Source organism: Pygocentrus nattereri, chromosome 27, assembly GCF_015220715.1.
Source record: "Pygocentrus nattereri isolate fPygNat1 chromosome 27, fPygNat1.pri, whole genome shotgun sequence".
Taxonomy (NCBI): Eukaryota; Metazoa; Chordata; class Actinopteri; order Characiformes; family Serrasalmidae; genus Pygocentrus; species Pygocentrus nattereri.
This window is the reverse complement of record NC_051237.1, coordinates 20057498-20187390: the sequence shown is the minus strand read 5'-3', so window position 1 is coordinate 20187390 and position 129893 is coordinate 20057498. Positions and strand designations below refer to the sequence as shown.

The 129893-nt window shown below is 38.5% G+C and overlaps 3 protein-coding genes across 7 annotated transcripts; 2 read left to right on the top strand and 1 right to left on the bottom strand.

The window, feature by feature from the left end:
- Window positions 1-8513: 8513 nt before the first annotated feature.
- On the bottom strand, window positions 8514-68407 carry LOC108425693 (RNA binding protein fox-1 homolog 2-like). Of its 4 annotated transcripts, XR_005129751.1 has the most exons (17): window positions 68114-68407; window positions 66795-67058; window positions 59721-59891; window positions 58935-59090; window positions 57900-57953; window positions 57345-57437; window positions 40387-40474; window positions 38267-38323; window positions 37921-38038; window positions 36629-36671; window positions 35327-35412; window positions 30458-30539; window positions 30299-30327; window positions 17158-17272; window positions 16618-16744; window positions 10137-10459; window positions 8514-9289 (listed from the first exon to the last, which is right to left on the bottom strand). XR_005129751.1 is itself a non-coding variant. In XM_037535325.1 (14 exons), the coding sequence occupies exons 2-14, from the start codon at window positions 67029-67031 to the stop codon at window positions 27022-27024; spliced, it is 1341 nt and encodes a 446-aa protein (XP_037391222.1). In that variant the 5' UTR covers window positions 67032-67058; window positions 68114-68407; the 3' UTR covers window positions 23534-27021. The 4 variants fall into 4 exon arrangements, 3 of the variants coding, with proteins under 3 accessions (XP_037391222.1, XP_037391223.1, XP_017550059.1); XM_037535325.1 differs by lacking the exons at window positions 8514-9289; window positions 10137-10459; window positions 16618-16744; window positions 17158-17272 and adding an exon at window positions 23534-27148; XM_037535326.1 differs by lacking the exons at window positions 8514-9289; window positions 10137-10459; window positions 16618-16744; window positions 17158-17272 and adding an exon at window positions 23534-27148 and having other exon boundaries at window positions 38267-38320.
- A 23723-nt stretch (window positions 68408-92130) lies between these two features.
- On the top strand, window positions 92131-112691 carry zgc:65811 (uncharacterized protein LOC393524 homolog). 2 transcript variants are annotated; one of them, XM_017694569.2, is made up of 9 exons: window positions 92131-92279; window positions 96017-96118; window positions 97725-97821; window positions 100805-100902; window positions 103511-103585; window positions 103850-103951; window positions 104090-104194; window positions 106641-106718; window positions 111589-112691. In XM_017694569.2, the coding sequence occupies exons 2-9, from the start codon at window positions 96053-96055 to the stop codon at window positions 111670-111672; spliced, it is 705 nt and encodes a 234-aa protein (XP_017550058.1). In that variant the 5' UTR covers window positions 92131-92279; window positions 96017-96052; the 3' UTR covers window positions 111673-112691. The 2 variants fall into 2 exon arrangements, with proteins under 2 accessions (XP_017550058.1, XP_017550057.1); XM_017694568.2 differs by having other exon boundaries at window positions 110359-112691.
- A 7343-nt stretch (window positions 112692-120034) lies between these two features.
- LOC108425691 (epithelial membrane protein 2-like) lies at window positions 120035-129349 on the top strand. The gene is made up of 5 exons (XM_017694566.2): window positions 120035-120158; window positions 123237-123319; window positions 124094-124196; window positions 127773-127913; window positions 128092-129349. Exons 2-5 carry the CDS (start codon window positions 123242-123244, stop codon window positions 128250-128252), a joined length of 483 nt encoding a protein of 160 aa, XP_017550055.2. The 5' UTR covers window positions 120035-120158; window positions 123237-123241; the 3' UTR covers window positions 128253-129349.
- The last annotated feature ends 544 nt before the right edge of the window (window positions 129350-129893 follow it).

Below are 129893 nucleotides of genomic sequence, written 5' to 3'. Positions count from 1 at the left end.
CAGACATTTCTGACATAAATCTCACTTGTCATGTCAGAAAACTGAAAGGAAAACACATTTTATGACATGGACAAGTAAAATCGTTAACTTGGCTAAAGAAACCAGTACAATAATGAAACCGTCGTTCCATACACTCAGAAAGCCTGAAAAGGCGATTCCTGCACTCCAGAAGCCCCAAAACGCTGTAAAAAGGCCAGAGACGCTATGCAGTGAGCTGTTAACATTAGAAATATTGGGAGTATAATAAACAGACATTTCTGACATAAATCTCACTTGTCATGTCAGAAAACTGAAAGGAAAACACATTTTATGACAATAGACAAGTAAAATCGTTAACTTGGCTAAAGAAACCAGTACAATAATGAAACCGTCGTTCCATACACTCAGAAGCCTGAATAGGCGATTCCTGCACTCCAGAAGCCCCAAAACGCTGTAAAAAGGCCAGAGACGCTATGCAGTGAGCTGTTAACATGAGAACTTGTGGAGTATTATAAACAGACATTTCTGACATAAATCTCACTTGTCATGTCAGAAAACTGAAAGGAAAACACATTTTATGACATGGACAAGTAAAATCATTAACTTGGCTAAAGAAACCAGTACAATAATGAAACCGTCGTTCCATACACTCAGAAAGCCTGAAAAGGCGATTCCTGCACTCCAGAAGCCCCAAAACGATGTACAAAGGCCAAAGACGCGATGCAGTGAGCTGTTAACTTGAAAATATTGGGACTATAATAAACAGTCATTTCTGGCATGAAACTCACTTGTCATGTCAGAAACCTAAAAGAAAAATACATTTTATGACATGGACAATTGAAATCGTTAACTTGGCTAAAGAAACCATTACAATAATGAAACCGTCGTTCCATACACTCAGGATGCCTGATTAAGCGATTCCTGCGTTCCAGAAGCGCCAAAATGCTGTAAAAAGGCCAGAGACGCTATGCAGTGAGCTGGTAACATGAGAGCTTGGGGAGTATTATAAACAAACATTTCTGACATAAATCTCACTTGTCATGTCAGAAAAATGAAAGCAAAACACATTTTATGATACTGACAACTAAATCCTTAACTTGGCTAAAGAAACCAGTACAATAATGAAACCGTCGTTCCATACACTGAGGAAGCCTGATTAAGTGATTCCTGCATTCCAGAAGCGCCAAAATGCTGTAAAAAGGCCAGAGACGCTATGCAGTGAGCTGGTAACATGAGAGCTTGGGGAGTATTATAAACAAACATTTCTGACATAAATCTCACTTGTCATGTCAGAAACCTAAAAGCAAAACACATTTTATGACATGGACAACTAAAATCGTTAACTTGGCTAAAGAAACCAGTAGAATAATGAAACCGTCATTCCACACACTCAGAAAGCGTGAAAAGGCGATTCCTGCACTCCAGAAGCCCCAAAACGCTGTAAAAAGGCCAGAGACGCGATGCAGTGAGCTGTTAACTTGAAAATATTGGGACTATAATAAACAGTCATTCCTGGCATGAAACTCACTTGTCATGTCAGAAAACTGAAAGCAAAACACATTTTTTGACGTAGACAACTAAAATCGTTAACTTGGCTAAAGAAACCAGTACAATAATGAAACTGTCGATCCATACACTCAGAAAGCCTGAAAAGGCGATTCCTGCACTCCAGAAGCCCCAAAACGCTGTAAAAAGGCCAGAGACGCTATGCAGTGAGCTGTTAACATTAGAAATATTGGGACTATAATAAACAGTACATTCCTGACATGAAATCTCACTTGTCATGTCAGAAAACTGAAAGCAAAACACATTTTATGACGTAGACAACTAAAATCGTTAACTTGGCTAAAGAAACCAGTACAATAATGAAACCGTCATTCCATACACTCAGAAAGCCTGATTAGGCGATTCCTGCACTCCAGAAGGCCCAAAACGCTGTAAAAAGGCCAGAGACACTATGCAGTGAGCTGTAACATGAGAGCTTGGGGAGTTTTATAAACAGACATTTCTGACATAAATCTCACTTGTCATGTCAGAAACCTGAAAGCAAAACACATTTTTTGACATGGACATCTAAAATCATTTACTTGTCTAAAGAAACCAGTAGAATAATGAAACCGTCGTTCCATACACTCAGGATGCCTGATTAAGCGATTCCTGCGTTCCAGAAGCGCCAAAATGCTGTAAAAAGGCCAGAGACGCTATGCAGTGAGCTGGTAACATGAGAGCTTGGGGAGTATTATAAACAAACATTTCTGACATAAATCTCACTTGTCATGTCAGAAACCTGAAAGCAAAACACATTTTATGATATGGACAACTAAAATCGTTAACTTGGCTAAAGAAACCACTACAATAATGAAACCGTTGTTCCGTTCACTCAGAAAGCCTTAAAAAGGCGATTCTTGCACTCCAGAAGCCCCAAAACGCTTTAAAAAGGCCAGAGACGCTATGCAGTGAGCTGCTAAACTGAAAACTTTGGGATTATTATAAACAGACATTTATGACATGAAACTCACTTGTCATGACAGAAACCTGAAAGCAAAACACATTTTTTGACATGGACAACTAAAATCGTTAACTTGGCTAAAGAAACCAGTACAATAATGAAACCGTTGTTCCATACACTCAGAAAGCCTGAAAAGGCGATTCCTGCACTCCAGAAGCCCCACAACGCTGTAAAAAGGCCAGAGACGCCATGCAGTGAGCAGTTAACATTAGAACTTGTGGAGTATTATAAACAGACATTTCTGACATAAATCTCACTTGTCATGTCAGAATACTGAAAGGAAAACACATTTTATGACATGGAAAAGTAAAATCGTTAACTTGGCTAAAGAAACCAGTACAATAATGAAACCATCGTTCCATACACTCAGAAAGCCTGATTAGGCGATTACTGCACTCCAGAAGCGCCAAAACACTGTAAAAAGGCCAGAGACGCTATGCAGAGAGCTGTTAAACTGAAAACATGGGGAGTATTATAAACAGACATTTCAGACATAAATCTCAGTTGTCATGTCAGAAACCTGAAAGCAAAACACATTTTATGACATGGACAACTAAAATCGTTACCTTGGCTAAAGAAACCAGTACAATAATGAAACCGTCGTTCCGTACACTCAGAAAGCCTGATAACGCGATTCCAGCTCTCCAGAAGTGCCAAAACACTGTAAAAAGGCTAGAGACGCTATGCAGTGAGCTGTTAACATGAGAACTTGGGGAGTATTATAAACAGACATTTCTGACATAAATCTCACTTGTCATGTCAGAAAACTGAAAGCAAAACACATTTTATGACATGGACAACTAAAATCGTTAACTTGGCTAAAGAAACCAGTACAATAATGAAACCGTGGTTCCACACACTCACAAAGCCTGAAAAGGCGATTCCTGCACTCCAGAAGCCCCAAAACGCTGTAAAAAGGCCAGAGACGCTATGCAGAGAGCTGTTAACATGAGAACTTTGGGACTATTATACACAGACATTTTTGGCATGAAACTCAGTTGTCATGTCAGAAACCTGAAAGCAAAACACATTTTATGACATGGACAAGTAAAATCGTTAACTTGGCTAAAGAAACCAGTACAATAATGAAACTGTCATTCCATACACTCAGAAAGCCTGATTAGGCGATTCCTGCACTCCAGAAGTGCCAAAACGCTGTAAAAAGGCCAGAGACGCGATGCAGTGAGCTGTCAGCTTGAAAATATTGGGATTATAATAAACAGACATTTCCGGCATGAAACTCACTTGTCATGTCAGAAAACTGAAAGCAAAACACATTTTATGACACTGACAACTAAATCCTTAACTTGGCTAAAGAAACCAGTACAATAATGAAACCGTCGTTCTATACACTCAAAAAGCCTGAAAAGACAGTTACAGCAAGCCAGCAGTGCCAAAACGCTGTAAAAAGGCAAGAGATGTAGTCCAATGAGATGTTACCCTAAAAACTTTGGGATTATTATAAACAGACATTTCTGACATAAATCTCACTTGTAATGTCAGAAAACTGAAAGCAAAAAACATCTTATGACATGAAAAACTAAAATCGTTAACTTGGCTAAAGAAACCAGTACAATAATGAAACCGTCGTTCCATACACTCAGAAGCCCTGATTAGGCGATTCCTGCACACCAGAAGCGCCAAAACGCTCTAAAAAGGCCAGAGAGGCGTTGTGCAGTGAGCTGTTAACCTGAAAACTTTGGGATTATAATAAACAGACATCTCTGTCATGAAACTCACTTGTCATGTCAGAAAACTGAAAACAAAACACATTTCATGACATGGACAACTAAAAGCAATCTTCCGCGAGGGAAACTAGCCTCCCTGTAGCCCACCTCCCTGCTGTGAAGCGATTAACGCCTATTGTCTTGGTAATGAGAATATATGCGTTGGAAGCACCAACCCCCCATGCCCACAGAAAGCTCCTACAGCTCCCAAAGCACCTAACATAACACAACTTGAAGGTGACCTTCAAGTTACAACCCGAGTGTATATGTTACCGATCCAACAGCGCGACGGAGAATCTGTAGAATCGTGTTTCAAAAGTTATAATTCAAGGGCGCGTAGTAGCGACGGACGGAGCAGTGGTGATTTCTCTAAGACTGCAAGCGAAGCTCAGCTTGCCCTAAAATGTCAAATATGTTCAGTTGTGTTAACATTTCATTCACTACAAATGCGTTAAAAGCTGAGTGTCTTTTCACTTCAACAGGACCGCTCATTCAAACGGGACGTTTTTTTCATTGCTTCGAAACTCGTCGGTCATTGGATAAATGCCACGATTTTGTCCAGCCCCCGAACGCAGAGCGTCTCTGTGGTGAATGGAGCTGTGGGCGGGTCTGGACGCGGAGCTTCTGCAAAATGATTGAAGGATCAGACGAAAGGCTGAATCCTGTTTTGATTGACAGCTATTTTTACCCATTTACGTCAAAAGACAAACTGCAACCCATTTCTTGGCGTTTACTTGGTGAAATTACTTTTGCATTTCCGTTGTTCATTGTGTAAATAAAACACACTCCTAGTATTTCCTTGTTTCAGTTTAACATAATTTCAACATTTCCTTGTACGAGTTTAATTTCGTTTCGTTAGTTTGTTCAGTCAGTCGTTCATACTGTTGGCAAGGTCGAAGTGAACTAGCCAGCAAACAAGGTTCACACAATGGCAGACAATGCTAATAGTGTCAACCTGATTCTGGCAAAGCCATTTGATAGTCTTCCTTACGAGGAAAAGGTTAGAATTAAACAGCTGGGCACATCAACACCTAAGATTGATTTGGTGCAAAAAGTAGAGTACAGTTTGAAGCTACTCTAGACAGAATATACTCAATAAAGGCAATAAGAGGATGAAACACATACATGTGGTGCTAAACAACATTATTCTGATCAAATCAGATACAAAAAAAAATAATCTGATATACAACAAACATTTAGCAGAATATTATATATTTGCAGAGGATATTAGTAGTAGTACTTTCTGTGCGCACCACAGAGCTGCTGTCTCAGTCCTCCTCTGTGAATTAACATAATAAAGGGTGATGTATGGTCCTGCTAATTGCTGGCAAAAAGGAGGGGTGATGTCCTGAGGATCTTGAAATCTCAGGAGGGCTAGTGTTAACTTGGCTAAAGAAACCAGTACAATAATGAAACCGTCGTTCCATACACTCAGAAAGCCTGAAAAGGCGATTCCTGCACTCCAGAAGCGCCAAAACACTATAAAGAGGCCAGAGACGCTATGCTGTGAGTTGTTAACATGAGAACTTGGGGACCATTATAAAAAACTTTGGGACTATTATAAACTGACATTTTTGGTATAAAACTCACTTGTCATGACAGAAAACTGAAAGCAAAACACATTTTATGACATGGACAACTAAAACTGTTAACTTGGCTAAAGAAACCAGTACAATAATGAAACCGTCGTTCCATTCACTCAGAAAGCCTGATTACACGATTCCTGCACTCCAGAAGCCCCGAAACGCTGTAAAAAGGCGAGAGACGTTGTGCAGTGAGCTGTTAACCTAAAAACTTTGGGATTATTATAAACAGACATTTCTGACATGAAACTCACTTGTCATGTCAGTAAACTGAATGCAAAACACATTTTATGACATGGACAACTAAATCGTTAACTTGGCTAAAGAAACCAGTACAATAATGAAACCGTCGTTCTATACACTCAAAAAGCCTGAAAAGGCAGTTAAAGCAAGCCAGAAGTGGACAAACGCTGTAAAAAGGTTTCAAACATGATGGTTTCATTATTGTACTGGTTTCTTTAGCCAAGTTAACGATTTAGTTGTGCATGTCATAAAATGTGTTTTCCTTTCTGTTTTCTGATATGACAAGTGAGATTTATGTCAGAAATGTCTGTTTATAATAATCCCAAAGTTTTCAGTTTAACAGCTCACTGCACAACGTCTCTCGCCTTTTTACAGCGTTTTGGCGCTTCTTGAGTGCAGGAATCGCCTTTTCAGGCTTTCTGAATGTAAAAAACGACGGTTTCATTATTGTACTGGTTTCTTTAGCCAAGTTAACGATTTAGTTGTGCATGCATAAAATGTGTTTTCCATTCATTTTTCTGACATAAGTTAGTTTCACGAGAACAAATGACTGTTTATTTCAATCCCAATGTATTCAAGTTAACAGCTCACTGCATAGCGTCTCATGCCTTTTTACAGCGTTTTGGCACTTCTGGCTTGCTGTAACTGCCTAATCAGGCTTTCTGAGTGTATGGAACGACGGTTTCATTATTGTACTGGTTTCTTTAGCCAAGTTAACAGTTTAGTTGTCCATGTCATAAAATGTGTTTTGCTTTCAGTTTTCTGTCATGACAAGTGAGTTTTATAATAGAAATGACTGTTTATTATAATCCCAATGTTTTCAAGTTAACAGCTCAATGCATAGCATCTTTGGCCTTTTTACAGCATTTTGGTGCTTCTGGCTTGATGTAACTGCCTTTTTATGCTTTCTGAGGGTACAGAAAGACGGTTTCATTAATGTACTGGTTTCTTTAGCCAAGTTAACGATTTAGTTGTCCATGTCATAAAATGTGGTAACACTTTACAATACGGTTCCTTGATTAATGCTTAATTACTCATTAACTAAGCTCTAGGTAATAAAGAATTACGATCATAGTTCTTCATTAATTACTCTTCACTATAATAAACTGTTATGTTCGTTCAAGTGTAATTAATTAATAACCAGTATTCAACTATTGTATTAATTACAAGTTTTATCTCCCCTTAAATAATGCTTTAATACTTAATAACTTAAGAATAAGTAATCAAACATTAGCGTAATGGTTTTCCATCAAGTACTCCTCATTATAATGATCTGTAGTGCTTTTGAAAGCGTATTGAGTAACCAATCATGGACTATTGTGGTAACTACATGTTTAAGGTTTTCTTAAGTAATTATTAACTACAAAGAAAGTGATTGTGTTACCGTCTCAGTTCAAAAATTACTCAACACTATAATAAACCTTCATGCTGAATGTTACATTCCACACTCCATTAAAGTATACACTATTTTACACATGCACGCACACACACGTAAGTACACATAAGTAAATGACAATTTTATTTGATTTAACTTTTTAATTTGCATAGAACTTATGTACATATTTGCATAATGGAAATTAAACCTTTTTTAGTGAAGGCACTGCACATATAAAACCAACTGCACTGCTCTTACCTGACAAATACTCAAGATCACATGTAGTGTTATGTTCCGGTTCTCTAATCAAGAAAGCTAGACTTAGAAAGTCCTATCTACATGCAATATATAGGCTTACCTATTACCTGTTTCAAATCAGGGTAGTACAAAAGTAACATGACCGAACCTCTTCAGTCGATCACCTTAGTTTGCTGTTATTATACAAAAGCTGTCCAGTTTGAATAAAACAAAGTGTGGGCACAGTGCATTGTAGTAGAGTGTAATGGTTCTTCTCTCAGTCATTGCTACTTGTCCTTTTTAAAGGTTAGGTTTTCCCATGGTTTAAATCAGCAAGGTTCTGACAAGTCACTGATCTTCCTTCCTCAATGCAGGGAAGCAGCCAAACCTGTGTAAGAAATTTAAATACACATACACACACACTAAACTACATGCTTCTAACATTGAAAACATTGAAAGCTAACATATTTGGTGGCCAGTCTTGGATCATCAGTGTTAACATGTACAGTGGTTTCCTACACTGCTCTTACTTAGTCATTAATGAAGCATTAATTACTTCTGTATCACTATTACTTACGTTTCTTTGTGACCCCACAAGTAAAGTGAAAAGTTAATGATCTTACCTGTACTATTAACTCACTAATAACTACTTAAGAATTAGCAGCTACTGATTGGTGACTTTTTGGGATCAGTGTTAATTACTTACTTTTAAGTACTCATGAATAAATAAATATCTTTCTTGTATCTATACAAGTAATAACTTGATTGTCAGTTAATAGTATTAATAATTAACACAATACAACATTTTCCCCCAAAAATACTAGTATTATTTTATTCACAACGTAAAAAAAAAAAATCACCTTTACAATTGCATGAACATTAAGAATGACCACACACAATCTTCAGAACTGAACAGTGTCCTTATAACAGTAATGCTGTTGCAATCCTAAGAGACGTAATTCTCAATATTAAACAAATAACCTAAATCTGGATAACATTCTAACATTCAACATTCCCTGTATTTTTTTTAATAAGCTGTACATTATAAATACACTGGAAACATGTCAAGGTTGTCAAAGTCAATGTCAAGGTTCCTAAAAGGATTACCTCATAAAAGCTGCACATTACAGAAAAGGGTGTTTTAAAATTACATGACTTAATTAAATTTGGATGTGTCGTTTAGATGCACAGTTCCACTGACACAACTCCTACAAAAAAACTAAATGAAATAAAGCAACTGTGTTGATGTAACACACATGTACAAATAATGTAATCATGTAATTTCAAAGCACCATTGTTTTAGTGCATTCTTAATCACGTGTATGAATATCTAGCAGTCTGCCATCTTCCTTCATTTGTTCAACTGTGGTTTTGAGCTCTGGTTTCTTTGAAAATACAGCTCTGCACTGCTCTGCAAAATCATACAAGGTGTGTCCTTTTCTTCCTTTGTGGAACACAGCCCGTATCTGGAAGTATGATTCAGGATCCACCTCCTTCAATTCTGCAATGGCTGCTGTGTCGACGATTGTTTTGTGATTGACACCAACATAACTGTAGGCATCTGTCTTCGACATACCCCTAGACACAGCCTTCAGTACACGTCTGTATCTAGAAATGGCGTCTTCTGGCATCACAACTGCAAAACAAACCAAATTTATGGCTGTCTACTCAACACTGAGCTGGCAGTTTGTTAGGTACTCCTACTTTGCACCAACACTCATTTTATCATATAGGTGCACTTTGTACATTTACAATTACTGACTGTAGCCCAATCTTGTTGCCGCACATTATCTGTCCCCCAGAATTCCATTCAATAATAGTAAAGCAGACACCACAAGTTATTATTTGGGTATTCAACTACTCCCAACACAGCAGCACCACAGGCATGGTAGTGTGTGTGGCACTGAGTTTTAAAGATTACATACACTTACGCTAGCAAACACAGCTACCCTGCAGATGTACAAATCCAACTGATCTGTAAATGTACAGTTTGTGTTAGCCATCCTCCAGGCATAGTTCCCCCATGCTCTGTACATTTTTGTTTTTTCCCTACGCTACACACCTGACCCTGCCCAAAAGGGACTTTTAAATTATTTAATGAGTTCATTCAGGTCTGCTAGATGAGACAAAACACAGAAATGTGCACAGTGTGGGGTAACCAGGACTGGGATTAGATGATCTTGCTTTAGCCCTTCATCACTGGTTATTTTCTGACTACAAAGCCCATGTCAGTGTCTGCTTTGCTGAGAATGGACCACCACCCAAAATAGTATCTTTCAGTGGTGGTCCTGTGAAGTTCTCTTTTTACTCATCGACGGAATAGAAGGAGAGGGGGGCAATAAATGCTAAATTAGTTATTGTAATGGTCTAATATTAGTAATTGTAAACCTATATGATGGGGGCACTGAAAAAATGTCAAATGAATACAGGTACAATTTAGGTGTACCTAACAAACTCGAAAAATGATTTTCAAGTGGTGTTACCTGCAATTCTTTCATCTTCTTTTGTGACTTCTTTTTCTTGCTGTTCTTTTTTAGTGGGCAGTCATCATCACTGTCAGAACTTGTGTCAGAAGCCATTTTTCCTTTCTTTTCCTTCTTCTTTTTTTCCATCAATGTATCATCTTTATTTGCTTTCTTCTGCCATTTTTTTTTCTTCCTTTTCTCCTTCTTTCCCTGGCAAGATGAAGATTCATAATCTGGACTTTCCTCTTCCTCACAGCTGCTATCCTCATCTTCACTGCTATCACTACTACTGATATGTGCCTGAGCTTTTCGTCCAGACGCTGCTTTCCTTATTACCAGTGCTATAAGAATAACAAAAGCATTTTAACAACAGCCAAAGAAATTCACATAATTGCACTTCAGCATTTTCAGAATTGAATTCTGCTGCAGCTATAACATGTGAAATAGTAAATGGAAACTAACATTCAACTTATATTCACTTTGTGTCTGTCTCCTAATGTATTACAGATTGTACTCAAAGCACTTTTCAATTAAATACATCATATTTCTATACAAAAAGTTATCATGTTCAGGGACACCCCTACATTAACCAGGTAGAGTTGGGATAGAACTGGTACCCAGGAGCCATATTACAGAATCATCTATTTATTCATTGTGACAACTTCACTACAGGCTGAATTTAGGACAGTGGCTATTACAGAATAACAGCTCCTAAATTCACATTTTTGTATATAACTCCAGGTATAAAAACTTACAGAAGAATCCTAAACACTAGGGGTGTAACGATTTCCCAAAGCCACAGGTCAGTTCAGACCTCCATTTTTGAGGCATGGTTCAGTACATAACTCATTTATTTTTTGCTTGTTTGTTTTTTGGCGTTATTGGAATGTATTGCAATTCCATCTTTTTCTATTGCAGTTTGTATTGTGGGCAATTGTACTGCAGATTTGGTCTCAAAATCGTTAGATCTGTACTAAATACCAGCCTAACTTTACAACAACCCCAAAGGTGTTTTTTGTGGGGTGGGGGGGGGGGGGGGCTCTCACAATTATTCTCACAATTATTCTTAACTTCCAATTTATAGCACTTCAGTTTTGACTTCACTTTTTACAGCAGTTAAGTTTGTTAGTTCCTAACAAAATGCTGTAAGATAAGATACCATTTACAATAAAGTACCATTTACACGTCCTCTAGCTAGGTTTTGTTCAATTTGGCCATATAGAGCTGTAAAATGTATTTAACGAAAGTTGCACTACTGAATGTATTCATTATTTTAGGGAATAACGGTATAGGTTTTTAAGCTAACAGTGTTAAAACAGCATTAATATTAAACCACGTTAAATGCGAAGCTGAAGCTTTTTGTTCGCCTGCTTCTTCCCCGAATTTCCAGTTCGACCTTAAAAGGAGCAGCAGTTACATTCTGGCGCCCGTAATGGCTGTCCTCTAACTGCTGCACCACTTAAGGTGGTACGGAAAATTCGGGTGAGAAGCCGTCAGTGTAGGACCGGTTTCGGCCTTATTGTTAGCAAAGCAACCCACAGAAGTAGGCGAGCTGTTATTTTTCAAATATCGATAAAGAATAATTACATGCAGCTACAACTCACCACTGTGCTCCGTCATGCAGCTCCAGTCTCGGCTTTATTTGCATTTTTCGCTTGCAAAGTCTGCACTTTATTCTTCTTTTCAAAAGTCTTTTTTCCTGGAGCCATTTTATTAGTCTTGCTGTGCTTTTTTTCGTTGGCCTGCCATCACAAATGTCAAGCATTTTTCTTGCCAAATCCATTCCCTGAACTTTTTACCATATGCTCAATTTCTGCTCAGTAAAAAAACCGGCGCGACGCTGCTCGTTGGAGTCATGTGACAAAATCGCCCAGCCTTAGGGCGCCTGCTCTAAACATACGCAGCTACATTTTCAAATGAGAACCCGAAACATAATAAGAGTGCTTCAAGGTGTCCAGCTGTCTGGAGTAGCTCCCATCTTGGCCTCTGTGGTCACATTCGATAACACTCTTAATCCGACTTCAGCGCACTTTCTAGAAGTGACTGAGCCTGGAATCGAGCCTACGCGGGGGGCGCTGATCCCGTGCAGGTTCCCGGAGTCAGGAGGAGAGAGCGGCATGGAGGGCGAGCGGAAAAGCAAAAGAATTGACGAGCGGAAACGAAAAGCCATCGATGAAAACTCTGCTGGTAGGTAGCGTTAAGAAACTTGTAGCTAGCTAATATGAGGACAACACAGGCTGTTATGCTGGCTGACATGAAATATTTAGGTAACTAGCTAACCTAGTTAACTTAGTTAACCGAGGTAGCTTAGCTAGCGTTAACTAGCTAGCTAGATAAGTTAACGCTAGCTACGTTATCCAGTTAGCTAACTATCTAGCTATGTTATGCAAATAAATGGGAAAAACAACTTATAACCACCCCTACCAATTTATCATAATTCAAATTATGCAGTTACATGTTACACATTTTAGCATGAATATTGATAGTGACAACTTATCTAACTATGTAACCTAAGTAAACACCAGCTAACTAGGTTAACTGTTAACGGTAGCAGGCTTAGTTTAGAGTCTAGCTAATGTTTAACTCATTTTTATAATGTGATATCTAATATAACTAGCTAGCATGCTTTCTCTTCAAGCTTATTACATTCAACTGAAGTTAGCTAAAGAATTGTGTTAAATATGTAAGTTGTGGAATTAGGTGTAATGAGATACTGGATTTTATCTCAGTACAGTTTGTTGTAGCAAATAGCCAACATAACATTGCTGTATTGAGACATCACTACAAATAGTGTCCCCTTCATGGTATTTAGTCTTTTCTTTCTCACAGCAGCATCTGAAGATCCTCAGCCATTGAATTTGGCATTGTCACCACAAAGCTTTCAGCACTCAAACCCTCCTGCTGCTGGTCCAGTCTTAGAAGATCCAGGTCTGGGAAAAAAATTCAAGGCTTCCACCCAAAGTATGTGACATAATGCATTACTTATTAGCAGTGGCGCAAAAAGGGGGTATGCAGCGTATGCGGCGCATATGGGCGCTGCACTAGAGGGGCGCCAAAACGATGCCGGAAAATTATTTCTAGTCTGCATTTTCTGTAAGAGCTGTTTGTTCAAGTATGATAATACACATCAAAAAACAGCACAGCACTAATCAGGCGCCCATCCACTCCGTCCCCTACCCTCCTGTCATTTGCTCCCAAACACAGGCGCTTGAGAACGCGCCCCATAGGGAACGCGTCAAGGCGTGTGTGTTTTTTTTTTTTTTTTCAAAACAGAAAACAAAACAGAAAACGGAAGAGGGAGAGAGAAAAAGGTGTTGTAGGGATGAAGAAAAGCTTCTCAATGTGGTTGAAAGACAGCAGGTTGGTCAGTTTATACGCTTTATTCACCTACGTCACCTTTGTCTACCAAAACGAGACTGTAGGGTACGAAAGTAGCGTTGGACCACTGGGTTCTAGCAAAGCTGCCTCACTGCTGCGTTCCCAAATGGACTTATTCAAAAATAAAGGAATCTAATAGAGGTCAAACCTTCCATAGTTTCCCCAAAGATCCCGTACTTCACCGTGAATAGATTCACACAATCAGAAGAGATCGCCTTTTCAGTTTAAGATGTATGTTACTGTGCTAGCTAAGGCTAGCCATATTAATATTACCCAGCCAGCCAGATGAATGATAGCAGTGAGGCAGCAAGCTAACGTTAAAGCTAAACTTGGTTCTCCAGCTACGACCTGATTAACCCTGAACTGGTTATTTTCTCGGTTTAACTTCAAAACGAGTGACATTAGTCAAGCCATAGCTCTTTATAGTAGCCTGTTTAGCTAGCTAACCTAGCTAGTCAACATTCTGGTTAATACATTCTGGTTAATACGTGGTAGCCTGGTCTAAAGCTCAGCTCGCTGGTGTCACTAAATCATCTTAAACTCTTAGTTTCTAGCCACATTCAGACACATTCAGCCTGTTTTAGTTGAGTTTTCCTTTACATTTTTATTTATTTTGTCCTTTTATTTATTTAATTTTCTGTTTTACCTTTTTATTTATTTTATTCCATACTTTTCGCCTTTTACCTTTTTATTTCATTTATTTCTTCCTTTTATTTATTCTGTCTTCTGTTTTACTGTTTATTTTATTTCCATAATTTACTTTTTTATATAAATTTGGTGTTTTAACCCTCTTTCTTTGTGCTTATATTTTATTATTCTAATTATTAATCTCTATTTTATTGCATTACATTTTAGCCTGTCCACTTATCAGTTTATTCTGAATTATTTTATTTCTTCATAATTAAATCCTCATTGCTTGTTTTTTGCTCTTACCATTTAATTTGTATTCTGTTTATAAAGTTCCTTATTTTAGCTTGCCTGCTTAAATATTTTATTTTAATTTTAATTTTTTTCAGTCACTTTAAGTTAAGGGGCGGGGTTTTGGGGGGTGGGGGGGGGGCGCCGATAATATGTTTGCATCCACCTCATGTAGTTGCACCCCTGAGTAAACACACATTTTATGCCAAGCAGTTAAGCATATTCAATTGACATTGTAATCTGTGGGGAGAGTAGAGAGAGCAGGTGGAAGAGAATCTGGAGAGGTGGAGGTTTGCACTGGAGAGGAGAGGAATGAAGGTCAGTAGAGACAAGACGGAATACATGTGTGTGAATGAGAGGGAGGCAGGTGGAAAGGTGAAGATGCAAGGAGTAGAGGTCGTAAAGGTGGATGACTTCAAATTCCTTGGGTCAACCATCCAGAGCAATGGACAGTGTAGAAAAGAGGTGAAGAAGAGGGTGCAGGCAGGATGGAGTGGGTGGAGACGGATGTCAGGGCTGATGTGTGACAGAAGGATAGCAGCAAGAGTGAAAGGGAAGGTTTACAAGTAGTGCGTCCTGCTATTATGTATGGTTTGGAGACTGTGGCTCTGTCTAAAAGACAGGAGGCTGAGCTGGAGGTGGCGGAGATGAAGATGCTGAGATTTTCGTTGGGAGTGACAAGGATGGACAAGATTAGAAATGAGGAGATCAGAGGGACAGTGAAGGTGGAGCACTTTGGAGATAAAGCCAGAGAGGCCAGGTTGAGATGGTTTGGACATGTGTTGAGGAGGATTAGTGGATATATTGGTCAAAGAATGTTGGAGATGGAGCTGCCGGGTAGAAGGAGAAGAGGTAGACCTCAGAGAAGGTTTATGGATGTAGTGAAGGTGGACATGGAGATAATTGGTGTAAAAGTAGAGGAGGCAGTGGATAGGGCAAGATGGAGGCAGATGATCCGCTGTAGCGACCCCTAAAGGGCGCAGCCGAAAGAAGAAGAAGAGTTAAGCATATTCAATTATGGGAACATCATGATTAAGAAAATAGATTTTGATCAAATTACAACTTTATGATCAAATGTTTACATTTTACATTTACGGCATTTGGCAGACGCTCTTATCCAGAGCGACTTACAATTTGATCATTTTTTACACAGGTAGGCCAAGGCGGTGTTAGGAGTCTTGCCCAAGGACCCTTATTGGTATAGTGTAGGGTGCTTGCCCTGGTGGGGGATTGAACCCCAGTCAACAGCGTAGAAGGCAGAGGTGTTAACCACTACACTAACCAACCACAACAAATGTTAAAATATTTGAAAGACCCTTAACTTATTTTAGTGTGTTTTGCACCCCTTACATGGTTACGTGGTTTACCCAATTACATTGTGTAATTTTCAGTTTTGTAAAAACAGCAAATGTACATGTTATGACAGGCACTGCAACAACAACTTGCAGTGTACAGTTACAATCAATAATATTACAGATACTAAGTGGAGAATGGAAACACAGGTTTATTAGTTATTTTATTAGTTCATTAGAACCTGAAGCGTTGTGTGTGGTTAAAAAATGTCATATTACAGATAACTGCACTGCACTGGCGTATATGGTTTAACTGAAAATCACATATTTCAAGTTAAGGTCAAAAAAGGAACAGATATGGATTAAGGTGAACACACATTTTAATGAGCTTATGATATCATATAATGTGTTGCAGGCTGTCACTATTAGATACAGCTTTAGTGTTCATCATAGAAAAACAGAAAATGCCCTTTTCATAGGTAGGTTAGGTCTGCTCATTTTTCAGCAAGAATTTGCGGTTGAACCTGCATGATCTTATTAAATCTGACCAGCATTTCAGTTAAAAAAAATTGAATTTGGAACAATTTTCTACACCTCAAGAATGATTTGGTTGTTTCACTAAAAGTAAGCAAACTGGTTATCTTAAAAAAATACATTGTTGAATTGCAGGTTTAAAAATGTATGGCATAGATTACTTTTATTATTTACTTATTAACAATAAATAAATGACGTATAAACCTTAGCTGACTTTGAGGAGTAGTTAAAACTATGCAGCTCTGTGAGTCACCAGAGAGGATTACGAGACACTGAATTCTGCACAAACATTACAAAAAATAGACATTGTACTAAAATTTGTATTATTATTTTGATTTTAGTGAACTCATACACAGCACATGTAAAACCAACATTACCTGCTTTACTCTGCTGTGGTGACTGAATACCAGATCTTTTGCATGAAGTCACATCAGAAGTATATGACTTTGCATCAGATGTTTCGTTGGAGATAGGCTTCTTTGACTTCCGTCCACGAGTATCCATCTAGGAGAATAATGTTAAATCATAAGCTAACACTAAACTCCGCCATTAGTAGCTAATAAAACAGCTGTTTCGGTTGTTCCATGTTTAAATACATTTTGATGAATGTTGTATTGGTCTATTTCATTGACAGCTACATTTCCATGTGTTCAACTGACATTACGCTGTCTATTGCGATCTGCCCAGGTAAGGATCAGGGCGTTCTGGCTAAGTTAGCTATGCTAATCGTTGACTAGCAGCGCAATGGGGTATGCTAATGATGATATTGTTGATATGCTGACTCTGCTACAGTTACGATTAAAGAATAAGAGTTTTTACGTTTACATAGTTTACATGTCACAATAAAATGCCAAACATCGTCGTATTCTTGACTTATGTCTTTGTAGCAGCAAAAAGGTCTCCTTCACTCTTCGCACCTGTAATGACGTTGTAGAGTGCGCTGCTGTATCACGTGACTACAGGTCCTCCGTTCATGTCAAACGTGGGAACGGAGCGATTTCAGAACAGCTCACAGCAGGCTTGGAAGATGTCCTTAATCCAAAGAAAAATTCTTGGGTTGTTACAAGGAAAGGATGGTCTTCAAAATAGATGCAAAATTGTGCAATGGATGCAGAAAAAAGAGATTTTGCGCAGAGCAATGAGATGCAACTCTTGCAACAAAAAAATGAAATGACACAAACGGGTCCAGGGAGATGGATATCAGTGGTGAGATTTTGATGGTTGTTTTTAAAACCTGACAGTAGAAATGTGTTGCAAAGTGTTAGATGCATTCAATGTAAACTACTTCACTTAAGCTTTGTTGCTTTGGTTGTCCAAACAAATATTGCCAGGTGCTGCACAAGGAATGCGCATCATCGTTCTGATGTTACAGCTTCTGTCTGGAAGGGGTCTGTGTTTTTTCGTTCCCGGTTATCTCTTCGAAGCACTTCGAGTTCATCTACAGGTAAGCAATTGTGTTTCCTTTGTATAAAATATAGAAAATATATTTTGTAATTTAAGGGTCACCAAGAAATTAATTGACTATTAATACTAGTGAACAGCAGCTATAATAACAGTATGGCTACAAATAACACAATATAAAATGTAAAGATTTTCTCAGAGACTGAGACACATGGATCTTCTTGAGGATGGAGTTGCGGGCAGTAGCAGAACTCTCACCAAGATGACGTCCACATTGAGGAAAGTAAGAGCATTTTTACAGTCCTGGCTAGTATTTAACCTCACTTCAAATGATTTTCCATTTAAAGTAGAATTAAGTAGTAATAATAACAATGTTCTTACAATGGCAACATGTCTGTGCTAAAGGACCCCACCAGGTGGTGATCAGTTGACAGCTCAGCTCCTCTCTTTACCCGAGCGTCCAAAACACATGGCCGCAAGTCCGATGACACGACTACAAAGTCAACCATTGAACTGCGGCCTAGGGTGTCCTGGTGCCATGTGCACTTATGGACATCCTTGTGTTCAAACATGGTGTTCGTGATGGACAAACTGTGGTTTGCACAGAAGTCCAAAAACTGAACACCACTCGGGTTCAGATCAGAGAGGCCATTCCTCCCAATCACACCGCTCCAGGTCTCACTGTCATTGCCCACGTGAGCATTAAAGTCCCCCAGTAGGACAATAGAGTCTCCAGGAGGAGCACTTTCAAGCATCCTTTCCAAGGACTCTAAGAAGGCTGGGTCCTCTGAACTGCTGTTCGGTGCATAAGCACAGACTTGGAACGTCAGGACCCGTTCCCCAACCCGAAGGCGTAGGGAAGCTACCCTCTCGTCCACCGGAGAAAACCCCAACATACAGGCACCGAGTCGAGGGGCTATGAGAAAGCCCACACCTGCCCGCCGCCTCTCACCATGGGCAACTCCAGAAAAGAATGAAGTCCAGCCCCTCTCAAGGAGATTGGACCCAGAGCCCAAGCTGTGTGTTGAGGTGAGCCCGACTATATCTAGCCAGTATCTCTCAACCTCGCGCACCAACTCAGGCTCCTTCCCCGCCAGTGAGGTAACGTTCCAAGTTCCAAAAGCCAGTTTCAGCAACCGAGGATCAGAACGCCAAGGCCCACGCCTTCGGACACTGCCCGATCCACAAAGCACCGAACCCCTACTACTGCCCCTCCCATTGGTGGTGGGTCGATGGGAGGGGGGACTCATGTAACTCCTTCAGGCTGGGCCCGGCCGGGCACCATGAGTAAATGCCCGGCCACCAGACGCTCGCTGGCGAGCCCCTCCCCCAGGCCTGGCTCCAGGGTGGGCCCCCGGTAACCCTGTTCCGGCCAGGGTACACAAATCCTGTTCTTGTCTTGTCATAGGGGTTATTATGGATCACACTTTGTCTGACCTGTCACCAGTTTGCCATGGGAGACCCTACCAGGAGCTTTTGCTCCAGACAACATAGCTCCTAGGATCATTCAAGCACACAAACCCCTCCACCACGATAAGGTGGTGATCCATGGAGAGGTAAATAATAGGTGTTCCTCAAAAGTTTAAGTATAAGGTAGGTGCACCTAATAAATAATTAACTCAATGTATATTTATTAGGGCTGTCAACGTTAACGCATTAACGCACACAATTAATCTGGAAACCAAATTAATCATGTCAGAGCATCTCTAATACAAAGGATACCTACTTGAGATCTCTTCCGGGTTATTTTTTCAATTTATTGACACCACTAATATTTATCCTTTGTTGAAAGTGTTGTCTTGCATAATGCAGAATAACAGTTCATAGCAGTGCATATTAAACATTTTTACAATTTATTTTCCATACTTTTTATAGTATAACCGTGGACGTGTAGGCGCTGCCTGGCGAAGGAGCAAGAAGTGGGTACTGGGAATTCTGGAAGTGAGTGCTACCACCCGGAAGCCCATACTGAAAATTGTCTCCAGCAGGTCAAGTGAGCAGCTGCTATCTATTGTGAGGTGTTATATGAGAAAAGGAACCAGTATTATAACTGATGAGTGGCGAGCGTATAGAGGTCTGTCAGATTTCGGCTATGATCACCACAAGTTTGCCACAAGAGACGTTTTGTGCATCCGCTTACCAGGGCCCACACCCAGCACCTGGAGTGGGCATGGCAAAAATTCAAGGTTGATGTGTGGAGACACAGAGCAAACTGAAACACGCAACTTCTGAAAGAATACCTAAAGATTATAGAGTGGGAACACTAAAAAAAAAAAAAAAAGCACAAATGGGGCATACTTGGAAGACTTGCTCCATGCCATTTGAAAACTGTATAAAAGTCAATGTTAATGAAGTAGTTTTGATCAGCATTCTGCATTTTGCGGCCCTGAACAACTGATGTCTGTCTAGCTTTTTTACAGATAAAATACAATGTAGAGAAACTGTCTATTCAGATGTATTGATATTGGCATGTAGTATGTTTTTTGAAGTTGTTTTAGAGTCCTAAATTAAATTGTCCTAAATTATCAAACTTCATTTGATTTTTTTACATTCAAAATGTATTTAAGTTTGTCAAAATGTTTGTTATATCAAATGTATCTTAGAATAACTATTGAAAATATACATAACTTACATGTTTATGCATACATGTTGTTTTTATTAACTATGTACATTTGACAATAAATAAACCCATGTTCAACATACAAACTTGTGCTTCTTGTACTCTTCTTTATGTGTTATAAGTTCATATAGAGCTGATCAGTAACATCATTTTACCTACAGTCTGTAAGGAGCGCTTATAGTGAGTTATAAGTTGTATATAGAGCTGATCAGTAACACCACTTTACCTACAGTCTGTAAGGATCGCTTATAAATGTTCATTAATTGTTATGTACACTTATAAAGTCATTTTTATTTTAACGATACTGATGAGCATTAGAGAGTACGCCAGTGAGAATGGGGTTCTCACTGTGAATCTTTATAAAGCCTTATGAGAATAAACAAAGCAGTTGTTATAAAACTTTATGATGCTGGTCTCACCAATATTCCAGAGAACAGGAACATGTATATATTATAGCACTTTATAGTATTATACACACTTAACATGCTATATAAGAGCACATTATAAGGCTTTATAGCAATAAAGCCTTATAATGTGCTCTTATAGCATGCTATGTGTGTAATTATGAACACTTATGTACAGATACAAATGCTTATGTCAAATATTATAAAGCCTTATGAATGAATAAGCACTTATAATGCATTATAGATACCGGATTCATAGAAAGTGTTACCCATTTTTGTTGCAGGGGGATGATTTTTGGAGTGAAGAACACTTCAAAGCTGGGTTGTTAGTCATGTACTGGCTGTTTTTGAGTAATGCTAAAAATGTGCTACATTTGTCACTACTGAAACAGTGGGTACATTTTTGGTAGTGATAAAATGGAATGTTCAATTCCAATTTTCATAAAATAAACAACTAAGGTGTAATCGCTCAATCAAAGCATAGGGCCTTTAGTCTAACGCATGCTCAAATCAGATTTTGAACCATTTTGGTAGAATGATCCATATACACTGAAGTATATATTACTTCTAAGTCTTAAAAATTAAATAATGACAAATTGCTCGTACTCACAAGAACTTAACAGTTAATACTCCTTTTATACTGCTAATTTTGTCAAAATTCTAAAAATCTTAATCTACACATGAACATACCACACTTGTTTTACTTCTATTTTAGAACTTGGTAACTGCCCTCACCTGCCAGAACAAATGCTTGATAAGAAAAACTGATGCTCCTGGAAGCTATGTCAGTGCTGCCTTGAGAAGGCAATCTACAGAAGTGCAATTTGAGAGAAACTGATTGACCTGGTGAACAAAATCTGAATTGAAGACTTTAGAGAGCTTGCGTTTTTTAAAATACAACCCAATTCCAATGAAGTTGGTACATTGTGTAAAACATAAATAAAAACAGAATACAATGATTTGCAAATCATTTTCAACCTAAATTCAATTGAATACACTACAAAGACAAGATATTTAATGTTCAAATGGATAAACTTTATTGTTTTTTGCACATATTCACTCATTTTGAATTTGATGCCTGCTTTGAATTTGATGTTCCAAAGACGTCCGGACAGGAGCAACAAAATACTGGGAAAGTTGAGGAATGCTCAAAATACACCGTTTGGAACATTCCACAGGTGAACGGGTTAATTGGAAACAGGTGAGTATCATGATTGGGTATAAAGGGAGCATCCCTGAAAGGCTTATTCGTTCACAAGCAAGGATGGGGCGAGGTTTACCACTTTGTGAACAACTGCGTGAGCAAATAGTCCAACAGTTTAAGAACAATGTTTCTGAACATGCAATTGCAAGGAATTTAAGGAATTTCATCTACAGTCCATAATATCATCAAAAGTTTCAGAACTGGAAAAATCTCTGCAAGTAAGTAGCAAGGCAGAGATTTTGCCCGTGATCTTCGATCCCTCAGTCAGCACTGCATTAAAAACCAACATCATTCTGTATCAGATATTCCCAGATGGGCTCAGGAACACTTCAGAAAACCACTGTCAGTGAACACAGTTCGTCGCTCCATCTACAAGTGCAAGTTAAAACTCTGCCATGCAAAGCGAAAGCCATATATCAACACCACCCAGAAACGCCGCCGGCTTCTATGGGCCCGACCTCATCTGAGATGGACTGACGCAAAGTGGAAAGGTGTCCTGTGGTCTGACGAGTCCACATTTCAAATTGTTTTTGGAAATCATGGACGTTGTGTCCTCTGGGCCAAAGAGGAAGAACTGTCCAGATCGTTATGAGTACAAAGTATCTTTGATGGTATGGGGGTGTGTTACTGCCCATGGCATGTGTAACTTGCGCACCTGTGAAGGCACCATTAATGCTGAAAAGTACATTTTGGAGCAACATATGCTGCCATCCAAGCAACATCTTTTTCAGGAACGTCCCTGCTTATTTCAGCAGGACAATACCAAGCCACATTCTGCATGTGTCACAACAGCGTGGCTTCATAGTAAAAGAGTGTGGGTACTACACTGGCCTGCCCGCAGTCCAGACCTGTCTCCCATTGAAAATGTGTGGCGCATTATGAAGCGCAAAATACAGCAACGGAGACCTCGGACTGTTGAGCAACTGAAGTTGTACATCAAGCAAGATGGGACAGAATTCCACCTACAAAGCTTCAACAATTAGTGTCCTCCGTTCCCAAATGCTTATTGAGTGTTGTTAAAAGGATGTAACACAGTGGTAAACACGCCCCTGTCCCAACTTCTTTGGAACGTGTTGCAGAATATTTGCAAAAAACAAAGTTTATCCATTTGCACATTAAATATCTTGTCTATAGTGTATTCAATTGAGTTGAAAATGGTTTGCAAATCATCTTTTTCTGTTTTTATTTATGTTTTACACAACATCCCAACTTCATTGGAATTGGGGTTGTAATAAATGATGTCCTCTACTTTCAAGTTTTAGCCTTTTTCTGGGGAGGATGAATTGGCCTTTGTGAGACAGGGCTGAATTCAGCATTGATGATACTAAGCATGTTATTAAATGATTAAAACATTCTGACTTATTAAAGCTGAGGCAATAATTGGTCATTTTGGTACATATGTATCATTATAAACTTTATATCATTCTAAATCCACAGAGAGAATAAATTGTTTTTAAAAATGTCCCCTGATGGGCCAGAGCACGTGGGTATGATTTTCTGTTCTGAATGTAAAAAAAGTGTAATGCAAATGCAAAAGGTTTACCTTATGCTAGAAATTGACCATTTTAAAACAGTATAATGGCCACAATATGATTAACAACTACGATTCCTGGTCATGCATGATGAACACTTCCATTATTTAAATGAGAAAAACAGACAAAGAATAATTTAAAAATCAAACCATTTTATGTACATTCAGTTGAAATAACAGAAATAATGACAAAAACACATATCGTTTACATCACAAAACAAAGCACTGTGGGTAAAAATGGATCTTCTCAGTCAGTTTCCCTGCAAAATACCCTGCAGCAAAGGATCATGGAAGATGAGTGCAGTCTGGTGATCTGGAACTGAAAGAACTCAGGATGCAAGATCTCGCATGTCAACACAGGACAGGCCTCAGCAAAATTAAGGCAACACACAAATGAAGGCCAGACAGAACTGAGAATAAGCAAACATTGCTTTGCTTTCAAGCAGGGTCCTCACTGTCTGATTAGAAATGTCTGACATTATGACAACCATAACATCTCTGTCTTTGGGGAGGGAAAAAGAGCAATTATGAGCAAATCAGGTGAATACAAGCAAGCAAAATTAATTACAGCATTCATCTTATTATTCTAAGAGCTTAACTATTGGATCTTTTGAGCTTAATTTAGCAAGGGATAACATAGTGTAACATAGCTTGCAAGGGATTTGACTGGCAAATTCTTGTCCCTACTGAAATACAGCTCGGCTATAAACATGAACTTGTCTTAGATGTTTTTTTTTTTCTTTCAGAAATTTCACCAGATTACCACAGACTGAAAAGTAACAGCCCTAAAGTACACATCAGCATTATGCAACATGCGACATACTCAGTAACAATAAAAACACTGCGCAAGGCTGTGTCTATTAGCAGGTTTTGGTATTTCAATACCTTGAGGTCACTTCAAACCAGGCTACTATTATTGAGTTCTGCCAATTACAGATCATTCAATTTAATTAGACAGTTACACAGTTATTTCTGTCATACTGTAAAAACTGGATTGAAATCACACATTTTGCTAATGCTCACTTTATCTACAGAGGATTCTCCCACAGGCGGCTCTGACTGGCCAATGATTCAGATGTTATGTGGCAGAGAAGGGTCACAGGTTAAGGAGATGTTATAGCTCTGGGTATATCAGTCTGATTTGCAGATGACCTCAAACACAGCAATAATATCTCCTGCTATTAATATGTACACTCTCCAACAGCACACAACAGATCAATCTTGCGCATTTGAGGAAAAAAAAACAAAAACAAACAAAAAAATAAAACAATCATGCCTGACACCACATGTGACCTAAATGTGCTTTTTAAGAATCTTTGGAAACAAAACAATAAAAGTACAAATTATAATAATAATGACGACAACAACAACAATAATAATAATAGTAATAACAACAAATGACATTAGTAATAATATCAATAATAACTGAGTGAATTCATAGATACCCAGAGTTAAACAAGAGGCATTTCAGAAAGCAATACCTAGTCATAAATTGTCCAACATGAATTACTCTTCCAACGGACAGTCCTGACAGTTGGACCTTTGGCTTATCTGCCTAACTAAAAGATCCTGTTAAATGAAATATTCACCCCAAATGTTTGTATTTGTGCTTAAAATCGTGTCAAAAATCGGGACAGGCTGGACCTTTTTTTGGAAGGCAAAACTGTTGTCCACAGTAAAGCTGCTCAGCACAGGTAGAGTCAAGCGAGCCACTGAACTACTGAACAGCTCTGAGCTGATAAGTCAGTTCTACTTCAAACAGGTTCTGCTGAAGGCAGTAAGAGACGGTTTTAATCAACTCCCCTACATGCTCAGGGACAGTGTGAGTCTGAAATGGACAAATGCTGCCTACTTAGGCAGTATAAAATATGGAAGGTATTCAGTACAAATCCAAAATCCAAAATACTGCCTGCCGAAGTGCCTCGATTTTACATTGCTGAAGGCTGTGCAGACATGGTCTACATAAGCCAACACCCTCCCATGCATTCTCCTAGTCACTGAAAAGCATGCTTCTTCACTCTCTTTCACAGTTCTAGGTTAAAGGCAAAAGTGATTGTTGTAATGATTACATGAGTAACATGAGTCAACCACTGAGAGACATTGTGCAAATTATCTTAATATTAGCTAGGCCAGCCTTACTAATTACTAGCTGGTGCTAGTATTCAGAAAACATGATAAGTAGAACTAGCAAGCTAGCTAACATTATTAATGCATGTACAGTAGTGGTGTGAAGCTGTGTGCCTATGACAAATCAACTCTATACAATCTCTTATAAATATATCTATAAACTTATTTCAGCCTGTTCAATCCATATCCAAAAACTAAATATGGTTATGGGGGGTAATCTTTAACTAACAGTATATCTTTCATTTATCTTTAATTGCGTTATTTACCATTTTGATATTCATGCCTTAAATGGAAACAACACTAGTGTAGTACAAATGAACACAAAGTGGCAGTAATTTCAGCCATGGACTGCTGGTATTTTGGCAGTGTTGTGATGAAACTTTGCAAGTTTATCTCAAAACAAATTCCTTTAGAGGCGATTTCCTATAAACAGTCTCACTCATTAAGCTTCAACTCAAGCTATACTAAGCTTCATACACAGCCTTTGGCGATTCTTTCTAATTTTCTGTTGGACTGAACCACTGATGGAGACTGTCAGGGAGATGACGAGAAAATAACTGGGCCATGTAAAAGCTTCAGTCTAGATAACAAAGTTGAATAATAAAGGTACATAGACGCTTGTGCTGGTACAACAATACCTAAAATCAGCAAGAACTAAATACTTAAGTGGATAATACGATATAAAGCAATGATAACAATAATAGTAATAATAGGCAGAATTATATAACCACGCCATTACTATTCACATTACATTCTCCAGAGCAAAAAAGCTGTGTGAGGTAACAATGAGAAAAAATAAACTAGGAAAAACAAAACAAAAAAAAAACAAACAAACAGAGTTTCTTTTCCTCTACATTTTTTTTCACTTTTAAAAATAATATTCAACGTCTGATGTTTTTCAGTTATTCAGTCTTTTGGTTTCTCCTAAGCATTCATTTAGAAGGCATTCATGCATGTGTTTGTGTTGCGCAGTTGTCTATATATCCTGGGAAGTTACTGGAGCAAACATGGACCGCTCTTTAGGGTTTGAGGATCCACAGTTAAGAAAAATGCAAAAACAACATCAGGGAAAAAAAACAAAAAACAAAAAAAAACAGTTACAAGAACACACTGGGCCTAAAAGCCATGTGGGTGTGCAAGTTTATACAAGTCAGTGGACAGAATACTGCCATAGTGTATGTGTGTATATTTTAGGGCGTATAATTCTAGGTGCTTACAAAAGGTCATCACTGAAATGTAGGTTTTGACATGCCTGACACGAATATACATCATTAAGGAGTGGCACTTTTGAGACACAAAAATAACTTGAACTGACTAGGCCTGGGCAACAGGGTGATGTAATCATATATAGGTGATTATTGAAAGGGAAATGGCCTTTTAAAGAGAATGGACAGACACAAATGAAATTTTACACAGCTTGCCAAAAGTATGTAGACACCTGACTATCAGACTTACATGAGGTTATTGTATAGTTATTTCCAAAACCCATGGGCATTATGGAGAGCAGAGTTGCCCCCTTTGTGGTCTCCACTCTTCCGGGAAGGATTCCACATGATTTTGCATGGTGTCTGCGGAAATGTGTGCCCTTGGTATCATCATATGTCCTGATGGTTTGGATGTGCTGTAACATTACAAAAATATAATGCTCCATAGTTTTCCATGTATAGCTGAAATCCACAGTGCCTCCATTTTTATATTACTTAAGGGGACATGTCTTTGGAACTCATTTTGAGCATGTGTAGATATCAGGGTTTCTTCAGTAGGGGGGCATTATTAGCATGCACATTGATTTAGTGTTAATCATTTGAAAACAAGAAAGAAAGCACTAAAACATTTTTCATTAAGTGAGTTAATCATTAAAAAAGGCATATAGTCTATTATAGATAGCACAGAAAGTAGGTCAAAGTTGCATTTCCTATGAGGAGGCAGGTGATGTTATTTATAATTCCAATTTTATAATAATAAAATAACCTGGAGCAATTTACTAACCTGAATTACCTGGTTTTTCTTTTTTTTTTAAGGAGGTGCAATTACTTTGAAGAAGATGGTGAGCAACAGAGTATAGACAACAGACAAATCTCTGTCTACATTTGGTCAAAATGTGACTGTTTCCTTATTTTCATTCACATAGTTTTTCTCCCAGTTTAGCTAGTTAGCTAGGTCTCATCCCATCACACAATGCTAAAAACCTGGGTGGGTGAAGGCTAGCACATGCTTCCCTTGAGACATGTCAAGCCAGTAACCACATCTTTTTAAACTGCTTTAAAAAGTGCTTTGTAACATCAGCAGATGCCTACTCTATACTGCCAAAAGTATTCACTCGCCTGCCTTCACATGGATATGAATTTGAGTGACATCTCATTCTTAATCCATAGGGTTTAATATGATGTCGGCCTACCCTTGCAGCCATAACAGCTTCAACTCTTGTGGGAAGGCTTTCCACAAGGTTTAGGAGTCTGTTTATGAGAATTTTTGACCATTCTTCCAGAAGCGCATTTGTGAGGTAAGATGTTGGACAAGAAGTCTCCACTCTAAGGCCAAGGTGGTGCTAGGAGTCTTGCCCAAGGACCCTTATTGGTATAGTGTAGGGTGCTTGCCCTGGTGGGGGATTGAACCCCAGTCTACAGGGTCTACAGAAGGCAAAGGTGTTAACCACTACACTAACCAACCAATTCATCCCATAGGTGATCTGTCAGGTTGAGGTGAGGACTATGTGCAGGCCAGTCAAGTTCTTCTACACCAAACTCGCTCATCCATGGACCTTGCTTTGTGCACTGGTGCGCAGTCATGTTGGAACAAGAAGGGGCCATCCCCAAACTGTTCCCACAAGGGCATGACATTGTCCAAAATCTCTTGGTCCGCTGAAGCATTAAGAGTTCCTTTCACTGGAACTAAGGAGCTGAACCCAACTCCTGGAAAAACAAACCCCACACCATAATTCCCCACTCTACCAAACTTTACACTTGGCACAATGCAGTCATACAAGTACCATTCTCCTGGCAACTGCCAAGAGAACACGTGTCCACTGCTCTAGAGTCCAATGGCAGTGCTTTACACCACTGAATTTGATGCTTTACATTGTGCTTGGTGATGTAAGCCTTGAGTGCAGTGCTCGGCCATGGAAACCCATTCCATGAAGCTCTCTACGCACTGTTCTTGAACTAATCTGAATGCTACATGAAGTTTGGAGGTCTGTAGCGATTTACTCTGCAGAAAGTTGGCAACCTCTGCGCACTTTGCGCCTCAGCATCCTGGGCCCACTCTGTCATTTTACAAGGCCTACCACTTTGTGGCTGAGTTGTTGATGTTCCTAATCACTTCCAATTAGTTATAACACCACTGACAGTTGACTATGGAATATTTAGTAGAAAGTAAATTTCATGACTAGGCTTGTTCCAAAGATGGCATCGTATCATGGTACCACACTGGAATTCAGTGAGCTCCTGAGTGCGACCCATTCTTTCACAAATGTTTGCTGAAGCAGTCTGCATGCCTAGGTGCTTGATTTAGTACACCTGTGGCCATGGAAGTGAATGGAAAACCTGGTGACTGAATACTTTTGGCAATATAGTGTTGATTAGCACTGTGCTTATTGATGGGGAGAGACAGCAAGCTCAGTTATCCTCTCTCCTGGCCCTGGATGGTTGTGGCATCTCCAGGAACTGAACCTGCCCCTTGCTATTCTAATTAACAAATCTGTTTTTGACATCAGTTAAATAGCAGGCCACAAGACCAAAAGGATCTAAAACAGGGAGGAATAACACCTAACAAACTTTACTTCCTACATAGTTTTGTGCGGCCAGGTGTGATCTTGTAATGACAAACACATCAGGGGACAACTTATCAAACAGCTGGTGCTTTATGGAGTGAGTATGCTAAATCCTGCCACCAAATTCATCTAGTCCACGCTTTTAACAACTAGAGTACAATCAATAAACATAAGCAAAGAAATCTAGCTAACAGAACGCTAATTAACTGGAGTTTTTGGGATACTTTTACCTTACATCCATTGGTTAATGACAGGCTTGCCCCCTACTTTGAGGTCCACCTTCACAAGGCTTTGGTTTGGTTTAGAACATATATTCTCAAACTGGGGGCATCAGGGGAGCACTAAAAAGGCCACAAAAATATAAGAATTTGTATTTCTACTGAATTTAGACAGTATATTAAACTTTGCCATACCTAAAAAAGTGGTACTTGTTTAGAAATGGCCGATATTAAACATGCCAACCAATTACATCTTCCAGCTAAACCGCAGAGTGCACAGTGGTACTTACTATCCTTGGGAAGGGAGGGAAGGCTTAAACTAAAACAGTTTAGACCGGATTTAGAAATGTATCACCCTACTAATTCTAAATTCATTTAGCCCATAATTTCTAATGGTTGTCCCCTACTTTCTCTTTTCGAGATCATGTCTGGTACTGTGACACTAGCTCCTATGCTGATAGATGCTGGATGTACTACGAAGTTCCATTGCAGTTGGTGCTTTTTTACTCAAGTTTTTGCCTAGCTAATATTTCATACACTCAGAGTGTATGAAAAGTAGGTTTAGTCTTCTTTCTTAAAGCACAGTTGGAGTGGAAAGCGTGATGCAGCAGAACTTTCTGTCCCATAAAAACATTGAGGATTAACCCTGCCTTCAGGCTTGGCATCCACCACCAAGTTTTAGAAATGGTTCAAGATTTTTATCTGTGCTATGCACCACAGATAAAGACGAAGGTGAAGCAAAAATGGCTGTCAATCAGTAAATAATAATCAATAGGGAGCAAACCTGCTGTACCCTCCCCTGTACAGACCAGCCTACAAAGGGAGAGGGAGAGAGAGAGAGAGAGAGAGAGAGAGAGAGAGAGAGAGAGAGAGAGAAATATAAAACAGGTGGAAAGCTGAAATTATTTTCAACAGATACTCTGTGTGTTTGTGTGTTTCTTACCATGGCCCCTACTCCATAAGCAGCAGCTGCAGCAGCAGGTGCAAGTGTGTGGTATGGGTCTGCAGTGTAAACTCGCCCATAACTTACAAAAAACAAAAAAACATACAGACAGAAGGCATATACATTACTACTGCAGCCCAAATGAACTCTGCCTTCTTGTGCTTTCAGAATTGTTGTCAAGAGCTGGGACCACTTGCCAGGCCTCATTCACCAATCATTCTTAAAAACAAATTTCTTTTATACAGTTTTTGACAGAATAACAAATGTAGAGAAAAAGTTACATTGATTATGGATGCACGTAAAAAAATTCATTGCCTTGGATGACCAACCATTCTCTGTTGTTGAGGACGTTGGATTTCATAGGGACCTTCTTTGTAGTATATATATATATATATACTTAAATTGTTACAGCATATATATATATATAAAGTTCATATATATATATATATATATATATATATATATATATATATATATATATATACAGCATATATATATATAATGGCAAGCCAAACAGGAAATATTTAATGAACATTGATATATATGGAATGAACATTGATATATATGGAATGAACACTAATACATATGGAATGAACATTGATATATATAGAATGAACATTGATATATATGGAATGAACATTGATATATATAAAATGATCACTGATATATATGGAATTAACACCGATATATACAGAATGAACATTGATATATATATATATATATATATATATATATATATATATATATATAAATTAGAAAATGGACAATATATGTAATTTTACCACGGATACCCATACTTTACATACCCATGTATATATAAAATACCCAACGAGTGTCAGTATGAGGTAATTTAATAATAAACTGCAGACTCTTTATATGGAAATGGACCAGCTTCCATATATATTAGCGTTCATTCCATATATATCTGTGTTCATTCCATATATATCAATGTTCATTAAATATTTCCTGTTTGGCTTGCCGTAATATGTTCATCCTATATAGATCAAAGTTCTTTCCATATATATCAATGTTCATTCTATATATATATATATATATATATATATATATATATATATATATATATATATATATATATATATATCATTGTTCATTCCATATTTATCAATGTTCATTCCATATATATCAAAGTTCATTTTATATATATATCAATGTTCATTCTATATATATCAATGTTCATTCTATATATATATCAAAGTTCATTTTATATATATCAATGTTCATTCTATATATATATATATATATATATATATATATATATATATATATATATATATATATATATATATATATCAGTGTTCATTCCATATATATCGGTTGTCACGCTTCCGCTTCCTTCTCTGTTGACTTTCTGGACTCCATTTCCCATAATACCCCTGACCAACAGGCCACCATCACATGTCCGCTACCAGCCAATCAGAGAAGCTCTTCACCACCGCAATTCTAATAACTCATCTCTGAACTTCGTTTACTTTGTTTTGTATAAAAACCTGTTTATTTGTTTTCACCATTGCGAAGTTTTGCCAATTAATTAGTGATTGCATACTGAGTGTTTTGTATTGTTTGCTGTCTTTCGACTCATTCTCATTCTCTTTTTGACAATCTTTTTCTGGATTTATCTGCCTCTCTGTTATCAGTATTTGACCCTTGCCTGGTTACCATTTACGTTTTCGACTTGCGCCTGTGTGTTTAGTCGTTTTCCTGGGTTTTTACCTGGATTGTTTTTGTGACCATGGTCTTGGAATTCCCAAACGATATTCCATATATATCAATGTTCATTCCATATATATCAGTGTTCATTCTATATATATCAGTGTTCATTCTATACATATATATATATCAATGTTCCTTCTATATATATCGGTGTTCATTCCATATATATCAATGTTCATTCCATATATATCAATGTTCATTCCATATATATCAAAGTTCTTTTTATATATATCAGTGTTCATTCCATATATATCGGTTGTCACGCTTCCGCTTCCTTCTCTGTTGACTTTCTGGACTCCTGACCAACAGGCCACCATCACATGTCCGCTACCAGCCAATCAGAGAAGCTCTTCACCACCGCCATTCTAATAACTCACCCCTGAACTTCGTGTACTTTGTTTTGTATAAAAACCTGTTTATTTGTTTTCACCATTGCAAAATTTTGCCAATTGAGTAGTGTTTGCATACTGAGTGTTCTGTATTGTTTGCTGTCTTTCGACTCATTCTCTTTTTGACGATCTTTTTCTGGATTTGTCTGCCTCTCTGTTATTTGACCCTTGCCTGGTTACCGTTTACATTTTCGCCTTGCGCCTGTGTGCTTAGTTTTTCCTGGGTTTTTACCTGGATTGTTTTTGTGACCACGGTCTTGGAATTCCCAAACGATATTCCATATATATCAATGTTCATTCCATATATATCAATGTTCATTTTATATATATATATCAGTGTTCATTCTATATATATATATATATATATATATATATATATATATATATATCAACGTTCCTTCTATATATATCGGTGTTCATTCCATATATATCAATGTTCATTCCATATATATCAATGTTAATTCCATATATATATATCAATGTTCATTCTATATATTGGTGTTCATTCCATATATATCAATGTTCATTCCATATATATCAAAGTTCAATCTATATATATATCAATGTTCATTCTCTACATATCAAAGTTCTTTTTATATATATATCAATGTTCATTCCATATATATATCAATGTTCATTCCATATATATCAAAGTTCATTTTATATATCAATGTTCATTCCATATATATATCAATGTTCATTCTATATATATCAAAGTTCTTTTTATATATATATCAATGTTCATTCCATATATATATCAATGTTCATTCCATATATATCAAAGTTCATTCTATATATTGGTGTTCATTCCATATATATCAATGTTCATTCCATATATATCAAAGTTCATTCTATATATATATCAATGTTCATTCTATATATATCAAAGTTCTTTTTATATATATATCAATGTTCATTCCATATATATATCAATGTTCATTCCATATATATCAAAGTTCATTCTATATATTGGTGTTCATTCCATATATATCAATGTTCATTCCATATATATCAAAGTTCATTCTATATATATATCAATGTTCATTCCATATATATCAATGTTCATTCCATATATATCAAAGTTCATTTTATATATCAATGTTCATTCCATATATATCAATGTTCATTCTATATATATATATATCTGTGTTCATTCCATATATATCAATGTTCATTCCATATTTCCTGTTTGGCTTGCCATTTTATATATATATATATATATATATATATATATATATATATATATATATATATATATATGCTGTAACAATTTAAGTTTATTGAAAGAAGATTTTATGAATATTAAAAATAAATGTTTTCTTGTTTCTGATGTACACTTTTCTTAGGACGTTCCTCAAGAACACATTTAAGAAAAAAAAAACATGAAGCTATGGGTGAAAGAGGTTAATTCAAAACAAATTTTAATACATTACTTCTAGAAATATAATTTGTCATTTTTCTCCCTACCCTATTCAGCCCTGCCTCTCATATTGATTTTAATTTTTTCATTATTTTATTCACGTTCATTTTCTCAACTAGATAAACTCTCTCTCCCCCTCGTTGCAGTCATTTTCCTTTTAGTCACTGGAGTTTAAAGTAATACTGATTGAATCAAAGAGAAAAAAGTGAACGAGTGAAACAGAGATGAGTTAAAGTGTTTTCAGTTTTGAGTCTTCAGTGTTGCTGATCTGTGTTTAACCAATTCTTGTGTTAAAGTGTTATGGCATGATAGCCTTTATTATATATTGGTTTCTTTGTGTTCCATACTGAACACAATCTGTTCAGCAACTACTGCCATTTATTATGTTACTTACATTATTATGTTACTGTTACTTACATTCACTTAGAATATTTTGTTTATTTTTTTACTATTAATTATTAACTTTTGGTCCCAACTTTTGGACGCTGAACAAGAGTGGATAACCCCTCACACCCCCTGCATGCTACACTGGAAATACAGAGAAGCACATTCAGTGGCGGACTGTTATAGCTGCACTGTGTTATAAAGTGCCATGTGATATCCTTCTTACCCACTGCTCTAAGGCTCTACAATGAGTCTCCTTACTGCAGAGATGACACTGTTCTCCTGCTGTCTGAACTGTGCTGAACCACATCACAATATTTACTCTCCTATTAATACACACTGTGCAATATATCATAACTGCTACTATAATGACACTTTCACTAATGACTTTACAATGTAATATTGATGCGTCTGCTAAATGCTGTAAATGTAACTCCACGTTAGTTATGTCTATAATCATTGTGCTTTTAACTGTCTAGGTTTATTTGTATTTTTATTTTCTGCATAGTATATGCAAGTGTATGTGCAATTATAGGTCTTGCTACTGAAACACTGCAACTTCCTTTTGGGATTAATAAAAGTCTGTCTGTCTGTGTGTCTGTCTGTCTTTACTGTGGGCCCCCCTTAAGGACAGATGTGAAATATGACAATAATTGTTAATTGTACGTATTCAAAATCTGAGTGGTTTTTTTTTTGGACAGACTTGGATTTGGTTTAAATAGCAGGTTTGTTATCCACCTAGATATACTGAATATGATGGTTGTATACCAGTAGTTTCAGAAAATTAAAGAAATTAAATAAAACTGTTCAGTTTCTTCCAATGTAACTATTCTAATTATTATTAATATTTAAAATAATTATTAATTTGCAAGTGAGAAATAGAACCATCTGATGAGGACAAGCCTCATAAAGAAACTGCTTCTTCATCTTCTGGCTCATACTCACCCGTCACTGTAGGCAGCTGCTGCTGCAGCTGCTGTTGCCCCAGTAACCGCAGCTGGTTGTGCATAGCGATAAGCAGCATAACTCCCCTGAGTAGGAGAAGGGGGGAGAGAGAGAGTGAAAGTGAGAAAGACAGACCAACAGATCAGCCCTAGCATAAGTCTGAGTTTCACAAACCCAATGCCAATACAGGACAGTAGGCAAAGTGCAAACGAAAACACATCCATATTTTCTAAGCCACTTATTCTCCTGGGTAATGGGTTCAAATAAAAACAGAAAGCAGATATTTATAAATCTACATTGACCTGTATTTGTATCGAAACCTGTAAAGAGACAAGATGTAATGTTTTACTTTATCAGTTTCATTGGGTTTTTTTTGTTCTGGAACAGATACCGGCAACAGCTTCCAAAAAAGTTAAGACAGGGGCAATTTAAGAATAGGAACACTCTGAAATGTTCAAAAAACATCTTAAACTGGTGACGCAATGTTGAATATAAAGGGAGACAGGAACTACAATTTTCTTATTCTGTCCTCTAAAGTACATGATACCATCAAAGACTCCAGAGTATCCATAGTAATCTCTGAGCAAGCAAAAAGGCAAAAAGCCTCTACTGAATGCCCGTGATCCTCAATCCTTAGATAGCACTGCATTAAAAACCTTCTTCTGAGACGGATATCGCCATGTGAGCTTGGGAATACTTTGACAAACTGTTGTCAATAAACATCTGGTTCATCACTATAGTTCATCACTATAGTATGCACAGCCAATGCCATATGTCAACAATGTTCAAAATAGTTGCTGATTTCCCCATTTCAAGCTCTTCTGAAATGAACTGTTGGGCAGTGGAAGCATGTATTGTGGTCTGGCGAGACTTTCTGTGGCAGTAATGGACACGGTGTCCTCTGCACCACAGAAGGTAAGAGCCATCCAGATTGTTATTAGTTACAAATAAATCCAGGGTCTGTCATGTTATGGGGAGTATTAGTGGGTAACATGTAAAAGCACCATGCCTAGTCAGCTGTGGGTTTGAAAGTTTGAAACATGCTACAGGCATCAACTTTGAAATGAGCGTATATTTACAAAAAACAATGACATTCATTACATAGAATGCAAAACATTATGTTTTTGTACCATTATTAGTTTAATACAGATCAAACAGAATTTACTACTCAGTGCTTCCTGTTTTAATTAGCATTTCACATGTCCCAACTTTTTTGCACTTGGGTTTGTACATGTACACAACTAAACAATTCTGTAAGACGCTATGAAAAGCTGTAAATTTCAGTAAATAAAGATTACTCACATATAAATCTGCAGCTCCATAGAAACCATCCTGATACACGACACTGTGTGTGTATGTGTGTGTGTGTGAGAGTGAGAGAGAGAGAGAGAGAGAGAGAGAGAGAGAGAGAGAGAGAGAGAGAGAGGGAGGGAGAGAGGGAGAGTGAGAGAGAATATCAGCTAATGACCTTTAGCTTTGTCCCTAACACAGTACAACTGATCATACACATTACTCTCCCACAGAGACAGATGTGGGTGCTGGTAGACTTGTGCCGATATTCAATAATGAATTATGACTTAATATTCAGCACACACAATGTTGTTATCATGGATATTTGAAAATACCAGCACTTTAGTTAATCAAACAGCAGTTTAACCAGATATTACAACAGTCTTGAAGAGTTCTTTAGTAAAGACAATGTTTGCATAGAGAACCATGACAAAAAAAAACATTAATTCATACATGGTTTATATAATTAAATGTTCCTCTTGTGATGGAGAATCTGTAGTACATGGTTCTTTAAAGAACATTTTCTTTAAATTGCCTAGGCCTAGTTTAGAGCCACAGAGTACTACTAGTTGATCTACCAAAATAACTTTGAAAGCAGTTTATTTTACTGTTTTTATTATACAAATATGGTACTTATTACATTTAGTAGTCTCCCTACATCTCAATTTGAAGTATTGAAAATTATTTTATTTAAGAATTTAAAACAGTGTTAAAATATTTGTAAATCTTGATTCTGTGAGTTCTCGTTTTTAATGGCACATTGTAGTTACAATTTGTTTCTACTTATCTTATTTTTTTATGACCATTTTATCTCTTAGAATTATGCAGGCTGTTTTTGTCACTGTGCATTTAAGACATAAAATAATTGAGTTCTTTTCTGACCTGTTCTGATAGGCTGTTCTGTATTGTGCCTCTTTCAAAACCCTTATAATTCTGACATGAATGGGAGGAGCTGTTTGCAGCTCAGTTTTACATATGGACTGTAAACGGTATGTTTTGAAATTGTGTGTACATCACTTTCAAAGTATATATATATTTTTTTAATCCAGGGAAATTCAGTTTTCCTTTAATAGGAATTACACATGTGGGAGCTTTGTGGCACAGCTCAGTAAGCACACAGTGCGCACAGCACATTTTTCACTCACACGGTCACCTTCCGTTGTAGCTTATAATGACAAAGCATTACAACTGCTGTGGGAGATTTAATGAAAAATATTATCATTATTATCAGTTTTATAAGCTTATGCACAGCCATCACGTGAAGAATTTCTAAAGGTGAATTTGCACCAATGTGTGTATGTTACCCTGGGTAAGCTGTAATAGGTTGTGTAACAGGTCTGATGGTGCTATATACGGCTCGGCTCCGCCCCCTCAGCTGGGCTCCACGAATTGCTGCTGCAGTGGAGTATGGGAAACCTGGCACTAAAGTCACAAGAACACAAACAAAACTGTGGATCACTGATTTCCTACAACTACAACTTCCTACAACCTACAACTAATCAGCAAATCATATCAATACAGAACAGAGAACCAAAGTTCACTCCTGTGGAGGGTAAACCTGGAGCTAATCAGGGGAAACACATAGCTACTGTTAGGGAAGGTGAAAACATGAACATGAAGATCTAATACATAGGTGAATGGGATGTGTACCTGTGTACAGATCTGGTCCGTAGACAGCTCCCACTACTGGACTCAGCTTCCACCCTGCTGAACACACACAGTGCACTTTTCATTACTACTGCATGCTTCACATTGCAGTCAGAGTGTCTCTACTGGTGATCAAATGGTCTTGACGGCCAAACGTGATGTCAAAACAAGAATACATGTCTGGAAATAACTTATTTAACTTTTGGTGCTAGAGGAAAGCAATATTCTAAATAAGGTATCTTCGTAATCTCATTTTCATCTCCTAGTTCATGGTTTGATTTAAAATCAGTGTGAGATGTGAGCAATCACCTGTTTCTGAAATTCAGCTACTGAGAAACAAGCCCCAACTTCACAATGTCTTCAGCCTGAATGAGCTAGTTGATGATTGTGCCACATTCAGTCCTGCACTCATTTATCTTCAAAAATGCTGACAGCAATAGCACTAATGCAAGACTCCATAAACCCAGAAACATTTGAACTTCTCATAAACTCATGAAAAACTCAAAGTTGGCAGTGTTTGTAGCGAAAGAGAGCCAAGTTCAGCAAACCACTCACAATTACTGTTTAGACTGGGATTTTGATAGGTTAATCTAAAATATTTAACGTTTCATTTTTTTTATTTACAGGATTTTAATACTGAAAGTAAACTTCAGCAGTCATTTTAAATTATAAATCAGATTTGGTACCACAAGGTCCAATTTTGGGTCCAGTTTTATTTAATATATACATCATCTTTATGCACATGGCACAATTTTATATTGCTCAGCTGATTCTATTCATGCTGCACCAAGAAAATTACAGAGCTCATTTAATGCTCTACAGGTGGAATTATATAAGCACAAACTAGTTTTAAATGCCATGAAAACTAAGTTCATGCTGTTTTCCAGATCTTTTAATATCTCTTAATACTGATTTGAGTACTGTAAATATTACTACCCTGGCAGGATCGCAATATTGAGAGAGTCACAGAATATAAATACCTTGACATATGGCTTGATGATAAACTCAGTTTTAAACCACACATAAATAAACTAGTCAGTAAATGCAGACAGAAGCTGGGTTATTTTTATAGACATAAGTCCTGTTTCCCCATGCACGCCAGAAAAAGATTAGTTGAAGCAACTTTACCATCAGTGTTGGACTATGGCGACGTTATCTATAAATATGCTCGCTCTAGCTCTCTCAAATTACTGGACCCAGTGTATCACTCTGCACTGAGGTTCATTACTGGAGATCCATACAGAACTCATCACTGTGAGCTGTATGCGAAAGTTGGGTGGCCCTCTTTAACGGTACAGAGGAAAACACACTGGTTGATTTTTATTTATAAGACACTCTCCAGTCATTTGCCAGAATACATCACTTCATTGATGAATACAAGCAACAGTAATTATCAGACTTGCTCTAGTAATTGGATCAGCTGCCAGGTACCAAGAGTTTTTACTGAAATGGGAAAATGTGCTTTTAGTTACAGTGCAGCAGTGAGCTGGAATTCACTACAGGAAACACTAAAACTCTAGGAAACACTAGTGTCACTTAGTAATTTTAAACTTTTAATATTGAACCACCTTCAGACAGCCTGTACCTGTTGTATTTAATTTTATTTATTCTTAACTTTTATTTCTTGTTTTAGTTCTTCTCTTAGTTCTTTATTAATTTTTAACTTATTTTAATTAGTTATTATTATTATTGTTATTATTATTGTTATTATATTTTTTTAATCTCTTATCTTGTTTTGATCTTAATCTCTTATCAATTAGACCTCAAGTTTTATTTTTATTATTCGTTTTATCTATTTTTATCTATTTTTTTCACTGTTATTTTTAAATTTTCTTTTAATTTAAAATGATTAAATATAGATATTATTTTCCTTATGTCAATCCCTGTTTTTGTAAATGCTAGGCTACAGTGAAAATGAGGGTTGCCCTCAATACTTCCGAGTCAAAATAAAGGTTGATTGATTGATTTTGGTTGAGCCAATGATTAAAAATGAATGGGGCTTGACACCATTGGTTTACCCACCCTTATGTAGCCCATAATTCCTAATGGTTGACATTTATATTATGAGATCACATCTGGCCCCAGAAGACCAGTAAAAGTGCCGTGTATATATGAGTGTTTACCGTAGGGCAGTGTGCTGAGTGTGTCTCCATTGGAGTAAGGTGTGACCATCTTCTTGTTAGTCATCACTCTGGCTGTGGCATTATTTACCTGAACAGAAACACACATTCGCATACATCATCAACACTGTAACAAATCTAACACACTATCTGCGAATACACTTCTCTGTGAATTCACTATCTGTGAATTCACTCAGAACTATGAGTGCAGTACTGTGTGTGTGTGTGTGTGTGTGTGTGTGTGTGTGTGTGTGTGTGTGTGTGTGTTTTAGAGGGACTAAAAAAAAAAATGTCTCAACTACCTGTACCACCAACCACCCCCTAAGAGGATCACAAACATAAAACATCTGGGAGTTATCTATTGGATAAAAGTTCAGAATTCAAGAGCGGTACAAATGGTTGAGAGGGTCCAACATTCATCAGGTCAGACACAAACCTACGTGAAAAAAGTTTGTGGACACTTTGTCGATTTGAAATAACATACTATAGACTAACCAGCCTTATTTGGAGGAAAAGAACATCATTACATCAAAACTATGAAACTCTACTATCATCTAGTAGGAGCTGCACTTACTTTATTCTTGCAAACAGTCAGTTCTTTACCAGACATTCCTGATGGTTAGCATGAAAAAAAAAGTATGTGCAGTAATTAGAGCTGCTCAGCAGGGCTTGACTCATATGAAAACTGTGTTACTGATAGTTTGAAGAGCTATTCTTAAATAAATAAATAAACAAACAAATAAATAATAATAACAATAATAATAATAATAATAATATAAAACAACAACAGTCAGTATAATCTTACACAGTACAAAATAACCCCAAAAGCTTTAGTTACAGAGTGATGTACTGACTCATGTGACTGTCAGGTGTCAACTGTCATATTTCTTAAATAAACAGCTGAAACTCCCTAGGTATTAAATTATATGAAAAGTAATATTAACAATATATTCATTTAATATATTGTTTATATATTAACACAAAAAATATGACCGTTTTATCAGTTTGTGTTATCACTATATTCATTAGTTGAAGCAACTTCAAAGCAACACCTGGGATTTTCACAAATATTGAGAAATTAGTGTAACCTTAAATGGGTTGATCAACCCATTGGTACAGGGTGTCCCAAAAAAACTGACATAATTTCATAGTCTAATAGCATAGCTAATTCTCCCTCAAAAAATGTGTAAAAACTAACCAAGTTTAATTTTAATTTTTTTTTTTCAGGTTGAAGAATGGAGTTCACTAGAGATGAAAAGGCATTTTGTGTGTTAAAATATGCTCGAACGCAGTCAAACAGGAGTGTGAAGTGTGCATTTACCTACAAGCCTAGGGGAACTCAAGCACAAAATCACCACTGCGCTGGAAACTGTTACTGTTACCTGTTTGAATTTTGAGAAATAAATCTTGTATTGGTCAACATAAAGCCTATTTAATTTCGCTTGCCAAGGACATGTAGCTAATCAGATATTCACATTTCAAATTATGTCAATTTTTTTGGGACACACTGTATATTAGTAAGACCCTATTTTATGATGAATATATAGTATATTTATTTTATAAGTTTTTAATTTCTATTATACCTTTAAAGCCATATTTATATTTCATATTTAATGATAATGATCCTATGGCTCAAGTAATAAATTATTGCAAACAGACCAAAAATGCTTGCTTTTATTAAAAATACATAATAAAAATAATGAGTGTGTGTCCACATACTTTTGGCAGGCAATGTTAGAAATGAGAGAGTAAGAGAACATGTTTTTATGCCAGTATGTGTGTGTTGTAATGTTACAGGCTGATTCAAGCTGTCTTGTTGATTAATGGTATGATGGATACTGCCAGGGTCATTAGTGGACATTTGTTCCAACTGACCAAGGCACGAAGAAGGGGTGCCAACATTTCCCAAAAAAATGAATAACCTGAAGACATACATTAATCACAGCCAAACATGGGTGCATCACGATCAGCGAGAATAAAGGGACTAATGAAACAAAACTGGGAAAAAAATGTACATGTACATTTACATGTAAATGTACATATACATAAATATTTTAGCCAATCAGCAAGCATTCAGATGCAGCACTGAGACCATTTAAAAAGAACTGCAGCGCACTCAATCTAAACAAACAGATGGAGGGATGGAGGAATGCAGGTGATGTAGGAAAGAGAGCCAGTCCACAATCAAGACAGGAAAACAGATCATCACAAAGATAAGGGAGATACAAGAGAGGTGCATTTCATTTAAGCAACACCAAAAAAGGGAAAAAAGAAATCAAATTAAACTAATACCAAGGTGCATCATTCATAAAGAAATCTGACTGAGTGTCCATTCTCCAATAGCTCTGACTTCATGTGGGAGAGAGAACCACAGCATGGGGAAGGAGAAAGAGGAGAGCAATTCCATACCCAAAGAAAGAAATAAAGAAAGACAAGCAAGACGGGAAAAAAAACACCAGGCAATATTACCATCACCAAAAACAAGTATACAGTCAATACAGAAGTAATAAAACAGGAAAAACAGACTGAAGGAAAAACATCACCCCAAAATGTGCCAGTGCCTTTACAATTCGCCACATACCAACACACAATCTCAAATTCTAAAAAAACAATCTACAATATAATATAATGAAAGTACTGAATACAAAGTAATGAAGTTAGGTTCCACAGAACAACTTCCAAATGAACTTCCTACAAAACATGAGCTGCCTTTTAAAAACTAACTGATACTAAAGCTCTGAAATGGTCTGATGGGGAGTTGCTTGCTCTCATATTCTTTAAGATGAAATAGTGGATGTAGCAATTTCTAGCTTGCATACAGTCAGAGGCCTGTTTCACACACATGCTAATCATGTGCGTTGATGTGACAACTGCAGCTTAAAGACGGACAGGGTTTACCCTGTGGAACAGCACAGCGGGCTTATATTGTACGTTATAACCCCTTCTAAGTTAATCCTACAAACACGCTTCTTTAAAAATGTAATCAGTCAAATCAGATAAAAACTTACTTGTTCATAAAAGAACACACTGACTTTGGACCTTTGGCACTTAACTAGAAAACTAGAGCTGCACCTTTTCTACTGAACATCAGTCTATCAGACCATACGCCACACAAGGCATAAACTCAGTCTGCATGGCCAATGTCCAAGAAAGGAGCCTCTTCTGAAGTTGATGCACAAGAAAGCCTGCAAACATTTTGCTGAAGACAAGCAGTTCAAGAACATGGATTATGTTAACCATGTCCTATGGTCTGACGAGTGTCCAGCATGTGTGGAGGCGCCCTGATGAGGAGCACCAAGACAACTGTCTCTTGCCACCACATATCCATCAACTTTCAAGACTGCAAAAGTACTTCCCATCCTTAAGAAACCCACACTTAACAGCTCTGATGTCAACAACTATAGACTGGTATCACTCCTTTCTGAGAGTATTCTTGAATGTGCAGTCTATAATCAACTGTCTCTCTTTCTCACACAGAACCAGGACCCCAACCAGTCTGACTTCAAACCAGCGCACTCAACAGAAACTGCTCTTATAACAGTGACCGTGAAGATCCAGTCAGCAATATCAGCCAAATTGTCATCTGTCCTGATTCTTCTTGACCTCTCAGCATCTTTTGACACGGTCAACCATATAATCCTTCTGGACATCCTCACCAACCTTGGAATCACTGGCTATGCATGGACGTCGAAGTCCTATCTGGAGGATCGCTCTTAACAGGTAATATGGAGAGCGTCCACATCCTCTCCATGCTGGCTCCCTACTGGAGTCCCACAAGGCTTGGTGCTGGGTCCTCTTCTCTTTTCTCTTTACACTAGCTCTCTTGGTGATGTTACATCATCTCATGGCTTCTCTTATCACTTTTCAAAACACAAGGTAAGCCAGGGATTAAAAGCAGGGGTGGGGTCATGGAACTTGAATCATACAACCTGGAGACAGGTAGGCTCTGATCTGTAGGCATACAATCAAACCTTTATTTAACCTCGGAGAACATTTGAGAGTGACCCTCATTTACAACATTCCCAAGTTGATACAGGAAAATGGATCAATAACAGCAGTTTTCTGCTTTGTGATGGGTTCAAGGATTTAGATCTACTTGAAAATATGTATATAGCACAAAATGTACAGGTATTTCATTTAATACTGAGCATGATTTGTAGAACTGGTGTTTTTGGTTTGTTTTCAGAGCTTATTATAGGCTTGATGTGTATTCTCTGAATGCAGTGGTGAACTGAGACTGTTTTTAGTCTTTAGTTGAGGCCATAAATGTCAAAACTTTGCTGTAAATTGAGAAAAAACACATTGTGTGTTCGAAGCTAACACTGATACCCTTTAACAATTTTACTTGTTCGAAACATCTGGAACTTCTACATTCTACCAATTTTATTTAAAGTTTATAACAGACATTAACATATACCTTTACAGTTTTCATCAGTTGTACAATGACTCATTCAGTAAAGAATCTTGACATAGACCTGTTTTTTACTGAAACATAGTTAGACCACATTTACAATTAGTGACATTTCTAGGACTTCCAGAAGGTCTAAAGTTATTTTTTTTCTCCTAATTGATTATAAATGAAAATGTGATTAGGAAGTGACGCAAATCAACCAATTATGTTGATCTAAAGTATAGCTTTCTGTCCAGTTCCTGAAGTCCTAACCTGTGGGAGAGCTGCCTTGGCTGGATCTGCCTAGACACCACAGGAGGAAAAAAAAACAATCCTGATTTCCCTTTAGCAATGTCAAGAGCCTTTTCTTTTTCCTAAATCTTTTTCTTCTTTCTAATTAAAAATTACAATGATGTAAGAGTTCTTGCCATATTTCAATAAAACAAGCATAATTACACTATTTAACAAAAATGATTAATGAACTGCTGCAGCTGTAACCTGCATGAAACTAAGAGGACAATAACTGAGGCTTCCTCACTTTCTAGATGCAATGATGCATCTGAACCTCAAGGCCATGCTGCTTCTGCAGGCTGTGTGAAAACTAACCTATTAACATGGCCAATGAAATGAAAAGCAAGATGTTATAATCAGCTCATGCAGAGGCTGTGGGTGTGTGTGAAACAGGCCTCAGATTTTAATACCTCCTTTTCATTACATTAAAATAACTTTCATTAATTAAACTTCAGAGTACATGAGCTTATTATTAAAATGACAATCTTTATGCAACAGAAAGCTGAAAGCTGAAGAGTCAGATGCAGTTCAACTCATTAATCTCAATGTCAGCTGCAACTGGTGATAATATTCAGAAAGCCAATCAAATTTAGATTATTCTTTATCCAGTGTAAAAGTAGAGGTTAAAATAGGCATGATGTTGAAAGTATTGTATATATGGATAGATGTAACCATATAAATTATAACCAGCAAATTTTACCTCTAATCTAAACATTTATGCAACACTGAAAAATCACATCTCACACTGACCTTTAACATTCAACTCCATCCTTTGCAGCATATGTTGGTCAGTGAACTCCAATACAATTAATAGTATGTTAAATCTGTGAATTGTTTTAATGATAATGGTAAATTCTGTAATATTTAATTGTGTTAATACAAAGTAAGTCAGTGATGCCAAATGCACACACACTTACCGAAGCCACGGGAACAGCAAGTGGTTACTGTGGAGACTGACACACCACACACAGAAGTCATTCAGGGAGACAGAAAAAAAATATAAGCATCAAATAAATAAACTAACAACCCAGTAATTAAAAAGGTGCAGTGACCAAAACTCAAGATGACTTGAACAATATTCCCCAGAGAGACAGACAGAAAGAGTGACAAGCTGATAGCCATCTGCTGTCTTGGACAGTTTACTTCCACACAGTTTATTTCTACACTCACACACACACACACACACATTCCTTTGTTGATATGCAATGTTAATGACTTTGATTAAGTTAATGATCAATCAGTGATCAATTTTCAGACAGCAGCAGCAATTTGAGTGGGGCCTTCAAGTTTGAATACACTCCCCTAACATACAGCAAGTTTCATCTTTTTGCAATAATCATCATGTAATGTGTAAACTTAGGGAACAAAATGTAAATTAAATGGGAGCTCTACAGCTCATAATCACATGTTTAACTGCATTCTTACATATACCAAAACATAGTTGCTCAAAAGTATATGATTGCATTAACTTAACACATTGTAAAACCAAATGCATCTAGCATCAATAGTTGAAAAGTTATGATTATCAAATAGTTTATTAAGCCAAACCCTCATTAAAACCTCTATTTCTAAAAAAATAATGAGGATAAAAACTTTGTTCATGAAAGTACCTGGCAAATCTGAGAAAGTCTGAGCCATGTTTTCTGAAATCTGGTGATTTTCAGTGCATTGTAGCATTGGCTTTTATGTCTTAATAGAACATGAACAAATATCTACAGGGGTGATAGTGGGAAAAATTCCTGAGCCTGAACTTTTTTTCTCTGCTCGGGAGGTGAGCAGGGTGGGGGTGCTATGTATGTGACACATTTAAGACATAACTTGTTGGCCCCTGGGCGCAGATATACGTCTATGTATAACCCTGATCTTCATTACTGTCAAAGAATTTTTGCTTTTGAATTAGTCCCTTCAATGATAGATTGTGTTGAATTTTGTTGAAATACATGAACAACATTCAGACATGAGATAAACAAACCCAATATAAGCCTATATTTCAGAAGCTTGTGCAGATTACCAGAACTCTTGGGACTAGCAGGCCTGTTCAGGAATCCATACCTGTTTTTAACTAGTCACATACCTTATTGCTTCTATAGCATAGGAGACTACAGATACTACAGCTATACCAAGAACGGTCAGCAGGTGGCAATAACAATACTCCTAAACTAGGAATTGATTAGTAGCCTAACCATTGACTAAATGACATGAACAAGGACACATTCATTTCTTTTAAAAATATAATAGCAAACTATGCAGCATTTATTTGAAATATTTTGAAACAGTTACAGTGCAACAAATAATAATAATAATAATAATAATACAGCCCTAAAATTACTATTCAGTTCCATTTTCCCCTTAATATAGGCTTAATATAGTTGTGTTCCATTGCTGAGTTTATATGTTTCGCGTTGACAGTGGAAAAAAATTCGCACGTGTATTTCCCGGGATTTCCTACTGAATCTATCAATTGGTTTGGTCAAAGCAAGTCCCGCCCCGCCCTGTTTCTGACTGGCTTAATGGCTAGTAGGCTAGGCCTTGGTGTTGGTTACAGTGAAACCTGCGCATGTCAGATCAAGAGAAGTGTCAGATCCTATGGTCAGATCACGAGGCCAGGGGTCGGCAACCCGCGGCTCCGGAGCGTCATGCGGGTCTTTGATCCCTCTGATGCGGCTCAGCTTTTGAAAATAATTAATTTAATTAACGTCTATTATTTTTGAGAAAAAAATGTTCGGGCGGAATATCACAAACGTCCGGTATTTAGTTTCGTTTCGCTTGACTGACATGACGGCGTCGTCACCCCCCGTTCGCTACAGTGAGATGTCGTCGTCGTTTTAATATATGGTATATGGTAAATATAGTTTATGTGGCTCTCACTGAAATAAATTTCCAATTATTTTGCTTTTATGGCTCTGAGTCAAAAAGGTTGCCGACCCCTGCACTAGGCGAACCTTTTTTTTTCTCTCGCAGACACGTCGGTACGCCGGAATTCCGGCGTGGCGCCTGAAAACTATCAGGCCTGTATCTAGAGTGGTTACTTAAATACCGATTGTACAGTGTAAAAAAGGTACTGTAAATGGCATATTTTTAAATCACTTTAAATGTAAATGTACCCTTGAAGGTACAACAGTGGTCTTGAAGTCCAACTGTGTACCTAAGGTATGTTTTAAAGGTACACTATATTTACTTTGCTAGGGGAAATGTGCATATTTGAACCTTTTTTAACCAAATGTTTTAAACAATCCAGAGAAAATGTAAGGAGTCAATGTAACTTATCCTGTTAACTGTTGCCCTATTTTTGCCTGAAATAGCAAATCCAAAGTAAAAGGAGCACTGTTCTCACATGTTTTGGGCTACAGTGATCATCTTGATCTCTTCTGAAAGTAAACACACACTCAGTTTTTTATTCTCAACCATCAGAAAAATTGAGGAAATTTCTCACACGAAGTAACAAAAGACAGAATAAACAGGAGTTTATTTCCCCCTGACTCGCAGATCTCTAAACTCTGCCATGTTATTGAAATCACATGTTTGAATTATGATGTCTATGTAAATAGTGGTGAGGCTTTGAGGGTTTGCTAGCTCAATCAGTGCTTATGTTGCAAGTGAGACAGTCACCACTGCTGGGTATAATGGATCATAAAATGGTTTACGGGAATTGAATCCTGAGACTTCAAGCTTTCTATATATTTTGAAATCTATAGCTTCTATATACGTCATCGCCGTATTCCTGGATGCATAAAAATGATGTTTAAAAATATGGAAGTAAGGGCTTCCACAGAGTTTTAGAAATATATAGTTACAATAGAATATGGTACAATTATATTCCCCAAATGAAAGTTGAATACGTACTCTCGAGGCTCCCACTCAATGACACGAGGGTAGCTTTTTTGACATTGTGGATCTTTTCAATCTAAAAATGAGCTAAAACGTTATCTAGGAAAACTCAGTGTTCAGCTTGTGTGACTGTGAGAGAGAATGAGGAAATATGGATGGATAACAAATGGAAGACAGAGAAAAACACCAGAAAAAAAAGACAATGCAAAATGAGAGAAGAGGCACAAAGTACAGCTGGATGAGAGATGGCTGAATGAAGGCCATGCAGACCAAGAAAAGTGGAGAGAAGAGAGCATAAAAAAAACTTCCTCACACATACACACGCACACTCCCACTACCAGTGTACATACACTGAATCACTCCAAAAATTAGTAGCCGATCTGACCAACTCACTCACTTCTTACTAATACATACACAGACAATCATGAAGAAAATCAAGATTATACAAACAGAAACTCAAACCATAACTAATGCTCAACTTAAACCCAGAGCTAAACCCAGAGCCAAAAACAACCAATGCCAAACCTAAACCCATAGCTAAACCCAGAGCCAAAAATAACCAAACCTAAACCCATAGCTAAACCCAGAGCCAAAAATAACCAAACCTAAACCCATAGCTAAACCCAGAGCCAAAAATAACCAATCCCAAACCTAAACCCATAGCTAAACCCAGAGCCAAAAATAACCAAACCATAGCCAAAAATAACCAATCCAAAACCTAAACTCATAGATAAACCCAAAGACAAAAATAAGTAATTCCAAAACTAAACTCGAAACTAAAACAACACCTACATCAGGAATGCCCATTTATCATTCATTGGCCGATATGTCTGCAAAATGGCTTCTCTCATCGGTGGATAAGGCTCAACTGGGAAAATACATCAATATTTGTAAAGACATTACTAATACTAAATTAATACTGTTTCTACACATAATACCTAATGCGGTTTTGTGATCCCTGACTTGAACTAGTAGTCTGAATGCCTATCATAATGGTAGCAATCATTATCAATATGGGTTGATAATGTAAAGGAATGATTTAGCAGGTGACCTAGTGACAGATTCCAGACACATTTCTACTTGGAAACTAGTGATCTCTAATAGTAACCATTAGGAGGCAAAAAACATTTTTTTAATCCTAATGGTCTTTATTTAGCAAGGGTTACCGTGTTTCTGCCAGCTTGCACAATATAACTCTAGTCATGTGTATTGTTGACTATCAAGCAACCATGTGCTTATTTTTAAGTTTTAAGGTCGTAGTAAAATGTTGATGTAACAGTAAACTTACCGACATCAAAATCTATAATGAAAGCTTTCGCATGGTGGTTTAATAGTAGACTTTGAGACAAAAGTTGTATATTTAGAATAAAATCGTAATATTTTGAAAGAAAGTCATAATATTTCAATGATAATATATTACAATAATAATTACAATATTAAAGTGGGATATTACCAGAAAAGGTATGCAGTACTGTGGCCAAAGGATTTGCAAAGGGAAGGCAGCACCTAATGTTAAATGAGGTGTGTTGAATTGGTGGAGCTATACTTTCAAATCAATTTCACCCATAAAGAAATATTGAGTGTCCCTGTCCCTCCTGCACATTAGCACCAGCCTGTAATTAGTACAAGAAACAGCTGAGCAGGAAACTGTTTTTTTTTAGAATAAAGAGCCAGACGGACTCCGACAAAACTGTTTGTGTTGTTGAAGGGGAATCACAAGCAGGGTCGTCTACACAGCTATCGGGCCTACACCATTCAAAGAGGGCATGAAGTTTCACAGACAGTAAAAATGATAATCAAAATAATTGATCCACAAGAAGACAGGAGTGTGAGGAAATCCAACACGCTCTGCATCTTCACTGTTGCCAGTACCGAGACCCCATGGCAGCCCCCCTACTTAATCCTCGAAATATTGTGATTTTACTCTCGTAATTTTATGGCTTTAATCTCTAAATATAACGACTTTACTCTAAGTACTCTACTTTAAGTCTACTATTTTTATTAACCGCAGCCCTAAAATGCCGTCGTAGTGCTGTTTACTCTTTAATCCAAAGCCCATCTGTTCCTGACGTCCTGTGGAGGGTTGAATTGCAACACCATATGAAGGCGTTTCTGTGATGCAGACATGCTCTTATATGGTGCTGCATTCTGAACCTCCTCAAACCTATAGACAAAACCATAACCAAATGCAAAACTTAACCCATAGCTAAACCCATAGCCAAAAAAACCAACCTCAAACTAAACACATAGCTGAACACAGAGGCAAAACCATAACCAAACACAATCTTTAACCCAAAACTAAACCAAGAGACACAACCATAAACAAATACAAAGCAAAGAATAACCAATCCCAAAACTAAACCTAGAGTTTAACCAAGCTCCAACAAATAACCAAACTCAAACCTAAACCCATAGCTAAACCTATAGACAAAACCATAAACCAACTCAGGTTTGAACCCATAAGTAAACCCATAACTAAATCCAGATGAAAAAAAAAAAACAAAAACACAACCAGCCCAAAACATAAACCCACACCCATAACTAAATCTATACTTCCATTGGACTTAAGTACACCCATAAACAACATATGAACTTCTGACCTATATTTGAACTATATCGACTAAACCCATAACCAACCAACCAAAAAAAAAAAAATACACGATTATATCCATAACACAAGCCCAAAACTCATAACCCAAATCCATAACTAAACCCATAATACAAATTCAAACCTATAATCAAGTCAAACCTAACCTCAAAAATGAATTATTAAATCTAAACACAAATCCATAACTGAATCAAATCCAAATATAACCCATAACCAGATTAAATAAACCAAAGCCAAACCCTTACTCTAAACCCAAACCTAACTAAAGGATAACTAAAAAACAATCCCAAACCAAAACTCAAAAACAAAATGCAAACAAAAAGCCAAACACCAAACCCACAACAAAACCCAAATCCAAACCCATGCTCATACCCTATAACCAATCCAGCTAGTATACTATAGTTCAGTATAGTACAGTATAGTGCAGTTCAGCAGGAACATTAACAAAAAATACAGCCTTGCAGGTAAGAGAGGAAAGAGCACATACACATTTCAGCATACAGTTTCACATACAGTTTAGCCACTGCATTGCTTCTTGAACAGAAACTTCTGTGTTGCCTTCTTATATTCTGTAAGTCATGAAACAAACAAAAATGAACATATTGAGTCAATCGCAAAAAGCTGAGCTGAGAGTGTAAAGCCTCATGGCAGCTCAAATGGTGATTGACACAAATAAATAATAAAATTATCGATCACATAGGAAAAGCTTATTATTCCTTGAAAATGAATAACTTGGGAATCAATTGGTTAACTCACTGATTTAAAAAAAAAAAGTTAACTAAATGTATAACACATCATGTGCCAAACTGCTTCAGATCAGAATTACCACACCCTTTTCATGCACACACACACACACACACACACACACACACACACACACACACACACACACACACACGTCAGTGACTGGTTTCTACTTCATTCTTTGATTCTGTCTACTAATTAGCTTTGTTAAAAAATAAATAAATAAAATGAAAAAAAAAAACATTTCACTGAGAATCGCATGCATTTCTGACTGCTCAGCACCATAACAGCTCACAAGAGAAAAGTCTGTGCCTAACAAACACACACACACACACACACACACACACACATACACACACACAGAAAAGCAGACAGGGACTTTAAATTGCAGTTATATACAGCATGACAAGAGCCATAAAACTGAACCAAGCACCAGAAAATGCTCCAATTTCCCAGCATGCAATGTGGTCAAATCTCCCAGCATGCAATGAGCTCAAAGCATGCTCACTAAGTATGCCAATGGACACTTTTTTGAAACAGCTAGGTCAATCATAGTTTGTGATAAACGGACTGTACCAAACAATCCCTTTTCTTGTATTGAGTCAACAGGGGACACAATTTAGACCAGTGCCATGTGCATCATGAGTAATGAGATTAAAGTACAGCTTTGTTCAATTGCTTGTTTTTTTATACACAGTGAAAAAATAAAATTATAATATAAAGGTAAGAAACAATTAATGAAAGAAAGGAGAAAACATGGGTTGACAATGTCTGTGTGATGCTCAAGCTTTTCCTGTGTTCAGTAGGGAATTCTCTGTTTTAGTTTTGCAAAAGCTAAGGTTACTGAGAAACCATCAGACCATTTAGCTAATCAGTGACAGCATGGCAATAGTTTTGGAATTATAATTTTTTAAAGAGCATACTTTAGTGACATTAGCAAAGTTACCAACACTGCTGTCAATAGCACTGTAGCACTGTGGATAAGAGTATCTGTATAAGTATAGTCCCAAGCTAGGAAAGGCTATGGCTATGATTAGGGTCCTCAGATCACCAAGTTCATTCTGGGTTCAACGGGGAGCAGATTTTTCCAATAGGAAGGCACTATCCCTTGGTTAGGCTAAACTCAGTGGGTCAATTAGCCAACTAAACACGCTCTGTAATGCAAACTGACACTTTGAGTCAGAGCATAGCTTGTGAATAATTTCTTTATCTAACAATAATTGATTTTCCAAATGTATTAAAAACCCTTCTGCCCTTCTTTTTTTCTTAGTTGTGCAGCATTTAGCTTGCTACCCAGCTAGCTAGCATAGTAAAGTAATAAACTTGCATCACCATATATATATATATATATATATATATATATATATATATATATATATATATATATATATATATATATACACACATATATATATATATATATATATATATATTTAAAACAGATAGAGGAGTTTATTAAACATTAGCCCAGTTTGCACATAGCAAATCTACTGTCATATTTTTACAAAATATTATTAGAAATTGCACTGAATTTAATTTTTGTTATTTTTGTAACAAGACTGGCTTCATGAACTCATTTTAGGTGAAAATACTCCAGTGTCTCTTTTGGTAAACCAGTCTTTTATGTCATTAATTAGTCTGACACTGATCTTTATTAAAATTATGTGATTCTGAGTCACAAAACACTGAAGGCAAACAGTTTTCATCAGGTAGAACCAAGTGGCTCTAAAATAGCGTTTTACAAACAAGCAAAGTTTTGGTTTAAGATTTACTTGTAACTTAGTTACAAGTTTAATAAAAACTTGCTTTCAACACAGGTTCAAGAATAAGTTTTCCTTTACTGTATTGCAGCTGTAGGTCTCTGTAATATGTAATAATATGTGCAATATGTAATATAATAATGTGCAATATGCAATATAATCTCTAATTATGTCTCTAATAATCTTAATATGTGCAATATGTAATATAATAATGTGCAATATGCAATATAATCTCTAATATGTGCAATACTTAGCAATGTGCAATATTTATTGTACATACAATACAGCTGTAAATATCTCCATATTTATATCTTGTAAAAAACATAGTTTTTTATTTTGTTTCTATATTTATATTTATTTCATATACATATATATACAAAACGCATAGAACTGTGCACAACCCCTCCCCATTCTATTCCGTGTCATTTGTTTACATTGTGTGTTTGCACTGAGATGGAGTTGCTCTTAATCTCATTGTACTGTGTATAGTGACAATAAAGGCATTCTATTCTATTCTATTCTATTCTCTGTTCATAAACATAAACTCTCCAAAACAAATTTACAATAAAATGAAAGTGTTTGTATAAATTCAGAAAAAAAGAAACATGCCAGTCATGACTGCATATGTGGACATATTTCTATATTGTAGTCTATTTACACAAAGTTAGGTTAGTTCCATCATTTCCATCATGCTCCCAAAGTTTTACGCTGCTGTGCTGATGTTGAACCGTGTGCTAGCATTGGGTTGGTATGACCAACAAGTGAAAACAAGCTCAAAACAAAGTGAGCGCTATGCCCTGATTGGTGTTCTTGCTTCATGCTTCTTTCACTTTGACATGTTATGTTTTTATGCACACATAAACCAAAAGAAACGGATTTGTAGTGGAGGAAAAGGGAAGATATTTGACTTTGAAATGTAGTGGAGTGAAAGTAAAAAGTCACCCAAAATGGAAATACTTAAGTAAAGAACAGATACACGAAAAGACTAAAGTACAATAACAAATTACATTTACTGTCAACCACAGCTGAAGACTAAGTTTATGTTGACTCGATGGCTCATTGCTCTTTAGATAACTTGAGTAAATACTTTACCCTTTAAGATGGCATCAGGGACTCCCCAAGTGGAAATGCTGAGGGCAAGTTGATGAGGACATGTTAAAAGCAGAACTGACATTGAGGGTAGATTTGGCCATGAAAAATGTATACTGACATACATACCAGAGGTGGTAAATGTATCATGGCCTTATTTTTATGTTGTGGAAACCTAATTGAGGCAACATGGGGCAGAAAAATGCAGCCATGGGAACACATAGTTCACTCCTAATAACACAGGGCTGTTTCCAAAATTACAAAGAGGGAACATGGGGAAACGTGGGGAAACACAAGACCTTGCTTTTTACTAATAATTTCACTTAGCACAAAAGGCTCCTGACAACCTCCTAGCAAGGTAGCCAGTTTGATAACCTTTAAGCTTTTTGTTCTTCTCATCTCACAGTAATTTATATCACTATTACTCTTCATCCAGTAACACAAGTAGCTGACACAAGTCAAAAGGAAACATATGAGCAGAATTACTAATTTTTACTAGTCATCTAGTTTCAAGAAAGACGACATCATTAACGAAAACAAATAACAATAAAAATCAGAGTATTTTGTTAGTAGCTTGCTAAAAAGGACAGGTTGTAGTGGCAGATGCTGCAGTTACAGATGTGAGATTTAAACTGCAGAAGAGGCTGTTACTGTATTTCAGTAAGTTTCAGCCTCAGGCACTCTGCCAACAAAAGCATACAGACTGTCTAATGTAAAACGCATGCTAAAATCACTGCAGCTCAGAAGATTTCACCTTGCATGGAGAAAAACTGGCTCCAGCTCTACATCTATGCTTTACAGGGAAACAAATGATAGATTTTCAAGATGAATGCTAGTAGCAAAAAATTTGAACTACTAACAACTACTAAAAAAAACAGATTTGTACAGTGAGAAAGACAAATTTGTACAGTGAGAAGCAATCGTTGTGCAGGTCAACTGGCAGCATGTTGAATGTTCACATCTAGGGGTAGGGTTGTCCCGATTGTTGTTGAGATGAAGGGGTAGGGTGAAGTGTTAGGGCTACATGGCGCTTCAAACTGAGATTTTTCAGAGGTGCACTACAAACTCAGTGTTATGAGAAAATTCCCAGAATGCTATGCGAATCATCGGCAAGATGGCTGCACAAGCGACCAAAGAGACACATAGATGTGAGTATTTTCTCTGTTCAAAAGCCGCTGTATTGTAAGAGAACCATTGTAATAATGTTTTATGGTCATTCCCTTCATAACACGCATTAAAATCGCTAGTAATACGCTGATGTCTCGGTCGCTACCTGGTGAACTTTCCCGTTCCACCTTAAATGGTACAGCAGTTACGTTCTGGTACCTGAGTTTGCTACACCATTTAAGGTGGAACAGGTAATCGATCATGCAGCTGGCAATTACAAAAGCTAAGTTCAGCTTCATATCACTGAAGAATTCTTGGTGGCGATAGTAAATAATTGTCCCCTCTTTGAGGGTGTATGATGCCCTAAATATATTTAAGCAGTGAGGAGCTGAACTTTCCCCTCCTCTGCTGTCACTGCAGACTGGCATGGTCACCTACAGAGCAGCAGTAGTAGCTGTTAATGAAGTAATATAGTTTTTTGTTTGTGCTCTTTTTTATTTAGTGACTCATTTGATTGATTGATGCATAAAACTAAAGTTGTGAATGAATCGCAAGCACCCATACTTTTTAGTCTCCTTCGGATAAACGGCAAATGTCAGTGCGATATACCATTATTGTTATAGTATGGAGACAAAGCAGGAAAACACGTCCTGATTTTTCTTACAGGCTATTTTAAATGTGATTCCCCTGTCCTGTCATGCGACACACAAGTGAGATCACCACAGTTAGAGGCGGCATATTGGAAATGGCCAGAAAAATTTGTCTTACTTAAACCATGTTTATGTAAAAGTCGCTGACAATAACTGATGGCGCATCCAGTTCTTGAAGGATTGTCCCATTTCATAGGGGGAAGATTTCAACCACTACATTTATAACTCAGCTTGAAGCGGGAGGGTTATACTCAAAAGCAAGGGGTAGGGGTAAAAATAAGAAATGGGATTGGGCCTGTTTGTTTAAAAATGTGCATATTCAAATATAACATTAGCTAAAATAGCTAACGGGATTGTGTGTGTGTGTGTGTGTGTGTGTGTGTGTGTGTGTGTGTGTGTGTGTGTGTGTGTGAGTGAGTGAGTGAGTGAGAGAGTGAGAGAGTGAGTCTGAGTATCAGCAGAATGAGACAGAAGCACACAGTAAGGATGACTACCTCGATCTTCCTCCCCTCCACCAGAGTCCCATGGAGGTGTTCTCGAGCTTTCTCTGCATCTGCACTTGACTCAAACGTCACAAACCCAAAACCCTGTGGAGATTTAACATTGACAACGGCCTGCATTAAAAGAAAATGTTAAAGCCACAGTTCCTTTGTAGCAGCCAAGATAGGCTTAGTGTGCAAAGTTTGCTTTCATTAGTGTTGAAATGGAGCTACAAATTTATAAGGTAGCTAATGGTAATGATGAGGCATGTAATATATACTTTGGTATTTAGTGAGGTATAAGCATTCATTACTTGTCAGCTACATTAGCCTCACGTAAATCTAAAGATTTACAAATATGGCCTAGCTGATCGAATACACACGATTAAAAATTCTTTAAAATCAGTGTTACATCATCAGTAGCCTTAGCATGTTGATGTGAACCCCTTTCTATTGTGACCTGACATCAGCAAAATTACAGTCAGGAACACTGTTTAAAAACAAAATAGTTGAATCATGCCTTAAGCCTGTCTGAGGCTGTCAGAGTCTGCTGAGCTGATATAAACTCACCTTGGATCCTCTTTCATTGAAGATGATCTCCACATCCAGGATCTTCCCAAATTGCTGTAAAAGGAATGAAGCAGGATCAGCTGTTCAAGATTTCCATGCAATCCGAACAGTTACTGTTTTTGTTCTCCAACAGATTTTGCTTTAAATGCATTATTTCAAAAGGAGATATTATAAAATATTCTTGTTTTTTTTTTCCTTTATGTAACAAAACCAATTCAAATTCATTGTTATATGATCATTTTCCAACTTTGTAATTAAAGAGTCTGTTTTAATATTGTAACTTTAGGACAGATATACATTCCTGGTTTAAACACCCTCATTTTTCCAGTTTTTATTGACATTTAAGCAGCTGACAGTTAAATCCAGTAAAATGGTACAACCATTTACAAGTGGTAAACTGCCAGAGGTAAAAAAAAAAACAAAAAAAAAACAAACAATAAACTGAAAAACAGACAGTTTAGTTAGTGTCATGGGTCATTGCCTGGTGCATTTATTGCCCTGATTATTTACGGTCTTGTTTATTCACTCCCTGAATGTATTTATTGTTTATTCTGTACTCTGTACTCATACTGTTGTGTATCTGCACTCTATGCAGTCCTGTGTAATGTATTCCTGTTGTGTGTTGCTTCATGTGGCCTGAAAAATTACAGTTTGTGTAGAGTTAGGTAGCTGATGTCAAACATAAAAATTTGCTGATAATTTGATTTTTTCTATATCAATAGCGTACAAAAATTAGCTTCTTTTCTACTGCTGTTTGCTGTGCTTGTAATGCCTGCTACCAGATACTTCTCATACTGTGTACAGTGGCATTTAGTTTTTCTGTACTTCTATCTTTTAGGTAAACAGATAAGAACCTCTGACCAGAGCACAAGACAGGCTCTACACTGCCTGCTGGTGAAGTACAGAGTACAGACATGGCGTAAATATGAGACTTGTTCGAGACAAGATAAAGTTCTTAATGAAAGTTCAAATTTACTTTCCATTTTTTACGATTTCAATACTATTTGAAGACTCAAACCTTGGACTTATGCCTACCCCAAACATCTGTTGCAGGTCTGGATCCCGGAAACGGAAAGGAATATTAGATACATGCAGTCGCTTTGCTGTCATTTTAGACTCTGGTCCCTCAGCCCCTGTGCCACTCCCACTGCACTGAGCTCCACCCTCAGCCTGAGATGAGCCGTTTGCCTGCTGAATAGAGAAAAAGTACACGTCCACATATACACACACAGCAGGCTTAATTACAAGCTTCTAGTGTGGACAGAGGATTAGTGTCTAAATAATGCATGCAATAATAGAATACACAAAACACAATGCAATATACAATAATAGAAGCTCTATTACTGTGCTTTAACTCCCCTCTGAATACCTTTGGGATGAATTTGACTGCATGCCAGGCCTTCTCCTCCAATATTAGTGCCTGACTTCACAAATACTCTTCTGACTGAATGGGCACACATTCTCACAGACACACCCAAAACCAAGCGCTGACCGAACAGGGGAGGGTGTTATAGCTGCAAAAGCAGGGGGCAACTCCACATCAATGCACTTGTTTTTGGAATGGGATGTCCAATCAGCTCACATAGATGTGATGGTCAAATGTCTACATATTTTTGGCCATACAGCGTATGTAAATTGATGAAAAAAATACATTACCACATTACAATGTAGGAACAAGTGACATTAATATATTCTTGAGTCTTGTCTGCACAGTTGGTCACAGTAACCACTGAAGCTCCAATATAGCCTTGTCCTGTATGAGCTAGTGTCCCTCTCACACACACACACACACACAAACACAAACACACACAATTTTCTTACAGGTGTGCTGGTGGGGGGTGTGCTGCCATTGGCTGCTGGTCTTGGCTCCACTCCTGCCGGTGCTCCAAACTCCACCCCTGAGGGTGACACAGTACTCACACCGTTCTGGGAGGAGGTCAGGCTGAATGAGGGGGGTGGGGCTGCCTGTCCATCTTGTACATCTGAAGAATCCTGGGAATGAATTGGGTTAGTGTCAGATTTCTTCATGAAACATTAACACACATCTATTCATTACTGAGCCTCTGAAAACCAGATATAGTCTCACACACATTCCATACACCTCTGAAGGCATTTTGTATTCACAATGGATGAGTGTACGCACATGGTCAAACACACCACACACAAAACTACACAAAAAGGCAGACTTATTCTTCAACTCTGGGTCTACTCTCTAAGTTAATCTCCTTACTGAAAGAGAATTAGAGGAGTTATTGTAGGTTGACTGGAGGTGCCCGCTTATTTTAACCTTCATCCTTTATGTCATGGAGCTGCTATGATTTACAGAGCTTAATATGACTGCTCTATAAAGCTCTATGGAGAGCTTTGTACAGCCACTGTGATGAATACAGCTTTACAGAGATGCTGTGATGAACACAGCTTTACAGAGCTCCTGTGATAAATACAGCTTTATAGATCTTTGTATAGCCACTGTGATTTATAGAACTTTACAGCAGTGCTGCTCTGTAAAACTCTGTAAATGATGCGCTGTGATTTATGGAGCTTTACAAATCTTTACAGAGTCACTGTGGTCTCTGAGTCTTCTAAGTAACGGGAACATACGGCTGCATCTGCCTGAGTGGACAACAACATGCAAGTCCTACAACATGCATTCATATTCATTCATACAGTGACTCACACCCTCTCACTCTCACACACACAATAGAAGTTGGAGGTTATAAAAGGAGAAAACCAACCAGCAATTTGTTTTTTCTCTCTTTCAGCCCCACTTTTCACTCTCATCACTCTTTTAACCCTTTCTCTGCCCCTTTCTACTCTTTCATCACCAATATCTCTCCCCTTTTTTGCACTCAACTAATTCTCTACTCATCTTCTTTTTCTCCCCAATCTTTCACCTTCACTCTCTCTCTTTCATCTACTTCCTCATCCTTCCATCCCTCTTTGTTTTCTCTACACATCCTGTTTCATCTGGAACTGATTTTCGCCTTGCCCCTCGTGCCTCATGCCCCTAGGGGGACTTTCTACACACACCCAATAAAAATATGCATGCACACACAGACACACACATGCGCATACATTTAATAGCTTAGGATTTCAGCGTAAGAAATATACAGCTTTATGCACAAGGCTGCAATGGCTTTATACACTCCAGTCACATGGAAACACAAAATATTCAGCCTTAACCCACACCATATTCTTACACATACACCAACACACACAAACAGAACACTGAAATTACATTGTGTACTTTAAGTCTAAAATTATTTGGAGGTGGGCAGAAAAAAAAGAACATTGAAGAATAAACAGTAAAAACTGAACAGTGAAACGTCTATGTAGGGAAAATGGAGGGAAAGAAGAAAACAAGTGAGGGAGGTAAGGGGAAAAAAGAGAAAGAATTTACCAACATCTGGAGTCAATCACCTGACAGCATGGAACAAACGAGAGGGGGGAGGGTTTACCCAGACAGAGGACAAAAAATGAAGAAAAAAAGAGAGCGATGCAAAACTAAGTTTCCAGAAAGAAAAGACCAAGTAAGTGAGAATAGGGGAATAGGAAGCAGCGAGATGAGTCACAGCAAAGGAATGTGATTTATATTTTTCCTTAAGACACACACACACACACACACACACACACACACGCACACAAACTAAACTTTCTATTTCAGCAAGAGATGCTTCAGTGAGCAAATTAAACCAACGACCAAAAAGGCCAGATAAAACACTGTGTGTGTAAGGGGTATAAAGGCAGACGTTTTAACAGGAGATCAGCAAATGGTAAAGGAATGGTGTGTGACAGAGGAGAGAGTTCAGTGTTTTCAGTATGCAGCTAGCATCTGTTCACAAGCACACACACAGACACACACATGCACTCACACAGCTGTGCCTGATGTGTTCAGTGCCTATAGTATGTTTAAAGTGAGTCAAATGGACATTGTGTGCATTAGTGTGAATTAAAGCAATAGTTTGGTTTAAACATTGAGTAGTTAAGTCAAACAGACACACTTATGTGGCTTCTGATACTGTATGTCACATTGTATGTACAAAGACAGACAAAAAAGTAACTACACCAAAGGTTTTTTAAAATTTAGCCCAATAATTTTGTTTTAAAATGCAGGTTTCACGATTCAGTGTTTTTACAAATTTGAACAAAATTCGATTGAACAGAATGTCTATTCTCCTTGTCAGAACACCATAGGGAGTATTTTATTATAATTTTCAGGGCATGATTTGGTTACAGGTCTGGTTTAATGATCTGTAGATCAACAAATCCATGATAACACACAAGCTTGAGTGTTCTACTATTTTTGCACAACAATACTACGTAAACATTAATTAAAAAAGATCAAAAAGCAAATAAGCTGTGGATATTACATCAAATGTGTTTTAATATCAGCAATTGCCTCCACCAAAAAAGCATTGGATGCACAGTGCAGTAAATGTGGTTTTATATATGATTGATTGAAGCGTTCTATCTGTGTTCTTACCACACACTGTGGCACACATAGGATGCTTCACAGCCAATCAGATTGTAAGAATATAAAACCAACTTTATCTCACTGTGCATCTGATGCTACGTTTTTGGAAGATGTTTTTTTTTCTTTATAACTGTACAACTGCATCATTTCACTAAGCATCAGAGACCAAGGAACTGTGCAGCCAACCATCAGTACATTTCTACTTTACCTCATAAAACACATAACATTCTTTTCTCCTTACATACATGTTCATAATTGATCAAAACTCCATTCTGTCACTCCTGAAAGGCAGAAAACTTGCGACAACTAAAGATGTTTCAAAAAGACACTTTAGTCACTAGGGGACCTTCCAAACATATTTCCCATGTATTTAGCAAAAATAAGTCAAAATCATACCAAATCAATTGTAGTGGCTTCCATTAAGTCTACCACAAATTCCAGTTAGGGGAAGTCACTTTATAAAAAATTATCTAATGTGACTTTGACTTATTTTAGCAAAACACACAGAAAATAAAACTTTTGGACATTTATTTCGTGAGAAAGGGATGAGGAAAAAATTACATTTTGTTTATAAAAATAGAACTATACTAATGGCTATCTACAAAGCAGTCATTAATTAACAACTGCTGCTTAGCAGAATGAGACAGTTGTTGGCGCTTCTTAACTCTTAACTCTCACCATTAGAACAGTGGTATACATTTTCAAAATGCATGCTGTGATACTGCTAGTTTTCAGTGATCAGCTAACATTTAACATTACCTTCTCAGATGCTTATTCATTTTTAATGTGGAGATTAAGAAATAACGTCACCGTGTTGAAAATGACATTGTCCGATGAACTGCTCTCCAAAGTACACTATGTTGCCAAAAGTATTCGCATGTCTGCCTTTCACACACATATGAACTTGAGTGACATACCATTCTTAATCCATAGGGTTTAATATCATCTTGGTCCAACCTTTGCAGCTATAACAGCTTCAACTCTTCTGGGAAGGCTTTCCACAAGGTTTAGGAGTGTGTTTATGGGAATTTCTGGCCATTCTTCCAGAAACGCATTTGTGAGGTCAGACACCATGCTGGATGAAAAGGCCTGGCTCGCAGTCTCCACTCTAATTCATCCCAAAGGTGTTGAGGTCAGGACTCTGTGCAGGCCAGTCAAGTTCTTCCACACTAAACTTGCTCATCCATGTCTTTATGGACCTTGCTTTGTGCACTGGTGCGCAGTCATGTTAGAACAGGTAGGGGCCATCCTCAAACTGTTCCCACAAAGGTGGGAGCATGAAATTGTCCAAAACCTCTTGGTCTGCTGAAGCATCAACAGTTCCTTCGAGTAGAACTAAGGGGCCAAACTCCTGAAAAACAACCCCACTCCATAATCTCCCCTCCATCAAACTTACACTTGGCCAAATGGCATCAGACAAGTATCATTCTCCTGGCAACCACTAAATTCAGACTCATCCATTGGATTGCCAGACGGAGGAGCATTATTCATCACTCCAAAGAACACGCCTCCACTGCTCTAGAGTCCAGCGGCGGCACTTTACACCACTGCATTCAACGCTTTGCATGGCGCTTGGTGATGTAAGGCTCAGATGCAGCTGCTCGGCCATGGAAACCCATTCCATGAGCTAATCTGAAGGCCACATGAAGTTGTGATATGTAGCGATTGACCCTGCGCACTATGCGCCTCAATATCCACTGACCCCATTCTGTCCCAATCGCTTCCACTTTTTGTAATACCACTGACAGTTGACTGTGGAATATTTAGTAAAGAGGAAATTTCATGACTGGATTTGTTGCACAGGTGGCATCCTATCACGGTACCATGCTGGAATTCACTGAGCTCCATGTGGCCCATTCTTTCACAAATGTTTGTAGAATTCAATACTTTGGATAGATGAATGAATACTTTTGGCAATATAGTGTACATATCTGTATCTGCAGTGTGTGTATTAGGTGTGTTTCCAGGTGTGTCTGTTCAAAAATGACACTCCATAACACTTAATATATATATAAAAAAAATTCAGGCAATCAGAATGAATAGCTCTTTAAAATTGGTGTGACTGTACACCACAAATACTGATCCTGGAAACTAGTCATCTCTGATTATGACTGATTTCTTTCTTTAGTTTGTTATTGGCTATTAAATGACCAAATGAAATTAATGTAATCCATCGTTATTAGCTTATAAGTATATAGTACCCAAAGTTTCTTCACCTTTGAGATTAGCTGTTTAGGTATTTAGCTATTAGCTATTTAGGTGCACACAACTTTTAGCTATTGAGTAAATCTCTATGTCAGACAGCACAAAATGTGTGCATTATTAGATAAATAAATACAATTAACCAGCTGAAATGGTTAATAACTTTGCCTAATTCACTGTTCTCTTTTTATTACCAGAACAACATTTAACTCTATAAGATACAGAAATATGCATTCACATTAATGTTTTAGCTAAATCCAAAACTTGTTATCAAACATGTATAAAACATCAGTTCCTTAACAAAGCATTCTGTGTTATATATATTATGGTAAGCTAAATGAAAAGTGCTTTACTGCAATGGCCAAACAATTAATTACTTAACTAATTATACTAATTATTTATCAACTTTACTACAAATTAAGCATTTATAAAAAACTTAACAGTTGTCAAATCAATAAACTATATGTTACGACTACGATAAATCCCCATACATTCAATTGCTTCAGGTGTCTAAATCAAAGTCAAGTCTGGTGTTTCTGTAACCACCGTTACAGTCCGTGAGGTGCGAGACAAAAACGGTCATTTGGAAGTTGTCCTTACAAGTCAACAAAAATAAGTAAGCCTGTACAGAACAGGCTTATAATGGTGCCACACCAAGTTCTTTTAAAGTGGATTTACTACTTTGGCAATAGTTTGGTTTCATGAAGTTCTTTCAGCATTTCTGACCACCTGTTTTAGTGCTAAATATACACAGTTCAGCTCATGGGGAGTTTAGCCATTATCTGGCAAATTAAGATGCAGTGCAACACAGTGGCCTAATCCACTAACTAGCATTCGGCACGTGGTCTGAGCTTTGACCTCTCTATCCCTGTGCCATTACAGCCAAACATCCAACAACATGTATTAGGCTGGTTTAATATATTTACTTCATGATTAACATGGCAGCATGACCATTATCTATAAAAATTGACAAATGTGTGGACAAAAATAGACAAAATTATGGGGTATAAGCTTTCTGTACATGTTAGCCACATAGCTCCAGCACAAAAAAAAACAAACTTTAGACATCAAACATTTTATCAGTAACATATGCTTTAACTACTGCTTTAAGTTCCACAGTCAGACTAGCATCCATCACTTGAGTTCTCTCCCCATCAGTCTTTCTCTCTAAGTAATGTACTTTCTCCTGTGCTGAAAATCTCTCTCTCTCTAGCCAGTTATTCAGCTTTGACCTCTGCGATCGATCGCTTTGATTGAACTCAGCTTCCTCAGCACTGTGTGACCCATCAGCTTAACCACTGGACACACACAACCCTCTTTAACTCCTGCTTCTGTCATTCACTGATCCAAACTGTGTGTAATTGGACAGATAAGAACACGAGCAGGTCTAGCTTCAGATCTGTGTATGTAAGAAAAAACAACCAATTAAAAAAAAAAACCATACAGATAGTGCCAATTACACACACTCACACAAACCCACACACACTACCACAACACTGCTCAAAATAGCTTAGCAAAAGTTTTAATGGACTTTCTGTGCAAATTGCAAGCAATAAAATGAAAGCATTTTAAATCAATGTGATTTTTCCGTTCCAGAAGCATATGTGCATCAAACTGACATTTTGGCAATGAAAATGTTTTATGTTATGAAGTTATTAAAAAAAACTCTCTCACGTGTGTGAACATGTGAAGCCCTGTTTTTGGCACAACCTACTATGAGGAAATTTTGTTTTACAATACATAAAATACAATTTTATGTATTTACTATTTTTATTATCATCATTCATCCCCACAAGGAACCATTACACGTGAAATTATGTTCTCTGTCATACAAAATTTGTACAATTTCCATTTAGAAAAGCTGTGGGCTCTCAACTCCTCCTCAGTCTTGCCACTCCTCTTCGCCATGCTGTTTGTGTTTTTGTTATAAAATCAATATAATAAAAAATAATAAAAATAAAAATAATAAATATTTGGGATGGAAACTTGCTATTGAAAACTGATCATTTACCATTTTACAACAGAAACCATGCTTTTTAGCTATGCTGGAATGTTTGGTAGAGATTTTTCTTGAAGCTGAGATACATACAATGCATTCGGCATTCATGTATGCTTATAATGAACAAAGCTGACTGTGAATGGGCTTAAAGTACACTGCAGTACCAGTACACACACATGCACACACACACTTCCACAGTGGTCACTCTCTCTCTCCTTACGTGTCCAATTTCTCCGGCTTCATCCATCCTTGGCCGTTTACACTCCGCCCCAGCCATCTCAGACCCAGCAGCTGGTGTGTGAACGAGAATGTGTGTATGTGTGTCTGGCTCTGGGTCACCTCGCTTCAGTCCTCGTATTGCTCCGGCAGGGCTGGTTGTGCGTCCAGCAGCTGCAGGGTCAGCATCTACCATCCTCCGGCTAACCGGCAGCATTACAGCAGTTACGTCCGTTGACATTAACACTGAAGGACACGGCTAAACCATCTGTTTATAAGATAAGATAAATTTCACTGATCCCAAATGAAAAAAAAGTACAGCATACAAGCAAAGACTAAAATGCATGACGTCTCAAGCACACGTAAACATATATAAATATCTATACACTGAAGAAGAAGAATTAACATATATAAGTATATATGCATAAAGCTATAACATGCATATAATATGCATTAAGATAAAATAATTAATATTACATTTAATTTGTAATTAAATATAGGACTATTTTACCAGAACCCTGGGTTTATTTGACCCCTAATTCTAAAATGGTTATCCTCTAGCTCATTTATTTGACCCTAATCCTGATTCTATTGTACCTTAACTCTGTGTCTATTTTACCCCTAACTATGGGTTTCGTTTACTCATAATCCTGGTCCATTCTACCTCCAATTCTGGGTTTATATATGTCGATAATCCCTGACTCCGTGTGTCCTAGTGTGGGTAACTTTAGCCTAAACTGCTCCCTCCTAACTGACTCCTGATTCTGTTGATGTCTGTTTAGTTCAGCGTTCAGCAAATTCCCCTCACATCCCTTACACAATCATATGAGTTAAATCTCTTAAAATCTGTCCTCGACCCTTAACCCACGGCCAAAATACGGGGAATAAAATAAGAAGGCAAAAACGACTGAGTTTACCCCAGATTAGAGGGCTTTAGGCCTATGTTGTTGAGTGATCAGAAGCCTGAGCCTAATTACAGATGGATTTTAATGTCTTTAGATTATGTCTCAAAAACAAAACGGTGCCGTTGACAAAGCGAAAAAAGCTCAAGGACGATGAGAGACAGACCTACAGAGCACTTCGAGGATCCAAACGTTCAGGTTTAGCAGAGGAAATACAAGATACAGCAGAATCATTATCCTTTATTTGTACCACACACGTTCAGGCCTTGTCCTCTGCGTCTTTTCTCTGTCTCTCTGTGGGTCTTATTTCCCTGCCGTAAAACCTTGCAATGCTAACGAGGCTCCTGTTATTCTTTTAACACTGGGTGTCTGGTAAAAAAGTTGAGCAGTTAAAAAAGATCACAAAAAACACATCGCATACCTGCGTTAGCCTCTCCCAGCGATAAAACAGTAAAATCCCATGCTGTAATCCGGCTGTATAGACGTGTTTAAATCGGAGAATAAAGGCAGTCCGCTTGTCTCCGGCTAATTAGCTCCATTCCCCTTTTGCTGCCCCTGCAGCTGAAAACTGCGCTGGATCCTCGCAGTATTCGATCACTTACATACATTCAGTGATTTGGAGGCATGAAGTGTGCTTAAAAGTGCTTTATTCGTTTTACTGGTTGGTCCGTTTATCTCTGTGCTTCTGCAGTGTGAGTGAAACGAGCCTAGAAGCCCAGAGACTCACACATACACTCCTCCTCCTTCACCATGACCCTCCTCTCTCCTCCTCCTTTTTCTCTCTCTCTCCTTCTCCTCCTCCTGCTCTCTGTCCTCTGAGCTGCTGAGTTTCAGTGTCTCCATCACTGCCGTCCTTATAGGTCAGGAAGACGGACGCGAGTGTAACAGATTGTGTGATACAGTCTGTTTTTCTCTTAGGATGAATGTCTTTTGTCCCCACTACCACTCTCCCTCCACACACACTTAGTGTCAGTGAATAATGATCAGTTTATTCATCTAAAATGCGTCATTTGGTTTTTTTTCAGCTTCACACTGTAAACTAATATATAATAATATTGAGGGGAAGGGCTTTAATACAGATCGGGGGAGGGGTTAATATTCGGGGGAGGGGTTTTAAAACCGACCAGGAGGGGATAATGTTCAGGAGGAATTGTTTTAATACAGATCAGGAGGGGCTAATGTTCAGGAGGAGGTGTTTTAATACAGATCAGAAAAAGTTTATTGTTGACGGGGTGGCGCTCTGATGCAGAGCAATAAAAGAGCTTTGTTATAGAAAGGGAGGGGTTTAATATATAGTGGGAGGAGTAAGGTGCAGAACACACTGGGTTTAATACAGAATGAGAGTGGCTTTGATGTAGAAAGGGAGAGAATTCAATATAGAGCAGGAGAATACAGAATCGGTAGGGCTTTATAATTACAATGGAATTTCATTTAAATAATACAAAGTTCAATTTTTCAAAATTCAGAAAACTAAATCACTTAGATGTAGACAGTTAATCAGGATGTTTTGATATGATATGTGGAAATTTTGAAGAATTTCCGGAAAAGGTGGAATTCCCATTTAACACATTAAAAATACTGCTGAGTTCCTAAGGTGACCGGTGTCCACTTCTGGTGGTGATAGATAGAAAAAACAGAGGAGGTCTTGACTTAAACGGGAATTCCACCCAATTTTTTTAATATTTTGCAAAATTTGGTAGTTGATTGTGTTAAATTACTGTCATCAATAAAATGGACCAAAATTAGAAAAAATTGTGGTTACATAGACTTCCATCGCAAATTTGTCTACAACAGCAGTATATCCATTTTATTTTTTGTTATTTGTTATCCAAAACCTCCAACAAACCTACTGTAGATTATGGCAAAATAATAGTGTTAAAACAGGAAATACTAATTTTCTTTGTCGACTATTTTGAGTTACAAAGCCTTGCATGTACCTCTTTGGATTTAAAAAACTCATATTTTGAAAAACAATACTTTATCTCAAAACTATCATTAAAAATCTCATACATCAGGCATTATGTGTACTTGTAATGTAATGTCTGGTTCCTATCCTCACCACAATTCTGCGAACGACTCTGTAAGTTTCTCAAGTACGAAGCATTTCACATCGTACTTTCACTTCAACATCAGCAAACTGGCATGCTGCAGTGTTGTCCAATCTGAATCAACCCCAGCCAGTCCACAATAATAAAATCCTTTCTGATTGCCTCATCCTGAATACTAGTGTACCTCAGAGCTGTGTTTTGTCTCATTTGTTGTTCTTCATATATACAAATGATGTGCAAAGTAACATCTCTCTCTTTTTAAATATGCAGTATGTAGATAGTCCTGTTTACTGCTTGTACACCAACAGTCTTGTCTTGTGTACACATAAAACACAACAGTCTTGTGTTTGAAGACAGCGTCCTGGACCTTAATGTCATCAAGAGCTATGTATAGGAGGCAAAATAAAAGAGGGCAGGTCAGGTCTTGCACACAAGTCAATCAGCATGAAACGTATAGAAATGGAACAAGTCACTCACTTCAAATATCTAGGAACAGATCACCTTTCAAGATAATGTGAATTACACCTGTAAGGAAGCAAGGCAACATCTCACTCTTCTCAGGAAATGAAAGGGCTTTAATACCAATAAGCACACCATTACTGTAAATTCTCAATTTTTGTCATTTTTTCTTTTTTTTACTATTTGAAAATTGCAGTTACATTGTGTTAAATTGCTACGATGTATGGACAAATAAAAATGGACCATAATTGAGAGTGTCCTGACATTTCGTATTGCATCATGGTATGTTAACCTCTCAATCAAACAGAAGAATTCAAGAATAGGCAAAATAATCCACCAAAAATTCTCAGAATTTACATTATTTTACCATCAACAATAAATTATATAAAACTCGGAAGACACATGTAGGTTTACTTGCACTTTTAGATAGTGAACAAAATGGCTATACTGGTGTTGTAAACAGATGCGACCTCAGTTCCTATCATCAATACTGTGAAGAAATTTGAGCCTGTAAATTTCTCTACAATTAACTATTTCATTGTGCATCTGATTAATGTAATTATGCTGAAAAACTGAATAATTGGTGGAATTTCCCTTTAAGGCAATATTTTTAAATGAACAAAAAAGGTACAACCATCATTTTCCTCTACTGTACAGGTATTTATTTGTGGTGTATTTAGATTTTACCGCTACGCATCACTATATTTAAAAATAAATAGCTATTCTAATATAAGCAGCTATTCTATTCACTATCCATATAAATAAATAAAACAAAAAAATGAGTTTTCTACGGAATGTTGAAAAAGATAGAGGAGTGGGAAATTCCATCCAGGTTTTATCTGAGAACTATAAAAAATGTTTTTATCTTCCCAGGAAACTATCATAAAACAATGTCTCAGGCAACATTCAGTGTATTTGTTGTATTTTATGTAGCTTTTAGAGGCTTAAACTCTTTAAAGATCTGGGACAACAACCTCTATTCCAATGAAGTTGGGTTGTTGTGTAAAACATAAATAAAAACAAAATATGATGATTTGCAAATTCTTTTCAACCTATATTCAATTGAATACACTACAAAGACAAGATATTTAATGTTCAAACGGATAAACTTCATTGTTTTTTTGCGAATATTCACTCATTTTTAATTTGATGCCTGTAACACGTTCCAAAGAAGTTGGGACAGGGGCATGTTTACCACTGTGTTACATCACCTTTCCTTTTAACAACACTTAATAAGCGTTTGGGAAATGGACACTAATTGCTTTGTAGGTGGCATTCTTTCTCATTCTTGCTTGATGTACAACTTCAGTTGCTCAGCAGTCCGGGGTCTCCGTTGTCATATTTTGCACTTCATAATGTGCCACACATTTTCAATGGGAGACAGGTCTGGACTGCAGGCAGGCCATTGTAGTACTTTTACTACGAAGCTACGCTGTTGTAACACATGAATGTGGCTTGGCATTGTCTTGCTGAAATAAGCAGGGATGTCCCTGAAAAAGATGTTGCTTGGATGGCAGCATATGTTGCTCCAAAACCTGTATGTACCTTTTAGCATTAATGGTGCCTTCACAAATGTGCAAGATACCAATGCCATGGGCATTAACACACCCCCACACCATCAGAGATGCTGGCTTTTGAACTTTGTGCTGATAGCAGTCCGAACAAACCTTTTCCTCTTTGGCCCGGAGGACACGACATCCATGATTTCGAAAAACAATTTGAAATGTGGACTCGTCAGACCACAGGACACTTTTCCACTTTGCGTCAGTCCATCTCAGATGAGCTCAGGCCCAGAGAAGCTGGCGGCGTTTCTGGGTGTTGTTGATATATGGCTTTCGCTTTGCATGGCAGAGGTTTAACTTGCACTTGTAGATGGAGTGACGAACTGTGTTCACTGACAGTGGTTTTCTGAAGTGTTTCTGAGCCCATGTGGTAATATCTGATACAGAATGATGTGGGTTTTTAATGCAGTGCCGTCTGAGGGATCGAAGGTCACGGGCATTCAATGTTGGTTTTCTGCCTTGCCGCTTACTTGCAGAGATTTCTCCAGATTCTCTGAATCTTTTATTATGGACTGTAGATAATGAAATCCCTAAATTCCTTGCAATTGCACATTGAGAAACATTGTTCTTAAACTGTTGGACTATTTGCTCATGTTCACAAAGTGGTGAACCTTGCCCCATCCTCGCTTGTGAACGACTGAACCTTTCAGAGATGCTCCCTTTATACCCAATCATGACACTCAGCTTTTTCCAATTAACCTGTTCACCTGTTGAATGTTCCAAACAGGTGTTTTTCTGAGCATTCCTCAACTTTCCCAGTCTTTTGTTGCCCCTGTCCCAAATTCTTTGGAATGTGTTGCAGGCATCAGTGAATCAGAGTGAATATTTGCAAAAAACAATAAAGTTTATCAATTTGAACATTAAATATCTTGTCTTTGTAATGTATTCAATTGAATATAGGTTGAAAAGGAATTGCAAATCATCGTATTCTGTTTTCATTTATGTTTTACACAATGTCCCAACTTCATTGGAATTGGGGTTGTAGAAACCTCCTTTTTTTTGCCTTAACTTAAGATCTTACAGGTCAAGATAAGATAAGAATTCTACACTAAGATAAGATTAGCTTCTGTAATATGAATTTGTGAAAGTTTTATCGTACAGCATCTTATCTCATCTCACATTAGAAAATCTTAACTTACTCCATGGAATTTTGCGAAGCTGCCAACAGGTAGTCACAATGCCACAGGACAAAGTTACTGAATAATGAGGTTGTAACAGCATTGTGACAACCTTGTTCAAGCCACGTACACAGCACCTCCTACTGATCATGTTAAGGCTATCCCTTTCAATCCCTTTCATTCTTTAATGTTCGAAGATTAATGAATATAATGTACCATAACCATAAGAATGACCAGGAGGTAGCGGTTTTGTGCCTAGATGCCGAGAAGGCATTTGACCAAATAGAAATGCCATACATGTTTAGGGTGCTGGAAGAATTTGGATTTGGTCAACGTTTACCCTACAGATAGGGATTATTCTTTTTTCTCACAGCGTCACAAATCTTACTCTAGAATTGACTATTTCCTGCTTGATTCAAACCTGATATCAAATGTGATCTCCACCAAATATCACAATATACTAATCTCAGATCATTCCCCAACATCATTGGTACTTGACCTCAATCATAATCATAAAAACCAAACAGGTTTTATTCCAGGCAGGTTTTCACTCTTTAATGTTCGAAGATTAATGAATATAATGTACCATAACTATAAGAATGACCAGGAGGTAGCGGTTTTGTGCCTAGATGCCGAGAAGGCATTTGACCAAATAGAAATGCCATACATGTTTAGGGTGCTGGAAGAATTTGGATTTGGTCAACGTTTACCCTACAGATAGGGATTATTCTTTTTTCTCACAGCGTCACAAATCTTACTCTAGAATTGACTATTTCCTGCTTGATTCAAACCTGATATCAAATGTGATCTCCACCAAATATCACAATATACTAATCTCAGATCATTCCCCAACATCATTGGTACTTGACCTCAATCATAATCATAAAAACCAAACAGGTTTTATTCCAGGCAGGTTTTCATTCTTTAATGTTCGAAGATTAATGAATATAATGTACCATAACTATAAAAATGACCAGGACGTAGCGGTTTTGTGCCTAGATGCCGAGAAGGCATTTGACCAAATAGAAATGCCATACATGTTTAGGGTGCAGGAAGAATTTGGATTTGGTCAAAGTTTTATCTCTTGGATTAAAATTTAGTATGCAACACCGTCCTCTTCCATCCTTACAAATCGAGATAGGTCCACCTCATTTCGACTGCAGCGTGGGACGCGTCAGGGGTGTCCCCTTAGCCCACTCCTCTTCGCAATATGTATTGGACCCCTTGCAATCTGTATTCGATAGCATGAAACTGTCAACCCCATCCATCTAGGAGGTGTGGACCACCATCTGTCTTTATATTCTGTCTCTATATTCACATCACCCCACTCTGAGAGATTATAGTTTTTTCTCACAAGTACATCACTCCCACTCCTACTTGGATTACTTTTTAGTCAGTAGCTCCATGATGACGGAAATCACAGACACTCGATACATCCTATCACTATTAGTGATCACGCACCTGTATCTATGTCTCTGACACAGAAACGAATTACACCACCAACTAGGAACTGGAGATTTAATACATCATTACTTAAAGAACAAGATTTCATTAATTATTTTAAACGAGAGTGGGCTATATACTTAGAACAAAATAATCTGTCGGAAATATCGCCATGTGTTCTATGGGAAGCAGGAAAGGCAGTAATGCGGGGTAAAATAATTTCTTACTGCGCACATAAGAAAAATAAAGAAAAAACACTTATATTAGAATTGGAACAGAAAATTAAATCTTTAGAAAATGCCTATGCTGCATCACCACAAGAAAATATAATTAACAGCCTGAGGAAACTTAAATTGGAATTAAATGAAATACTTGATAAGAAGACACAATTTATGTTGCAGAGGTTGTGTCTGGAAAACTTTGAACATGGAAATAAATCTGGAAAATTCCTGGCCAATCAGTTAAAACTGAATAAAGAAAAAACAGCTATTCACTATTAAAGACTCGGTTGGTAATATTACTCATGACCCACAACAAATAAATAACTCCTTTAAAGACTTTTATGAAGCCTTATACTCATCACAGATTAATCCATCTGATGCTGAAATTGAAGAATTTCTTAATGACATAAATCTTCCTAAATTAAATGAGGATCAGATTACAACTCTTGATTCACCATTTTCATCATCTGAATTCTATAAGGCAATACAGCACCTTCCAAATAATAAAGCCCCAGGCCCAGACGGTTTCCCAGCAGAATTCTATAAAGAATTTTGGCCTGTGTTAGAACCTACTTTTTTCAGGATGGTGACTCAAATCAAGAATAACCACACAATCTCTCCAAACATGAACTCGGCCAACATTAGCCTGCTTCTTAAACCAGGCAAAGACCCAACACTTCCATCTAGCTATCGCCCAATCTCTCTTATTAATGTAGACCTTAAAATTATTTGCAAAGTTCTCGCAAGAAGATTAGAAAAAATCACTCCATATATTATACATTCGGACCAAACAGGTTTTATCAAGGGCCGGCACTCGGCCGATAACACACGCCGACTAATAAATATAATAGATTACTGTTCCATTAACAAATTAGAAAAAATAGTAGTCTCTTTAGATGCAGAGAAAGCATTCGACAGGGTAAATTGGAAATTTCTGTTAGCAGTTCTACATAAATTTGGATTTGGCCCATCCTTTATAAACTGGATCGAAACATTATACAGCTCTCCAAATGCACGGGTTAGGACAAATGATCTTATCTCACAAAGCTTCAGTCTGCAGAGGGGAACTAGACAAGGTTGCCCACTCTCTCCCTCAATGTTTATCATCTTCATTGAGCCACTAGCAGCAAAAATCCGACAGAATGTAAACATCAAAGGAATCCAAACAGAAAATACAGACCATAAAATAAGCCTTTATGCTGATGATGTATTACTTTTCCTTGGGAACTCACAAACCGCTCTTCTAAAGACAATCACACTTATAGATAAGTTCTCATCTGTATCAGATTACTCCATTAATTGATTCGAGTAAATCAACAGTTTTGCCTCTGAATTGTAAATTTCAGAACATCATAACTACATCACTACAGTCGGGCAACATTAGATATCTAGGTATAAATTTTTCTCCCAGGCTGTTAGATCTGGTACGACTGAACCATATTCCTCTACTAAAAACAATAGAGGACGATCTCAAACGTTGGAACTCTCTACCTATATCTCTCATGGGGAGAGTTGCCACAATAAAAATTATGATTCTGCCTAAAGTAAATTATCTGTTCTTAATGATCCCTAATAAACCTTCTATTGCTTGGTTTAAGTCACTAGACTCATATATTTCTAAATTTTTATGGAAAAGTAAAACATCTAGAATAAGCTTGAAGACTTTACAAAAGCTAAAATGCAGCGGTGGTCTAGAACTACAACATTTTTATCACTATTTTTTAGCCAATAGACTACAGTATGTTTCAAGGTGGATGAAATCAAACCGTTCAGACAGTCCATGGCTGGATCTGGAACAAACACTCTGTGGGAAATTGAAAATATCTGACTTACCTTTCATTAGCTCCAGCATTAAACATTACAATTGCTTTAAAAGCCTTACAATAAGCACCACCCTGATAGCCTCGTGGGAATTCTTAAAGATGGCTAAGTCTTCACTAATCCCTTGTAAATTAACACCCATTTGGAACAATCCTGATATATGTCGGAAAAAGACAGTCATTTTTCAGAATGGCAAGAAAAAGGAATAAATAATTTAGAACATGTTATTCATGATGGGACCTTTATTTCATTTGAAGATCTTATTTTAAAATATGAAATTAGCAGTAGCAAATTTCTGGAATATCACCAATTGGGGTCCATCATACAGGCACGATTTAATCTAAATAATCTAAATCTAGGTGTGGATAACAGACTTTCTAAACCTCTATACCCCTAAACTGTTATCAAAAATATACAAGTTATTATTAAAAATTAATGATTCAATATCCTTTCCAATTACAAAATGGGAGAGAGATCTTTCCATCATCCCGGATGAAAACTTCTGGACACAGATATGTCTAAACACTTTTAAAATGACTAAAAATCCAAATTTACAACTTATACAATACAAAGCTCTCCATAGAATACATTATACAGGGCACAGAATGTTCCAAATGGGCCTCAGAGAAACAAATATATGCACTAACTGCACAGGTAATTATACTGAAAATTATATGCATGCTATGTGGTCTTGCATGCCTGTTCAGAAATTTTGGCAGACGATATGTGAAGACTTATCCACATGGTTCCATTTTGATATCCAAGTCTCACCAAAACTGTGCATTTTAGGTGATATAAGTGAATTAAACATAGAAACGAATATATCACATATAGTTCTTACTGCCTTATGCATCGCCAAGAAAACTATCCTCATGAAGTGGAAATCAAAAAATGATTTATGTATCACTCACTACAGAAACCTACTTTTAGACCACATTAGTCTGGAAAGAATGTCTGCTACCACTAAAAATCAATTGACTACATTTGAATCCCTCTGGTCCCCACTGATCAGCTCCATCACGTGATGGGGGTAACCGGCTGTAGTCTTGTCTTGTGGTGTACCCAGCAGGTGGCTGGGGGTGGGCAGGGGGATTTGGGTGTCTGATGGCTCTTGGAGATGGGGGCTGCCGCTCTGCGGTTTCTGTGTGCAGGCCCTGTTGTTGATGGTGGGGGGCCTGGATGTGTGCGCTCACGGTCTTGGGGTGGGGATCTGGGGGCCCGTGGGGGTGGGTGCTGGCCCCGTCCGGGGGGCTGGCCTCCTCTGTGTGGGCCGGGGTGCGGGGTCTAGGGCCTTGGCGCCTAGGGTCGCCCGTCTCCCGTTTGGGCTCCTCCCTGCGCTGGAAGGGTCTGTGCCCCCCTGGGCGCACTGCCGGGTGGTGGGGGGTTTGGGGCACGCCGGGGTGTCTGTCTGGCATTCCGGGATTCTGGATGCCTCCCGGGAGGAGGGGTGGGGCACTCAAGTAGGGGGACAACCACATAGGGCCGGTTGGTTCTGGACCCAGGACCACTGTGTCTGCGTGTATATGGGTGGGTGTGAAGTTTGTTGCGGGTGAGTGTGTTTGTGTTGGTATGTATGTGTGTGTGTTTGTATTGTAATTGTGAGTATGTGTATTGTCATTGTGAGTATGTGTATTGTAATTGTGAGTATGTGTATGTGCGATAATTGTTGTCTCTTGTGCGCGTGTGGGGGTGTATGTTTTGTGCTGTGTCAGCTGTGTGGGCGGGCGCCGGCCTGGAGCGCGGTGGTGTCCTGGGGGCGTGGCCGCTTCGGGCCCTGGGCCAGCCTTCCCTGCGCCGCGGCCGGGTGTAGGAAACCGGGGTGCCTAGTGAGCTAGCGCCAGCTGGCTCTCTTCCTCCGAGGGGTAGTTCTCTGCCTCTCGGTCTTTCTTATCCTGACCCTTCCCCTCCTCCCACTCAGTCAAACATCACACTACACATGGGGGTTCTGGGGGAGGGGGGCCCATGCTGCAGTGAGTAGGGCCACCTACCTGGCTCTGCTCGCTGTGATGCGTGATGTCCCACTCCTCCCCTTTTTTCCCCCTTTACAATGACACATTTCATGACACAGTACAGTACACACAGGGCTTTGGGGGGCAGGTGTGTCACTCAGAGGATGGTGGGTGGCGCTGCTGAGGTGACCTCACTTATCTGCTCACTGCTACCTGCCCCTCAATTTTATTTACACATTAGACATTGAGGGCCTTGGGGGGCAGTGTGGCAGTGTGCTGTTATTCAGTACTACATTGCCTCTGTCCCTCCCATTTTAATTGCACTGTAGCTCGCACACATTCTTTTCATTTCGCACACATATTGAGTGGGGGGGTGGGGTGGGCACTCAATGTTTCTATTGCCGCAAAGCAAGCGTGTACAACACACCATAATGTACGGAATGGTTGTTGCAAAAAGACTCATTTTAATGCTTTGGAAGTCAGAGGCAGTGCCCCTTTTCAAGACGTGACTATCTGAGCTCACATCTCTATTGCACATGGAAAAAATCAGGTACAATCTGTCTAATAATCTGAGAATTTTATAAGATATGGCGGCCATTCTTGGACCATCTCGAAGAGTTTGATGGAGACCTTGAAACAATGTGATAGGCTATCCGCCTCTTTCCTTTTTTAAAAAAAAAATTTCTGTTAATGCTGGCTTTGCACTAGTGAAGATAAGTCATTGCCTTAGTTTGTACGCCCTGTCTGTTTTGTTTTTGTGTGCGTTTTCTCATTTTAAATCTTCTTGTCATTCCTTTTTTTAAGCATAATGTATAATCTTTTCTGTTGTTTACCTGTCTAGTTGTACATAACATTTTTGAAAAATTGTAATAAACATACTGTTTAAAAAAAAAATAGGAAAGAGTCTTCTGATGCTGAGTTTCAGCATCAAGTGGCACAGAGTGTTGAGAAACCCAACTATGCAAACAGTGTTCTAAAGAATAATTTACATACCATTTATCTGGGGTAAATTGATATGCCCCCACTTTACTTCTCAAATTTTGTTAATACCTCATTCTCTAATAGGTGTATCTCTTTGTCCATCATGTTGAGCTCACTCTTAAAACTGGTTAAAAAAATCTTTCAAGGTCAACTTGTACCTCTCTTCACTGGATCAGTAAGTGCAGATAGGCCTCTGTGTGAAGCCAGGGACTTTCCAGTGTCTAGAATCTCCTATGCAGATAGACTAAGGCCTACCCTTTGTGAGAGAATTAATATTCTCTGTTAGCCAATAGTGCCTATTTGGTTATTGATTACAATATCGAATCTATTTAATTACTGATTAAGGGAATATTTATTCAAAATCTCTGTTAACATTAAGCTGTGTCTCCTTATTATTCACAACCACTGTAACAATTTATCTGGTGAGTTTTCATGAACATTAACACACACAAGAGGGGATAGGGAAGATTGTGTCTGCAGTGCATGGAGCTTTCAAAATGCTGTCAGAAAAACCTCGTCAAAGCATTGTTTTCAGTGTAGGTAAATGTAACATCATTATATTAGTTACAGTGAACTATGCTGCTGTTCACTGCATAAAATTATAGACACAAATTATTAAAACAGAAGTTAGACACTTCTGGAGTTGTCTTAAAGTTATGACAGAATTAAGAAAATTAATTAGTATAGTTCTGCAATGCTGTTTTCTTATATCTGGAGTTAGGATGTGATTATGAACTTATTAACTGTTGTTCTGTAATAGCTTCTATCCACAATTTAATTCTAATTGAAGTTGTCGTGGTGACTAAGCAGATAAAATAAGATTTCAGACTTAAGATGTTTCTGTAATACGGCCCCTGGTTTCTATCACAATTAATGGAGCAATTCCATATGTTTCTCTAGAACAGAGCATTTCATATCAAACCACTCAAATCACTCTTGGTTACATCTAAATAGTTTAATTATGCAGAAATATTAAAATGTCAGTGGAATTGCCCTGTTATGCCCCACAGTTTTCTGCTGCACTACAGCCTTTGCACCACACACCTTTGCACACTCTAGCAATTTTCTCCTTTCCTTTCCCTTATCCAGTATCTCCAGCCTGACTAAGATAAAAATGTATAAATGCATGAAAAACATTTATAATCTCTGTGTTGTGAAAAATGCAGAAAGAGAAGACCTAGAATTTAATTGATACTTTTTTAATTCCACAAACAGTGTAATTCCACCTCTGCATTTAACCCATCTGTGAAGTGAAACAACACATACACACACACTAGGGGGCAGTGAGCACACTTACCCGGAGCGGTGGGCAGCCCTATGCATGGAGCCCAGGAAGCAATTGGGGGTTAGGTGTCTTGCTCAAGGACACCTCAGTCATGGACTGTCGGCAGTGGGGATTGAACCAGCAACCTTCCGGTCACAGGGCCAGTTCCCTAACCTCCAGCCCACGACTGCTCCTAAATTGAAGTTCAAATATAAAAATAGATTATCAAAAATAACTAATGCAAAAAACAAACAAACAAACAAACAAACAAAAAACACTTCCTTACAGGAACATGGGTTTTATGGGCGCTTGCCCAGGGGCCCAAGTCCCCAGCTATATTAACTCATAGTGGGGAAAAAAAATAATTAATTTGTCATTGTGTTACAGCTAATCATAATCCTGATGCTGTTGTCATTACCTTGGTCATTCTTTCAGGTTTTTAGCAGTGAGATAGTGTTCCTTTAAATGTACCCACCAAAAATTTGTGCCCAGGGGCCAATATCTTGATGATCCAGGCCTGTGCATAAACAAACAATCTCACAAGAAAAAGCCTAACTGTAATGAGTGGGAGCGATGAGGAGGTGGAGAGAGAAGCGAGATTTATTGGGGCAAATCCATTTTCAGAGTTGAGTCAGTCCAGGGTCAGGGAGCCAGACATGGATTGAATGGGGAACAGACATGACAAAAATGAACACAGGGATAAGCAAACAACTGAGGAAAAACAATCACCAAGCAATCCAAACAATGCACTTCTAACAATACATAGACCAGCAAACTCACACGGAAAACACAGGGCTTAAATGCAACAGGGATAACAAGACATAGGTGGAAAACACTTGTGTGGTTACAATCAGGGACAGGGTCTGAAAACAAGGGGGCAGGACTGGGAAGAAACAAAACAAAAGGACAGGACTGTAAGATGAACACAAGCACATGGACAGGACAGGGAGGGGCCATTCGTGACACTAACTAAGGTAAAAAAAGGTTGAAAAAGAGATGTGTGAGGTGATGAGTAAGAGCACTCAAGAGTCTCAGCTGTCTCCTCCTCTCCAACTGATCACCATCTGGTGGTGAGTCGGAACAGATGGCAGGGAAGACTGATAGTCAGACTCGGTAGGCCCAAGTGAGGCTGTGGGAACAACTGTTGGAGGCCCGTGTTCAGAATGATTTGAATGAGCTTTTCTCATGCCCAGGAGGAGGTAGGGAACATGGAATTTGAATGGATCCTGTTTGAAACCTCCATTGTGGAAGCTGCCAGGCATAGCTGTGAACAAAAGCTTGTGGGTGCCTGTCAGGGCGGTAACCCAAGAACCTCCTGGTGGTGAGGGAGGCCGTCAAGCTGAAGAAAGAGGCTTTTATTGACTGGATGTCCCAAAGCACTCCCGACTTAGCAGATAGGTACCAACAGGCATAAAAGGTGGCAGCCACAACAGTGGCAGAAGCAAAATCTAGGGCATGGGAGGAGTTTGGTGAGGCCATGGAAAAAGACTTTCGTTTGGCTTCAAGGAGGTTTTGGCCAACTGTCCGGTTGGCTCAGGAGTAGTCCGGGTGGCTGCGCCCAAGCTGTATTGGACTAAGGTGGAGAAACTCTGACTTCAAATGAGGATATTGTCGGTTGTTGCAAGAAGCACTTTGAGGAACTCCTTAATTGTGGAGACATGCCTCCCTCACGGTAGTGAGTGCCAGAGGCTTCTGGTATGTCAAGTTTCATTTCCCTGGTAGATGTCACTGAGGTAGTTGGCAAGCTCCTCAGTGGCAAGGCTCCAGGGGTGGATGAGATTCACCTGGAGATGCTTAAGGCTCTGGATATTATGGGGCTGTCATGGCTAACACGCCTCTGCAATATTGCATGGAACAGTACCCTTGGACTGGCAGACCGGTGGTGGTCCCTATTTTTAAAAAGGGGGGCCGGAGGGTGTGTGCCAACTATCGGGGTATCACATTGCTCAGCTTCCCTGGGAAAGTCTATGCCAAGGTGCTGGAAAGGAGAATTTGACCCATAGTTGAACCTTAGATTGAGGAGGAAAAATGCAGATTCCATCCTGGCCGTGGAACAATGGACCAGTTTTTCACCCTCACAGATTGTTGAGGGGGCATGGGAATTTGCCAACCCAGTCTACATGTGTTGTGTGGACTTGGAGAAGGCTTATGACCGTGTTCCCTGATATATCTTGTGGGAGGTCCTCCGGGAGTATGGGGTGCAGGGGCTACTACTCCGGGTAGTACTGTACTCCCGGAGTGAGAGCTGTGTTACTCGCCATTAAGTCGGACACTTTCAGTGATAGCATTGGACTCCACCAGGGCTGTGCCCTGTCTCCACTCCTGTTTGTGATATTAATGGACAGAGTGTCAGGGTGTTGCCAAGGTCAGAAGCGTTCACTGGAGCGGTTTGCAGCTGAGTGCGACCCTATCTGGACTGAGCCGTTGATGATGATGATGATGATGATGATAATTTATATTTTAAACAATGGTTAAAAGGAGTTTGGGGGAGCATAGTTTACAGGCAGATCTTGGCCATATATGGCACAGTACACTGTAAAACATCCAACCTAAAATGTTTTAGATTTTGTGACATTTTATTTGTTTTGCGAGCTGTGGCAAGAAGGTTTGCTGTGTCTGTCAGCGTAGTGTCCAGAGGCTGGAGGCGCTACCAGGAGACAGGCCAGTACACCAGGAGATGTGGAGGAGGCCGTAGGAGGGCAACAACCCAGCAGCAGGACCGCTACCTCCGCCTTTGTGCAAGGAGGAACTGGAGGAGCATTGCCAGAGCCCTGCAAAATGACCTCCAGCAGGCCACAAATGTGCATGTGTCTGCACAAACAGTTAGAAACCAACTCCATGAGGATGGTATGAGGGCCCGACGACCACAGATGGGGGTTGTGCTCACAGTTCAACACTGTGCAGGATGCTTGGCATTTGCCAGAGAACACCAGGATTGGCAAATTCGCCACTGGCGCCCTGTGTTCTTCACAGATGAAAGCAGGTTCACACTGAGCACATGTGACAGACGTGACAGACTCTGGAGACGCCGTGGAGAGTGATCTGCTGCCTGCAACATCCTTCAGCATGACAGGTTTGGCAGTAATGGTAATGGTGTGGGGTGCCATTTCTTTGGAGGGCTGCACAGCCCTCATTGTGCTCGCCAGAGGTAGCCTGACTGCCATTAGGTACCGAGATGAGATCCTCAGACCCTTTGTGATATGCTGGTGCGGTTGGCCCTGGGTTCCTCCTAATGCAGGACAATGCTAGACCTCATGTGGCTGGAGTGTGTCAGCAGTTCCTGCAAGATGAAGGCATTGAAGCTATGGACTGGCCCGCCCGTTCCCCAGACCTGAATCCGATTGAGCACATCTGGGACATCATGTCTCGCTCCATCCACCAACGCCATGTTGCACCACAGACTGTCCAGGAGTTGACGGATGCTGTAGTCCAGGTCTGGGAGGAGATCCCTCAGGAGACCATCCGCCACCTCATCAGGAGCATACCCAGGCGTTGTAGGGAGGTCATACAGGCACGTGGAGGCCACACATCACATCAAAGTTGGATCAGCCTGTAGTATGTTTTTCCACTTTAATTTTGTGTGACTCCAAATCCAGGCTTCCATTGGTAAATAAATTTGATTTCCATTGATTTTTGTGTGATTTTGTTGTCAGCACATTCAACTTTGTACAGAACAAAGTATTCAATGAGAATATTTCATTGAAATATGTGTCTGCACGTTTGCACTTTGTACTTTTTTCTTTGTTGCACCATGATGTTCCTGGAGGAACATAATTTCACACCACTGTGTACCTGAACTTAGATGGAATGACAATAAAAGCCTCTTGACTTGACTTAACTTGACTCTTGGCATAGGTGACACAGTCAATCAAAGTGAAATCATATCAAATCTAGGTGTAATTCATGAACTCATGTCGGGGCAAGTTGCTCTTTCCACATTTCCCAGCACCACCACCTGTGGCTGTGTACAGACAATGTTTCTAATGTTGATTTTTTTTTTTATTAAGAGATAACGATCACTTAACATTCAAGGGTTAATCTTTACTGAGAACATGGTCACTGACCAACACAATCTCATCAACAAATACAAAGATAAATCTTCATACTGACAGGGAGCAGAGTAAAGCATTAGTTATGTGTCGTTCGCGAACGATCCGGCTCTAAGAGCCGGCTCTTTGAAGTGAACGATTGGAACTGGCTCCACAATGGGAGCCGTTTTAAGATCCTATTTGGGAGCCGTTCAGTATCTCGCTGTCTCTCCGCCTCCCTGTCATTACGCTTGTGCTCTGCAAATGCAATCTTGACCAATCTTGACCAATCACACGCAGCTTTCAATTAATGTGGTGGGAAAACACTGAAAAAAAAGTTTATCTCCACTGCCCGTAATGTGGTTGACTGGTTCTGCGGGGCGGTAACCATGGAGTGTCTGTCCACGCTAGAAGGCATCAGGTGACAGACATAACATGAGTCGTTGGTGTACTGCTTAGCCGTCCAGTTGGCGTACTGCCAGAAGGCATTGTCCGTCGGGGAGGCGCCAGGACCTTCCGAGCAGAGAAAGAGCATTTTCAGCAGCATCATGCTTCTGCAAAACAAAAGAGAGATTAATAATAGGCAGAGTGGGTTATAATTCAGGAGCTTTAACACAATGGGAGGCGTGGATCCACTGTGGGAAAAGGTCAGTTAAGACACCAGTACGTGTAACAGCGAGTACAGTTGTGGGCTCTGAAAAAGGAGGGTCAGAAAAACCCTTTCGTTCAAACTTTTTAACCATGATTTGGTTCCCGGGCTTATACGGATGCGTGGGGGTCTTGGGAGGGTCAGTGATGTTTTGATTGACCCTCTCCCAGTACTCATTCAAGACTGACAACAGGCCCACTGTGTACTCACTGCGACGTACTTCAAGGTCCGCCAGTCCCCCCAGAGCCGTTACTTGTCGCCATGGAACAGGAAATGGTCGTCCCATGACAATCTCGTATGGCGATAATCCACCTAACGTGTCTGTTCGCGTCATGCGCAGTTCAGGTCACGGCCCATGAGATTAAATGGGCAGTCCGGCATAAAAACAAACGCATGGGAAAAACGGAGGTCGTCGCAAAGAACTGATAGCGGGGGAGTGTAATGGGATACAAAGGGCTGACCAGTTATACCCACAGAGCTAGTGGTTCTAGATGACAAAGGGCCCTCATACTTAGGTCCGAGCGAAGAAAGAGTGGCACCAGTATCTATGAGAAAACTGTCCACGCCCGACACGTTAAGCGAAATAACGGGAAGATCGTGGTTCTGGAAAGAGGAAAAAGTAGTGCTAAGATAAGCTTCACTCGGGACCAGACTCTGTGGGCAGCCCTATACTGGGGGAGGTGGAGGAAAAGGGCCATGAGGACGAGGAGGGCAATTCGCCTTTGCCTTCAAGTCCCTCGCACGTTTTCTACACTCTGGCTGCCAATGACCCTCCCTGCCACAGTAATGACAGTTCCCTGGTTTTCTATCAGGGGCTGGCCTGTCCGGCCTGCGGTTAGATCTGACCTGACCTGAACCTGGATTTCCCTGATATTGCAACAGAACTGTGTTAGGGGCCATATCAAACAACCCATCTGATTCCATCATACGAAGCTTCTTCCCTACATCCTGTATTCTCAAGTTACTCCGATCAGTTAGCTGCATTTTCAGCATCTGCTGACAATCAGCACGACAGTTACTCATGAACGTATTAATGAGCAAAACATTCGGGTCTTTCTCATTCACATCCATACCACCCTGGAAAATCCAAACATTCTTAAACCTTTCCCAAAACTTAACAATTGGCTCACCCTTCTCCTGCTTACATGAGGTTACTTGAGACAAATCCTGCCTACGCTGTTTGCGAGTGGACAGATATCTAGTCAACAAAGCCTGGAGCCTGTCCATAGCGTCAGGTTCCGACCATATATAGCGAGTGGTGAGTGAATACGTCGTTCGCTTTTGGGATTTATCATCAGCGCCGGTGGCGCTGGACTCCTTGTCCTTTTTAGAGCGCAATTGATATTCAGTAACCTTCTCACGTCTATTTTCTGGATGATCATTCTTAGGCGAGAGCATAGGAACGTTCTCCAATAAGTCAGACTCATCATACTGCTGACCCATGGCGAGACTAAGGATTAAACGAAAATCGGGCCCGCCCAATTGTTGACATCTAACTAGTTTGATGAGAGTAGACACCCAACGGACAGGTTCAACGTTAATGTCTGGCAGCAATTTCACAATATTGGTTAAGGTTGTAACATCAGGCGGTTTCACCTCGACCCTTTCCGGTCCGGACTGCCAAGCCATGGCAACAGCCAGGGAACTCTGTTCCGATCCCGGGGTCCACGGACCCGGTGGGGGATCGGGGCGTGTTCCAGGGTCGTAGTCCGGGTCTCTTTCCCCATCCAAGTCCGAATCATCATCATCGGGCTTGGGGACTTTAACTACAGCCAGAGACAGGGACGGGTCTGAGGTGTTCGGTCTGGCCTTGGGCTTTGCAGCAGAATCAGAAGCTTTAAGATCAGCTTTAAGAGCAGTAAGATCTGGGTATAACCCCGGTGCGGCAGGCGGCGGAGGCTGATAAGGGGGTGGCAAGACGGGATTTTATGTTACCAGAGGAGCCATTGGGCTAGTAGGGGATACGGTGTTCATACTACAACATGATGCTTGGTTTGAGGGCAGGGACAATCTAGGGCCTTGCCTTTTGGCCTTAATAGGCTTCGGAATTGTTTTCAGCACACTTTTTGGAGTAAAAATCTTTTTAAAATCATCCCACACCTGTTTCATGTCATACCACGACATCCCACCCTCTTTCATGTAGGGGAGGTCCCATTGCGGATTTCCAATACCTTCATAAATCATTCTATGAGCAGAACTCAAATACCCTGCGTCAAAAGTCCCATTCCTAGGGTATGGCGGAATCTGAGGATTACTCTCAGTCCATCCTGCTAGGTTAGAGAGAAACGGGTCAACATAGTAGGCCAGATTACATCGCCTCATCCAATCAGCAGGTTTCTCATCCAGCTCTGGTTTGGGAAACGACGTACCCATATCAACAAACACAATACAAATACAAACAACACAAATCTTGGGAGTCAGAGGGATTGTGAGCATAAAACCACTAGGCGCCTAGGTTTGTACCCTCGTTACAGGGGCAAAAATCCTGCTTCATCTCATACTCCCGCCCACCAGACAGGGCTGGGTAGGTTAGCTGAGCCAAAAAGGAGCGCGATATCGTCAACCAGGCAGAGGTCTAAAGGAAGGAAACGGACTTACCAGGTGAGGATATCACGTCGGGTCACCAAGACTGTTAGGAAGGGTCTCCTAGAACAGTGTTCTCCCTCAGAAACCAGAGAATGAAGCGATAAACCAGCTCGGCAATCCTACTAAGTCCCAAGACAGAGAGAGCTCTCGATGCAATAATGAACAACACTCTCGTAGAGAGATGAGAGTTTTATTCACAAAGCACACAGAAGAAGGGGCAGTCCCCTCTTTATAAACACAGAGAGCCCGTCCCACGTGCACGCAGGCAGCCAGGAAGGGCCCGACCACATTCTAACATATGTCGTAACCTGCTGGTCCATACATGGAGTTGTTTTTCTCCATCTCTGGATGTGCTCAGTTCAACATCAAAATCCAGTAAGTCAAAAGTGCAAGTGGTTTGCAGAATAAAAGAGGAACAATAGTTATTAACAGCCTGTAAGTATGCACAAAGGGCAGACACCCTTGCACCCTCAGCAGAGTCTGATTTTATTAATACATGTTAGTCACCGGGGAAGAGACAGGCCAAAGGAAAGTTAACCCTTTCATTGTGGAAACGCAATTGGCCAAGCTGTATTGCGTTCGGAAGGTGTTAATACAGACACTCACTCACTCACATACGGCGGTCAAGAAGCACGGCAGAAAGAAGGGGAGTCTGTGTGAGAACACAATAGGCCTAGGTGTGAAAATGAGTGACAGAAAACGTAGCAAGATTTGGACTCATTTTAATGCAACGTCGAGCTCTAGGGCAGAGTGCAGACTGTGCAAAGTCAGCATTTCATATAGAGCAGGCTCGACAAACAACTTGCACAGGCACATGAGGACATCACACTCATCAGTATTGCTGGAGGAGTCGAGACCAGAAAGGGAACTTTCTGACAGTGCAAGTGCATCAACTGCAACTACTTCTTCAGGTGCAATAATATCAACTCTAACTGCTTCTTCAGCTGCCACAACGTCTGCCCCCATTCCTACATCCCAGCCTGGATCCCACCCTCCTGCATCTACAACCCAGAGCTCAATCAAGCAATTCCTGCAGAAGTCTCTAACTCCAGCAAGACAGAATGCAATTGACGAGGAGCTTGCCAAGATGGTGGCACGTGATTTCCAGCCCTTTTCAATTGTAGAGGATGTCGGATTTAGGAGTTACAGCCATGCCCTCAATCCCATGTGTGCCGTCCCCAGCCGAAAAACCCTGTCACAAAAAATAATCCCAGGCCTATATGATGCAGCAAGGGCATCTTTGCAAGAAAGGGTGAAGAGAGCCTCAGCTGTATGCTTGACCACTGACTGCTGGACATCCCGCGCCACCACATCTTTTATGTCTGTCACCTGCCACTTCATTGAAAACTACAGTATGGTGTCATCTCTGCTAGACTGTTTTGAGTTTAGTGACAGACATACCTCTGAAAACTTGGCTGAAGAGCTCCTCCGAGTGGCAAGAGAGTGGGGGGTGGAACACAAAGTTGTATGCTGCGTCACAGACAATGCAGCCAACATTACGAGAGCCATCCAGCTGTTGAAATTGACACACCATCCATGCCTAGCACACACCATTAATCTATTTGTGAGAAATGCTCTGAGGGCTATGAAGCCCACTGTGGACAAAGTGAAGGCAATAGTGGAATTTTTCCACTGAAGCACAGCAGCCACCCAAAAGCTTAAATCCACCCAGCGACAGATGTCTATGGTAGAGCTTAAGCTCAAACAGGAGTGTGTCACCCGCTGGAATTCTACATTCCATATGATCCAGCGAATGCTCGAATCAAAGGATGCGGTTATCGCAACATTGGCAGTCATCAATGCACCTGTGGTTCCTCTCAGCCAAGAGGAGTGGGAGGCTCTGTAAGAGGCCTGCAGTGTCCTGGAGCCCTTCGACCAGGTCACAGTGGAGATCAGCGCAGAGAGGTACAGTGTTCAAACATCATCTCATTGAACTTTACTATGATACCTATTAAATTTTATTATGATGTTATTATCATTGTAATATTTTTTTATTTGTTAAATTATTTATTTGACAAACAGGTTTAGAAATGGTTGAAAATAATACTAATAAATAAATAAATAAAATTATTATTATGTAAAGCAATTTAGAAATGAAACAAAATACTATTGCTAAATAGGCTATATAAATAAATATTATCCATCCATCCATCCATCCATTTTCTAAGCCGCTTCTCCGTCAGGGTCGCGGGGGGGTGCTGGAGCCTATCCCAGCAGTCTTCGGGCGGAAGGCAGGATACACCCTGGATGGGTCGCCAGTCCATCGCAGGGCATAAATAAATATTATATAAAATATAATATTTTGATGCTTCTTTTTTCAGGTATGTTACCGCCTCCAAAATGCTGATACTGTGTAGGGGTCTTCAGAGCGTGACAGCAGAGCATCAGAGCAGAGTAACCACAGAGAGCGTGAAGGAGTTGGTGAATTCTCTCTGTTCTAGCATGGACAAAAAATTCCAAAGGATGGAGTACAACACAATTCTGTCCGAAACCACCATCCTTGACCCCCGTTTCAAAAAGGTGGCCTTTAATGACAACCGAGCAGTCGACGAAGCTCTCCAAAGAATAACTACAGCAGCATTAAGGTATGGGCAGTCATCTCACCTGCAAGGGTGTCATGGAGGAGAGGAGGCAGCAGCAGCACGTGAGCTGGAGGAGCCTCAAGCATTGGCTGTTTGGAGGTTTTTTGAGGAGCGGGCAAGCGGAGACACTGCAACCAGGAATCCTACAGCTGATGCTATTCTGGAGGTGAGGTCCTACCTTGAGGAGCCTCTTTTCCAGCGCAGTGCTGACCCACTGAGCTGGTGGGAGACAAGGGCACTGATCTATCCACATCTCTCTCATGTGATGGCACGTAGACTGTGCATAGTGGCAACATCCGTCCCCTCAGAGAGGATCTTCTCTAAAACTGGACAGATCATAACTGAGAGAAGGAACAGAATCAGCCCCGCCAAGCTTAGACACCTGGTGCTTCTCAATGCCAATCTGTAAGTCTTTGAGTGATTTAATACAGTGAGTTCTTTATCTCTAGTGGTTCAAAACTTGTGTTGTTCACATGTTTTTTATCCTTCATAGTTTTATACTTTAATTTAAAAGCACTGTATTTGATATTTGTATTGTGGCACCTTTTTTGCTATGAAGCTGCTTTAATACTTTTTCGTATTGTGTTGGGTGATTGTATGTATAACTGTTTAGTTTATTTCAAGTTATTTTTGTAGAAGTGGTGCTATTTTGTGATAATTTAATAATTGGTCAGTGCTTAACAATGTCAATAATGAAACAAAATGTTATAAAATTAGGTTTAAGCTATTAATTAATTAATAATGTAAAAATATATATATATATGGGGAGCCATTTGGGAGCCGAAAGAGCCGGCTCTCCACAGTAAGAAGAGCCATTAGAGCTGCATCTCAAAATAGAGCCGAAAATCCCATCACTATAAAGCATATAAAGTCAAACGCCTGAGGTAAGGCAGTCTGGGTGGAATGAAAGCACAGTGACGGTGAGTGAAACAAATGAAAATAAACACTCAATATGCAAATAGATGGAGCCAGGAGGTAATGAGAAAGAACAAAACGTGTTAACAAAACAAACACGTATGTATTTGACAGTTTACTTTGTTTCACTCAGTCTTGCACATTTGTTCAGCAACTTTAATGAGAAAGACATTATTAAAATGTGTGTGTGTGTGTGTGTGTGTTTGTGTGTGTTGGTGGTGGGGGGGGGGTTCAAAGTTGCCACAGCAACGGACTAACCTAAATAGCATTAAGTTAATTCAACTCAAAAATGCCATTTGAGTGTACAAAATCACCAAAAATGTTCCGTTAATTTAAAATTGTTGATCAGTATGTGGCATATACTGAGTTTATGTACAAGCGACTAAATGTATTAGAGTAAAAAACAAAATGTGCGATTACAGTGAATGTGCAAGCATAATTTAAGCTAATTTGGCAGAATGGTCGATATATAAAACTATAAGGATAACATGTTAAGATTTTATATATATTTATTTTGCCTCTGCAAAATAAGTATCAGTAGTTTTATTTGTTTTTTTATTTACTTTGTTTTTTATCCTTTGATGGGTTTAGCTGTTTTTTAGAGACTTCTACACTTGCATAACATATTTCGTTCTAACAGCTAACAGCTTTCGTTCTTTATGTGGCTTTCGTTTCCACAGCCTAAGACCCCGTAGGTTTCTCATTTACTTCTGGAAAAACGGGTGAACGTTTGGTTTCGATTCTGCTGTAACGCAACCAAGCTGCTCGGAGCGGATGCCTCGGTTACAGCTGAGCTCTTGACCAATAAGAGCGCACGTTTGACAGAGGGGGCGCGGCCTGCGGAATGTATTGAAGGGCAGTGGAACCGCAACATCAAACAGTCCTAAGGAAGACGTGGAGAAATAGCGGAGCTGTAACATTAAAGGAGGAACAGTTTAACGCAGTGAAGTCCATCAGTGCGGTAAGTCCTGGTGAAAAGTGGACAAGTTGTTTATGTGGTAGTATGTGAGCTGCACCATCAGCCCTACTGCAGACTGTCTGTGCTTCTCAGCTTATAGTTAGCTTGATGAAAGATAAAACGTTCCGTAGAAGAAATGAGTATTTATTTATTCTTACCAGATGAACATTCAACACATTAAAAGCTGCTTTTAAAGCTTGAGGCCAGTTGATCTGTACAGACATGACGTCTAAATTCATCAAAAATCTACTGTGCATCCAAATGGTTTCAGTTCCTTTAGCTTTGTCCTGCTCCAACCTGCCTGAGTGGATGACGTCATCTCTTTCTCTCGCTCATACAGGCACTTCTGTGGAGCTAATCTTATACTAATGGTCAAACCTTATTCTCTGCTGTTTTGTTTGCTATTGTTTGCTATCCGGTGACCGAGGAGGGCGGATTCAACGTTTTGAGCTTCCTTTTATGGTTTCTTCCTCTTGCCTTTATGGAGTTTTCTTTGCCATTGTCACTGTCGGCTTGCTCATGGGGGCTCGAATCCAGGTTTTTTTTCTGCAAAGCTCCTTTGTGACAACGCCTGTTGTAAAAAGTGCTATTTAAATAAACTTTGACTTGACTTTATTTTATGCCAAACGTTTTAAATACAGAAATCTACAAGCAAAATATTAAGAATATATTATCAAAATGTGTAGAATATTTTGCAAATACAAATAATGAGAGAAAAATCAAACTTTATTTTGCAAAAAGTGTACCACTCATTTTCTCTCATTCTGGTATATGTTTATTACTCATTTTGCCAGTTTTTGCTTGAATTTTTCTGTTTGCTGATTTTGCTGATATATTTTCTGCTTCTGAATTTTGGCACTTTTAACAGCTGGTGGGTCTTAATTGAGGCCATTCATTTGTACTTTCCATCTGTCAACTAGTTTGGAGTGGCAGGTCTTCTGAATATATAGCCATGCCCATTCTTCTAAATAAATATAAACACTTTAAACTGTGACTTTACTTAAATGCTCCTTATCAACTCATTCATTGTGGACTGGTGCGAGAGCACCCTCTAGTCTTTAGCAAACCTGAAAGACATTGCGGAGACATTATTTCCTCTCTAAAAAATCTTTCGGATTTGTGGTTGTTAGCAATGTCAGCTAAAGGGCTAACAAGGCAAGCATTATCCCTGCCAATGACCCCCCCATTTCTGGTTTCAGTCACTTAAACCACCTTTCTGTTTCAGCCAGCCGGTTTACAGATATTTAAGTAGCAATGTTTCGTTACCAGTATGGCTCACCTAGTTAGACCTGGATGACACTGCTTGGCTAGTATGTGTTATCAGCTACAAATGCAAAAGGAGGTACAGTTACGTTCAACAAGTTTATGTTCTTCAATGGCCAAAATAACAGGTATGTTGTTGTACACATGCAACACAGGATCATAAACAAGTTTCATTAATAACTTAGGAATGTGATAAACATTGCTCATAATGTTTGGCATGCCAGTCCGCCCAAGGCAACGCCAAGGCAGTACGACATGTTCCACCATGTTGGGGGCAGTTCACGCCTCATTATGGATGTGGCTACGTGTCAGCAAATCTGTTGGCCAGTAGACCACGCAGGCCTCTAAAATCTGAAGCAAATGAAAGATTTCAGAAACAAAAGAAAGATTCCAGAATAAAAAAGTATCAGTATAATCGGAAAATAGAAAACAATGAAAGCAAAGATGAAAATAATACATTCATGTTTAAAAAAGTGCAAATAGGTAGTAATCTTTTTAAAATTTTAAAAACGTGATTTACCTCTCTTTTTCATATGCAATGTATTTTGGACATTTGGATAATTACCATTTTGCATGTGGTTTTACTAATTTTATTTGAAACTTTTGGCACAAAATTCACTACATAGCCTAACCACTTCCTATGGAGATAAATGGATAAAAACAATTAAACTTGTTGCTAACCATTTGTGTGGGATCTTCCTTTAATTTTGGAAAGAAGAAAGATGTTTTCTTTTTCCTGAATGTAAATTGGATAACAATAGTGTTGCACATTGCAAACTAACAAGCAGCTTGGCACTAGATATCAGGGAAAAGATGAGTACTTCATCTAAGCAAGCCCAAGGTCCAATGAACGATTTGCTACCAAAGAAAACAGCACGTTTTGTGTGTGGGAAAATAGGTACTGTGCAAACCATGTCAAGCATTGTTGCTAACTTCACAAGGCAACACCACAAACCTCTATCAACATTTGAAGAACCATCACAGACATCTCTATGATAAGTGCTTATCTAAAAGGTCCAGCCTTGGACCTCAACCTCAGTCACAATTTCCTAAAGAGATGGCCAGGCAAACCTCTGTTACACAGGTGTTCAAAAGCATCACGACATATACAGAAAGTTCACAAAAGGCACTGCAAGATAACAGACATTATTGCAAAGTACTTTGCTAAAGACATGGTGCTGATTTAGTGTGTCTAAAGATAGCTTCCAATTCCTTCTCCAAACACTTGGCAAAAGACAGCAGATTCCCTTTTGCACATTTTTCATCCAAGTCACTATACCAGAACGGTATGCTTCTTGTAGAAACAAAGTTAAAATGAAGCTGTGAAATGTGGAGTATTGCACGAGGGATACAGACATGTGGTGGAGCCAAACAACTGAACCTTACCAAAGCCTCACTATTCACTATTTTGAATTAAAGAGTCGTTGTGTATAGACGTTGTACTTCTTCTTTTGACAATGCGGGAAAAACATTGCTAATGGAATGAAAGATGAGTTGGCCACCTGGGGTCTGAATGAACAGGGGCAAGTGTGCATTGCCACAGATAATGCCTCCAACATAATTAAGGCAGCTAACATAAACGAGTGGACCAGGCTTCAGTGTTTTGGCCAAAGACTTCATCTTGCGATAATCATATTTTGATTATACTGACTCAAATTTGTTCTGGAGTAAAGTAAGGGCTTCACTCATGTGCTGCCCACTGACAGGAAAGCACACCACCTAGTGCTCACCTGGCAAGACACAGAGGTGCTAGAGTCACTTCACAGGCCACTGAATCCTTTTCATTAATTTTCTGATGCACTCTAAGGAGATGAATATGTCAGCATTTCATATCTGATGCCAGTGCTCCACCTTTTAAAGACAAAAACACTTATAGAGGACCCAAAGTCATTAGCTACCTCCAGGAAAAATACAATGATCTTGTCACCCAAGCACTGCTTGACATTGCATCATTCTTAGACCACTAATTCAAGACTAATGGCTAGTCTCCATGCTAGGCTAAAGGCTAATATATACCCCAAAAGACTGGCTTTTCATTCCACTCTTTCTCCCCATTAACTCAGTAATTCATTGCAATCTTACATCTGTTCTTTGGACAATAAACTGGAATAACCTACCCTAGGCTATTACTATTAATATGCATGTTACTATATATATATATATATATATATATATATATATATATATATATGTGTATGATGAAAATCTCAAATGGACTAAATGAATTTAGCCTTGAATCACAAGCAAGCAAGGAAGTATTTAAGTATTTTTATTGACTTTTTACTCATTAATTTAAGTAGATGAACATGTGGCTGAACACTATAAAATCTCCTGAAATCTCTGAAGAATAGTTTAAAAATGGCACTTAATGTTTTATTATTGGTCAATGCTGGATGAGCCTTTTAGCAGCTGTAGAGCATTTTGCAGAGTTCTGAGGATGAAATTAATTTTCCTCAATTTTCCTATCTGTGACTCAGGAGTCCTTGAAGATATATATAGAAAGTTTGGGAACCATGGCTTTGGACGGATGTGGACAGGTGTGCAAATTCACGCTCATCATTTTCAACATATTGTTTGTGGTAAGTAGCCTGTTAGCATTTTTTTCTTCTATAGTAGGTTGTTACTGGCCAAGCAAAATACAACCCCAATTCCAATGAAGTTGGGATGTTGTGTAACCATAAATAAAAATAGAATACAATGATTTGCAAATCCTTTTCAACCTATATTCAATTGAATACACTACAAAGACAAGATATTTAATGTTCAAACAGATAAATTTTATTGTTTTTTGCAAATCTTCACTCATTTTGAGTTTGATGCCTGCAACACGTTCCAAAGAAGTTGGGACAGGGGCATGTTTACCACTGTGTTACATCACCTTTCCTTTTAACAACACTTAATAAGCGTTTGGGAACTGGACACTAATTGTTGAAGCTTTATAGGTGGAATTCTTTCCCATTCTTGCTTGAGGTACAACTTCAGTTGTTCCTCAAGTTCATCCATTTGAACATTAAATATATTGTCTTTGTGGTGTATTTGAATATAGGTTGAAAAGGATTTGCAAATCATCGTATTCTGTTTTTATTTGTTTTACACAACGTCCCAAATTCATTTGAATTGGGGTTGTAGAAATTTGTGTTGGCTTTGTTTGGAAGCTGTGCAAAATGGAAGTAAAAACAGAATGCTATGGCATACAAATCATTTTAATCCTATGTTAAATAGAAAACAGTACAAAGACAGTACAAAAAGTTGGGACAATAACAACAAAATATTAATATATTTGTGCAATACTAAAAACCACATGGTGGAACATCTTACAACTAATTAGGTTAATTGGCAACAGGCCAGTAACATGATTGGGTATATAAATAGCATCCAGAGAGGCTGGGTCTTTCAGAACTAAAGATGGGGAGGTGTTCACTGTAATATCATTAAAATTTTCAGAGAATCCAGAGAAATCTCAGATGGCATTGCATTAAAGGCAGACACAATTCTGTAGTGGATAACACTGCTTAGGTTCAGAAAAAAAAACACTGTCTTGAACACAGTTTGCCATTGCATCCACGAATGCAAAGTAAAATTCTGCCAAGCAAAGAAGAAACAAAATGTAAACAGGAAGCAGAAATGCTGTCTTCTTTAAGGCCGGGCTCATTTAAGATGGGCTGAGATTAAATGGAAAAGTGTTCTGTGGTCCAATGAATCAAAATTTTTAATTCTTTTTGTTCTCTGGGTTAGAGAGAGGAGAGGGACCATTTTGTTTGTTATCAGCCCACATTATAGCACAGTATTTAAGTTTTTAAAGCACTATCAAAATATTATTATTTTTTAATGTTCTGGAATTTTTTTTTATTTTCAACACACCGTGTAATGCTCAAGATAAAACTAAATTTTGCAGTGTTTTAGAAACACATGGTACAGGCAGACAGGGCTGTATTTAGCTGAATGCTCTGAAAACTCTTCTGACCCAGGTGTTCACAGTCAACTCATGCATGAAAGGTTGAATTAGAAATTTTCCAGTTTAAATGGGAACTAGGAGTAAATATTTAAGCAGAGATGGCTTAATTAAACTGTTTAAACTGCAACATTGACACTGAATTGAAGTCTCTCAAATCACAGCTCTTATGACAAATCACAAATTTCACAATACAGTACAACAGAAATCATCTCTGTCTCTCTCTCACCTAGCTGGCTGGTCTTGCAATGCTTTGTGGGGGTTTATATCTGAGGTTCAGTGCTGAAGGACCGTACAACCTGGATTTAAAAACGAACCACTTCATTTTTGGTGAGTACTGTCGTTAAGTGTGGGTATGCTTGCACCATGTGCTGCTGAAATAGATGTATACACTCACCGGCCACTTTATTAGGTAGGCATGTAGAGGTGGTCTAGACAACTTGCTGAAGTGCAGACCAAGCATCAGAATGGGGAAGAAAGGTGATTTAAGTGACTTTGAACGTGCCATGGTTGTTGGTGCCAGACAGGCTGGTCTGAGTATTTCAGAAACTGCTGATCTACTGGGATTTTCATGCACCACCATCTCTAGGGTTTACAGAGAACGGTCTGAAAAAGAGAAAATATCCAGTGAGCGGCAGTTGTGTGGACGAAAATGCCTTGTTGATGTGAGAGGTCAGTGGCGATTGAGCAGACTGGTTTGAGATGATAGAAAGGCAACAGCAACTCAAATAACCAACCAAAATCTCTGAGGAATGTTTGCAACACCTTATTGAAAGTATGCCATGAAGAATTAAGGCAGTTCTGAAGGCAAAAGGGGGTCCAACCTTTTACTAGCAAGGTGCACCCAATAAAGTGGCTGGTATATATATTGTGAAACCCAAATGTATTATCATACTGATAAGCCAAACATTATGGCAACTCACAGATGTAGTAAGAGTGAGTAAGAGTGGAGTAAGAGTGAAAGTGATGGGGGCTGAATCTTGGGCTTCTGCGATGCGCCCATTTAGCAGTGGTGACTACCTACTGGCAGTGGTCCAAGAAGAGAGAAACCACAGACCAATGACAGGTTATGACGTGCCCATTATGTAGACGTGTGTGTCATTTACAAAGGCATGGCATCCCCACCGTGGAAAGAAAATAAGCTATCAGAACAAATGTGATGCTCTGGGCGATGTTCTGCTTGAAAAACCTGTGCAGGAGCAAGAAGTCCGTACTGGTCCCATCTCAGAGTTTACAGGACTTATTGGATTTGCTGCTAATGTCTTGGTGCTGGAGACTACAGGGTACCTTCAAATCAAATCAAATCAAATGATATTATATAGCACTTTTAACAACTGATTTTGTCACAAAGCAGCTTCACAGAATTGCAGTAAAGACAAAGTTTTAACATGAAATATGAAACAACCAGGTGAGAAAGCCAGGGACGACACTGTCAAGGAAAAACTGCCTCAGAGTGGAGAAAGAAACCTTGGGAGGAACCAAGGCTCACAAAGTGGGACCTATCCTCCTCTGGTCAAACTACCTACATATTACTGACAAAAAAGAGGATCCTATACATCACATAGGTCTGCTGTTATGCTCATGTGCACTGATATAGTCATAGTATATATAATGTAAACAATGATTATATTATTATTATTATTATTATTGTTATTATTATTATTATTAATAGTAGTAGTAGTAATAGTAGTAATAGTTAGGAGTCCATGAAAACTGCAGTGTAGGGTGGGCGGTAGTCCAAGTCAAGTGGCGGTAGCTGGAGTGTGGGCAGCTGGTCTGAAGTGGATAGCAGGAGAGCTCAACAGTCGATCATTCATCAGTGTCCAGCTGGACAGGTGGGCAATCGTTTAGTCTGCAGTCTGTACCTCAGTGAGTTGGAGCTGTTTTGGTGGCATGTGCAGGAACCACAGTATATTAGGCCTAATGTTTTGCTGTATATTTTCATATTATTATTACATAATGAACTACTACATAATGGCCATAATATAACAACATCAGGTGATCTACTAAAACTGTGGGTAAAATACCCTGATTTTAGCCCCCATTCTCAGTCTGTGCTGGTTGACTCTAGTCTGCAGATTGTTGGGCAGTCGGCATCAACAGTTGAGAAAGAACTAGATTAATTGGAGTCAGCAACTCCAACTGAATGGACTTCTCCAACAGCCAATGAAAACAGAGTGCAAAATAAAAAATACAGGTAGTACAAAAAAGAAAAATGACAAAAATACACTGGCATATGTGGTGAAGCTTTTTAATGAACTGAGTTCAAAGCACAAGCACAATCAATTGCATGTACGTAAAACCCTATAAAATGTTAAACTAATCACATCTTTGCACCTGTGACCCTCATAGGTGGTGTGGTCATGTGTATAGACATTTTGTATAATATTTTCTTATCTTTCAGTCCTAATCCCTGCACTAATTTTTAGGATTTTAAAAACAAACATTTCTAGGCTCATAACAATTAGCTTCCACACATATACAGAACAAATAAAAGTAGACACATATCAAAAATAAAGCAATCCAGAAAAAATAAAATAAAATAAAAAAATTAAAAGTAGTAAGTAGTTTAGGAAAGTAGCAACAAGAGGTAATGCATATCATCACTGTCATATAAAAAGTTTGCATCTCCAAAGTATAGAAAAATCTGACCTTAAATGTAAATTATATGTCCAAAAGCATCAACACACCCTTCTAATTGGTCAATTCAGCTACTTTAAGGCATGTCTGTTGCTGACACGCCTTAAAGTAGTGCTCACTTGCACACACACAGCTGGAGGCTGTAAATCCTTCCCTCTTGATATCTTTGATGTATGTACAAACATATAGTGTACATTAATGCTTGAAAAATGACAAAATAAATGTAATTTTGAACCATGTCTATTGGTCCATTAACTGTGAATTGCTTGCACAATGTTTTAAAGCATAGCTGACATTTTTAAATGTAAGACAATTTTGAAAAGCTTTTTCAAAAGGAGCAGGATACTTTATGCTTAAGCCTCACATAAAACCAACTTGGTAAAGCACAGTATTCCTCTTAATTTATCTCTGTTGCCTGCTGAATAAAGCTCTGGTTATTTGTGTAAGTTCTGAGTGGTTATTTTTGAGGCTTTAAGATTAGGAGCCTAGAAAGTGTTTGATTTAGAAAGTGTTTAATTTTGTGCTGTATTTCTTCATGGCTTTACTCTATTTTTGCTTTACTCTGTGTTTTCCTGAATTATGGTCAGTTAGCCACATTTGAAAGTGAAGAACATTGGTATCGATTATGTACGTGTCAGACTATTAATTTCCCTGTATTTTTTTTTTCTCTCAGTGGTATCAGTGCTGATAGTGTTTGGAGCTGTGCTTCTGTTCGCTGCATGTGCCGGAGATTATGGCTCCTGCAGTGAAAATAAATCAGCACTGGGTGTGGTGAGGAAACACACACATACCTTCATACATTCTACTGTGTACAAGGCACACTACTAATGGAGGAAAATAAGCATCCTCTTGCGTGCATGATCTCACTCTCCAATGGGGGAAAAAGAAAGTAAATCTGAGTTCTAACCTGAGCATCTGCCAGGTACATTATGTGCCGAACTAAATGTAGGATAGGTATGACTTGATTGGACATAATCCGATTTGATCTTTGATAAGAAAATGACCATACCAGATGTGCAACAGATATTTTTGTAAATACATAGTGAATTTTTTTTAATAAGCACAATAATAATCAATGAATAAATAATGATATTTTGATTAATATTTACCATAAAATCTGTTTATCTCCATAAAATTATCTCCAATAATAGAGTGAACAATGAATAAAATAAATAATGGCAAACTCTGGCATATTTTACCAATCTGAAGCATCACAGCACATCCAGACCACTTTGTTTAAAGGCTTAAGCGGGCTTACTGCAAATCTCTAAGACAGGGGTGGGCAACATGCAACTCTTTTTCTGCCCTGCTGTGGCACAATATTAGACTTTTAGGCAATAACAAAATAATCCTCTGGCGTGTCAAGCTCCATTTCCCTGGTGGAGGTCACTGAGGTATTTGGCAAGCTCTTCAGTGGCAAGGCACCGGGGGTGGATGAGATTCATCCGGAGATGCTTAAAGCTCTGGATATTGTGGGGTTGTCATGGCTGACACGCCTCTGCAATATTGCATGGACCTCAGGAACAGTACCCTTGGACTGGCAGACTGGGGTGGTGGTCCCCATTTTTAAAAAAGGGGGGGTGTGTGCCAACTATTGGGGTATCACACTGCTCAGCCTCCCTGGGAAGTCTATGCCAAGGTGCTGGAAAGGGGACTCTGACCGATAGTTAAACCTCAGATTGAGGAGGGACAATGCGGATTCCATCTCGGCCGTGGAATAGTGGACCAGCTTTTCACCCTCTCCTCTTTTTTTCGTCTCCTCTTTTCACCTTTTACTCCTCCGTGAGTATGGGTACCGGGGCTACAACTCTGGGCCATTCGATCTCTGTACTCCCAGAGTGAGAGCTGTGATTGTATACTCAGCATTAAGTTGGACCCTTTCAGTATTAGCGTTGTGCTCCGGCAGAGTTGTGGGTAAGGACCAAAAGAATGAGATCGCAAATACAAGCAGCAGAAATGAGCTTTCTTCGCAGGGTGGCAGGCTACACACTATTTGATAGGGTGAGGAGCTTGGCTATCCGGGAGGATCTCAGAGTAGAGCCACTACTCCTCCTCATTGAGAGGAGCCAGCTGAGGTGGTTCGGGCATCTGATTTGGATGCCCCCTGGGCGCCTTCTGGTGGGGGTGTACCAGGCACTACATGGTGGAGGGATTACATTTCCAAGTAGGCCTGGGAGCGGCTTGCGGTCCTTGGGAATGAGCTGGAGGAGGTTGCAGGGGACAGGGTCATCTGGGATTCTCTGCTCTCCCAACTGCTACCGCAACCCTATCTGGATTAAGCGGTGAACGACGATGATGATGATGATGATGATGATGATGAAAATAATCCTTGTTTGCATTCTAGCACACAGTTCTTACACAGTTAACAATAAATTATAATAATTAATAATAAATGTTTTTTTTTCCAGCTTGTCACTTGCCAGCTGCTTGTTAGAATTTTCCTTTGTACTGTAAATGGTGCAGCAGTTACATTCTGGCCCCTTAAGATGGAATGAAAAAATTGCTGGCAAATGACAAGCTGACTTCAGCCTTGTAAAATGTCAAATGTTAAGAGATTTTTCAAGAAATTACTATATTTAATATGGAAAAGCTTCCCGCTAAAATGTTGTGGCTCCCAAGGTGGTTTGATTTTTGATGAAAAGGACAAAATCACTCGATAACATTTGGGCTGCTGACTCCTGCCCTTTGATAACATACAGCTCAGCTGATGGAAGGTTCTTACGTAGCTTCTAAACTTTGAATAGTCATCCACATGATATTATAAATGCAAACTTGAGTTGCCAGGTACACTAATTTAGAATCAGAGTTACCAGTAATGCCTATCAATAACGCTAGAGCCAAAGTTGCCAAAAATGCACAGTTTGGTTATGATCACTTCCAGTTAGAGTCAGGTTACCAATCATGCCCTGAGTCAAAGTTATCAAGAGAGTCATAGCTTCCAGTTACACCCAGTTAGAATCAGAGTTACTGATTACACCCTGCAGGAATCAGAGTTACCGATAACACCCAGCTTGAGTAAAAAATAATAATGCTAGGCTAGTGTCAGAATTACCACTAATGCCCAGGTAGAGTCAGAGTAACTGATAACATCTGGTTAGTTTGGTTAATAATAATGCCCATTTATTAGTCAGCCTACCAATTCTACCAATGCCCAGTTAGAGTCAGGTTACTTACTGTATCACACACAGAGTCAAGAGTTATTTATGATGCCTAGTTAGAGTCATAGTACATACAAATACCCAGTTAGAGACAGTTACTTATAATGCCCAGCTGCTAAATGTATGATCATAATGCTGGTCAAGGAAACTGTAATTGGACATATGGGTGGAAGATAGAAATAGAGATGATTCCTTCTTCCCTCTGTTTTTCTACTCTCCAGTACACCAGCCTACTGACCATTCTAGCTACACTGGCTATCGTTGCTGGTGTCTTGTCCTTTACTAACATCAGAGAGGTATCTAATACACGCATACACACACACAAACACACAGCAGATATACATGCAAAAATGTAAGAAGGGGTGGAATGCTTTTAATGATATAGTACTTTTAATACAGCATCATAATACTTGTACGTTTGGTGATAGTATAGTTATTGTATCAATAACTAGAGTTGTTTTTTAATTTTACCTAGTTGATTGAGCTCTCACTGACATTTTGTGCGCTCTTTTATGTTGGATTTGATTGGATGTTTTACATGTGCTTTTGCTGTTTTTCAGTTTTCTAACCACATAGGTGAATTTTACGCTACTATTTACGCCCAGTATCTGATTAAGAAAGACTGGATCCGCTCCATCATCCTCAAACTGTTCCATAACACTGTACGAGCTTTACACTCATTTACTTATCGATGATGTAGTGGTACTGTGTACCACAGACTCTCTGTACAAATTGTTTACACATATAGTGTGTGTGTTTAAAAGCTAAGAGCTTCACTGTGCTTGTTTGTTTTTCTTCAGTTTGACTGCTGTGGATTAGGAGGCACTGTGCAGACAATCCTGCAGGAGACTGATACCTGTCCTCAGAGGTACTCACTGCTGGGAATATCCATATCCACCTCCACTGTGAGTCACATCCATAAACATGGACATTCCCATATCTCTGCATAATAGGGTTGTCAGCTGAGCTTAGAAATTAAATAAGAAATTTACTGTAGTTTACCAGATAAGTAAATGTCAAACTTTTTGTCTTTACATCTGCCTCTTGATGGAAACTCTTTCTTACTGCACAAGCTGCTGTCAATAACAGAATATAATCAATACTATCGTAGCAAAGCAATGCATCTGATTTTGCCACATGGATTGTTGAATGTATTTTGGTCATATTTTGGCCAGCATACTGTGGCCATTGGTTAAATTGAAACTGATAAACCATTCAGTAGTAAAGGTGTGACTATGATGCACATATGTTAAGCATTTGTATTTTAATACAAAGTTGGGGTAGGACAATGCACTTGTTACACATGTATGTGAGGGATAAATTTGGACATTATACAATAATAGGCAAGTGAACGTCAAAATAACTCTCACAAGAATCATTTGGTGCACTTTAGCTGTTCAGTGTGAAACCAACTCAATCAAATGAAAAAGATACAATGTTACAAAAACCCAAACTCTGGTTCAGACTTATGAAAACAAGCTAAGTGTGAAAACAGCCTAAGACATTGTTGTGTTTGCTAAATTTATGAGTGTTCACTCAAATATCAAACATGCCCAAAAGTGCAGACTAAGAAAGCTCATAATTTTGAAAAAGAACCGTTTAGTCAACAAAAAAGGTGACTGCACTCCTGATTCTGGTTGTAGTGCTCACTCTCTTTCTCTCCCCACACCTCTCTTTTCTTCTCTGTCTATTAGTCTTACCCTTTATATCTCAGGTTTCATTTAGGCAGTGCTCTGCTGTGTTTGTGTCATATTATTCACTCAATTGTAACACATTGTATTTTATCAACTAGATGTACATTTCCTGAAGGAACTGCAAGAGTGCTTGAAAAGAGCTGCAAGTGTGTGTGTTTGTGTGTGTTTCTGTGTAGGTGAACAATACGTCCTTAGGTATGTGTCGGTTTGTGTGTGTCTGTGTGGTGTGTGTGAGAGGGAGAGATGTGTTGGGGGGGTCGCTCAAATTTATTGTCACTGTTATTATGCATTCTTAGTGGAGAAGCCTTGTTTGAGTCCGATTTGCACCCTCTGAACAAACAGTCATAACTCGGGAAATATCACTTAACCGGATAGATGGTGTGAGATAAGACCACTTGAGGATTATTTTGGTGTAATGTTGTGTGTATTGAGAAGAGAAATCTCTGAGTTATGACAAGTTAAACACAGAGAAAATCTTGAAATAAGCAGATTCTGATTTTGAGAAATTTACATGGGAGTGAATGGGGCAGTTTTCTGTGCCTAGTGGCAAACAAATGCTCATAACTCTAAAGCTAATTGATAAAATGATGAGATATTTTGAGGTTTCAGAAAGGACACGTTTCTCTACCATTTAAAACTGAAATGGTAAAAGTTTAAGGATTTTAAAGCAGATTCCCTGCAGGACAGCTATGTCTGTGAGAATGAGTGGCCTGCTGTGACATTGTCAATCTTCTTCTTCTTCTTCTTCTTCTTTCGGCTGCTCCCTTTAGGGGACGCCACAGCGGATCATCTGCCTCCATCTTGCCCTATCCACTGCCTCCTCTACTTCTACACTGTGACATCATTAATGTCAGTTAGAATTTGAAGTTCTGAACATTCCGCCATTCATTCTTATCGGAGGTTTTTAATTAGAGTGCTTGAAAAAGCATTCTATTGTTATTTCTAATACTTTTTCTTATTCTTCTTCCACACTTTTCTGCGATTAATACAGCCCGAACCGCTTAACATACAGACTCCGTTCAAACTGCGTTTCAAAGGTCCCAGCGCTGTGACTTGTGCTATTTGTTTTTGGAGTCAATCAGATTGGTAATTTTTACTAAAATTAAGTTTAAAAATGAAAAACCTCCCATAAGAATGAATGGCGTAATGCCACAGAACCATGAAGTATTCCCTTTTCAAATGTAAAAATCTGTATTTTAAACCAGCATGTTAATTATGCTCCTTGTATAGTCAAGTCAAGTCAATGCTTATATGTATAAAAGCATAAGAAGAGGGTGTATTTCTAACTGTTACTGTTAAAAATAAATGTATCGCGTTGTTCAGAGTGGCTTAGTTGCCAAGGTTCCTGACGAAGTGTCAAATCACCAGAGGGTTCCACCTCCATCATAAGTTCGGCATTGATTAGTTCAAGGGATGTTTATGAGCCAAATAGGCAGCTCGTATGTAGAGGTTAGACATGCAGCATAAGTTGCTGTAGAGATTTATCCTGAGATAATCCATCTTAAAACTAGCTAGCTAATCTAATTTTTATTGAATTCAACAGATATTCGAATGTCAAATTTTATTTTCACAGCTCTACTGTGTAGCTGTTTAAAGATGTTAACAAAATCTCTAATCCTAATCCTAATTCTCATTGTATGTGTATCTGTGCAAACAGAGCTGCATGACTGCAATCCTGGCTGACTTGCAGGCATCCTCCGTTCTGGGAGTATTTCTGGGTATTGCTGGTGCCATGGTAAGTAACACAAATTCACAGTGTTAGCCATTCCATTTTCTTTGTACAGATAGGTGGGATAAACTTTATTTAGAGTGGAATAAATTGGAAAACATCTTTGCTACAGTCTCAGGTACCTGCAATGTCAGCTCCACGTTTTAAAGTGTGTTATAGAATTTCATGCAAATGTGTAATATGTCCACATGATTGCATGAATGGTGATCTGTGGCATTCAAGCATGCTTTTCCATCTACTATACTGTGCAAAAATCAGAGACCACCCTTTGTTTATTTAGTTTTTAGTCAAAATCCATTAAGTACAAGTCAATAATTTTTCATTGTCAGAATAAAAAGCAGGAAATTTAATGAATCTACTATTTTATGCACCTACTGCCACTTTCACTCTCCCATCCTTCCAGTCTATGACTTACAGCTGTGCCATCCAAACAAAAGCTGATCCCAAAGATGTCATTATGTTGCTGATATTGGGTTTCATTCACCAGTATCTTAACTTTTTTTTATTTTTTTTATCTTGAGAAAGGTCCTAAGAAATTGTACACATCAGATTCATTAGGTCTTCTTAACCTGCAGTCTTGTTCGCACCTCTGTGCTCTTAATTGTGCATAGATTTTGTTACCTATGAACAAACCTCAAATATGAAAACATTGATAAATGTCAGAATCTTTGTTAAAATTGTGTTTCAAGAAGCAGTTGGCCCATTGTTACCCTTTAAAAAGACTCCAACATTATCAACTATCCAAACGTACCTTGCAAATTTCTTTCTCTTAGATTTAAGATAAAACCCCTACATAAGTCAAAGGACAAAAGGTAAAAACAGAAGTTTCTAAAACTAGAGTTCAAAGTCCAAAAAAAGATATAGAGAAACAATCATTAGAGAAAATCAGCCTCCAACTTTGTGTCAGAGCTGAAAAAGTCCACAGCTGTAAGAAACAGCTCAGCGCTATGGGTCTGTGTAGCTGTCAAGAAGCTGTTGCTAAGAAAAGAAAATCATATTCAAAGCAATCATTTTTAATAGAATAAATAAACTAGACATCTGAGAAGTGGAGGAAGGTTTATGTACTCAGTCTAACTTTGTATTTAGGATTATTTAGAATGTGAGAAGCAGAAATTAAATTTTGAGATTTAGAAATATCCCCTGCACATTTCTTTGAAAAGCTGAAAGCAAGTCTCCTGAAAATAATTGTTGTAATAACCAATTTGTTGTAGTAAAAGTTGTAGTAAAGACAAATAGAGGACATATTAAATAAGAAAGGACAAGTTTCTCTACCATTTAAAACTGAAATTGAGTTTCTAGGTGAAAGTTTAAGGATTTTAAAGCAGATTCCCTGCAGGACAGCAATGTCTGTGAGAATGAGTGGCCTGCTGTGACAATGTCAGTTAGAATTTGAAGTTCTGAACATTCCGCCATCCATTCTTATGGGAGGTTTTTAATTAGAGTCCTTGAAAAAGCATTCTATTGTTATCTCTAATACTTCTTCTTATTCTTCTTCCACACTTTTCTGCAATTAATACAGCCCAAACCGCTTAACGTACAGACTCCGTTCAAACTGCGTTTCAAAGGTCCCGGCGCTGTGACTTGTGCTATGTGTTGGAGTCGATCAGATTGGTCATTTTTACTAAAATTAAGTTTAAAAATGAAAAACCTCCCATAAGAATGAATGGCGTAATGCCATTAGGCCATGAATGCCATCATGAAGTATTCCCTTTTCAAATGTAAAATTCTGTATTTTAAACCAGCATGTTAATTATGCTCCTTCTATAGTCAAGTAATGCTTACATATATATATATATATATATATATATATATATATATATATACACTGCTCAAAAAAATAAAGGGAACACTTAAACAACACAATATAACTCCAAGTAAATCAAACTTCTGTGAAGTCAAACTGTCCACTTAGGAAGCAACACTGATTGACAATCAATTTCACATGCTGTTGTGCAAATGGAACAGACAACATGTGGAAATTATTGGCAATTAGCAAGACACTCTCAATAAAGGAGTGGTTCTGCAGGTGGGGACCACAGACCACTTCTCAGTACCTATGCTTTCTGGCTGATGTTTTGGTCACTTTTGAATGTTGGTGGTGTTTTCACACTCATGGTAGCATGAGATGGACTCTACAACCCACAGAAGTGGCTCAGGTAGTGCAGCTCATCCAGGATGGCACATCAATGTGAGCTGTGGCAAGAAGGTTTGCTGTGTCTGTTAGCATAATGTCCAGAGGCTGGAGGCGCTACCAGGAGACAGGCCAGTACACCAGGAGACGTGGAGGAGGCCGTAGGAGGGCAACAACCCAGCAGCAGGACCGCTACCTCCACCTTTGTGCAAGGAGGAACAGGAGGAGCACTGCCAGAGCCCTCAAAATGACCTCCAGCAGGCCACGAATGTGCATGTGTCTGCACAAACGGTTAGAAACCGACTCCATGAGGATGGTATGAGGGCCCGACGTCCATTAGGTATCGAGATGAGATCCTCAGACCCTATGCTGAGACCATATGCTGGTGTGGTTGGCCCTGGGTTCCTCCTAATGCAGGACAATGCTAGACCTCATGTGGCTGGAGTGTGTCAGCAGTCCCTGTAAGATGAAGGCATTGAAGCTATGGACTGGCCCGCTCGTTCCCCAGACCTGAATCCGATTGAGCACATCTGGGACATCATGTCTCGCTCCATCCACCAATGCCACATTGCACCACAGACTGTCCAGGAGTTGGCGGATGCTTTAGTCCAGGTCTGGGAGGAGATCCCTCAGGAGACCATCCACCACCTCATCAGGAGAATGCCCAGGCGTTGTAGGGAGGTCATACAGGCATGTAGAGGCCACACACAATACTGAGCCTCATTTTGACTTGTTTTAAGGACATTACATCAAAGTTGGATCAGCCTGTAGTGTGTTTTTCCACTTTAATTTTGTGTGTGACTCCAAATCCAGGCCTCCATAGGTTAATAAATTTGATTTCCATTGATGATTTTTATGTGATTTTGTTGTCAGCACATTCAACTTTGTACAGAACAAAGTATTCAATGAGAATATTTCATTCCTTCAGATCTAGGATGTGTTATTTGGGTGTTCCCTTTATTTTTTTGAGCAGTGTATATATAATATACATATAAGCATAAGAAGAGGGTGTATTTCTGTTTCTATCTGATAAACGTATCGCTTTGTTCAGAGTGGCTTATTTGCCAAGGTTCCTGATGAAGTGTCAATACAAACAAATCACCAGAGGGTTCCACCTCCATCATAAGTTAAAGTAAAGACAAAGAGAGGACATATTAAATAAAATTGTGTATTATATTTGTTAAAATTCCTGTTAAATTTATGTGTGCTGCTCTTTAACCTAATGCTGAAAAATGAATAACATTAATGGCTGTTTTGACACAAAATGTAATAAATGATGAGTGGTCTCTTCTGCACAGGTCCCAGTTTGCAATTACTGGTATAGCACCTCCCTAGTCATCCCTATTGATCATCAGTCCATGCTTATGTAGTAAACCCTCAGTGTTTGCACCCAAAATGTATGCCAGCATATATAAGAGGCTGTAAAATAAATTTCCAGGCCATTTTTGGTCCAAAGCCACTGCATGACAATGCTGAAATTCATGCTCTCTGTCTCTCTTTCTCCTCTCTGTTTAGATTGTGACTGTAGCGTGCGCTTCTGTCATCTGGCACCAGTCCTCTCGCTCTGCCTCTTCGCCTCCCCCCTACATCATTCTATCTTCCTCCATTCCTCTCACTCCCTCCCCTTGTCACTCCTCTTCTTCCCCTCTCACTGACACTGCTGAAGATGTCTGACTTGCTCGATCTTTCCAACCTAAAGCCACTGTCCTGCTCAATTGTTTAATCTACCCTCTGTCCACCTCAGTCTTTGCTTTTATTGTGCTAGTGACATCATCCCTGTGGAACACTGGACTTGTCGTACGCTGTGTCTGAATAGTTCCTATCTGAAATTAGACACAGCCGTAGAACCGCACTGTTCTCTCTCTCTTTTATACCACTTAACCTTGAACTAATAACAAACTACTAAAACAAAACCTTGAACGTTGACAAGAAATTACTAAAACCTCTTTAACCAAAAAAGTACTAATACGCTTTTAACTTTAGCATGTATTCCCCCCGCCAGGAGGTCCACTTCGAACTTTTGTAGGGCTCAAATAAAATTGCTCTCAGTGAATCGGCTGAGTAATTAATTGGCAATTTAAATGATAAAGGAGGTTTCTCCAGTTTTATTATTCTCTTTATGAGGATTCTTCACAATGATGAATTATTAGCGCTCAAGGCACTTTTATATGCATCACTGAATTTTTACAATCTGCACATGTATAAAATAAATGTAAATGCTTGCTGTTACACATTGCATATATAGGACAGTAAAATTAACTTTTTTTTTAATAGGACTAGACTGAACATCTCCAAAAATACTCATTTAAGTAAAATGGCAAAATACAAAGAATATTCCACTTGAATGCCTGTTACAAATATCAGAAGTTTAAAATGTCTGTTTTTATTTAGAGGTGGCCTGAGCAATATAAACTCTGTGTGACAGGTCAATGTACACCACTTTTAGCTTGATGCTAAAATAATATTGACTATTGGCAACTGAAATTAACATTATTTTGTTAAATAAACCAACTGTTAGATGGTTATGGCATCAATAGTTTCTGCATTGAACACTATATAATGTAATGTTTATTTAAATTTGCTGATCCCTGCAAAAATGAAAACTTTATTTTAATTATGCCTTATTCAAAAGCCACTCAGAGCTGAAACACTCACTGTAACTTATAGTGTGAATGGGCGGGGCAACCTTTAGACTTCTCACAAACCTGTTCCTTTTATCTCTCTCTCTCTCTCACTCTCTCTTAGCTGGTGGCAGTGGGCTGCAGTGTTCTGATGAACAACAGTATAAAGAAGAGCATGTACTATTCACAACCGATTTCCTACTACTGACCTGTTGCTGAGAATCAGGGCAACATGATGCCTCCACGCTTCTTCTCTTGCTCTTCTTTCTCCTTTTCTTTCTTCTCTCCCTTTTCCTTTGCATTTCTTTCCTCTCCTGTCCAGCAGGTTTTTCCACAACCAGTCAAGCTAAAAGTACACAAAGCAGCATGATCCCAATGTGCCAAAAAATCCAGCTGAGGAGGACTTCAATGTACATTACACTTACATTCCTTCCTGAAGTACACTTGCATGCTGGTTCTGCGTCTGCAGTTACTCTTAAAAGGGACACATACTACTTAAAAAGTGTTTATTTTCAGAAACATTTTCAATTCATTTGTTTGTTTTAAATTGATACTTGTGTTTATTTCTAGTAGCATGACTGATTTAAGGTTAAAAAAGCAGATTTTTGAATTTCAAAAATTCAAGGTAATATTCTGCTGTTTAAAAACCATTAGCTTCAGAAATTGGCTGTTTGTAAGCAACCCAAGAAATTGAGTTTGGAATAAAATGTATAAAGTGATGTTTCCTTAATCATTCCTTAGGGGAGTCAGTGAGGAGTTCCCATCACTTATATTGCTATTTTCATTCAACATGTCCTCAGCAAGTATTGGCCACAATAATGCTTCATCAGCTAACTACTCAGTCTTACGAAACCTAATTTTTTCATCAAATACATACTAGCTAACAAATTTCTACTGATGTTTACAACCAGCAGCTCATTTTTATAACCTTACATGCTAAATGGATAGATTTAATATCAAAAAATGTTATACAGTTTGTTATATACAGTTTGTGGTAGTCATATTTATTTCTGTAGCACATTTAAAAGACATATTGGCCAAAGTGCTGCACAATAATATCAACTAAAATAACAACTACTGGCTTGTCAGAACTGCACAGCACATCCAACAGGGAAAATAGCATGCATTTAAAAGACAAATCAAATGAAAAAAAAAACAAAGTAATAGAGCTACTGATGGCAAGACAGAAACAACATGGGTTTTAAAATTGGACTTCCTAGTGTCATCCTAGTGTGGGGGGATTCCTTTATGCATTAATTAATTCAAACGGGACCTAAAGTAAACTTAATGTAAAGTGCTTCTCAATTATAGCACTGCATTTAAATCTGCACCCCAGCCAACCAACCCTGAAATGACTGAGATCTGCTCTTTAAATACTCTGTGATGTTGGACTGGACTAATTACACTTATCAACTCATCATTTAAGCTGCTTATCCTCCAGGGGAGCTGGAGCCTATTCCAGCACTCATTTGGCAGAAGGCAGAAGACACCCAGGACAGATCACCAGTCCATCACAGGGCAGAACTTATTAACCTAGTAATTATTATTTCAGTTCACAATTAGCAATTATACATTTTGTCTAGCTTAATACAAAAGATAACCAGGGACACCCACAATAACCAAAGCCCTTGGAAATCATCTACACATCCACTTGGCTACCCTGAATGATGTATTTGGTTTGGAGAGTTCCTGATATGGCCCTGTGATGGACTGGTGACCTGTCCAGGGTGTATCCTGCCTTCTGCCCGATGACCACTGGGATTGGCTCCAGCACGGCCTCCACGACCCTGAGGGAGTTCCTGATATGGATGTGTTATCCTGTGTTGCAGCAGTCAAGTGGTAGTGTGTAGAGTTGAAATAAGAGTCTTTAAACCCATGTAAATAGTTTGTTTTTCCTTGATTTATAGTTTGTAAATGTTCATAACATTGTTTACAATAATTTACGTCAACATTAAAGAATGTTTTTGCTTCATCATATAAAGTTAAAATTTTGGAGATACTTATTTTTGGACAGCAACAATATGCTGGTGATCAGCATACCAACTTCCATTGCTGCTGACTAGCATTCTAGCATCCAACACACAACATATGTTGGTTTTCATGCTCGTCCATGCTGGTTTTTGTGGCAAGGATGGCGAGGGCAGGTTGATGGCAGGTTGAAATAAAGTGATGAGTAACACACTAATCACTGAATGGAGTCTATCTGGCCGAGTAGCATGGGTAGCGCTGTCGTCTCACAGCAAGAAGGGTCTGGGTTTGATTCCCTGGCTGGGCGACCAGGATCCTTTCTGTGTGGAGTTTGCGTGTTCTCCCTGTGTCTGCATGGGTTTCCTCTCACAATCCAAAGACACGCAATCAGGCCAGTTGGACATGCTAAATTCCCCCTAGATGTGAATGTGTGTGCCCTGCAATGGACTGGTGGCCTGTCCAGGATGTATGCTGCCTTCTGCCCGATGACAGCTGGAATAGGCTCCAGCAACCCAGAAGGAGAAGCGGGTAGGTGTTTATGTAAGTCTATCTGGAAGCAGCATGTCCAGAAACAGCTATGATTTCATATTTTTATACAAAATATATCATGCTAGAATATGTGCATTTGCAATGCTAGACTATGTTCTTGTATTTTTGTGGACACTTTCATAACATTTTTATGCTGAAGAAGCATGATTGTAAAACATAGGGCCATGAGGACAGAGGGTTGTGTATCTTAACCCTTCCCTTAGCACATAGTGGAAGAAAATTAATTACTCCAATGATAGTCATTTGTAAATATGTTCAATTAACCCACATTTTACTTCTGCTACATTTATGTTTAAAAAATAGCCACAAATAAGGATAAACTGTTTGTTGTCAACTAATAAATTAGCTAGCTAGCTTTAACCAGTGTAAACTTTGCTGACTTTAGAATAGTTCTGGTATTGCCCGCAAAACTAGCCACACCATGTACAACTGTTTTGTACTTTGTACTTTTTAACAAAAAGAAAATCACGATTAACAGCAGAAGGACAATAAAAACTTTAGGTTGACTTTAAATGATGCAGTTGCTCCCCACTTCAAAAGCATGCAGTACCAAGTCTGTGCACCAGTGGGCAGCACTGATACACAACCCACATCCTGTTTCCCCTGCTGGAGCCTCTGTATAACATAAGCACAGTCAGGAAACCCACTATACACGCACACAGACACGCACACCTTGTGTTCCTGGATACATTATAAGTGCTGTTTGTTATAAAGAACAAGATAATAAGACTGAGAGCAGCAGCAAGAAGGGAGGCAGTGGATGTGTGTGTGTGTGTGTGTGTGTGTGTGTGTGTGTGTGTGTGTGTGTGTGTGTGTGTGTGTGTTCTCTTCTCTATGCAACATTGTTTAAAGCTCCCTACAAGCATTTAAACATATTTTCTGTAAATTTTCTATCTGGTCCTGTGTCTTAGAAAATGCGTAATAGAGTGAGTGTCTATAGTGAGAGACATGGAGAGTGAGTGAGAGAGAGAGAAGATGGAGGGAGGGGTTGGAGGCAGTAGTTGGTGACTCATATCATTTTGAGTTGCCTAGCGACAGGAGAAGTTGTTTTCAACGTTTAAAGCAAAATATGAACGTCTGGATTTCATTGAAAATGAGAGAGAGAAAGAGGAAGAGAAAGAGAGGGAGTGTGTGTGTGTGTGTGTGTGTGTGTGTGTGTGTGTGTGTGTGAGAGGGAGAGGGAGGAGTGTGTGCATGAACTCATAAACGTAGTGTTAGAGCTGAGGAGGGATAGAGGCATTCTTCACCTCCATGGTAGCACACAACTGAACAGGAAAGTAAGCAACACATAATGTCACTTCCGGTTGGTCACATGAGTGCTTTTGGCCTCAAGTATAGTGCCATGTTACACTGATTTAACACAATGTCCAGTAAAGAGACATTCATGTGCATACAGACACTCACACAGTCCAGAATAGAACAGAACAGAGAGAACATAGTTGTGTCACAAGTTCAGGAATACAAACATCTTTGTATGTATGTGTGTGTATGTGTGTGTATTACTGAGGTATTACTACTCATCCCATCTTCAGTAATGTTCTACGTACTGCATCCTGCCGTTTTATACAGTTATAGTTTATATGTATTTAAATTCTACATTTATATCATATGTATGTTTATACCTTTCAGTTTGTACAACTATACAGTTATGCAGGCTTTAGCAATAGAAAACAGTAAGCCTTGTTATTTACATTAATCTTAACTGATAGTGTAATTGACATGGCTACAGATTCATTATTGTTGTTATTATTATTATTATTATTATTATTATTATGTGACAATAGTTAATATTAGATATTAAAATACATTCATTTACAAGCAATATACAAGGTAATTGGTATTTCTACACCACTTGTCTGTGGTCCACCCAATATTTTTCCACAAGAACAATCTCACCTTTGTCCCAATCTAATCTATTAGTTTTATCTAGTCACATTTTGAATGTTTGCAGCACTCTATCACAAGAATTAGCCAGGTCTTTTAAATCATATTCATTGGGTTTCACTGTCTTAAGTGAAAAACTGTCAAGTAGGAAGACACTTGGTCACTTCTTCTACTGGACATGGCTTGAGTTTGGGCTTAAGTTATCTTAAGCTAACTGAGAAATGTGTGTTGTGTGAAAGACTCTACTGACCACAGTGGAAGCCAATCAGATTCCACAACACAGCCAATCAGATTTTATGCTCAGTCACAATCACTGACTGCAGCCAATCAAATTCCACTGCACAGCCAGTCAGATTCCACTGTCCACAGCCAATCAGATTCCACAGTCCACAGCCAAACAAATTACACTAATCAGCATGTCTTGTTGACCAAACGTACTCATTTGAACATAAATACTGATAAACAGATGGTTGTTAAAGCCTTTCTACTTTATTTTCATTTGTTTTATTTCCTCTTTTTTTTCCCAAAAAACTAAAAGAACATTTCTGCTTATTTTCTCCAACAAAACTCCCAAAAGATTAGAGTTAAGCTTAAAGTTAGAGTTATTAACACTGTCAATGAGTCCATGTAAACTCACAGACATATTAATAATGTGTTTGCATTGAGGCAGGGCAGGGAGGTGCAGATGAAAAGTCTTGTGAGTGAAATCTTGTCTGACGGGATTTGAAATTCTTTTCCTCTCTCATCATTAGGGTGTGTACTACTGTGACATGTGTCTCACAACATGTGCGCGTGCATGTCTACGAGCCCTGCTTAAAGATCTTTATGTTGAAACATAATTATGTGTCTGTGTTCTGGAATTCAGAGCTCTTTCATCATGCTGTAGAAGCTTAAAGCTTCTTCTTGCAGCTTTGAATCTGTAATAGCATGCATTTCAAATGCTTTATTTGGATTTGGATATAAGATACAAATAACCAACACAAAATTCAAATGTTAGTTCAGAGTCCTTATGCAATCCGAGTTTATATGCTCAGTGAACAAATCTTAACTGTAACTATGATCATGTATTCTCCAGCTGAGAGAGAAGCTGAGACTAAGCTGTGTTAGTTATCTTTGCCAAATATCAAAGCAAGTAATTTGCACTCGTAACCATATGTATTCAGAGCATCAGAGGTTGAAACTTTTTTTTAGGTGTAACAATGATCAATGTACAGAGCTGTATAAAATTCAAAAGCTTTTTTTTTACAGATGCACCTTAGAGAGCATCCTCACGGGCTGTATCTCTGTCTGGTACAGCAGCTGCACTGCCCTTAAAGGAGTGGTGAGGATGGCAGAAGCCATCATAGGCAACAAACTACCAGCCTTACAGGACATCTACCAGTCCCACTGCCTCAGGAAGATCAAAAAGATCCAGTCAGACAGAAGCTACCCAGCACACGGCCTGTTCAACATCCTGCCATGAGGCAGGAGATTCCACAGCATCCAGGCTAGAACAACCTGGCTAATGAACAGTTTCTACCCACAGGCTGTCAGGCTTCTGAACAAGCTGTGAAGCTGTGGGTCTGTCCCAAACTATCATTTCACTCAGTCACTCTGTCAGTATTATTATTATATCATATCTCTGCTATGGACAATAACACCTTAACACTAAGTCACTTTAAATAACAACAACACTGAGTCACTTAAGCCACTTTAAAATGTATATTGTCTCTATATTTTGTGTACATTTAATATATTTCCATTTGTTTTTTATATTTTATTTTTACTTATTTACTTTCTGTAGAGTGATTAGCTGAGCCTCACCACAAGCATTTCAATGCATAAATTGACAAAATGATCATTAAGTACAAATACAGGTGAAATTTTAAAAAATGAGAGTTGAAAAATCTATTAAACTGATTCAAAGATGCAGACAAAATAGGAATCATAACCACCATGCAAGGCCTTGTAGCCCACCACACCAAAATTGTCTCCATTATATAAACAGTTACTCAAAATTTTCATCTTGGAGAGACAGGAGAAAATCAAGCTCCAGGTCCATCTTTCCACTGTGGGAATATAACTCAACATCAAAATTCTGAAGGAATATGTAGTTGTCAAGAAGCAGTTGCTAAGAAAAGAAAACATAATTAAAAACTCATTAAATTATGAAAAAATTGATGTCATATTAATGTAATTAATAATAACCAGAAATATAATAATATTACCATATAATATTACTAATAATACAATGTCTTTTTTCCCTGGAAATTAAATAAATAAAGGTCTCTGACTGACATAGTAATGTATGTATCCACAGACATCCACAATCAAAACACTTTTGGTCATTTCATTCATCATAACAATATCAACAAAGATGTAAATTCCTAATAGAATTTTGTTTTATCATTAGAAATTATAATTTTGAAACCTTATCATTTTTGAAACCACTGATTTCAGTGATAGAGTGATCACCTTAATTATAACCCCAATCTAATGTTTTTTTTTCTGCCTTCACCACACCAAGCAAAGGCAGATTTCACGCATTGTTTTCAAATCAAATATGCATTATGTGTTAAAAGAAATCTTTGAGTTTTTCAGTCAATATGGACAAGGGCCACACACTATAAAGTCTGAACTTAGATATAACCCCTCACCTGTACATATAAAAGGCCAACTGAACAGACATTACATTACTACTCCTATTTTTCTGCATAGTATATGTAAGTTTATGTGTAATTATATGTCTTGCTACTGAAACACTGCAATTGTCCTTCGGGATCAATAAAGTTCTATCAATCTATCTAGTAAGCTAGCTAGTTAACTTATAATTAATATTTACCTTCTGTATTGGGCTGATTTTTGTTTCACATTACTATGATTTCATACATGTTGTACATCAACAAATCTTACCCTGGATATTAGATATCTCATTTTAGCTGTAGATTAAAATTGGGACAAAAAGATCAACTTCTCAGAGCTTTTTATCAGTGAAACCGTGGGAACATGTGTAGCATACTGACCTATATATTAGTATAAGCGGTTGATTTCTCAAACCAGTCCATGTTATATTTCTGTCATGCAGATTATGACTGAATTCTGAAAAGAGGAGTCAGGGGGAAAATTTGAATTTGAAAAGAACACGTACAAAAAAAAAGCAATTTAGTGGACCAAAACAGCATTTTAACATGTTGTGGGGTAAAAGTGGAAAAGAAGGATTCTCAAAAATGTGTATGGGAACAAAACATGGATTTTGAAAAATGAGGGAATAAAAACATTTCAGAAATCAGGGGACAAAAATTTGATTTAGAAAAAGTGAAGGGGGCAAAACCTGGAATTGAAAATGTGGGCACAAAAATTGGATTTTGATATGGTCAGGGAACAAACTTGGATTTTGATGGTGAGACTTTTAAAAAAAATAGTGTGGGGGAGCAAAAATGATTCTAGGGCAGGGAGTGGTGAAAGTGGTGGGACAGATTTTGTAAGTGTGCAGAGATTTTGTAAGTGTGGAGAGGGGGGGAGGGTCTAAAAATTAGTTTTGAAAACTGGATTTTTAAAAGCTAGACAAAAACACATTGAAAAACTGACGGGAAAAATGGATTTTTAAAGCTGGAGGCCAAAAGCTGGATTTTATAAAGATGAAGGACAAAAACCAGATTCTGAGATGTACGTGGGCCACATCTCACAAGTTGAAACTATATCTATGCTAAAGGGGACACTAGGTTCTGGTAAAGAGAGAAAAGTCAGACATTCAATTCCTCCGTGCTGACACTCAGCAGAGGGAAATCCTTGTGACACAGCAACACTAATAACACGCTTTCCTTGGCAACACAACACCACAGTTTCTATAGTGACAGACGTTGGATTCATGACAATATTTAGGAGTTCCGTAAACAGGGCTGAGCACACTGTGACCACAGACTGCAGTCACCAGTGTGTGTGTGTGTGTGTGTGTGTATATGTGTGTGTGAATGAAGCTGTAGATGAGAACGAGTGAATAGTGGTACGTTTAACATGTATAGACAGGCATAGACAAACACAACACACACACACACACACACACACACATACACACAAACAAAGACAGCATAACACACAGACACACAGTAATCCAACCACTGCTAGACTGAGAGAGTGAAGAAAAAAGAGCCCACACCCTCAGACAGAGAGAGAGAGAGAGAGAGAGTGTGGGTGGGAGGGGCCGGAGGGCGTTGGTCCAGAAACTTTAGCTCCTCTTTAACTCTCGGAGCAGGACAATTTTGAGCAGAGAGATTCAGAAGGACATACGGAGAAACTGCTGCCGCTGTTAAAAAGGTAAAAAATAAACAACTCTATCTACACTTTAAATATATTTATCTGCAGTTCATCAGGCTTTATTTAAACTTTTTAATCTAATAATTTAATAAAATTTAACTATATTTAATTTAAACTAACTTCCAGTGTATACTTTCTAGAAAAACTGGGTGTGATTGGTAGCTGCTTTTGGCTTTTTATGTGTATGTTCTGCTTTACTGTTGAGATCAATTGGCCTCTGTGTGTGAAATGCAGAGGGAGTGGGTTTGGTTGGCCTGATTTAGTGTGGTGAGACTGATTAAAGCATAGCTGCATTAGAGCAGAAGAGCATTAGGGGAAGAGTTAAAGCGTTAAACTGTGATAAAGTTTAACATTTCAGCTAAATGTTTACTGAGTTTCACTGAAACCAGCTGCAGCTGTGTGTGTGTGTGTCTGTGTGTTTGTGTCTTATGACAGGCAGCTAAACAGATAAGACTACCACAAAAACACATAGGCATTTGCTAAGAGATTCGGGGCACTACGTTTAACTTTCTCATGTTGGTGCATGCCCATGTGTGCTGTGTGTGCTGCTTATTCAGCCTTAGGATTTGGAGTTTGTAGTATCTATATATATATATATATATATATATATATATATATATATATATATATATATATATACATATACAAAGACTCAGTCAGAAACTGCCTCTACCAGTACAATTTCTAAAGCTTTACCATCCAATCTTCAAACAGAGATCCTCATAGCTTTTATTTGGTATTTAGCATATTAAATTGTAAACACTGGTTAACCAGAGGAGGATGGGTCTCCCTTTGTGAGTCTTGGTTCCTCCCAAAGTTTCTTCCTCCAGACTGGGGGAGTTTTTCCTTGCCACCATCGCCTCTGGCTTGCTCACTGGGAGATATGTTATAACTGTACGTTTTCAAACTTCTGTAAAGCTGATTTGTGGCAGGATTGTTGTAAAAAGCGCTATACAAATAAACTTGAATTGAATTTTCTTATTTTAAGAGATGTTTGTTAATTAGATTAATGAAACTAATCTGAAAAAGATTTTGTTTGTAGAGAGAGAGAGAGAGAGAGAGAGAGAGAGAGAGAGAGAGAGAGTGAGTGTGTGTGTGTGTGTGTGTGTGTGTGTGTGTGAAAGAGAGAGAGAGACAGAGAGAGAGCGAGGTATTCTGAACAGTTACTTTTTGGGAGTGGCAGCGTTTTTGCAAAGCTTCAGACAGGTTAGAACTCATCATCCTGCCAACACCTACAGCTCATTCAATTCAGCTTTAACCTGTCTCAGCATAAAGTGCTTTACTGAGTGAAGAAGCATTATTAATGTTACTATACCGCCAAAGCATGGACTCATGAAGATAACTGAAGTAATAAAAGCCAATAGTAATATACAATTCAGATGTTTAGAGTCTGTAAGGAAAAACTCAACAATGGTGCAGTAATATTAGCACTAACAGGAACTATTTGATGATAACAATAGCACTAGATGAGCAATAAATACTATGCTATGAGAAGTATATACAATGGAGTGTTTCTCACAACATTTTTTCTGAGATCTTATTTAAGCCTAAAGTGAAGACTGTCCAATAGGAGGACGCTTGGGGATATTTCTATTGGCCCAGGTTTACTTAGAAATCCTGCTTTGGGTAATACCTCCCAGGTGTTTCAGGATTAGAGTCACACACCTGTTCTCACACATACACACACATAAACACACACACACCCACACCCACACACACCAGCAGAGTGATAGACAGGAAGTGCTATAGTTGGAGTAAAACATCAGGTTTTCGGAATACCTGTAGATTTTGTGTGAACTGAGCCAGTATGAACTATTCAAGCTCTCCTTTAAATTTCTAAAACTCTAAGGGACAGCGTTTGGGCCTTTCCTCTTTTCTCTAATAATTGGATAACTAACATATTGGTTTCAAGAATTTACACTGAAATAAACAAATATGGCCAACACAATGTATTCATAAAATGCATAAAAAAATACTGAGTAATTTACAGCTGATATATTACTTAGAGTGTACTGATCTATTATTTAGAGTAGTACCTGAAAGTTTACAATAGTTACTGAAATATTCACAGTAGTTACTGAAAAGTTTATATTAGTTACTGGATCATTTCTAGTAGTCACTGAATAATTTATATACTGGTTACTGAATGATTCATAGTAGACATTAAATAATTCACAGTAGTTATACAGTAGGAATATTTCATACTGATCACAGATAGTAATTAATGAATAAAATAGTGATTACTGAATAATTCATAATTGTTAAAGAAAAATGCATGCTGGTTACTGAATATTAGATAGTAATTAATTAAAAGTCATAGTGGCTACTGAATAATTCATAGCTGTTACTGAATATGTCATAGTGGTTACTACATAAAAATCTGTGATTGTATGAAACATTTAATGTGATTAGGATTCTTTAAAACGTTTCAATGCATCAGGAAATCTTACATTTCACTACATTTCAATTTGACCTTATTAATTTGGTACAGAATTTACATTTTTAAGATAGACCAAATACAAAGTTGTGGAACACTAGTGGAATACAGACAGCAATATATCCTAAATCAATAAACAATAATATTTTTTTTGTGAATTTTTATATATATAATTATAGCCTGAAAATATACTTTTGACCAAAAAAGAGTTTATATCTGAATTAATTGATTAGAATTAAATCTGATGTTCCAAAATTAATGTAGTTAATACAGCTCCCTTCACATCAATGCATTTTATACCCCTGGACACTGAACAATGCGTTTGCAGTTTAAGGGATTACAATTTTAAACCATGGCAGCTCCACCCTTGTCCTGTTCAAAAAATGCAGTTGAAAAAAAAGGGAGCAGCACTGCCTCATCTCATAAGGGGTGGGGCTTAAGACTCTGAGCAAGCTTAAAAACACACCTGAAGAGTTCAGTCACATTCATGAGTTCACAGACACAGACAGGAGACATTAATCAGCCACAGACAGGAGAAGATTAAGCACACGTACACAGCACTGTGGCTGCTTGAGAAACAGGAGATCCATTCAGCTTCAAGCATTCAACATTTTAAATATCTTTCTCTCTCTCTCCCTCAGTCACCATGTTGGTTCTCCTGGCTGGAATCTTTGTCCTCCACATCACCACTGTCATCCTCTTACTCGCTGCCACCATTGAGAATGTGAGTCACAGCCTTATAAATACTGTTTAGACACACTTTAGGGACACTTTTAAATATTAGTCTTGTTTATAGTAATTCAAGTCATACAAATACATAAATATGTTTCATTCAGTTGGTTTTGCAAGTGTTTCTTGATTTCAGAAATTTCAGAGACGCATCTGGAGTATTTAGCATCAGAGACTAATGGGACTGCTGATAAACTAGCCAAAGTAACTGAAGCTAGCTGTTTAAACAAAACCAGCTCTACCCTGTAGTGTTCCCACTTAAGCCTTACTCTCAAAACCTATATGTCCTCCCTAGGCTAGAGGGGTGTTATCAGATTTGTAGCTAGATAGCTATATAAAGCTAAAGTTAGTATCTAGCTTTCCACTATGTGCTGTGGACACAGAGCATGATTGACAAACAAACAGATACACCTTCTATGACATAGATGTCCCGCTGCTCTTATGTTTGGCTGACAGGGACATGGATATGCCTATTTGTCCTTTACTAATTGACAGGCAGATAGATAAGCATCCTTGTCCTGAATGGTTGACAGGGATGTAGATGCGCCTCCTTGTCCTGGTAGACAAGCACAAAGATGTGTCTCCTTCTTCTTATTCGTTGACAAGGATAAAGATGCTTTTTTTGTCCTGATTGGTTGAAAGGGACATAGATACGTCTCCTGTTCTGATTGGTGGACAGAAATGTAGATATGCTTCCTTGTCTTGTTTATTTCACAGAGATGTAGATAGGTAGGTAGATTCTTCTTCATTCATCTTCATCTCTTTCTAGGCTTGGTGGGTGACGAACGGTATGTCCACTGATATTTGGGCTCGCTGGATTTGGACTGGTTCTAACTGGAACTACACAGATCTACCCAGAGCTTACCCTGCAGGTAGAAAACATACATAAACACATCACTGTACATATATATACATACAAGGGTCAATAAAATGACAAAAAAAACCCAAAAAACAGCAGCAACACTGTGCCATGAAACTACCATGTCAGAATCACTGCTGTACAGAAAATGGTCCACCACCTAAATAAAGCCAGCTCAGTGGTGGTCCTATCATGGTCCCTCTTCATGTATGGATGGGGTAAATAGGGGCTGATAAATTGTGTAGCAAATGTCAATAAATGTAACCCTGAAAATGGATTTGTAGGTGTGTCTGATTAAATGCTCATGAACTGTAGGTTCAAGGTGCAGCTAATAAACTTGCAACTATGCAGTATTTTCCATATAGTAAGAAGTGTAGTTAGTTTGCATGCATTTGAGGTGTATATACTGAGTGTGCATGTGTGAGATTACCAGGCAGTGGTTATGTACTTGTGTGTTTGTGTATTACATTGTGTAAGCTTAATCAGAGGTAGACGAAGTACACAAATCATGTACTTGTGTTAAAGTAGAGATACCCAAGATAAAATATTACTCCAGTAAAAGTAGAAGTCCTTACTCTAGACCTCAACTTGAGTAAAAGTACAAAAGTATTTGCCTTCAAATGTACTTAAGTATCAAAGGTAAAAGTACTAAAAGATAAATTATGGCTCTAATGTCCTGTTATCATTTTTGTAACAAGACTCACTTCATGAACTCATTTTAGGTGAAAATCCTCCAGTGTCTCTCTTGGTAAACCAGTATTTTAATAGAACGTCATTAATTAGTGAAGCTGACATCTATTAAAATGATCATAAGCACAAAACACTGAAGGCAAACAGTTTCCATCAGTTAGAACCAAGTGGCTCTGAAATCACTTTTACAAACAAGCAAAGTTTCAGTTTAAGATTACTTTGTAAATTAGTTGAATAAAACAAGTTGAATAAAAACTGGCTTTAAACTCAGGATCACAAATAAGTTTTCCTTTACTGTATTGATCTGTAGGTCTCTGTTCATAAACATAAACTAACCAAAACTAATTTACTATAAAATGAAAGTGTTTGTATGAATTCAGAAAAAAAGAAACATGCCAGCCACAGCTGCATATGTGTACATATTTCTATATTGTGGTCTATTTACACAAAGTTAGGTTAATTCCATGATTTAGGTAGACGTATGTGCTCCCAAATTTTTACGCTGCTGCACTGACGTTGAACCGTGTGCTTGCACTGGGTTGGTATGACCAACAGGTCAAAACAAGCTCAGAACAAAGTTACCACTGTGCCCTGATTGGTGCTCTTGCTTTGCACTTCTTTTGTTTTGACATATTACGTTTTTATACACACAGAAACCAAAAGGAACAACAGATTTCTCAAAATGTAGCAGAGTAAAAAGTAAGATATTTTACTTTGAAATGTAGTGGAGTGAAAGTAAAAAGTCGCTCAAAATGGAAATACTTAAGTAAAGTACAGATACACGAAAAACTACTTAAGTACAGTAACGAATTACATTTACTTAGTTACTGTCCACCACTGAACTCAACAATGTAGTCTCATGCAGAGGAAGTATAGGGTAGGTGTGGGTGTGTATTGGCTGAGTGGGACATTACTATGTGTATGTGTTTGTTTGTATCCAACCCAAGAAATATTGTTCCATAAAATGAGTCATTAAGTATGGTGTGGTATATTCTGGAAAGTTGCCTCTTGTGTGTAAGCATGTGAAACTGTTTTGTATGTTTTTTCATTGTTTAGTGTGCGGAAAGAATGAGAGTGGGAAAGAACTAAGAGGAGGCAGTTGTTAGGGTGTGCCTCTATAAACACACACTTCAAGAGTCTCTCTCCCTCTCTCTCTCTCTCACACACACACACACACACACACACACACACACACACACACACACACACACACACATCATGACTCCCAAAACCAGGCATGAGAAACATAAACAGATTGGTATCTTACTAACAAATGATGCTGTGCTGAAGCAGAGGACTGTGTGATGAGAGTGAGTGTAGGGCTGTACGATGTGGACAAACTGTTTGTACTGACATTTAAAAGCCATATATTGCAACTTCTGTACACAATGCAACCCTTGGTACCCCTTGATGAGGTGTGACTAAATTATTTCTGTCCAAATTATTCAGTTTAAATAATATGAATGACTGTATTCATCTATCTGTAATTGATAAAGATAGTCTCTTTGGAATTAGTACACAAAAAATCTGTGCATGTTACAGCCCAAGATTAGCCTTATTATCCTTAAGGTCCATGTGACAACAATGATTTAAAAAAATGACATATTGGACAACCATGATTAAGTGTAGATGGATTGAATGCATAGTGAGATTGAATGTGTAGAGAAATTGAGAGTGAATGGGGGTTGAGTGTGTAGAGGGACTGAAAGTGTATAGATGTTTAATATTTTGGAGATGTTTTAAATGTTTTAAAACAGAGCAATAAAGTAAAAAGCCTTGGAGATAGAATGGAGTTTGTGGAGTCAATAGAGTTAAGAAAATATCTTTTTAGTGGAAAATGGTACAACTATGTTCCCTATCTAAAGGTACTCACATGTATCCTTGAGAGTACAACCCAACGGCAAGAGGGGAAGTGCCCCATTGACAGAGTGTACAGAACTGAGTGTGTAGAGGGATTGAATGTATTGGGGGATTGAGAGAGTAGAGGGGTCAGGGTTTGAGAGTTTCAAGGAATTGAATGTGTAGACGTATTTGAAAGCAAAGTGTGATTGAACATGTAGAGGGATTGAGAGCGAAGCTGCTGTAGATGGACTTAATATAGGCAGCTGTTCAATGTGTCATGGATTTAATATGTAAAGTTTGAAATAAAGATTAAGTATTTAAAAAGATTGAATGTTCAGAGGGGTTGAGTGTGAGGAGCGAATGAGACAGTATCGAGACTGAATGTTTCAGGGGATTGAAGAGGATTTAATTTTTTAATGGGACAGAAAATTTTAAAATTCTAAAATACATACTTACTCAATGGCGTCATCTATAGTCTGATTTGACTATTACATAGACAGCATCATTAAGAGCAATTCTTTGTTTTGGGAGTGGCCAAATTGCAATGCTTGTGGTGGGCTGAGGGCCAAAAGACAAAACATCATAAAAATAAAGAAGGTGGGTGGGTTTCAATTTGAGTTTTTAAAATATATTTTATAACGCTACACTGTATTTTGTTACTGACACACTTTTTAAAATATGTTTGTTTTCTCATTGGGTGAAGCTACTCTACAGTACTCTCACAGGCCACACTTTGGGCAGCCTTTGATTGAGACTAAAAACACATAACGTACAATTTATATACTTTAAAACACTTAAAATACCTACCAAAAAATAAACATTTCTTTTCTACATTGTTTTCAAATATACATGTTTCATGATATCAATGTTAATGTCACTGTGTATTTTAAATATTGTATTGTTGAATGCTGCTCTAATCCATTTCAGATTCTTGCATAGTCAAAAAATTGCTTTTATTGCTATGTCATGTAATTACAATAGAGTTGACATGCTATGTGTGTGTGTCTATGTGTGTGTGTGTGTGTGTGTGTGTGTGTGTGTGTGTGCGGGTATGCAGAGTACCTGCAGGCAGTACAGGCGAGCTCCGTGCTGGCGTGTGTGTTCTCTGGCATCGGTATCTTTGTTTTCGTGGCTCAGCTCTTCACACTGCCCAAAGGAAAGCGTTTCACTTTCTCCGGAATCTTCCAGCTACTGGCCTGTATGACACCACATACACTACACAAACTACACAAATTAAACACACTATAGAATTCCCACTCATATTCTCACTGAGCAGAAATCATTAATGCCCCAGCACAGTTCTGTAACCATGACAACATTCTACTCTTACACATGTAGCCTAGCATTAATGCAAATTACCTTTCTCTGTCTCTCAGGTTTGTGTATTATGATTGCTGCCTCTATCTACACGGATACTTTCCATAAAAAAGAGAGCGAGGGCCAGTATGGACCATCCTTCATCCTTGCCTGGATTTCCTTTGCCCTCACCTTTATCTCTTGTGTCATCTACTTCATCCTGCGCAAGAAGACCACCTGAAGAATGCACATTGAAAAGCACAAGAAAAGCCCAACAAACTCTTACAAACACACACATCTGTTAATGTGTGACTCTATTCTCACATCAGGATCTTAACCACTTAACCTGCAGGCTTATTATTCAGTAAATACTACAAAACTAATATGTAAGTTGTGTAGTTACAAGAGAGTACTGTCCAAGCTCCGCCTACAAATTCAATCTTTGGTAGCTACTGTTGTGAGGTTGGACAAGCTTTACAGAATGATGGGAAAACCCATTTTTTACAAAAGACAGAAGCAAACTTCATCATAGTCGCTCTATAACACTGAGTCGCTCTATAACATACAAAGCAAAATGTTTGAAATTAATAACACTAAATGTAGGTATTGTGGCTTGTGTGTTACAGTTTCTCATGAGTTTGAACAAGATTTGAGGTTGAACAGAATAAATTCTGTTCTGTAAAGCTTGTCCAATCTAGCAACACTAGCTACAAAACAACAACTTGTGGGCAGAGCTTAGACAGAATAATTGAAGTGTGAGCTCAAACAAGAGCCTTTAGGGCATAAAGGGTTAAAAAGCCAAAGATGCTGTGAGTGTAATGGTATGGGTGTGTTTGCTGGTGTTTGTGGGGCAGTTTTCAGGTCATAAATGTTTATAACCAGTTCTTGTAGAGGCTTCTGGGGAGGACATGAGAGGTTTTTAGTTCTTCCATCATTAATGTGTTACTGTATAAAGTGACTTCTAACAGTATGTGCAAATGAACAGTTCCTTACTGTTACGACCTAAACAATGAAAGAGAAATCAACATGACATGTGGAGACCTGCACCATGGCTGCCATTTTCAGGGCGAATGTGTGTAAATGTATCAATGTTATTTAGGGTCATGTGTGTATTATTGCAAACAGTGTGTGTCTTTAGAGTTACACATGAGTTGTGAGTCCTGGCACTAACTGGAACATGTTTGGTTAAATGTGGGTGGAGTTGGAATTGGGGGCTGAATGAATGCTTTTTTTATTTAGCACAAAACTATGAATGATTAGTTATTTTATTTTTGTTAAAGTATCTCTTTTATGCAACAGAAAAATTTGTATTAAAGTTTAATTAACTCACACAATGGACTACTTGTGTCGCTTGTGTTTCAAAATGAGTTTTTTTTTATTATTATTATTTACAGAACTGCAAAAGTCAAAGTCTAGAAAAAATAACAGGAAAAAAAAGTTTCCAAATCTGCCATTAAAAAAATAATTAACAGATATACACTTACCTTTGAGATAAATCATCAAACTTGTTGGGCCTTCAGACATCCCCTTGTGTTCCACTTAATCTTTAAAAACTGGGAGAGTCAGTTTTGACGCCTGAAGTGGCAGAATGTAACTGCTGCACCATTTAAGGTGGAATGGGAAAATTCTAACAAGAAGCTGGTGAATAGCTGACCTTAGCTTTGTATCACCAAAGAATTAGCGGTTGGCAATAATAAAGTTGTCCAATACCACTTTTTTGAACGCACATGATGCCCTAAATGTAACTAAAGCATAGCAGCGAGGTTGTTGAATTTTTCCCTTCTCAGCTATCACTGAAGATGGGCTGGGTCCCCTGTTAATGAAGCAGTGCTTTTTATTTTTTATTTTTAAATTGAGGGTTGTCTCATTTCATAGGGAAAGA

Coding starts and splice junctions, on each gene's coding strand:
- LOC108425693 (XM_037535325.1), bottom strand. CDS start 67,031: ATGTCAACGGACGTAACTGCTGTAATGCTGCCGGTTAGCCGGAGGATG. Junction 57,954..58,934: donor ACCTGCAACAGATGTTTGGG/GTAGGCATAAGT, acceptor TTCCTTTTACAG/CAATTTGGGAAGATCCTGGA. Junction 36,672..37,920: donor CCTATTACAGCTTACCCAGG/GTAACATACACA, acceptor ATACACACACAG/TGTCGTGTATCAGGATGGTT.
- zgc:65811 (XM_017694568.2), top strand. CDS start 96,053: ATGGCTTTGGACGGATGTGGACAGGTGTGCAAATTCACGCTCATCATT. Junction 97,822..100,804: donor AACGAACCACTTCATTTTTG/GTGAGTACTGTC, acceptor TTTTTCTCTCAG/TGGTATCAGTGCTGATAGTG. Junction 103,952..104,089: donor TCAAACTGTTCCATAACACT/GTACGAGCTTTA, acceptor GTTTTTCTTCAG/TTTGACTGCTGTGGATTAGG.
- LOC108425691 (XM_017694566.2), top strand. CDS start 123,242: ATGTTGGTTCTCCTGGCTGGAATCTTTGTCCTCCACATCACCACTGTC. Junction 123,320..124,093: donor TCGCTGCCACCATTGAGAAT/GTGAGTCACAGC, acceptor ATCTCTTTCTAG/GCTTGGTGGGTGACGAACGG. Junction 124,197..127,772: donor ACCCAGAGCTTACCCTGCAG/GTAGAAAACATA, acceptor GCGGGTATGCAG/AGTACCTGCAGGCAGTACAG.